The 144179-nt window shown below is 40.4% G+C and overlaps 1 protein-coding gene across 1 annotated transcript; it reads right to left on the bottom strand.

Moving 5' to 3' along the window:
- Positions 1-33811: 33811 nt before the first annotated feature.
- On the bottom strand, positions 33812-140245 carry LOC124789787 (alanine--glyoxylate aminotransferase-like). Its single transcript, XM_047257256.1, has 8 exons — positions 140014-140245; positions 133928-134237; positions 108769-108961; positions 86920-87085; positions 79059-79214; positions 76330-76431; positions 57584-57832; positions 33812-34371 (listed from the first exon to the last, which is right to left on the bottom strand). Exons 2-8 carry the CDS (start codon positions 134081-134083, stop codon positions 34221-34223), a joined length of 1173 nt encoding a protein of 390 aa, XP_047113212.1. The 5' UTR covers positions 134084-134237; positions 140014-140245; the 3' UTR covers positions 33812-34220.
- Between the last annotated feature and the right edge of the window lie 3934 nt (positions 140246-144179).

The following is a 144179-nucleotide window of genomic DNA, read 5'->3' as shown; positions in this document are numbered from 1 at the left end:
AACACCATGATCGCAGGATGCAATAAACCTCAAACTGTCATAAAATGTACTATGTGCTTCTGTATGCAGATGACCAGAATTTCAGGATAACAGCACAAAGTTGTAGTAGCACCATCTACATTCAGTATATAAGGAAAGATTAGGCAGTGGATCTCTCATTCACAAATAGAAATTTAATGTTAATTATTTAAGAGAACATCGTGTTGTACTTCATGTGAGCAGGAGAGACGTCTACCAGTATTTTTCGGAATTCCGCAGTTGTAGAACTGTAACCTTTCGCAACCATATTATTGGTCTTTGGTTTTGTAGCATGCGTTGGTCGAGATCATACAATCGTCACCCCGGTATGGAAACTGTGAGTGTTCAGGAGAGCCACAGTCTGCGTCATGCAGGACCTCAGTGGCCCCACGCGACTGGCGCCTCAGAGGACAGATACGGAATGTCAGTTGAATAAGTAGATACACTTTTATTGGTGACTGAGGGCAATGTACTGAATAACACCACACCAGTATTTACTTAATCTACAGACTAACAATTATAGCTATTAGGAGAAGTGTGTTTTGAGATTGGTTACTGCCCCCAAGCACACGTGGCAAGAGCAAGCCATTAATGCTTACTTTCCCCTGGGTTGAAAGTCAGGTATTGAAGTACAGACACGTGGATGCAAAACGGTTAATCTATACTGACAGGAGTAGTCCATTTAATGGCGAATTTACGACTGTGCAGAAACCGTCAGGTAGAAAATTATGTGAGCTGTTAATAGGAAGACCGTTAGACGCACAGAGAAAGTAACTAACACGCTAAACTGGCCACATATACCTCTAAAACCTCTGCCTCGGCCAAGCAGGATCGTATCTTGAGTCTGGAAGTGGGATTGTTCGCAGCAAGACAAGTATTCACGTGGGCAGTGCGACGGACTGTCAGCGTTGTGATCATTCTTGGGCTTCCCTTATCTTTTCAGAGAATGAGATTTACTTTACAATATTCTTATTCATAACGGTATTACAGCAAAAATTAACATGTAGAAATATAACACAAAATTAACCTTGCGTGATATCTAGGGTTTCTTCCAACATATGAGTAAATCTTGCCGGTTTGGAATGCTTTAGTCTTAAGCGACCATTGTTGCAGCTTCCTTTTTCCCTTGTCTGTCTTCTTTTTCTTCTTCTTCTCCTTCTTCTTCTTTTTCTTCTTCTTCTTCTTCAAGTTTTCCTCCTCTACACCTCCTCCAACTTCTTACTGTTTTCCTACTCCTCCTCCTACTTCCCTTTCATCTTATTTTTCCTTTTAATCTCTTCCTTCTCCTTCATCGTTTCCACTATATGTGACTTTCGTTAACACTGGTTGTATTCGCAGTTCACCCGTCATAGTCATAACCTTCTAGTCAGCATTTAAGAGAGTGATGGACATCATTTTATTAATGATCTTGCTTTTGTCCTCCTTATGTAGCAGCACGAGATGCCATCTCTTCGAATTCAATCTGTTGTTTTCGGCGTATCCCAACACGTTTACCTCTTTCAGCAGCGTGGATCCCAAGAGAACCCAGTAACGTTCGTATAATTCTGTAAAGAGAAGCGCGCCGACGCGGTATAGCCAATGACAACACGGGAGTGCCACAACGTCGTCTTTTCAGATGAGTCCCGTTTCTGCTTACATTGTCGTGACGGACCCATCAGCGTGTGGAAGCTTTGCATTCGTCATCGTCATGTGGGCCCCAAACTTTGAATACCCAGCACGATCATCTCAATGCTATTTTGTCGAAAATCGACATTCTGAGCCCGTGGCTATGTACAGAATGTAGGTTGACTCGTACGTAGAAGGTAACAGCAACCAGCCACTTTTTACAACGCTATTCATATCTTAACTCTTAAAAAGACATTGTACCATATCTTATTCTAGTTGTAGGGCACCACCGCCTCAAGGAAATTTCATCATATGGGAAAACAAAAAAACTGTGAAAGCTAATGTTAAATGTTTCTTAGCGTGAAATAGCCGTCCGATGATGAACTTGTTAAGTTCGAAACCGCTAGCGACGCTATTTAAATAAATAAATAGCATCTCAAAATGTGGCTGGTTGCTGTTGTCTTCTACATATGAGTCAATCTATACGCAATCTCAGTTACGCATGCCAGATAATATGGGCAACATCTTTACATATGTGACATGTTAGTGCCTATCTTCGAGGTCTCCGTGATGATGTCTTTCAACGTAATACTACATGTTGCTGGTTCTGTCGTGACCTGTCATAATGAGGAAAATGTTCGTTCGACCAGGTCAGCACGTACTCAGGATCTCTAAACCATTGAAAATATGTGGCCGTGGTTACCAAGAACACGCCACCACTCATCAGCGACCACAGTTCATGTACCTCGCAACCGGATTAGAGCTATTGCTGCTGTCATGGATGGCAATTCTGTATACAGAGTGAAAAGTATTTAAACCGACAAACTCTGGGAGGTTGTAGGGGACATCAAAACAAATATTCTTCCCGAATGTCATTTTTTTCCTATGAGGAGTATTTAAACTGGTAGAGGAAGATTTCTCTGGCGGCATATTAATTAAACCAACAAAGACTTTTGAATTTTTTTTTTTTTTTTGACCAAGAGACAACACAGTAACACAACCCAATTTTAATAACAGTAGATTTTCAAAAATGCTTCCAGTGACACGTAAACAAAGGTTACATCGTAGAATCATGTTCTGTCTGATACGGGCAAAAACCCCAGGGGTATTCTGAATTGTTCCTGCTGCTGCTACCCGGGCAACCAGGTCCTCTTCTGATGCAACAGGAGTTGCGTAAACAAGGTTGCGCATCTCTCCCCACACAAAAAAGTTCACAGGGGACATATCTTGGGGGTCGAGCAGGCCATGGTACAGGACCACCTCTGCCAATCCACGTTTCTGGGAACTGTCGGTCCAGGAATCGACGCACATGACGATTGAAATGTGCCGGCACCCCGTCATGTTGGAACCACATGCGTTGTCTTGTAGGGAGCGGAACGTCTTCCAGCAATTCTGGCAATGCTCTGGCGAGAAAATTGTAATAGTGCCTGCCATTTAATGTCCTAGGTAGCAGATACGGCCCAATTAAACAATCCCCAACAACACCGTCCCACACATTAACGAAGAACCGCACTTGATGAGCGCTAGTAACTGTGGCATGTGGGTTATCCTCACTCCAAACATGCGAATTGTGCACGTTGAAGACTCCATCACGCCCGAACGTTGCTTCATCGGTTAACAACACAGAGGATGGAAATGTAGGATGCATTTCGCACTATTCCAGATACCACTGCGAAAACTGGGCTCTGAGTGGATAATCAACTGGTTCCAGGTTGTGGACACGCTGTAAGTGAAATGGACGTAACAATTTCTCTCGAAGGACTGTTCTTACATTTGTCTGATTAGTCCCCATGTTACGTGCAATTGCACGAGTGCTGATAGAAGGATCCCGCTCCACATGCTGCAAGACAGCTTCCTCAAATTGCAGTGTTCTTACCGTGCAACGGCGTCCCTGTCCAGGTAATATGCTAAATGACCCGATCTCACGCAGACGTTGGTACACAGCAGCAAAGGTCGTATGATATACGGCGATTAGGAACTGAAGAGCGTAATACGGCCTCCACCGGTTTAAATAATCCTCATAGGAAAAAATGACATTAGGGAAAAATATTTGTTTTGATGTCCCCTACAACCTCACAGAGTTTGTCGGTTTAAATACTTTTCACCCTGTACTGCAGAAACATCTACAAGTTCAGTCATGTATTCTTCCTGCCATGCTTCATATGCACAATAAATAAAATTTCCTTATTTGCTACCTTTTTCTGCTGTTGTAATTTTAATGGCCCCAGTGCACATTTTTGATTGGCAATTGGTGAGATAAAAGATTAAAACTGGAAAAGCCAAATTTGCCAAACGGTGTGAAGAAATAATTTACTAGACACTCTAAAACCTAGAGCTGGGTGGTAAATTTTATGTCGTAGCTTGACACAAACTGGGCACGTCACTGTCACGAACCAGGTAGTATGTACACTGACGGAAAAGAATTGCAACATCAAGCAGTAGCTCTGTGACATAAACTAAAGTTGCTAGGTGTGTTTCTACATCTGAAATATGATGTCTGTTCGAATTTCGCATTAGCTGCATAAGATTGGCTTTAGTAGCGCCACTATGCGGATGCAAATCAGGTTTGCTTAAAATACAAGCTGTAACAGTCGTTAGCGGTACCTACCTTTGAGACTGGACGTGGTCCGTAGATGTTAGACAAGAATGCCTTTAAGGCGACAAAGGCGCCATTGTCAACAGCTCACTGAGTTTGAACGAGGTCGCTAAATAGGACTACGAGATATTGGGTGTTCCTTCCGTGGTGCTGCAGAAAAACTTAGCTGGAATGTAGCCACTGTTCGTGATCAGTGACAGCGGTGATCACGAGAATGTACAGTTCCAAGAATACCGGTCTCCTGACGTCGCCAAACCACCGCCATTTGCGACTTCAGTGGTGTCAAGCGAGAGCTCATTAGAGGGTAGGATGGAGGTCTGTTTTGTTTTGTGATGAAAGCCTCGGTGCCAGTGATGGTCGTGTGTTGGATAGAAGAGGCCTGTTAAGGGCCTACAAACAACCTGTCTGCGTGCTAGACACATTGGACCTACACCTGTGTGACAGTAGGAACACTCTCGTGGCTATCCCATGCACTCTGACTGTAAATTTGTAGGTTAATCTGGTGATTCGACCTGTTGTGCTGCGTTTAATGAACAGCACTCCAGAGTGTGATTTCCAGCAGTTTAACGCCCGTCCACAACCGGGTTGTAACCCGACGTGCTCTACAGAGTGTCGACATGTTGGCTTGACCTGCTAGATTCCAAAATCTCTTCAGCCGAGCACATACGAGACATCATCGGATGACAACTCCAGCGTCATCCACAACCAGCTTTAACCGTCCCAGCACTGACTGACCAAGTGCAACTGGCAACAGGCATAGAACTCCACCCCACAAACTGACATCCGGCACCTATACAACACAATGCATGCACGTTTGCCTCCATGCATTAAAGTAACAGCATTTCACATTTGCAATGGCTTATCTCTCGGTTACATTAACCTGTGATCCTGTAATGTTAATCACTTAATTAGGTTACCTAGACAAATCTATTCCCGGAATTTCATTGCTCTACATTAATTACTTTTTGGTGTTGCGATTTGTTTCGTCAGTGTAGAAACTCAGATTAAGTCAACTGACGAAAATGTGGTAGGGAGCGTGGATTATGAATACAAATAACGTGAGTCTAAACGAGTTCCAACGAACAAAACCAAGAGCACCTTAAATGCAGCACATACAATCATAGTTCCAATTCAGGGTGCTGGTCCAGAAACCAGGTTAAGTACTGTATTTAAGAATCGACGTACAGAAGCTTCAACAATGAATCACGAATTGTCGATTCAGTCTCCACGGCCATCCACACGTGACGTTTTGCTGCGACCCGTCGAGTAGGTCCGCCTAAAGCGTAACTACATGTCGCAACTGTTTCTAAACACAGTTTCCTTACGTAGAGGGTTTAACGAGTGAAAAGAAGATATTGTTGTAAAACAGTCAAACTAAAGAGATCGAACTCTCATTCCACTTACAATCCACCCTCTGAGCAGTAAAGTTGGTGTAATCGAGTGCATCATAGGAGAGAGTCTTTCCAATGTATTAACTCTCTCCTACTTTTTATAACACTTGTCAATCAGTTTTATTTAAATTTTTCGCCGTTTCTTTCTGTCTGACCCGCATCATATTAAATTTGAAGCTGGAGACTTATTAGTTCATATACAACACCAATTAATACTGCATAATTTGATAGATTATATAATGGTAAGACAGAGATTTAGGAACCAGGTTTTAAATTGTAAGACATTTCCAGGGGCAGATTTGGACTCTGACCACAATCTATTGCTTATGAACTGTAGATTAAAACTGAAGAAACTGCAAAAAGGTGGGAATTTAAGGAGATGGGACCTGGATAAACTGAAAGAACCAGAGGTTGTACAGAGTTTCAGGGAGAGCATAAGGGAACAATTGACAAGCATGGGGGAAAGAAATACAGTAGAAGATGAATGGGTAGCTTTGATGGATGAAATAGTGAAGGCAGCAGAGGATCAAATAGGTAAAAAGACGAGGGCTGGTAGAAACCCTTGGGTAACAGAAGAAATATTGAATATAATTGATGAAAGAAGAAAATATAAAAATGCAGTAAATGAAGCAGGCAAAAACGAATACAAACGTCTCAAAAATGAGATCGACAGGAAGTGCAAAATGGCTAAGCAGGGATGGCTAGAGGACAAATGTAAGGATGTAGAGGCTTACCTCACTATGGGTAAAATAGATACTGCTTACAGGAAAATTAAAGAGACCTTTGGAGATAAGAGAACCACTTGCATGAATATCAAGAGCTTAGATGTAAACCCAGTTCTAATCAAAGAAGGGAAAGCAGAAAGGTGGGAGGAGTATATACAGGGTCTATACAAGGGCGACGTACTTGAGGACAATATTATGGAAATGGAAGAGGATGTAGATGAAGATGAAATGGGAGATATGATACTGCGTAAAGAGTTTGACAGAGCACTGAAAGACCTGAGTCGAAACAAGGCCCCGGGAGTAGACAACATTCCATTAGAACTACTGACGGCCTTGGGAGAGCCAGTCCTGACAAAACTCTACCATCTGGTGAGCAAGATGTATGAGACAGGCGAAATACCCTCAGACTTCAAGAAGAATATAATAATTCCAATCCCAAAGAAAGCAGGTGTTGACAGATGTGAAAATTACCGAACTATCAGTTTAATAAGCCACAGATGCAAAATACTAATGCAAATTCTTTACAGACGAATGGAAAAACTGATAGAAGCCGACCTCGAGGAAGATCAGTTTGGATTCCTTAGAAATGTTGGAACACGTGAGGCAATACTGACCCTACGACTTATCTTAGAAGAAAGATTAAGGAAAGGCAAACCTACGTTTCTAGCATTTGTAGACTTAGAGAAAGCTTTTGACAATGTTGATTGGAATAATCTCTTCCAAATTCTGAAGGTGGCAGGGGTAAAATACAGGGAGCGAAAGGGTATTTCCAATTTGTACAGAAAGCAGATGGCAATTATAAGAGTCGAGGGGCATGAAACGGAAGCAGTGGTTGGGGAGGGAGTAGGTATTAAAATCCATGGAGAAGAAATAAAAAACTTGAGGTTCGCCGATGACATTGTAATTCTGTCAGAGACAGCAAAGAACTTGGAAGAGCAGTTGGACGGAATGGACAGTGTCTTGAAAGGAGGGTATAAGATGAACATCAACAAAAGCAAAACGAGGATAATGGAATGTAGTCGAATTAAGTCGGGTGATGCTGAGGGAATTAGATTAGGAAATGAGACACTAAAAGTAGTAAAGGAGTTTTGCTATTTGGGGAGCAAAATAACTGATGATGGTCGAAGTAGAGAGGATATAAAATGTAGACTGGCAATGGCAAGGAAAGTGTTTCTGAAGAAGAAAAATTTGTTAACATCGAGTATAGATTTAAATGTCAGGAAGTCGTTTCTGAAAGTATTTGTATGGAGTGTAGCCATGTATGGAAGTGAAACGTGGACGATAAATAGTTTAGACAAGAAGAGAATAGAAGCTTTCGAAATGTGGCGCTACAGAAGAATGCTGAAGATTAGATCGGTAGATCACATAACTAATGAGGAGGTATTGAATAGCATTGGGGAGAAGAGTAGCTCGTGGCACAACTTGAGTAGAAGAAGGGATCGGTTGGTAGGACATGTTCTGAGACACCGAGGGATCACCAATTTAATATTGGAGGGCAGCGTGGAGGGTAAAAATCGTAGAGGGAGACCAAGAGATGAATACACTAAGCAGATTCAGAAGGATGTAGGCTGCAGTAGGTACTGGGAGATGAAGGAGCTAGCACAGGATAGAGTAGCATGGAGAGCTGCATCAAACCAGTCTCAGGACTGAAGACCACAACAACAACAAAAACAACAACAACAACAAAAGTTGCTTTAAATATTAGATTTTTTTCAATTTTTGTTCAAACTCCAAGATAATAATCCCTAAACTGAAACCAATAACATGTGGCTGTTGATCATTTCGCTACTACAAATCGTCACATGAAAAAACAGCTAGAAAAAGATATTTGTTTGATGAAATTTCCTGGCAGATTAAAACTGTGTGCTGGATCGAGACTCGAACTCGGCACCTTTGCCTTTCGCGGGCAAGTGCTCTACCAACTGAGCTAGCCAAGCACGACTCACGCTCCGTCCTCACAGCTTTACTTCTGCCAGTACCTCGTCTCCTACCTTTCAAACTTTACAGAAGCTCTCCTGCGAACCCTGCAGAACTTTCACTCCTGAAAGAAAGGATATTGAGGAGACATGGCTTAGCCAAAGCATGGGGGATGTTTCCAGAATGAGATTTTCACTCTGCAGTGGAGTGTGCGCTGATATGAAACTTCCTGGCAGATTAAAACTGTGTGCCGGACCGAGACTCGAGCTCGGAATCTTTGCCTTTCGCGGGCAAGTGCTCTACCAACTGAGCTACCCAAGCACGACTCACGCCCCATCCTCACAGCTTTACTTCTGTTGTATGTTCGATCTACAGTTAGCTTGACTCTTCATTAAATTTCTGTAACAAAAATATTTCATTAGCGAAACCGTTCACAATTTTATTGCTACTGGTTGAATTTATTTAAATTGCAGCTCGTTTATTACTTTTAATAGCCACCTTTCCTGAAAACCAATTGTTGTAGGCGTAAATCGTCTATTCGACGATCATTTCAGCGATAGCATCCTGAACAAACAATCCCTAGTTCTAAAAATAACATGTTCCTTCCTTCCTTCTTCATAGTTCGCTAATCAAGTGCGTCGTTGAGCACAGTACCCACGCTATGGGCGTGAATTCATTGTCGTCCAAGTACATCAACAGTACTTCTCCTTTCCATGTTCCCTTATTGAAATACATTGATACTCCTTCAGTATACGGAAGTTTAACTCAACTTTTTTAATAATCAGTGAGGAAGAGGTAACACTTTTACAAATGGCACACCAACATCCACCCTTGATTGTATAACGTCCTAGACAGCGGATATGTAGCACTATTATTAGTGCTGCTATCTCCTGTGCTAGTTTTAATTGAATTAATTGTTAGTAATTATATCCTCTAAGAAAGAGTGCCGAACATTTCAAGTGGTGTGCTATTCATTTTGATTCCTTTTTCGTGAGCCGGAAACTGCTAAGACCATGTTGAGGTCTGTTACTTCGCCCAATATTAACTGTATTTGAAATTTTATGCTTCTATAAATGATTGTCTTGAAGAAGAAATTGCACGACAGTTATTTAATCTTGGCTGCATAGCTTCAGGCGAAATTTCTCACCAGGCCCTCGTATTTGGCGGGAGTCACTATTGTTCTAGGCATCTTTATGTGCTCTGTGTGTGCTCAGAACTAAAAAGAACGACGTAACGCGATTGACGGGCATACTAGAGACACTGCCCAACACACCTGTGCAAAACTTCATCGGATTTTCACTGTGGACAACACACTCACCCATGCCCGAGGGAGGATTCGAACCTCCGGCGGGAGAGTGGGGGAAAGATAGAGTAATTTTAAAGGTAGTCAGGAAGAGAAAACACAGTTGGCTTGGACATTAGATGAGAAGAAATTGTTTACTAATGGATGCTATGGAAGGAGCGTGAATGGATGAAGAAGAAGAGGACGCAGAAGATACCAGATGTTGGGTAGTATAAGGGTCGGAAACGAAGAGGGTAGCAGATGAGAGGATTGTATGGAAAGCTACATGCAAAGACCTGCCCCAGGACAGAAAAATGATGATGATGAGTGCTGTTTGAGTTTATGTTAAAGTTTTATTGCCTGGAAAGAAAAGTTTTTAATTCGGGGAAAATAGTTAGGAGAAAAGTTTTGCATGCAAGAGCGCTTCGGTTGCACAGTACTGATGTTGTCCGAAGAAGATCGGCCGCTACAACGGTTGGAGGTCTATACAGCCGTCGCTATATCGTCATTGCACCCTGGTTGCAATACACACGAGTATTGGGTAACTCCACGTAAAACTGAGTAACTTTATTGTTGTTCGTCTTGCAAAATTGTAACTGAGTCTGCCCTTGTGGGGCGCCATTACTTCCACTGTTTCGTGACTGGTCATCTGTTCATGTTACAAGGTAGTCATTGAGATTGCCCTGGTGGGAGGCCATTATTTTCTATGCAGTAATAACTGATTTATGTTTCAGGTCTTATCACGCCAAGTTAATAATGTGTGTAATGTATTGCCAGGAAATGTGCGTAAAACTGATTTGTGAAATAAAATAAGATTGTAAGATTACGGCCCTGTAAACCTGCTGAGGTAGCAACGGATGGATTCTAATGCTGTAGATTTGTTCTTGAGTTAAGTAATTATCTTTTGTAATTGAACAGTTCACGTCTCTTAATTTGGTCTTCGACTGAAGGAATTTTACACCTAAATTAGTTCTGAATTTGTTCGGTACTACTGTATAGTTGAGCAAATTATAAATTGTGGACGAGAAAAACGGTGTGTACAAAACTTGTGATAAGGGGGTCCCGCTGTAATTTGTTGTTGTGTATTTCAAGTGCTTTTGCTAAATTAGATTTATCTGAATATTGTTTTTAGATTTGAATTGCTGTCAGTTTATTATTATAAATTTGTTTAAGGGTTACTACGTGCATTTTTAAGATAGCATTTGGGATTTTAAATTTTTTATTGCAAGTTGTTATGGAGCTTGAGTTGAAACTTTTAATGTTATAATTGTTTTGGGCTCAAATTTGACACTACTGTGTCATCGGTATTTTATCCCTGATATTGGATCAGTGCAGATATCAATTACGAGTAGCCTTGTAATGGCTACTCGTTAAAAGAAGAAAAAAATAAAAGGGGTAGGACAATATGTCTTAAAAAACTGTTGAGTAAGAACTGTTTGTTAATAAATTTGTTTTAAAGGATGTCTGAATTAACGTTAGGCCGGCACCTTACCACGCCTTCATAGCTCCTAACATACCAGCTTTCTTCCAATTAGTCAAATTCTGATAATTATTTCAGGGCCTGACTACAGTTTAAGAGCAGCAATAATTTTGGGTGGGTTAATTTTAGCCCATAACGAATGGCATTTCCCTGAGACGGTAACGTTGTAGCGGCGTCACCGTATAAGGTGGTTTTAGTGTGAATTTGCGGCAGTGGATTGCAGCCGTGCTCGTAAGTCAAGCGCGGGCTTGTTGATAATAACTTTGTGCAACGCGAAGTAACAAAGTATGTCGGGCCGATATGGGTGCAAGAATTGCTGAAACGGCGGGATCAGCAGGATTGCTTGCCGCAAAACGCCATCGAAACCTGTGCACTGACACTGTTCTAATGTGTATCAGTACGTGGCTTGAAGTGGCGCATTTGCAAAACATATGTGCAGTGCCGAGCATAAGTAGGGGACAGTCTGGTAATACGAGTCCTTGGCGTCACGGCTCTCTTGGACGACAGTGGTGTGCTACTCGGGCGGCCACAAGAAGCTTCCGACGGAGTATCAGCGTTCCCGTCTGTGGCGGGACACAGGTTCGATCCCCTGAGTATGCAAAGGACTCGGAGCCAGATAGCAGCGGGCCAGACCAGGCCTTCGAGCAACACGGTCGACTCCTGCCCGGAGGCAGGGGGGTCGCATCCCGGTTGCTGCAGAGAACATCCACTCACCAGCATCCAACTTCGCGGGGCCAGGTCGGCCTGACGCGAGTGTCACTTGTCACGGGAGACCGGCACGCGGCCATCATCGAAGAGTTCGTTGCTGGTGTTAGTGTGCCTCCCTGGAGCTGTCACGACTGGGCCACAGGCAACGTGACTGCTCAGCAAAGCAGAGCGACCAAACCACCGAATAAGGTGTGCGGGACGACGGACACCTGTATCGCCTGAGGCAAAGGAAAATAAAATGTTTACAGATTGTCGCAGAATCTCTCTGCAGCCATGAGCTGCCCTGTGCTCCGCCCCACAACCTCCACTCCAGTAACCCGTACCTCTGGCAACTTCAACGTCATCGCGGTGCGCTCAGGTTCTAGTGGGCCATTTGGTGACAGTTATAGCTAATCATGAGGCTGGTAAGAGCCCCTACAAAGGATGCACCTTGGTTCTGAGTCAACATTAAGCTGTTTGTCTCCCTCAAAGTGTCTTGTTACGGCAGTTCAATGATAAGAGGAAGGCAGTAGCATACCAATAGGTCCGCATCTACTAAAACATAAGAGTGTTCACTTCACAAACCAACTTTCGAACTGAAGGCAGCTCTTTATACACATATGAGTGTTTCCCATAGTCAGCAGAGTAGATTTCCACTTGTCGCTGGTAGTTGTTAGTATGTTTCACAGAAGCAGCTCCTGAATTTTAATGTAAACTGACTCGTTCCACATCCCATCCTGAAGAGTTTAACGGATCATTGCATATTAATGAATCAATGAATGAATGAGGTAATCAATAACTATTTATTTGTGACAAATTTAACGAATATTTTTGCTTCAAGGTCATTTCATTAACCTTTTTTCGAGTATTTTGGTTTGCTTCCCGTTTAGAACTTCATAGTCTTTAGTCTGAATATATTATTATTCTTTTTTTGTTTTTTAAAGTATGTGTAGTACCTATTCTTTTTTTTCTTTAAAGTATGTATAGTACCATTATTTAGTTTAAATCTCGTTCTTCTTTGTTCACGTACTTATTCCAGTTGCCTACATTACTAAGCGACTATCCCACAATCTGGAACCAAGTAGCAGTTACAGATGGGTCATCTAGCGGATTCCAAGGACAACAAAAATTTGATTTTCGGTATTTCGCGTAAATATTGACCGAAAGTAAAACTTTAAACTGCTGTCATAACCTTACGTTAACAGTCTGATACAATAAACTGTGTGTTTGTCTTGATACAGCATAACTGACAGTGTGCAGATACCCAGACTTTATTCATCCACTATTTGAGATTGATTGCACTTAGTGACTTTCAGTAAGTAATTTTACGCACAATTCCAAACTCTTACGAAGCATTTTCTCGCTGACACTTCCCCCCGCCCCCCTTCTACACAAAATAACGAAACGAAAAAGGCTTGTCGGTTACTGCATTTTCGCTGTTCATGCAGTTAAACTCCAGCATGAAACATGACGTTTCGACTTATTACTTCTTTACTACCGACCCCGGTCGCATCACAATTTTCAGACTGTACCCACATATACCACTGAATGTACAGCGTGTCAATTATTGAACTATATGAAATAAAATTATCATAACTTCTGAACGGTTTGCGTTAGGACGTTCAAACTGCACGGTTGGCTGCGGGGCATGATGGGAATTAGTACGCGCAAGCCTGGCTTGGTTTAGCGATGAAGCCCATTTTCATTTGGATGGGTTCGTCAACAAGCAAAATTGGCGGATTTGGGGGACTGAGAATCCGAATTTCGCGATCGAGAAGTCTCTTCACCCTCGAGGGGTGACTGTGTGCTGTGCAATGTCCAGTCACGGAATAATCGATGCGATATTCCTTGATAGCACGGTGACTATCGAACGGTAGGCGAAGGTTTTTGAAGATGATTTCACCCCCATTTTCCAAAATGACCCTGATTTCGACAAGATGTGCTTCATGCAAGACGGAGAGCTAATCCATCGAAGCAGGTGAGTTATGTCCTGGAGGAATACTTTGGGGACCGCATTCTGATTCTGGAGTACCTAGAGGCCACTGGCGTGAGCCTCGATTGGCCGTCATATTCTCGGGATCTGAACACATGTGCTACTTTTCTGGGGCTATATTATAGACAATGGGTACAGCAATAACCCCAAAACCATTGCTGAGCTGAAGACAGCCATTCAGGAGGTCGTCGACAGCATCGATGTTCCGATGCTTCAGCGGGTCATGCTGAACTTCGCTATTCGTCTGCGCCACGTCGCCACGTCATTGTCAATGATGGTAGGCATATCGAACATGTCATAACACGAATCCGAATATCTGTAGTGACGTTTACATGTTGAGTAAAGTATGTGCACGCCGTAGCTTGTTACTAATTTCCTTTTTTTCATATATTTAAATAATTGTCACCCTGTACCTACAAAATTGTTTCATTGTACGACACACAATCAAAAAAAGTTTCAAATGGCTCTAAGCACTAAGGGACTTAACATCTGAAGTCATCAGTCCCCTAGACTTAGAACTAATTAAACCTAACTAACCTAAGGCAACACACACATCCATGCCCGAGGCAGGATTCGAACCTGCGACCGTAGCAGCAGCATGGATCCGGACTGAGGCGCCTAGAACCGCTCGGCCACAATGTAGAGATATGACGTCATATACATTTAGATCCATGAGAGATTAAAAAAAAGAGATTAAAATCGCTCGCAGTATCTACACTGTGCAACACAGTTAAAGAATCACTTTTTCGAAAACCCGTAATTGTCTCTCATTGCAACACATGTTTGAAATTTGGATCAGAAGTTCCTACAACCTTCCTCTATAATGGCACAAAAGTATGACGCCCTGAGACGCCACCCTCCTGCTCGGCGAAGCTTCCAACCGAAAAATAAGGCCAGAGCTCAGAAGTTGATGTGAGGTGTAAGACGCGTTAATGGTGTCACTTTGGCAACAAATTTCATCACAATTCTGCTCAACACCATCCTGGACATGCCACGAGATAGAAAGGTCGTCACAGCCCACACGCCTCCTCGCCCACATTTCACACTTTCTTTTGAACCCTCAGCGATCGAGATCAGATCCGCGACGCCCATCGTTCAGACCACGCCGTTTTCTTCTTTCAAACGTCCCGCCGCTCAGAATTGACACGAAAAGGTTGAAACGTCAAGGGTTTACGCTTCATTCAACTAACATTAATTTCTACTTGTTTAATATTTCATTTTACGCCGAGAGCGTCCTTTCAATGTTTCGTCTAGCTAATAAACCTCTGGATTCAAGAAAGCTTCCGTGTATATTTTTTCTTCTGTTGCTGTCACTCCTTCTCTCTCATTCTTTGATCCCATGATAAATGTGGATGGATAAACGTAATTATGCATGGAATATATAATAATCTGCGTTAGCCAAAGATAGTAGCAGTAGGGTAGTTTAGCACCAACATTACAACGTGAGCAGATTCGGCAGAGAGTTCGTAATTCCAAAGATAGTGGTTATGAGTAGGGCAGAGTTTGTGAGGTTGGTTCTCACTGAGGTCCTCCCCCCACCACCAGGTTTTTGAACGGTTGGCGTTTGGTCCTAGAACGCGCCATGTTAGGACACTCTGGGGCCGCCGATTGAACGAGACGGACGCAGGGGTGCGGCGCTCGTCATGGATGGTGAAGAAAGTTATTCATAATGTAGGTTTCTTGGGGTAACATTGATTATGAAACATGTTCGGGTGTGAATTAATACCGGGAAACGTTCAGCGATATTTTATTTGTAGAAATTTTTCAGATTAATGTGTTTCAACTAGCGTATTTGGGCGCGAGGTGATTGAGGGCATGAACCAACTGTTCATGTCCTTAGGTCAATAGCGGATAGGTTCATTAATGTTTCATTTGTTGCATAGTTTAGTTCTGGATGTAAACAATATAAATTTTTCATGATTCAACGGTTTATTTTACTCGTTTCTTTGTTGTCGAACTTGGTCACGTGTTGCCAGCATTCATAACGGTAGTCACTGGATTTGCCTTTCGTTAATCATAGCATGAATAATGTGGAGTCATGAAGCCTGGGCTGGTTTGCTCACGTTGCACTGCGGTTGCATAATACGCGGTTTCAACATGACCTTATCCGCATGGTACTGCATGTGTAGTAACCCAAGTAATATTCCACAAGATTTCGGGATTGCAGCCGGATCTCATCGACTTCTTTCCTCGATATTTCGGCTGACAACCTTACAGCCATCTTCAGGCGAGTGTTTGACACTGGAGATTGCTAGAGCAAGTCGCTCTATTTATACGTAAAAGTGCCGCAGGCGCGCATGCGCAAGTTACCGTAGCATGCGCGCCACCTGTCGATTCCAAGGCCCTCTACAATATTCCTGCATCTATGGAACGCAAACGAATGCGTGAAAAAAGTAAAACATGCACGCAGACGTATCCAAAACAATAAAATGCTACATTTCAATATTAAAATTAAAATTACTTGTCGCTCGACATGTCAGAAGCCATAAAAAGTTTTCTTTTGGTTGAAATTAAAGAAATCAACGGGTCCCAGGCCTTATTCAATAAAAAGCCGCCATCACGATTAATGAGATTTTCCGCTAAACGTATTTCCACGGATTCCTTCACAACTGAATCCCAGAAGGATCTCGATGGGGCCAAGATTTTCGTGGCCGAATAATCCATAGTATGTCCTGTGGAAATACGATGTTCGGCTATGGCCGACTTACTGGGCTGTAAAAGGCGAGTGTGGCGCTCATGTTCAACGCAGCCGTCGTGTACTGTGCGTGTGGTTTGACCAATGTAGGCTTTCCCACACTCCCAAGGTATTTTATAAATTCCAGCCTTACGTAATCCCAGATCATCCTTGGCTGAGCCCAGAAGAGCACGAGTCTTTGTAGGTGTCCGGAACATTGCTTTCACACGACGTTTCTTTGAAATTCTGACTACTTTCGATGAAATGTTCCCGACATATGGGAGAAATGCTCTGGACTTAAACACCTCCTTATCCTCTTGATCTTGCGGGTGGTCACTTTTTTTCCTCCTTAAAGCAGTACTGACCTGATGTGTAGAATATCCATTATGTTGAAATACCGATTTCAAATGCTCTAATTCGTCTGCAAGGCTGTCTTTATCAGACACGACATGTGCCCTATGCACCAACGTTCGAAGGACCCCCATAGTTTGTGACGGGTGATGACAGCTTGACGCCTGCAGGTACAGATCCATATGCGTGGGTTTTCGATAGACAGAATGCCCCAATGACCCATCCACCCTGCGTTTAACCATGATGTCCAGAAATGGTAGGCAACCTTCCTTTTCAACTTCCATCGTAAACTGAATGTTTCTGTGGATGGAATTCAGATGTTGTAATAACCGTGAAAGCCGTCACCCCCCCGTCCACCTTCTCCAGTTTGCCGATGACACCGCCTTCCTTGCCCTTGCCCCCACCCTGCAGCGCTCCCAACACCTTCTCCAATCCCATCTTGACCAGTTTACCGCTTGGTGCGTTTAACCATGATGTCCAGAAATGGTAGGCAACCTTCCTTTTCAACTTCCATCGTAAACTGAATGTTTCTGTGGATGGAATTCAGATGTTGTAATAACCGTGAAAGCCGTCACCCCCCCGTCCACCTTCTCCAGTTTGCCGATGACACCGCCTTCCTTGCCCTTGCCCCCACCCTGCAGCGCTCCCAACACCTTCTCCAATCCCATCTTGACCAGTTTACCGCTTGGTGCAACCAGTGGTTGCTCAAGGTCAATCCCTCCAAAACCCAGGCGATCATTGTAGACAAAACCACCCCTTCCTTCCGCCTCCTTGATTTCTACATCACCATCTATGGCCGTCCTATCACCCTCACTCCCACCCGTAAGTACCTTGGCGTCACCCTCGACCGTCGCCTCTCCTGGACTCCCCACCTCCGGACAATCCAAGCCAAGGCACGCTCCCAACTCAGTCTCCTCAAGCTCCTCTCCGGCCGTATGTGGGGCCTGGACCCCTCCACCATCCTCCACACCTATAAGTCCCTCATCCACCCTATCCTTTGTTATGCCCATCCGGCTTGGATCTCCACCCCCCCCCCTACCTTTTATAAATCCCTCCAAATCCTTGAACGCCATGCTCTCCGCCTCACCTATCGCATCCGTCTCCCCTCCCCTACACGGATCCTGTACGATCTCATCCCCTTCCCCCACCTCCTCCTTTTCCTTGAAAGGATACGGATCCTGTACACCTCCCGCAAACTCGATCCTCCTCACCCGCTCGTCTCCCCGATCCTCTCCCACCCCCGCCCACTGCCGCGCCTGTATTCCCACGTCCCACCCGGTCTCCATCTCTCCACCCTCCTTACCCTCTCCCAAGGTGGCTTCCGCCAGCTCCCCCTCCCTGATGATGTCCTCCTCCCCTCCATCTACCCCTCCTACCAACTTTAATCCTCCCTCCCTCTTCCTGTATCTGTTCCTTTGGGCACCCTCCATCCCATCCCTCCCCTCCCCTTCTCCCCACTTCTCCCCCGGGCCTCACCACCCCTGTCCTTCTCCTCCTCCTCCCCTCTCCTCAGCCATTGGCATCTCTGTTCTCCCCTCTCCACCCGCCCTCACCCTTCTTCCCCTCTTGGCAGGTCCCCGGACTCGCACACGCTACATGGACTTTCGCGCGCCGGAAATCATCGCCATCTGTGTCTCGTGTGTGTGACGTCGTTTAGTGTTTTTAGTGTCCGCCGTCACGCTTCTCCGTTCACTTGTGCCATCAGATTCATCAGTGTTGTGTGCACCATGTCAACGTGTTTTCAGTGTCTTTCTCGTCGAGTGTGAACGGCTCCGTGTTTTTTGTGTGACTGTGACCACTATTTTTTGCCCGTCTCTCTGTTCATTTTCATTCTCCATTCTTGTACTGTGATTGTCAACTCTATGGCTGAAGAGCGGCGTAGCATGCCGCTGACAGCCTACCTGATTGTTCAGGTGTTAAAATAACAATAAAGTAAAAAAAAAAAACAAGCAATCTCCAGTGTCGAACACTCGCCTGAAGATGGCTGTAAGGTTGTCAGCCGAAATATCGTGGAAAGAAGTCGATGAGATCCGGCTGCAATCCGGAAATCTTGTGGAATATTCGATACGCCGGGAAAATTTCAAGAGTCACAACCCAAGTAATGTTTGAGAGAGTGAAAGGTAATATCCTTCCCTACTCCGCGCGTTAAATAGGTGTGACAATAACTAAATGGTGTTAAGAGGCCACCATTCAGTAACACTCATTTTTACCCATTTTAATCATTAGTAGATGTAACTGGCGACGAAGTGTTGTCTATGTTTCTGGTATGACGAGATTCAGGAGATAGTGAGTGCTTCATGAAGGTTTTGTCACTGGGAGTGGTCGTTTTCTTAAATAGAATAGATTTCATGTATGTTTTGTCACAGAGGGTAATAGTTTTCTTAAATATTATCGAAATAGTCAGAATGATAACTGAAATTCTCTCTTAGCGTTATTCAGTATCCTTCATCCATACCACTGAGATAAGGACTATATTCCATGAATTTTCAATCCAGGCATATCCATTGTATGCATTATGCACTTTATGCTATCAACTGAATTCATAGTATCAAAAAAAGAAAGTCTTACAGTCCCTAATGTTCACGTATTGCTCCATGGCCATTCACCGATGTTGCGTTATCAAATGGTTCAAATGGCTCTGAGCACTATGGTACTTAACATCTATGGTCATCAGTCCCCTAGAACTTAGAACTACTTAAACCTAACTAACCTAAGGACATCACACAACATCCAGTCATCACGAGGCAGAGAAAATCCCTGACCCCGCCGGGAATCGAACCCGGGAACCCCGGCGTGGGAAGCGAGAACGCTACCGCACGACCACGAGCTGCGGACCTTGCGTTATCCGTTGCTTCATTTTTAAATTAGAATACTATCTTTTCTAGCGGGTTTGATTACCCATATCTCAATTTATCGGGCCTAATTGAAAGAATTAGACACATAGCGGTAGAAATGGGAACCATGGAGCACTGCGTCCTCTTATATTAAAGGGAGATACTTCTTACATGAAAAATAATCAGCATAACAAACAAGGTATCAAGAGGTAGCTTAAAAGGCCTCAAGGAAACCACCAATATACTTGGGGCGTTGATTCCCACACATTTCGCAGCTAGAAACAAACGATCTCAGCGTTATGAGCAACAGGACGACGTTCTCGACAACGTTCGACACTGATGACACACCTCGAACGATTCAACCCTTCTCTAACGACATTGTAGAGCTGCAGCTCCATCGAACATGATATGACCCCTTTGGACTCTTGCCGATTGCAATTTTTGCTCCGGTGTATGGGGTGGAATCACTAGGGACAGATCAAAACCATTCGACGAAATTCGGACCTAAGTCGAATTAGCAAAGAGTGTGTGTGCTTTTTCAGCCTTCCCGTGTCGTGATCGCGAGGGTGGGAGAGGGGAGGGGGGAGGTCTGTAACATTGACAAGTGCGTGAATAAAATGGCAAAGGGTCCTTCTAAAATACCCCAATCCAACAACAAACTTGTTAGACTCAAGCCTCTTTGTTGACTACATTAAAAATGTACCTGTACAGAGACTTCGACAACCATTCCCTAAAAGACACCCGCTGCTGCCGCTCTAGCACCTGACAGCAAGCAGCTCCTTCGAAAAGCCTCATATTCCGTATGCCAGCAAACCTGCACTAGAGTAGCAGCGGAGTACCACAGAAGAGCTCAAAGGATTTAACAATTACATTGGCTACTTGAAAATCAAAATAGCAGTAACCACAATACAAGGCAAATAGAGGGACTGAAACACATGGACAAGCCAATGTTCGGTTATCAACTTTGGCTTGGTCCATGCCCCTGATGGTTGCTTGATTCAGTGCAGATTCTAAAACACGCGTTTAGAATATTCATTAAATTTTCATAACAAATAAATGGCAAAGAGCACATAGACCTTCAATCATGAGAGAGAAAATTCGGGCAGACACTGAGAGCATTTAACCTGAGAGTATTTAAGATTAACAGATTAAAAATTTACATAACAAAATAAATTACAACACGCACATAAGCCTTTTAATCCTGACTGAGGAACCCAAAGCAAATAAATGAGTCTATTTGACCCTCAAGTCTTAAAATTAACTGATAATGAAAAATGTTAAAGATATCTAAACCTGGAAAGTACAAACACCACTAGTGCAGATAAAAGCTAATATTCTAGTTCAGGTACTCACAAAACAGAACTAGGTAAAACGCAAGCCCTCTTACAACTGAGTCGCTGTTTAATTCTGGCATCTTCTTATTACCAAGATGCTGATCCACTTTAAGAGCATTGGTCCACCTTACGGTAATGTCGTCGAAAGAAACTCAGTAGCACAAGCACAGGGCCATTCACGAACTGTGACAGCCTCTTTACCGCACACGGTGCTTATATTCCTGTGTTGCACCTGGGAGAATTAAGGATGGTGTAAGTGGCTATGTCCATCAACCACTGCAGCAAGAAACAGTTTTAGTCACACATCAAAGTAGCATCCAGTACCGCTAAAGCGCAGGGAAGCTGCGACTCTCCGGTAGGCGCAATCACGCTTCCCAAAAGTACACATCCGCCGTCCAAATGCAGCGAACGAATTTGCACGGCTAGCAAGTTCAGTCCACAATCCAGACAAACTCCTTCACTAACAGCCAACCCCCAGCAGACCCCAAGTATGAGCTGTGCATGTGCTTAAATCCACGTGAGGTGCTGCAAGGCTACCACCTACTGAGACACCAGAGTGGCGACAGCTGGTTAACAGAACCCAAAGAAATTCTGCGAACAAAAGAGTCAATATGAGTGCACATGCATGGCTCAGTTCCCCTCCACCCCCCGTCCCCCTCCCCCCGTTTTCCTTTAAAGGAAAACGGGGGAAGGGGGGAATGACGCCTTACGATAGTCGTGATTAAGACTGGTAAAATACCGAGCTCCTGAAAACCACGTAAAACAGTTATGAAGGTCGGGTTATGGCGCCAATTCTAATACCACCTTTTCATTATAGGAGCTATAATCAACCATTGGTCGATAACCATTTCCACTGACCTTACGAACAAGAAAAACAGGCGAGGCATATTGCGACACTGATAGCCTAATAAAACCATCCGTCAAAAGCTGACTGATAATCTTATACAGCTGCATCAGTTTAGGAGGCGACAATCAGTAGGGGACTGGTGGACAGGAATTTGATTGGTGAGCCGAGTTTTGTACTCAGTTTCTTCCGTGCTCCTAATTACTCAGTAAGGAAGTCAAAAATTTCACTAAGTACTTCAGGGATTGCTGGGGCTCAATTTTGCTCAGATGAACAACATTACAAGGGAAAACTCTGTCGGAACATTGCATCCCTTTGAATATAGTTATGGTCACACAGCAAACACCTTTTGTTAGGCTGAAACTTGAAAAGGAACTCTGTACTTACATAATCTTAAATGCACGCTGTCTTCTTAAAAAATTACAGCCAAGCAACACATTAGTCGACTAACCATTGACAACAGTAAAACTTACTTGCCGTGAGAGCCCACAAATCCCTAAATTATCACGGATCTCGTCCAGCACAGGCAACAACTCGCCATTGACCATATGACACTGTTTGATAACTTCCTGTAAAGGAAGAAGTTTACAAATGTAAAGATGCTTCCTATACCAATGATAATCAAGCGAATGGAGATTGCTTCCTGTGTCAGGCGAAGCGCATATTTGTTTATGATTTAAGGTGATACAAAAAAACCGGTAAACTTGAGCTTGATATGGCCTTTACCTTGAGCGGTCCCCAGAACTTCTTATTTTGAGCCACCACCCGATGTCATCAGTTGCGTTTTACCCTGTCTCAGGGTACCCGACGGTCTTGCACTAGAGGACATGACTAATTGCACTGGAAACATCTTCTCCTATCAGAAGTCACCTATTTGCATTTATTACCTAGAGGTAAGACAATATGTAGTCTTTCTCCCCTACTCTTCAATCTGTACATCGACGAATTACGGAAATAATAGTTTAACAGAGGAATTAAACTTCAAGGCGAAAGAATATCAATAATTAGATTCGCTGAGAAACCAGATGGCAGTTATAAGAATCGAGGGGCATGAAAGGGAAGCAGTGGTTGGGAAGGGAGTTAGACAGGGTTGTAGCCTCTCCCCGATGTTATTCAATCTGTATATTGGGCAAGCAGTAAAGGAAACAAAAGAAAAATTCGGAGTAGGTATTAAAATCCCGAAGGACTTGGAAGAGCAGTTGAATGGAATGGACAGTGCCTTGAAAGAAGGATATAAGATGAACATCAACAAAAGCAAAACGAGGGTAATGGAATGTAGTCGAATTAAGTCGGGTGATGCTGAGGGAATTAGATTAGGAAATGAGACACTTAAAGTAATAAAGGAGTTTTGCTATTTGGGGAGCAAAATAAGTGATGATGGTCGAAGTTGAGAGGATATAAAAGGTAGACTGGCAATGGCAAGGAAAGCGTTTCTGAAGAAGAGAAATTTGTTAACGTCGAGTATAGATTTAAGTGTCAGGAAGTCTTTTCTGAAAGTATTTGTATGGAGTGTAGCCATGTATGGAAGTGAAACATGGACGAAAATAGTTTGGACAAGAAGAGAATAGAAGCTTTCGAAATGTGGTGCTCCAGAAGAATGCTGAAGATTAGATGGGTAGATCACATAACTAACGAGGAGGTATTGAATAGAATTGGGGAGAAGAGGAGTTTGTGGCACAAATTGACGAGAAGAAGGGACCGGTTGGTAGGACAAGTTCTGAGGCATCAAGGGATCACAAATTTAGCATTGGAGGGCAGCGTGGTGTGTAAAAATCGTAGAGGGAGACCAAGAGATGAATACACTAAGTAGATTCAGAAGGATGTAAGTTGCAGTAAGTACTGGAAGATGAAGATGCTTGCACAGGATGGAGAGCTCCACCAAACCAGTCTCAGGACTGAAGACCACAACAACAACAACGATGACATAACTATCCTCAGTGAAGTGGAGAAGAATTACAGGATATGCTGAATGGAATGAACAGTCTAATTAGTGCAGAATTTGGACTGAGAGCAGATCGGAGAAAGACGAAAGTAATGAGAAGTAGCAGAAATAAGAACAGCGAGAAATTTAACATCAAGCTTGGTGATCACGAAGTAGATGAAGTAACGGAAATTTTCCAACTAGGCAGCAAAATACCCCATAACTGTCGGAGCAAGGAGAACATAAAAAGCAGCCAGCACTGGCAAAAAGAGCATTCCTTTCCGTGAGAAGTCTACTAAAATCAAACGTAGGCCTTAATTTGAGAAAAAAATTTCTTAGAATGTATGTTTTGAGCACAGCGTTGTGTGGTTCTGAAACAGAAAAACCAGAAAAGAAGAGAATCGAAGCATTTGTGATGTGGTGTTACAGAAGAATGTTGAAAATTAGTTGGACTAATAAGGTAAGGAATGAGGAGGTTCACCGCAGAAACGGCGAGGAAAGAAATATGTGGTAAACACTGACTAGAAGAAGAGACAGAATGGTGGGACATCTGTTAAGACGTCACGGAATAACTTTCATAGTACTAGAGTGAGCTGTGTAGGGTGAAACCTGTAAAGGAATACAGAGATTGGAATACACGCAGCAAATATCTGAAGACGAAGGTTGCAAGTGCTACGCTAAGATGAATAGGTTGGTACAGGAGGGAGAAGAGGGGGATTCGTGGCGGGCCGTATCTAACCAGTCAGAAGACTGATGACCACCCGCCCCGAAAAAAAAAAAGGCTGGGGGTGTGTTACTAGCCACAAAGGTTTCCAAGCTACATCCGCTAAGGTCAGGCCTTTCATCGAAAAACCAGATGTTTTTTATACTCACCACTGCCTTGTCTAACTCGGCAAAGGTATCCGGTTTATGAGTTACATGAACACGCGACTGGTCGTCTGGACGCACACACAGAAAATTATTTACAGCGGTAACCATAAGGCAAAGAGCTGACATCCTCCATGCATCGGATAAGTGGCTTGCTATGGCTTTGAACACAACATAAATGTTAATTGGCCAACCCATATTTTACTCCACTTGACAAATTTTCCTATAGCAATTTTTTACAGAATCCGTCCAACGATTCGCCCTTACAGAAGTAAATTTTTAGCAATGCAAACGTTTGAACTTGATAAACGTTAGAAAACTGCCCCCAGAGGCACTCTATAGATTTCACAATTATTTTGGCTATCTGAAAATCAATATTACATTAACTACAATGCGAATAACACTTTAAACACTTAAAAATTTTGCAAGATAGCAAATATGTGACTTCTGCACTGACTTTAAAATAAGAAAACGAGCATTGGTAAATCAACAACCATAAACAGTTATTCACAGGAGCAAACAAGGAGGAACTCAAAGTAAATAAAGGGCCTGAAAAACACAGATTAGCCAACGCGCAATAACCGGCTTGAACTCTACCCATGACACAAATGTTGCTCGATTCAGCATACGTTCTAAAATACACACATAGAATATCCATTAAACTTACATAATAAATATATGCCAAATAGCACAGTGGCCTCTAACCACGGCAGAGAAAATCTGGGTGGACCATTGAACCCGTTTGACCTGAAAAATAAATTCCAACGTGTACATACGCCTTTTGACCCTAACTGAGAAATCCAAAGAAAATAACTAAGCTAATTTGACCCCCAAATACTTAAAGTTAACTGACAGTGAAAAATATTGAAGGCACCTAATCCTAAAAAATACAAGTACATTCACCGGTAGTGCAGATAAAGGCAAATCTTTCTAGATCATATACTCGCAACACACGAATAGGTAAAATGCAAGCCCTCTGACAATTGAATCACTATTTAATTTGGGCATGATCTTATTACCTGGATGCTGATCCACGTGAAGGGCATTGGCTACATTAAGGGCCAGAAATATAAGCCAGACACCTAACGGTAACAACACGAAAGTTAATAACAAAGGCACAGGGATTTTAAGGAACCATGACTGACACTTTGCTGCACAAAAGACGTCATGTTCTCCATTTATTCCTATGTGGGACCTGGGAGAATCAAGGACGGTGCATGTGCCCATGTCCAGCAACCAAGGCAGCAAGAAACATGCTTAGTCAAACTTCAAAGTACCGCAAAGGCAGAGGGAAGCAGCGACTCTCCAGTAGGCATAGGCACATAGGCACCCTCCCCAAAGAAACACATGCCATCCATGTGCTTAAATAACGACTGAAGCTGCCACCTGTCGAGGTGCCGGGGAAGCCCTAGCTAGATAATGAAACCCAAAGAAGTTTCGTGAGTGAAAGAATCTATATATGCTCGTGCACACACCTCAAAAATTTTGCGGTTGCGTGTGATTTATTCAGGTTATTGAACTAATACTAATATATTTGAGACAACTAAAGTACTCTTGAGTCTGTTAATGGACGTATAAACACAAAAAGACTGGACTGAGAAATCTAAAGTGAATGTGTATCATGTGAGGGTACGAGATTTACCAGATGTTTTGTAGTCAAAGTTTGGAAATAAATAATTTCCTTGAGTGAAAGTTAAATCTCGTGCTAATTTTGAATATAAATGAACAAGCTTTGTTAGTAGAAGTATATGCATTTTCGCTGCCCAGGATAATCGTTCAGAATATAAAGTTTTAATTATTATATGAGAAGATTTGTTAGGAGACAAGTTCTGTTTTGTGTACTTCATTATTTGCGTGAGATATTCCGCCTCGTCTCCGCGCCGTTCCATAGGAGTAGAAGACGTATTTGGAGTCTTGACGGGCAAAGTAGTCACGTGCTGCAAAGAGTCTTTTGATCGGGCCACGCTGTCAAGGAATACCAGTCACCAGAAGTTTAAATCAATAATGTATGTATGTATGTATTGAAAAAACTCTTATTATTCGTTACTCAGAAGGTCTCCAGTAACAACTTATCATCTAACACGTGCTACATCTATAGGCAAAATAAATGCCTTAAAAGATCGGAGCTGCCAAGTCCTGGTTTTTACTAAAAATTGAATTATTCTACAGATAAAAATAATGCTCAACAAGTCGGGGGGTTCGCGGACTACTCCGAGCTGAAGATCACAACAAGGTAATTTAAAATATACATGAGTCCTGGCAATGACTTCGAACTTCAAGGAACAATTATTGGTGTTTACAAAATAAATTCAAAATGATAGTGCAGCTTGACTCTGGAAATATTCTAATTTCTAATATTTCTCTCGCTAATTGTACACTGTTTGAGTGACAATTTTACCTTGTTGGGGTACAGGGTCATTGTTGGAAGAAATACGTCTGAAGGTAGTATGTATATGAGGATTCGACGTTACATTCCGGTAGGAAAAAAGTGAAGAAGCCGCAAAAATAAGTAAAATGTTCTTTAGAAATTGGGAGCACAACAATTAAATTGCAATGAAAGTTGTGAGATTCCTCCTGTTTTGGAAAGCATTTTACTTGCTACATTTAAACTTTTAGTACAACTCGGCAGATAGCCGAAGTAATTCACCGCCTTAAGCAGTGCTGCAGAACACGATGGCAGCGAGTAGGACGTTGCTTCCCACAACTGTAGTGGTGACGAGAGCACCATATAGCGTGGTAGTGAATCATGCTAGCGAGGAGAAGTACGCGAGCCTTGACAGCGAATCTTTTTTGGCAGTCAATACCTAGAGAAACCACAAGTACTCTGGCACGAAACTCAGAATTTTCTTGATTAAATACTGCATAGCTTAGTGCCCGTTGCTTCGCTAGCATCGCCTGTATGGCTTGCAGAGATTTTATTTAATCGGATTTTTATGTTGTTCTCAAACTGCAACACCTTCTAAGCTTTCCACGCTAATCAGGGCCACAGAAATGTGGTCTTTTCCGAATGTACTTCTGACCAAAAAGAGATTCTGTTAGCTGGAGTCCAAAGTTTTTAACTAAAAGTGTCATTTTCGTTCTTGTGGAGATATTTCCATGCTAATTTTCATCCCTTAACAAATATTTCTTTTTATCTAGCCGAGAAGTGAAATACCATTTTTTTATAAATTTTACTTTAAAATTTCTGCAATGTAACGAAATATTTCCTTAAAAATTGTCTTCCCCTATTGGACTTCCTTAGGGGTCGAATTGCCAGAAACACTGAACGCCAATTTTTTTTTATTTATAACAGAGAGGTCAAATACCAGTTGTTGTAGATGTAGCTCTTAAAATCCTTTGGTAGCTCTTGAGTAACAATTTACTTTCAAAAATAACTTTCAGCCAATATTTTACCCCCTTAGTGGTTGAATTCCAAAAATGTTGAAACGCCTTTTTTTTAATTTTCCGTATTAGAAACCAATACTAGTTTTCGTAGTTCTAGCTTCATAATTCGCTTACTAGCGACATTCATCCAAAAACCTTTTCATCCCCTATTTCACCTCCTTAGGAGTGGAATTTCGGACAATCCCTTCTTAAATGATGCCTACAGAATAAGATCCACACCTTTTCCAAATTCGAGTTTCTGCCCTTAGCAGTTTGGGCTGGGCAATGGCCAGTCAGTCAATCAGTCTTACCCTACTTCACCGCTTAGGGGTTGAATTTCTAAAAACAGTGAAACACATATTTCATCATCTCTAACCGAGAAGCCAAACACCAATTTGCAGAGATTTAGCTTTAAAAATTCTTTCAAAATGAAATATTTTCATAAATCGTTTCACTCCGTGTTTCACCCTCTTAGGAGCTGAATTTCCAAAAACAGTGACATTTGTACGTTTCATTTCTAATAGAAAAGTCAAATGCAAATTTTTATATATTTAGCTTCAAAAACGCTTGCACAATGAAATACTTCCATAAAAACTTTCGTCCCCCATTTCACTCCCCTTGGTGGTGAATTTCCAAAAACAGTGAAATATGTATTTATTTATTTCTAACTGAGAAGCCAAATTTAAATTTTCATAGATTTAGCTTAAAAAAGCTTTGATAATAAAATATTTCATAAAAACCTCATCCATTATTTCACTCCTAATTTCCAAAAACATTGAAACACGTATCTTTTTTTATTTGTCAAATACCACTGTTCATAGATGTAGCTTTAAAGATACCGTATCAGTCCTTTAATAATAATATAATTTTAAAAAAAGTCTTTCACCCACTACTTCACTCCCACAGCGTTAAATTTCCAAAAATGTTGAAACCTATATTTCTTTATTTCTGACCGAGAAAAAAATAGCAATTTTCGTAGGGGTACCCTCAAAACTGCCTTCATAGAAACATTTTTCAAAAAGCCCTTCACCTCCTATTTCACCCCCTTACGGTTGGAATTTCAAAAAATCCCTACTTAAACGACGCCCGCAGTACAAAATCTACATCTTCTCCAAATTTCAGGTTTCTGTCCTTAGCGGGTTGGGCTGAGCGATGATGAGTGAGTGAATCAGTCAGGACATTGCCTTTTATATATAGGGATTATTATTTAATATTTTTGACATAGCAAATTCTAGGAAGAGCGTATAGGTCATCAGGGCTTTAATGCCATAACGTCAGTATGCAGTTACCAGTTGATTCAGTAGACAAATGAATATTGTTAACTTAACGAAGATGTACAAAGAGCTACGAAGTGTTACCATGTAAGCAAGAAATTTCAGCTGCACACCAACCTCGCCAGTCGGCGACAGGGTGTACTCAGAGCCTGTTCTTGTGTAATAGTGGTCACACGATCCTCTTGAATTTTACGAGTATTAACTTTTTGAGAGGACTCCTTTCAAAATATTAAATTGTTACTGTTTGTTGATATTTGTTAATACAACTATCAAAATGGCATCCAAGACTTATTTCAAGTATATTATTTACCTGCTCGTCCACTTATAATCACAGGCAGCCTGCTTGCATCTTCTGAAGAATGCAGCACCTTACAAGAGCTGCTTCGAGGCCCTACATCTAAGAGAGGTTAACAGAAAACAACTTGGAGAAAATCCTATGCACCGATCCCTTAAGATAATCAACGAAAGGATTAGCGAAATTAGCGCAGTCTTGGTTGGGAAAGCATTTCCAATTATACTGTACGTGACCTGTACGCTTTCTACGGAATTGCGACTAAACTGGGAAACTGTTATATCGGTTTAGTATAGTGAGGAGGTTTTGGAAGCTCACATGCTTATGTGGAAATTTAGAATATTAAAAACACAGATATTATGCATATACCTCACTGATTACTTAAATAGTGTTCGTACAATTCTTCATAAAGTTTTGGTCTTGTCCTATAAAACCTTAGTGTCTCAGGCGAAGCTCATTCAGCAACATGTAAAAGTAGTTTTTTATATTTACGATTTTTTTCTTCCATGTAATATGTGAAGACAATGTCTTATAATATTTTATTTTACTGATTTAAGCACTTACAGCAACTATATATTTTTAACTGTTACCTGACTAATGTAATAAACGTTATATCGGTCATTAAAACTACCCATCACAATTGCTCTTTTAGACTCCTTTGACACTTACTTGGCCCAGTAAATTCTCGTCAAACCAACGAAGTTAAGCGCTGTCGGGATGGGCTAGCACTTGGATGAGTGACCATCTGGTCTGCCGAGCGCTGTTGGCCAGGGGGATGCACTCAGCCCTTGTGAGGCAAACTGAGGAGCCACATGACTGAGAAGTAGCGGCTCCGGTCTTGTGAACCGAATACGGCCTGGAGAACGGTGTGCTAACCACATGCCCCTCCATATCCGCATCCGCTGACACCTGTGGGCTGAGGATGACACGGCGGACGGTCGGTAGCATTGGACCTTCCATGACCTGTTCGGACAGAGTTTGGTTTTTAGTTTTTGGCGTAATAAATTGATGGCATCTCGAACTTAGTGATCCCTCGCAATAAGAACATTGTTAACCTCATAAAATTCCTATGTTGCAACGTGTCAAAATCCAGAACATGAAGGCGAATACTGTCTTTATTCGAACCAGGCCATTCAAAGTTGCTTCTGTCAGTCAGCATCACTGTGTCAGTGTGATATTCAGGAGGTTACCCATGCTTTTCTAGCCACTGGTGGGCTGGATAAGCATTTCTAACTCAGTTACAGTTTACACGGATAGCAAGAATATGAAAATCACGTCAACATTAAGAACACACACATCTACCTGTCAACTTAGTCCCACCCCCTTTTCCCTCTTCCTGCCACCGATTACCGAAACCCTTTCCTGAAACTAACATTTTCCTGTCCCACGAATCCCCTGACATGCTGTAATAGTAGGCAGGATCCAGGAAGTATGCATCAGGCTTGCACTCCTGAATTTCTCAAAAACGGTGTCTGCGAGGAAGTGCACATCAGTCTTCCTCCATAATCTTAACACATTCTCCTAAATCAGAGATGTCGAACTCCTGTCAAACATTCGCCATGTCCTCATACTCAGCTTCCATTACGCCAGTGCGTGTCAGTTTACTGGAGAATTCGGTTATGTCAGGCAGTGTTGTTTTATTGAGTCTCTCCATCAAATCCAGGTATTCATCTGGAAAGACCCTCTTCGTCATCATGAGTTGAAACTCAGGATATGTGGCTCTTGTGATATACATGTCCTGCTGATGCATTCTCTCAGCAAGCTTCTGAAGAGGTGTGTGCACGAAACGTAGTGATGCCGGAAAGCGGAACAGTATTTTTAATGTGATTCACTAGGAAAAAGAAATGTGTTTTACAGTGGTATCAGGAATGACACTGACCGTATCATATTTCAAGCCAAAATCACCCACATTCTCAAAACAAAAGTGGGCACCACACCCTTTCAAATTGTTAAAGAAGGTGGATTATCGCTGTGGCTGTTGGTACTTCAAGTAGCAAGCGTTGTAAGCTGCGCCACAGAACCTCCTTGTCGGATGAAAATAGTCTTTATGTGGGGTTACCACTTTTCTATTGAACAGGAGTCCACAAATTTGATCAAAATGCACCATTCTCTTGCCGGATGGTCATGGGGGTGTTGTTGTGACAAATCCGATCAACTTCCCAAATATGTTTTTCGAGCTCAGAGAGCGGCCATCTCGTAGGGTTATCCCAAACATATATTCAAATTTATGGTGACTGGAGTCACATGGGCGTAGAAGTTGCTGCGCTGCCACATACAGTGCATATTGTCTATGAAAGGGAGGCATTGGGGGTAGTCTTCACAATGCTCCACAGGAGCTAGGTGGTACTCGAAGTCGGCGTATACAAGGAAGGGACATCGCTTCTGGTGGTGGGCATTCTTAAACTTAAATGACTTTTTTGATTGAGCGGAAAATAAGTGGGACATTCTTTTGATCCACAAGTAATGATGCTTCTCACCCTTGGAGGATAGCAAACAGATCTACCTGTTTCGGGTGGTGACTCGCTAATTTTGAAAAGCGGAGGTGTCCATCTACTTTATGTGTAACTTCTTTGATCCGCACAATGTGCTCAAGGTTATCTTCTTCTGGTTTGCTACAATCATCATCCAGCGTGTATACAGGAGCTAAATAATCATGGTTCTGCCTCTCGGATTTTTGTAGATCTTGGAGTTTTATGGGGAACGAGATGCCTTGGAAATTGTAATGCCCATGGACATCAGATGTTTCGTATTTACTTGTACACTGGCCATGTTTTGGGTAATTCTATCCCTAGCCAAAAGTGATGATGCAGTGCCATATAAATCTTCTCATAGAGATTCCAGACATTAGTACGTGACAATCTAGTGGCAATATCTTTTGACAGAAAGATGAAACTGGACACTCATTAAGTGAATCATAGACATGTGAGTGCACATCAAGGTGGAATAAACGGCTGAGGGCCTTAACCAACTCACTTTCCTGCATGTCGGAAAAATGGCCGAATATGACACTTTTGACAGAATTTCCACGCCACTCCACGATTGAATCACCCTGCGATGTCGCACCAGGTATCCCTCAACTTTCAACGATGCCCCCCCCCCCCAATCCCCCATGAACAATCATTTCCATTATAGCATTTCATCTCAGCTGTTTCAAATGGCGCTGTTGAAGTTGCTGCCAGCAAGTTTTAAAATCATTCAAAGAAAGTCTACTCACAGTAGTGTAGAAACACCCTGATCATGCAGTGTTAGTTGGAGACTGTTTTAACCTACACTGTGTAGATCGAGATGTTCGTGGTTTTGAAATATGCATTGTCTCCACCAATGTCATATGTAAACCACAATCAAGTCCAAATCTGAAGGCAGAGTCATAAGTGAAGTTCAGCACTTAATACTGAAAGCATGTTTGTTACTGACACCATTGTAGAGCCACAACAAGACTGACCTCCTGGGTGGAGAATACAGCTACTTATACAATCTCTGAATATTTGAGAATGTCATTATTTATGCAGACATTGAATATTCCAGAATATACAAACTTTAGAAGCAAAGGATGTGTTAAGAACATTCTAGAAATCATAAATTGTAAATAACAAATAATTTCTGTTTGCTGGATATTATACAGTGATCCACAGCACAACAGCCAGTCATGTTAACCACTATGCTAAAAAACATAACCACAGGTTATGGTAATATTATTTAGCTATCAGACAAAATCCTTCATCAGACATACAGAGAACAAAACTCACACACATTCACACAAGCACAGGCATCTTCCTCACATTGTTGTTTTGCTTATCTGCCATTCAGCCTTCCTCTATGTGGGGATTAGCAATCTATCTTCTCATATTGTTGTCATGAATTGTGCTTCTGTGAGTGTGTGTCAGTTTTGTTTTATAACATCTAGTAGTCTTTTTCAGTGTACCTATCTGCCACTCATAACCTACACTAAGAGATGAGTTGCAACATATCCTATTCATATACTTGTTATTTCATCCTGGAGTTTCCATTTTTTAACAAGTAACTAACTCAGTGTCTTCCAGTGCAGATATGAATACGACTATCATGTTTACAACATGGCAACAGTAAATACTTTTTGAAACAGGTGGCATGATCTAGCTTGCACAAGTTATCTAGTCCAGCCGTCATGCTAGTAACATAAATAGTTTCATTAAGTGTCAATTACAATTAATATGTTCATTTTTTTTTAAGTTACATCATTTCACTGATCCAACTCTGCAATTATATCATGGTAGGGGCAGTAGAGGATTTTTTGTATTTCAAAGAGATGAATATTTTTGTAAAATGATTTATTTGATTTTCTTAATTTTTAACTACAGCATTCTATTTTAATATCATGCCAAAATAAATGAGGAATAATCTTGAAGATTGAAAATTGCTCCACAACATTATGATGGGAATCAAATAATTTTAGTGTTCTGGCTGTCTTTCCTTTGGTAGCACACAGCTTTTTTACACATTTTTTGATGTAAATAGCTAGGGAAAAGTTAAGTAAATGCTTTCCAAAATAATTTACTTGAATGAGTCCACTTTCATTCATTTTTGCATCTAAACATTAAATGTGCTAGACAGATCTCTCTTCGATTTTGGCACTCATCAATTGCTGCTTAGAACAGTGGGTTTATATTTGCATTATTTTACTGTCAGGAAGATGGATGCAAAGTATGGGCAAAAAGGCATGCTGTTGCACTGATATCATTTGAAACTGGCATGTGAAAAGGCTCTTGCCCCCAAGAAGGCTTTTGTTGTTGAAATCATTCATTTATTTTGCAATGTTCTATTGCATCCTTCAGGACTTCCAGGGTGAAATCAGCAGTGTATGAGTTTGCATTGCTTCCCATATGACCAATTCTGTGTAGCTGTCTTGCAGTTTTGCCAGCTCCTCCAGGCAGATCCATTTTATAACTGTAACATAACAAAAAATTATGTAAGACTTTTACATTCCTATAAATATGGATAACTGTTACTACTAAGGGAACAAAAAGAAAGGTGTACACTCACACATGCATGTGCACACACACACACACACACCGAAGAACCAAAGAAATGGGTACACCTGCCTAATATCGTGTAGGTACCCCCACAGCATGCAGAAGTGCCACAACATGACATGCCATGGACTCGACTAATGTCTGAAGTAGTGCTGTAGGGAACTGACACCATGAATCCTGCAGGGCTGTCCATAAATCCGTAAGAGTATGAGAGGGTGGAGATCTCTCCTGAACAGCATGTTGCAAGGCATCCCAAATATGCTCAATAATGTTCATGTCTGGGGAGTTTGGTGGCCAGCGGAAGTGTCTAAACTCAGAAGAGTGTTCCTGGAGCCACTCTGTAGCAATTCTGGACTTGTAGTGTGTTGCATTGCCCTACTGGAATTGCCCAAGTCCTTCGGAATGCACAATGAGCATGAATGGATGCAGGTGATCAAACAGGATGCTAAAGTACAAGTCACCTGTCAGAGTCATTTCTAGACATATCAGGGGTCCCATATCACTACAACTGCACAAGTCCCTCACCATTACAGAGCCTCCACCAGCCTCAACAGTCCCCTGCTGACATGCAGGATACATAGATTTATGAGGTTGTCTCCATACCCATATGCGCCCATCCGCTCGACGTAATTTGAATCGAGACTTGTTCAAACAGGCAATGTGTTTCCAGTCACCAATAGTCCAATGTTGGTGTTGACGGGCCCAGGTGAGGCATAAAGCTTTGTGTCATCAACGGCACACAAGTAGGCCTTCAGCTCAGGAAGCCCTTATCAATGATTTTCCGTTGAATGGTTCACATGCTGACACTTGTTGATGGCCCAGCATTGAAATCTGCAGAAATTTGCTAAAGGGTTGCACTCTTACCATTTTGAATGATTATCTTCAATTGTCATTGGCCCTGTTCTTGCAGTATCTTTCTCCACCAGCAGCGATTTCAGAGGTTTGATGTTTTATTGGATTCCTAATATTCACGGAATGCTCGTGAAACGGTCACATGGGAAAATCCCAACTTCATCACTACCTCAGAGATGCTGTGTCCCATAGCCTGGGAACTGACTAAAGCACCACATTCAAACTCACTTAAATCTTGATGACCTAGCAGTAACCGATCTAACAACTGCACCAGACACTTGTTGTCTTATATAGGTGTTGCCAACCACAGTGCCATATTCCGCCTGTTTACATCTCTCTGTAATTGAATATGCATGCCTATACCAGTTTCTTTTCCACTTCAGTGTGTGTCTATATAAGGAAAATCCTTAAATGTGAGATAGCAGAAGAGTGTGAGTGCTAGGTCGATTAAGGCCAAGGATCGTTCCAAAGACAGTAAGTTTCTTGTCCTTGTTTCAGTATTATAACAAAATTTTCTTTCGTATTTGATTTAAAATGTTGAGTTATACAGAGAACATTCCAGTCTGGAGTTAATCCTTCAAAACTGTCTGAACCCTTGATATATGATAGAGCATGTGGCTCATCTCTTCCTAGTACAGAAGGTGCAACCCATTGCCAATGACTGTGGTAGTGTAAATGAGAAATTCATTGAAACAGTAATAAAGGTAAAATCTGTGGCAAAAGCCCGTGACTGGACTGTTGTCCTGACTATTCACAGTAGCACTAGGAGGAGAGAGGTGATGAATCCTTCAGCACAGCAGCCTATTAGCCCCAGAAACGATTTTGTCACATGATGACGTCGTTGGAGACTGTGGCTGTTGTTTGAAGACAAATGTTGATGGTGTTGATGATATTTGGTAGTCATATGGACAGCAGGCTGAGTGAACCTGGGACTATTGTGTAGGGATTGGAATGAGGAAAAATGGCCACATATACCCTGTATTCCCAGGACCTCCAGAGTCTAGATCCAGTGCACTACCCACTAGATCACCACAGCCACCATGGGGAAAAAAAAAAGGATAAATAGTTTTCCACAATTTGCATTATATCAAGTTGCACTTCTTTTTCCCCTCTATCACTTAGTTCACTTCCTGGCAAGAACAGAACCTAATCCAAAGTAGCTCTTGAAAAAGAAGGATGAAACAGTTATATTTATAAACATAGATAGCTGCAACAATGCAAATCAGGACTAGGTTCAAAGAATAAGTTCCGCTGTATCCTAGAGCTAACAATCAAAAACAATACTTCACAACATCAAGAAACCTTCTGGTTGTCAAGCTGCAACAAAGATGGAATAGCTTCCTCCATTGGGGCACGTCAGTATTAAGTTACCAGTAAGCTATGCAGTGTTAACCAAATTATTTAAAAGTGCCTTTGTATATTCTGTTAACTCGGTTTAAGTTGTCGTTACGAGGAGTGTGTGCTGTAGTAAACTGCAAAATATCCTTGCTGCCTTTATCAGTAACAACAGCAACATTGCAAATTTCAGGTATGTTGGACAAGAAACTACTTTAAATTATACCAATATGATGCAAAATGATCAAGAATATGCTATCCATGTCAACATTTTCAGACCCTCTGGTTACAATTGTGTACATTAACTTTTACCGTGTCGTAGCTGTTACATAAGTATTTTTTCCAAATGGAAACCTGAAGTACACATTTGTGAATGTTCAGCCTTCTCATCATGTGCAAGTGTAGCCAACTGTTGGACATCACTATGGAAATATCAGCAAGTCAGTGTAGCAGTGCGCAGCAGCTTGTGACCACCAGAATACACGGATGTGTTTGGTTCACTACATTCCATTGTATATTTTTATATTGTTGTTGTTTTTTGCATGATAATTAATTTAATGATCATATTACTGTTTACTATAATGGAAAATATTTCATAATTAGTTATTTTAGACCATAAAATGAAGCCAAGTGAACAAAGTATGTTTTGAAAACGGGTACATATTTGTGTATAAATCTGCATCTAAAATCATTAAAAATTAGCCTAAGAGCATTACCACATAAAGAAAAATTTTCTTTCCTTCAGAAAAAATCCAGGTCTAAGATGGTTAAGCAGTGAAATGTCAGGGGTACAACTACTTCTTTACTTATGGAACCACACAGTTAAGAAAGAACAACAAATACCAAAAAGCATTAGACTAAGTTCCAAACACTACTACTGCAATCAGATATGTGACAAGATTATGATGAAGACAGTTACTAATTTCCCATCTAAAAAATTAAATGTTACATCTGTCTAATGAAAGTTAATAATTTCATGCATTTTTCTGAAAGTTAACATATAGCTGCAAATGTTTGCATCATTGGGTAAACAAAAGGTACATGTGTAAATGTATTATATGTCATATGACATTGTAGCCTGGGATATCACATGAGGTGTGTTCAGCCAACTGTCAGAAAGAGTTTTCTTCCCCTGCACATATTGGCCCCTTTCCTTGTGGATATGTGAGAGCTGCATTGTGTACATAACCATAGAGTGTATGTGAATTTAATGGATGTGTGATAGTGCAGTATTATGTTTGTGTTGTATGATGGAGATGAGAGAGGGGTGAGAGTGAAACCTGGTGCCAGCACATAGCCTACACCTCTTGAATAGCACCAACAGGGCTGCCAAACTTAACAACCTCATCACATCAACAGATCACATCAGACTGTCTGCCAGACAATTGATTGTGAATTGCAGAGTAGTCAAGTGGTTGTAAACAAGCTCTCACTTCATGAGACACTGCAGAGAAGTTTGGAATTTAATCCAGGATATTGGTGAAAAGACTGGTGATCAGGAACTTTATGTCACCACCTCTCCCCCTCCGCCAGCCAAATACTGGCAGTGAAAACTTCATCTACCACCAGGATTCAAACGAGTTTATTTCTGAGCTGAGCACTGCAACACAGGCATTTGTTGGTGACCTATGCTGCAGAGTCTAATGAGACACCCTCCTCTAGCATTACTTTTCCTCAACAGTAATTGTTAATGCCAGTATTATTTTTAGAATTTTGGACAGGTCAATATTATCTCAGCTGCTTTTCTTAAAAATTTCATATAATTTTTTACACAACATGTTATATTTCAAGCTAAAATTTATGAAAAAGAATAAATTTATTTTTGATGTTACAATCGATAACTGAATGTACTGTTAATTTTTTTTTTTTTTTTTTTTTTGTAGAAACATTTGAAACTAAAAATTATTTAGCATGCTTAAAATTTCTATTATTAATTACACAATCTAGTTTTTGGTTAAAGGGATCCTACAGAAAATTTTGTAGCAGCCAAGCTTTGAATGCTTCATGCCTGTGTGAACTTTTGAAGAAGAATACTGTTTGGGATTGGAATCAGCAATGGCAGGATGCTCTTGATGAGATCAAAGGACAGTTATGTCAGTCAGATATTGTTCAGACCAGATTTATCCCTTCCTTTTTGTGTTATGACAGACAGCAGTGATGTTGGTTTGGCTACTCATTATTTCAGGAGGTTGAAGTTGAAGGTGTTTTTGAGCATAGATCTCTTGCATTGGCTAGTTGAGTTTTGCAGAAACATGAAAAGACATACACTGTAACTGTGAAAGTACTTTTGGCAGTACACTGTGCGTTCAAGTTTCAGAATTATTTACTAGCCCGCAAAGTCTTCATCTGTACTGATCGCAAAGCATTATGTTATCTCCAGGTGTGTAAGCTGTACCATAATAGAATTACTTGCTGGGCATTGTTTTTACAGCAGTTCAATTATGAAATCACATACACTAAGGGCACAATGCAGTTGCCGATGCTTTTTCTAGGCTACCTTTAGAGAGTGAATCATCAAACAACTTTGGAGAAGGAGAGAAAGAGTTTAAAATTATGTACTTGAGAGGAGTGAAAGAGGAAAAAGAGAACTTGAAAATTTGTGAAGGCATGCATAAGTATCAAAATCATGATCAAAACTGGCAATTGGTTAAGATCTGTTGGTTAAGAAAGGAAGAGAAAACACAGAACAATTTGTAAGATACACAAAGGTATTTTATTCAGGAGCACAAGACTGACTCAGATGACTGGAAACTATGTTGGTCGGAACAATGTATTGATACTTTAATTACTTATACACATGAGAGTTTTAGTCATTGAGGATCAACCAGCTGTACACAAAAGATACAGAAAAACATCTATTTTTATAATACATGAAGGAGAGTCAAGAAGAAGAATGCCAGCTGTGACAGATTTCAAAGAGTGAAGGTAAGTAATCAAACAAGTAGAGGTTAAATGCAAAACATACTGCCTATAATAGTAACATAGATTTTGTGTCTGTGGACATTTATGGACCTTTGCCTAAGTCTAGCAATGGATTCTGTTACATTTTCGTGGTCATTGGTATATTTTTTAAGTTCATAAGGCTGTTTCCTCTTAAGAAATCTACCAGTAAGTGAATCATTTCTAAGTTTGAGAACACATTTTTTCATCAGGTGGTATTCGTAAAACAATTTTATCTGACAATGGTTCTCAATTTACATCAGAACTTTGGAAAGATTTTGTTGATCATGCAAAAATAAGGTATGTTCTAATCTCTGTGTACCATCCATTGAGTAATCCTGCAGCAAGATGTATGAGAGAAATTGGAAGACTGTTTAGAACTTATTTTAGTAAGAATCATACCAGTTGCATAGATTATGTCAGTGATTTTGAGGATATTATGAACAGCTTACAACATTCTTCAACAGGTTTTTCACCATTTGAAATCACAACCAACTAACTTTATTTCTTAGAATGTTGAGTTTCCACCATGTAAAATTCTATCACCACAAGAGAGAGAAGAGTGTGTCAGGGAGATAATGAACAAGCAGGGTGTTAGGAGAAAGCAGAGACATGATGGTAAAGGCAGATCTTGCAATGGTGAACACAAAAAAAATCTAAGTATAGATATCTGAGATAAATAAATTTTTCAATTTTTTTTTTTTTTTTTTTTTTTTTTTTTTTTTTTTTCCTCTCTCTTGTCAGGATTGTAGTGTGTAAGGTGGTGTGATTTCTTAAGTTCTGTCTTATCTACAGGCTGAGTTTAAATCTATGCCACACTACATTTGCAAGCACGTACAACTATGTAATTCTGTTTTATAATAGATTTGTGCTTTATAATTTTATACATATATACCTTGTGACTAAATGGGTAGATCCATTCACAGTTTTGAAATAGGAAAATGCCATTAAATACCTAGTAATAAATTTCTTATTTTAGAATGCTGTTAGTGGTCAATATTATTATTATTCCTGTGTACTCTGCAGAAAATAATTAAATTTAATTGTCATGAACTCTTTTGGGTAAAGTCATGGGTGTTGTGATAAAGTGAGTGAAGAAGACTCGTTTTATTCATGTGTATTGTAAATATGAGGAATAGTTTCTTAAAGTTTCATATGGTCAAACCAAACACATATGTATGTCAAACACAGAATTCTTATGTTGGTACACTGTGGACTATGGTCCATGCCTCATTTTGTAGGCATTTATTCGACACTGCATCAGGACAGTACAACTTCTCTTGCTTGTGTACATATTTTTTTCTAATGTGCTAATTGCCAAGTAAATGTTACTTTGAGACATTTTTAATATATCTGTGTATATTACCTTACTAGTTCATTTTTTCATTGTATTTAGTTCTGTTTATTAATGTACCTATGGGAACAAGATGCATGTAGAGGTATACTGAACAAACTGTCCCACAAATATCTGCACATAAATATGTATTTCCACAGTAGGTGTACACATGTACACAGCAAGAGACATCAATCCATACTCTTAGAAAACACATGGCGGCTTGAATGTCCAATCTCAGTCAAAGATTATGTTGTTCATGTTCGATATGACCTATTGACAACACACAGCCCCCCCCCCCCCCCTCCACATTACGGGGTACCAAAGGTGAGTCTTGTCTGGAGACAGTGTGGGCATTGATGCTGTTGGTGGAAGTACGAGATGGTAGACGCATGACCAGGACCTCCACCTCAACCGCGGCAGGGTGCGGAGGCAGAGCAACGGGAGGCAGATCCACCTCAAAGTCGTTGAGCCAGTGAGAGTGGACGATGTGGCGGCTGGCCCGTGAGCAGGTGGGCAGGACAGTGGATGGTGGAGTGTAGGTGTGGCCAGCCCTGATGGTAACCAAGCCATCCGGTGAGATGAAGGTGTTGATTGTCATCACATCGCACTCGCAAGGGAGGGTGAGGCTATGCGCAACACTGAAGTTTAGCTGGTCGTTGGGTGGCAAGGTCACAGTGTCTGTGAGTAGAATGAGAACTTGGTCGTCGAGAGTTATGATTGAAATGTCGCTCATGCAGTGTGGGGGTACGTTGCAGAGCAGGGTGACTATGAGAGAGGGTGTCTCTGTAGCAGGTGAGGTAGCACCGAAACCCGCACATGGGGTGGAGGTTGAAGTATCCGAGAAACCCGCAAATGGTGACGGGGAAGCGTCAGGTGAAAAAATCGGCATGGTGGTCCAAGGAGAAACATTGTGGGACTCCACAGTGGGAGAGAGACTGGCAGGAGAGTCGTTAGAAAAATCTGAATGAGCCAGCAGGGGGCCGTCAGGGTCCATAAATGCTGATTTGAGTCAGTATAATGAAACAGTTTTCGGAGAGTCTTTAATGATGGTGTCGCCCTGCCGGGGGACTTTAAAGTGGCCAAGGTAAGGTGGTTGCAGAGGTTGTCAGACTGAATCGTCTCTCAGCATCACATGGAAGCAAGTGTCGAGAGCGGTTGGCACGTAAGTGTCCAGCGGGCAGTGGCTGATAGCTGGGTATAGACACGCATGTTTGAAGTGAGTGTGCATGCGACTTACAAAATCCGGGTGGGGGAGGAAATCTTCAGGTACCTGAGGCTGAATGAGTTTCCCTGGTAGGACAGGGTTCTCCCCAAAAGTTAATTCTGATATAGTTCACTGTAAGACAGGCTTGAAAGTTGAGCAGAGGCTGAGGAGCACCCATGGAAGGGCTTCAAACCAGAGGCAGTCGTGGCACCAGAGGGTCGTTTTCAGAGTGCAGTTCCATCGTTCTACCAGCCCGTTGCTTTGTGGGTGGTAGGCTGTGGTATGAATTTTCTTTATGCCACAGATGTCACGTAAAATGGTAAACAGGGAAGACTCAAACTGCCGAGCCATGTCAGACCCTGGTCAGTGGTGACGGTGGTCAGACATCCGAACCTTGCAATCCAAGAGTAGATGAAACCCTTGGTCACAGTCTCAGCCATGATGTTCGGTAAAGGAACTGCCTCTACCCAGCAGGACATGTGGTCAATTGTGGATAGAATGTATCTGTGGCCCTCCGACGGTAGAAAAGGACTGATAATATCGATATGTATGTGGCGAAATTGTCCTGGGGGAATGTCGAAGCTGCCCAGTGTGGTGTCCAATATTTTTGCATTGACAGGGGATGCATCTGTGTGCCCAGGTCTGACAGTCCCATTTTATATTTTTCCAAACAAAATGCTTGGAGACGAGCTGTGTACTGGTGTGGACACCAGGGTGACCGAGGTTATGCAACATGTCGAACGCCTACTGGTGCACGGGTGTGGTGGGGGGGGGGGGGGGGGGGGCAGGAGCAACGGGCGTAGGGTACCGGTAGAAGAGTCGCACCACACATCGCCTACAATGCTGGGGAATTTAGCTTTGGTAAACACAAGGGATGTTTGAGGGTCCGTGAGGAGAGCTTGAGACTCTTCATCGGAGGCTTGTAGGGCGGCCAGGTTGTATAGGTCTATGATGCACAAAATAGCATTGATCCAAGAGAAAAAAATCTGTGGCAATTTTATCCATGCCTTTGATGTAGCAAATGTCGGTTGTGAATTGGGAGAATAGATCAAAGTGGTGGAAATGCCGAGGGGGTGGGTCCTGGGGGCGGGGGGGGGGGGGGGGGGGGAGGGGTTGCAGAGCTGAAAAAGTCTTTAGTGCACTGAAGGCCTCCAGCATAGGTGCAGTCCATTGAATGGGTTGAGTCCTGAAGTCTCTTTACCAGACAGTGAATCTTTCAGTGTGGCCCACACGGCGGTGGAACAGGGCAGGTGCTGGCGGTAGTAATTTATTGTGCCCAGGAAATGTCAGAGTTCTTTGTAAGTAGAAGGGGGCGGCATTGATGTGATGGGCTGCACGCAAGATTTGGGGGGCTGTATTCTGTCAGTGGAGACGGTGTAACCCAGGAAAGTGACGGAAGGCTGGTGCAATTGGAATATGTCTTTGTTGACCTCGACGCCATTGGAGTTCAAGGTCTGGAGGACGATGGATAAATGATTTTTATGTTCTTCAGCTGACTTGCTGAAAATGAGAGTGTCATCCAGATATGCAAAGCAAATCTCGAACTGCCGTAAGATGGAGTCAATTAACCACTGCCATGTTTGTGCCGCGTTTTTCAGGCTGAATGGCATGAAGTTGTATTGGAACAAACCAAGCGGTGTGATAATAGCTGTTTTAGGGATGTCTTCTGGTGCTCCGGGAGTCTCGTGGCACTTTTATAGTCAATAACACTGAAGATTGTAGAGGCTGATAACATATGAGTGAAATCATGTGTGTTAGGCACAAGGTAATTGTCCATGAGGGTACAAGCATTTAGACGTCTGTAATCACTGCACATGTGGAAAGAACCATTGTGTTTGAGGGCGAGGTGAATCGGTGAAGACCAGTTGCTGTCTGATGGTTGCAGAATACCTACCTCCAAAAGTTCATTAATTTGCTGCCGGGCTGAGGGCAACTTAATAGGGTTGTCCCGGCAGAGTTGTGCCTCCGAGTCATATTCTGACAGCAGATTAGTTACACAGGTCACAATGTCATCTGTGAAGGTGAAGCACTCACATACTATCTCACATGTCGTGAGAGAAGCAGAGTGGGGAACATAAGTGTGGGAGCACAGTATCTGAGTGTTAGTGGGATGGTGTAATACTGAGCCCTGAACTACGTTCGGAGAGAGCTTGTAATGGGACAAAAAATCCATACTGAGAACTTGTTCATCAATGTCGGCAGTGTAGAAAGTCCACGGAAAACACAGAGAATGAGATAGGTGCACTGTAGCTTTGACAGCACCTGAGTATTGTAATGTTGATGTGTTGACAGCTCGTAGAAGTGACCTCATTGGTGGGAAAATGGGGGAGCCATCGATGTAGGTATGATGGACACATCAGAACCACTGTCGACTAGGAAAGTGAGCCATGACGAAATGTCAGTCACACACATACGACCACTCAGCAGGGCAGACGAGTGGACAGAGTGCAATGTATGAGGACGCCCGTGAAGTTCCCCACAGGACTCAGAGTCTTTTAGGTCCTGCAGTTTGCCGTTTGGGTGCTGGCAAGGTAACTGGCACTTCTTAGCATCCTTGCCAAAAACCTTGTGGTACCAGCTGTATGGATGAGCTGGATGTGGTGGTGGTGGCGACTGCGGCAGCAGAGGAGGCTTGTCCTCATCGATTTGTTCTGGCATGTATACCAGCACATATGGTGTGTGGGCAATCCTGGAGTGCTCGGATGGTGGAGAGAGTGAGTGGATGCTCCCAGGTGATGTAGAAGGCATGGAGGCAGAGCGAGCCCTGTCTCTGCCAGCAGATGGCCGGTAAGTGGGAGCAGTTGTGCCAACTGACGGTGAGTGATGAGCTGGCTGGTGTTGTCATAGCAATAAATACAGTTGGTCTGTGATGGAGAGACGAGAGCCAATTGACTCGAAGGAGTGTGGTATCAGGTGGATCTGTAGGTCAGTAGGGGGCTTGGCAGACCACACTGCCTACAGAGTGACATCCGGCACTCACAAGTAACCAAAGGTGAAGCCAGAATTGTGATGGAGTTCGGTTTCCCAGGTGTTCCTCGTACAAGATCTTGATGATTAACTCTTGTGGTGAGCAGGCAAGTCATTCAATGATCATCTTCTTCATGAACTCGTAGTTTGGTGGAGGCAGTGGCGAGAGGAGTAGATCACAAGTTAAGTCTGAAAGATCAAAGAGGTGCATGACGAGTCACAGGAATTTAGAGTTGTAGTCGGGTAGGTAATGCAACTCGAAAAGATGCTCGACAAGCACAAACGATGACACCAGGTTGTACTCGTATAAGGGCGGCAGCTTTGGCAGACGAGTTGGAGGTGGGGACAAAGGCGGCTTTGGTGTCTCTTGGAAAACCATCTGGTCTGTGACAGGAGAGGCTATACAGCAGGCTGGCATGGTAGGCGCGGGTGTGTTTTTGGCAAAACTGTCCGTACCAGCCGTGGGCTGCATTGTCCTTGATGTGTCATGAGAACACCACACTGCTGACTCGATTGGTACTGTGGGAATGGGCAACTGTGCAGTAGGTGTTGGGATCCCGTAAACTGGGCCGTAGGCTACAGACACTGATTTGAATTGACCCACCTCGAAAATAACGTGGGAGGCCAGCACAGCAGACATAGGCGGTGCTGTGGGACTGGCGAGCGGCTGAGCAGCCGGAACTGGGGCCCCCTGCGAGTGCTGGGGGAAGGGGGGGGGGGGGGGCAGGAGGGTGTGCGTTGGTTACTTGTATGACAATAAAAAGTTTGAGTTCTCTGCACACGTTGAAGATACACCCCGTGAGGTCAGACTGTAAATGACTGGTGGAACTTGTGGAAAGTCCCTTCAGTGTGGTACGACGCCATTGGAAGGCAAAACACCAAATGATGCACTCGACCCAACATGGTCGAAAACTTGAGCGACCAGTCTGGGGGGTGAGTATGGAGAGTTATGTGCACTGAAATGTCCTTGATTAGTTTGCAAATGAGGCAATACTGGACCAGGTCATGGTTGATAGTGGCCGGGTGCATTTTGCGGTAATGGCGATGCTGCACATGGCACCACAGTAACTGTTGTTGCAGCCCATTGAGAGTCAAAGTACATGTACAGGTGCAGATCACTTTGAGCATTATACAATCGATCAGTAGGTACATAGTCCTGAATATTGTTCACTTCAAACTTAACATGGTGGTGAGCACAGTCTGGCGACACAAAACCTGAGTCCATTGTTTGTGGAGCACTTGACCATTGTAAAGCGACAAAGTTTGAAGTTAACATGGCTGGAGATCACAAATTGCTGTGAATTAATGTAAAACTGGTCATTAGTGAAGGAATGAAGAGGTCCAGCGATCGTTGTTGAGCTTCCAAATCTTCGAACAAAGCGTTTGGTGCATGGTGGTGTGCACATAACCTGTTGATGCTACAACACCCGGTGCAGTAGTCGCAGAAGACGTGCAAACTTCATGGTCACAAGTATGGAAACGAGGTGCATGTAGAGGTATACTGAACAAACTGTCCCACAAATATCTGCACATAAATACACATTTCCACAGTAGTCGTACACAATACACAGCAAGAGACATCAATGCAGACTCTTAGAAAATACATGGAGGCTCGAATGTCCGATCTCATGTTTTTCATGGTCGATATGACCTATCGAGGCCACATACCATATATGTGAACACTTTTTAATCCATTCTGGCATGAACCCTATGTACTTATTTTGCAATATAGATAGGCAAAACAAATGCTGTGTGATGCGAGGGAGGTTGGTTGGTTGTTTTCGGGGAAGGAGACCAGACAGTGAGGTCATTGGTCTCATCGGATTAGGGAAGGACGGGGAAGGAAGTCGGCCGTGCCCTTTGAAAGGAACCATCCCGGCATTTGCCTGGAGCGATTTAGGGAAATCACGGAAAACCTAAATCAGGATGGCCGGACACAGGGATGTGAGGGAGGTGTTGAACAGCATACTTAGTACACAAAACAATGTTTCAGTATTCAATGTGAAAGCTAGGGAGAAAGTTACCTTTTTGTTGGAGCGTGTGATGAGAAATCTAGGGAGGAAACTGAAAGATGTGGGTGGATCCACTTCCACATTCCTGTATGGCTGCACCCTTGTTGGTCCAGTCGACTTACAAGAGATCATAGGTGCTGCGTAATGTACTCAAACATCTGTCAACTACATCAATTCTTTTGGTCAGTACCCGTCATTGTGAGTTTCTTGAGTCTTTTCACTCATCATTGTACACTTAGGCTCTGAATATTTTTCCTTCTCTTTTAATGATTTTGAAGGTGCGACTTTATAGATGTAAACAGGCAATTTGTAACTCTAGTAATTTACATTGCTTCTTCACTTATCTCTATAGTTTAGTGTTGTAATATTGTAGTTTTGACTTTGTATCACTTCTCTCGAACAGAATGTTACACATATCTGGAAATATGACTGCCATGTCCTCATATATGTATAGATTATGACTTGAAATCTCCCCCATGGACCATGGACCTTGCCGTTGGTGGGGAGGCTTACGTGCCTCAGTGATATGGATAGCCATACCATAGGTGCAACCACAATGGAGGGGTATCTGTTGAGAGACCAGACAAACGCGTGGCTCCTGAAGAGGGGCACCAGCATTTTCAGTAGCTGCACCGGCAACAGTCTGGATGATTGACTGATCTGGCCTTGTAACACTAACCTAAATGGCCTTCCTGTGCTGATACTGCAAAAGGCTGAAAGCAGTGGCGTCCTCTTGGGTAAAATATTCTGGAGGTAAAATAGTTCCCCATTAAGATCCCCTGGCGGGGACTACTCAGGAGGACATTGTTATCAGGAGAAAGAAAACTGGTGTCCTACGGGTCAGAGCGGTTCCTGAACAGGGGCCCAGCCTTTTCAGTAGTTGCTGGGGCAACAGTCTGGATGACTGACTGATCTGGCCTTGTAACACTAACCAAAATGGCCTTCCTGTGCTGGTACTGCGATAGGCTGAAAGCAAGGGGAAACTACAGCCGTAATTTTTCCCAAGAGTATGCAGCTTTACTGTATGGTTAAATGATGATGGTGTCCTCTTGGGTGAAATATTCTGGAGGTAAAATAGTCCCCCATTTGGATCTTTGGGTGGGGACTACTCAAGGGGGCATTTTATCAGGCGAAAGAAAACTGGCATTCAATGGGTCAGGGTGTGGAATGTCAGATCCCTTAATCGGGCAGGTAGGTTAGAAAATTTAAAAAGGGAAATGGATAGGTTAAAGTTAGATATAGTGGGAATTAGTGAAGTTTGGTGGCAGGAGGAACAAGACTTCTCAGGTGAATACAGGGTTATAAGTACAAAATCAAATAGGGGTAATGCAGAAGTAGGTTTAATAATGAATAAAAAAATAGGAATGTGGGTAAGCTACTACAAACAGCTTAGTGAACACATTATTGTAGCCAAGATAGATACGAAGCCCATGCCCATCACAGTAGTACAAGTTTATATGCCAACTAGCTCTGCAGATGATGAAGAGATTGATGAAATGTATGATGACATAAAAGAAATTATTCAGATAGTGAAGGGAGACGAAAATTTAATAGTCATGGGAGACTGGAATTCAATAGTAGGAAAAGGAAGAGAAGGAAATGTAGTAAGTGAATATGAAAAGTGGGTAAGGAATGAAAGAGGAAGCTGCCTGGTAGACTTTTGCACAGAGCATAACTTAATCATAGCTAACACTTGGTTCAAAAATTGTGAAAGAAGGGTGTATACATGGAAGAAGCCTGGAGATACTGGAAGCTTTCAGATAGATTATATAATGGTAAGACAGAGATTTAGGAACCAGGTTTTAAATTGTAAGACATTTCCAGGGCCAGATGTGGACTCTGACCACAATCTATTGGTTACGAACTGTAGATTAAAACTGAAGAAACTGCAAAAATGTGGGAATTTAAAGAGATGGATCTTGGATAAACTGACAAAACCAGAGGTTGTGGAGAGTTTCAGGGAGAGCATTAGGGAACAATCGACAAGAATGGAGGAAACAAATACAGTAGAAGAAGAATGGGTAGCTTTGAGAAATAAAATAGTGAAGGCAGCAGAGGATCAAGTAGGTAAAAAGACAAGAGCTAATAGAAATCCTTGGGTAATAGAAGAGATATAAAATTTAATTGATGAAAGGAGAGCATACAAAAATGAAGTAAATGAAGCAGCCAAAAAGGAATACAAACATCTCAAAAATGAGATCGACAGAAAGTGCAAAATGCCTAAGCATGGATGGCTAGAGGACAAATGTAAGGATGTAAATGCGTACATCACTAGCTGCCTACAGCAAAATTAAAGAGACCTTTGGAGAAAAGAGAACCACTTACATGAATATCAAGAGCTCAGATGGAAACCCAGTTCTAAGCAAAAAAGGGAAAGCAGAAAGGTGGAAGGAGTATATACAGGGTCTATACAAGGGCGATGTTCTTGAGGACAATATTATAGAAATGGAAGAGGATGTAGATGAAGATGAAATGGAAGATATGATACTGTGTGAAGAGTTTGACAGAGCACTGAAAGACCTAAGTTGAAACAAGGCCCCAGGAGAAGACAACATTCAATTAGAACTACTGATAGCCTTAGGAGAGCCAGCCATGACGAAACTCCACCTTCTGGTGAGCAAGATGTAGGAGACAGGCGAAATACCCTCAGACTTCTAGAAGAACGCAATAATTCCAGCCCCATAGAAAGCAGGTGTTGACAGGTGTGAAAATTACTGAACTATCAGTTTGTTAAGCCATGGCTGCAAAATACTAAGATGACTTCTTTACAGACAAGTGGAAAAACTGGTAGAAGCTGACCTTCCAGATGGTCAGTTTGGATTCCATAGAAATATTGGAACCTGTGCTGCAATACTGACCCTAAGTCTTATCTTAAAAAATAGATTAAAGAAAGGCAAACCTACGTTTCTAGCATTTGTAGACTTAGAGAAAGCTTTTGACAATGTTGACTGGAATACTCTCTTTCAAATTCTGAAGGTAGCAGGGGTAAAATACAGGGAGCCAAAGGCTATTTACAATTTGTACAGAAACCAGATGGCAGTATAATAGTCAAGAGGCATGGAAGCGAAGCAGTGGTTGGGAAGGCAGTGAGACAGGGTTGTAGCCTATCCCTGATGTTATTCAATCTGTATATTGAGCAAGCAGTAAAGGAAACAAAAGAAAAATTCGGACTAGGAATTAAAATCTATGGAGAAGAAATAAAAAGTTAGCGGTTTGCCGGTGACATCGTACTTTTGTCAGAGGAGGCAAAGGAGCTGGAAGAGCAGTTGAACAGAATGGACAGTGTCTTGAAAGGAGGATATAAGTAGAACATCAACAAAAGCAAAATGAGGATAATGGAATGTAGTCGAATTAAGTCGGGTGATGCTGAGGAAATTAGATTAGGAAATGAGACACTTAAAGTAATAAGGAGTTTTGCTATTTGGGGAGCAAAATAACTGATGATGGTCGAAATAGAGAGGATATAAAATACAGACTGACAATGGCAAGGAAAGTGTTTCTGAAGAAGAGAAATTTGTTAACATCGAGTATAGATTTAAGTGTCAGGAAGTCGTTTCTGAAAGTATTTGTATGGAGTGTAGCCGTGTATGGAAGTGAAACATGCATGATAAATAGTTTAGACAAGAAGAGAACAGAAGCTTTTGAAATGTGGTACTACAGATGAAAGCTGAAGATTAGATGTGTAGATCGCATAACTAATGAGGATGTATTGAATAGATTTGGGGTGAAGAGATATTTGTGGCACAACTTGACTAGGAGAAGGGATCACTTGGTAGGATGTATTCTGAGGCATCAAGGGATCACCAATATTTAGTATTGGAGGGCAGCATGAAGGGTAAAAATCATAGAGGGAGACCAAGAGATGAATACTCTAAACAGATTCAGAAGGATGGAAGTTGCAGTAGGTACTGGGGGCTGAAGAAGCTTGCATAGGATAGAGTAGCTTGGAGAGCTGCATCAAACCACTCTCTGGACAGAAGACCACAACAACAACATGGCTTGAATAGTAGATATTTTTCTTGTGTTTTTTGTAATATGTTGTGTATGGAATACTTCTATACATCTGTATTGTATCTTTTGACATCATTTTGTATTCCATTTGGCAAACCTTATAATAGGTCACAAAATATTGTAAACACATTGTTTGCAAGTTATATGAGGGGATATTGTAACGAGACATCCTCTTATAGCATTACTTTTCCTCAACAGTAGTTGTTGATACCAGAACTATTTTTCGAATTTTGGACAGGTCAGTATTTTCTCAGCAGCTTTTCAGAAAAAATTTATATAATTTTGTGCACAATATGTTGTATTTCAGCTAAAATTTATGAAAAGGAATCACTTTATTTTTTATGTTGCACTGGATAAGAACTAGCTCTGAATGTACAGTTAAAATTATTGTTTTTAGAAACATTTGAAATTATGAATTATTTGACACAGTGAAAATTTCTGTTATTAATTATGCAATCTAGTACTATTTATTGTGTTTATTTTGGGACTCATTTATGAAATAGTAATAGAAATTAATACAAATTCATTTGTCAAGAAAAATTGTAAACCTCTGGAATATTGTTATTACCACAGAGTGAAGGAGTAGTAAGCGTACCTCTGGTGTGATCAGATGTATTTTTGTATTTTGAGTGAACAATGTAATTTTGGCTTTGTTAATGTGAAAATTCAAAAGATTGTATGATATAATAAAATGTGACACAATATACAAACTTAAAAACAAAAATTCTACAACAACAATCTTCAAAATTATTTAGATCTTTTCAACCATGAGCTAAAATGTGAGAATTTCAGCTTCAAGAATCAGGCCCCTAGACAAGAAGAATGGGAACCAACTCTACACGAAAAGATAAGTAAACTAAAAAGTTTATTGTAATCTTACTTGTCTCAAATCTTCAGAAAAAACTTTGCTTATTGTGGACAATAGTTGGAAATAGGATGGAGGGGGCTACATTACAAGATGCAAGTAGGGCTTTGCTATTGGGTAAATAAAATGGAAATATCGTGTGGCTAGGGCCTCCCGTCGGGTAGACCGTTTGCCTGGTGCAGGTCTTTTGATTTGACGCCACTTCGGCGACCTGCGCGTCGATGGGGATGAAATGATGATGATTAGGACAACACAACACCCAGTCCCTGAGCGGAGAAAATCTCCGACCCAGCTGGGAATCGAACCCTGGCCCTTAGGATTGACAGTCTGTCATGCTGACCATTCAGCTACCGGGGCGGACTGCTATTGAGTAATTGACAACCTTATACATGTTTACTTTCTTGGGCCCTATGTTCACCGTGCTGCCTGTTTTGCAGGAATTTATGCAGTTTTCTATTATTATTACGGGTGAAGGAGAGATGAACATGGTTATCGTATGTTGCATTTGTTGAATGGGAAGCATAATTGGCACACACTTTTTCAAATTTATTGTAAGTGCCAGTACTGAAAAGTAACCTGCTTGTGTATAACTACTATTTTCATGGATTCAAAGTCATGATACAGATTTCTTCAGACATGCTTAGCTGCTTGATTGTGTTTGCTTCCATGAGCTACGATGCTAAGAAGGTGCATGGACTGACACCTGTTGGGTTACTGCGTATTAAATTTTGGTCTACAATGGAGGCAAAGTTACTCATATAACAGTTGAACTAGTGTACATTGCTTTGAGTTTGTCACGCTCGATTTCAAATCAGTAATATCACCAAAAAGAATGGGTAGATGTTATTTCAGACAGAAATGTTCATGGACAGAGCATATGTAATTAAATCTGAAATATATTTTCATTTAAGTAGTAATACTAATAATCATGTAAATGTATATACACTGAAGTACATAAAATAATTCTTAGGCTGTTGTAGCCATGTATCATTAAATAGAAAGCAGTTTATTACTTATTGATATTTATCACATTATTATACAGAAGACATGGAGAAATCTGATTTTATACACCATTTTATGTGATATTATTAATAATATACAAATTAACAAGTTCTGCTAAGAAATTTGTCAATGGAATAGGCATTGGTCACTAATAAATCCTGTATTTTCCTCTTAAACAGAACTTTTTAGAAGCTAAACTTCTTGCGACTATTGAGAAGTTAATGAAAATGTGTTTCTGAGTAATGAACATAACATCTGGACCAGTGAAAGTGACTTCAAATCTCCAAGTACTATGTTCTTATTCCTAGTATCAATGTTCAGTTATCTGTCTGAAAAAGAGATATATTATTTATTTCATTAAGGAATAAATGTATTGGGAAGCAGATTTTAGTATCCTCATTTTCTTGATCAGGCCTATGCAGTCTGTTCTTGAGTTTATGTTGCAAATATTTCATATACTTATTTTTGGGCTTAGAAAACTTTGGCTTGTTTTGATTAATATGGGTGAGAACTGAAATCTGAGGTTCCTTTATTTCCCAGGTCCATAAAACTATTATACTACACCTGAGTCATTTTGGGGCATGAATTTGCATATAGTTTTAGGAAAGACACTATAGGTTATCTGAAATTGAGTAGACCACATCTATATCTACATCTATACTCTGCAAGCCATCGTATGGTGAGTAATAAGGGTACTTTGCCTACCACTGCCATTTCCCACTTTTCCTGTTCCAGTTATGAGTAGTCAGGAGTAGGATCAATTGTTGGTAAGGCTCCATGTGTGCTCAAATGTCCTAAATTTTACCTTCATGTAATTTTCAGGAGATTTACATAGAGGAAAGCAATATGTTGATGGAAACTTCCCGATAGATTAAAACTGTGTGCAAGACCAATGCTCAAAACTGGGATCCTTGCTTTGTAGTCAAGTACTCTACTAATTGAGCTACCCAAGCATGACTCCTAACTCATTCTTACAGTTTTACTTCTGCTAGTACTCATCTCCCCAGCAGTGAAGGCAGGTAGTGAGCCACACTTAGGTAACTCGGTTGGTAGAGCATGTGCCCACAGAAGGCAAAGGTATCAGATTCGAGTCCTGGTTCGACATGCAGTTTTAGTCTACCAGGAAATTCCATATCTGCACACACTCTGCTGCAATGTGACAAAATCATTCTGAGATATACTGGTTGATTCTGCTAGGAACGTATGCTCTCAGAATTTTAACACTAAACTACACCATGATGCATAATGCCTCTGTCATAGCACCCACTACAATGAGTTGGCTGAGCATGTCAGTGACACTTCAATGTGTGTTAAATGAACCTGTGAAAAAATGTGCTGCTCTTCTTCAGATACTCTCTACTTCCTGCATCTGGTATTGATCTCAGACAGATGAGCAATATTCAAATATTAGCTGAATGGGGGTTTTGTATCCTACCTCTTGTATCTGCTTTATCCCTATGTAGCCCAGTTGTGTTACATCTCACTTAAAGAAACTTATTCATGTGAGTACATCTCTTGCACTAAAAGCATTTCTTCACTCTGATTTCCAGCACTTATTTTAGCAGAGATGGAAGTAAATGAGATTGAAAATAATTCAAGTGATATATATCTGGTAACCAAACAATGTCAACAACAGGTAGGAATACCAACAATGTAAGAAAAGACAGATTGCTTCTTACCATAAAGAAGGCACATCAGGCTGCAGACAGATGAAATTAAAAGACACTTACATAAAGCTTTCTGCCACAGCCTCCATCAGTAAAAGAGAGACATACACCATTCGCACACACACAAGCAAGCACACCTCATGCACACACGACTGCCAACTCTAGCATCTCCAGCTGCAATGCAACTATCACATGGGATGCAAGCAATCTGGAGGGGTTGGGGAAGGGAAAGGGATAGTAGTGTACAGATGGGAAGAGACATGAACACTGTCTGGTGGAGTGTGCAGGGACTAGACTGTCAACAGGAGCAGTGTCAGGGGCAGGGAGGTTAGCAAAAAAGGAGAGGACAAGAGAAAACAGGTGGATGTGTTGGCAGAGGGCTGCAAAAAGACAGGTTGGGAGTTGAGAATAGTGAGGAAATGATAGGACAGAGGGGGTGGAAATTGTTGGGTGGAGAGTGTGGGGGCAGTATATTACCATAGGTTTAGGCCATGATAACTATGTGAGCAGAGAATGTGTTGTAAGGATAACTCACACCTGTGCAGTTCAGGAAAGCTGGTGGTGGAAGGAAGGATCGACATGGCTCAGGTAGTGAAGCAGCCATTGAAATAAAGTGTGTTATGTTCAGCTTAATGTTGTGCCACAAGGTGGTCTACTTTGTTCTGGGTCACAGTTTGGTGGCATTCATCCTGGTGGACAGCTGGTTGTCACTAGTACTAGCATAAAAAGCTGTGCAATGATTGCAGCAGAGTTAGTAAATGACATGATTGGTTTCACATGTGGCCCATCCCCTGATGGTGTAGGATAAACCTGTGACAAGACTGGAATAGGAAGTGCTGTGTGGGTGGATTGAGCAGGTTATGCACCTGGGTCTTCCACAGGGATATGACCCTTGTGGCAAGGGGCTGGGACTGAGAGTGACATAGTGATGGACTTGGATGTTGTGGAGGTTGGGTGGGCAATGGAACACCATTTTGGGAGGGATGGGAAGTATCTTTGGTAGGATGTCCCTGATTTCAGGGCACCATGATGGGTAATCAAAGCCTGGCAAAGGATGTGGTTCAGACGTCCCAGTCCAGAGTGCTACTGGGTGATGAAGGGGACACTCCTTTGTGGCTGGTTCTTCAGGGTGGTGGGAAGATTGGGGATTTGAGTGGAAATGGCATGGGAGATCTGTTGTGGACTACATCTGGAGGGTTGTGCCTGTCTTTGAAGGCCTTGGTGAGATCCTCAGCATACTGTGTAAGGGAGTTTTTGTCACTGCTATGCTGCCCCGAGGTGGCCAGGCAGTATGGCAGGGATTCTTTGGTGTGAAAGGGATGACAGCTGTCAAAATGCAGCTTTTCTGAACTGCACAGATGGAAATCGTCCTTTAAACACATTCTGCACTGCCATAATTATCCTGGCCTAAACCTACAGTAACATACTGTCCCCACAGTCCTCACCCATCTTTCCCAGCTCCTCTCCTTTTTGCTCCTTTTTCCTCACCTCCCTTTCCCATAACCTCCTAAAATTATGCCTGTTGGCTGTCTAGTCCCTGTACACTACACCAGAAAGCATTGGCCTCTATTCCCACTCATACTCTACTATCCCTTCCCTTTTCTGCCCCCTCCAGATTGCTGCTTGCATCCGATGTGATATTTGCATTCTGGTCCGAGATGCTGGAGTTGGAGCTGGAGTTGGCAGTCATGTGTGCATGAGATGTGCTTGCTTGTGTGTGTGAATGGTGTATGTCTTTCTTTTACCGATAGCAGCTGTGGCCAAGAGGTTTATGTAAGTGTCTTCTAAATGTGCCTGTCTGCAGCTTGACATGTCTTCTTTATAGTAAGTATCAATCTGTCTTTTCCTACACTGTTGATATCTAGTAACTTTTTTTTCATGAAAATTAGCTGTTGACATTATGTAGACTTTTAGAGTAGGACATCTATATATAATCCACAAGCCACTTTACAATGCATGGTGGTGGGTACTTCACACCAAAATTATCAATTTTCTATCTCATCCTCTTTAGATATTTGGGGCAGGGGGGGGGGGGGGGGGGGGGGGAATAATGTTCATCTATAAACATCTGCATGTGCCTTAATTTCTTCTATTTTATACTTATGACCCTATCCCATATATTCATTAGTGGCAGCATAATGATAGCATAGTCTTCTTCAAATACAGATTCTCTAAATTTACCCAACAGAGTTTTGTGAGAGCTGCATTGTCTTTCTTGTAAGGGTTTCCATTTAAGTTCCCCAGTAATTATTATTACATTTACATACGTACAAAAAATTAATCTAATAGCAGTTTCAGGAACTTCTGAAGATAATTTGCACTTGGTGATGCGAATATTTGTAAAATAAAACAAGTGGCAAGTTTGTAAGATGAAAACCAAATGACAGTTTAAAGAAGTTAAGTTTTAACATCTTGTCAGTAATGATAATGCCAGAGTCAATCAACCATGTAATGAGTATTGTGGGCTATAGAAATGTAAATAACATGTGAGTGGCTAATACAGTCATGCCATCAGGATGAAAGAAGAGGATCATAAATTCCACTGGTGTCAAGTTGACACTTGGCAATGCTCATAGGTATGCATCATGTCTCAGTTTCACATAATACAAGAAATCCTTCCAGCTATGAATCACTTAGAAAGTCTGAGGAAAGGAGAAAAGTATCTTCACTTGCTTCATTTTCAATAAAGCTAGTTTTCCTTCAATTAAGCCTAAGCTTGAAGATTGTTCTCAAATATATATTAATTAATGAAATTGAAATGGAGAATTATTAGTTGTCAGTATTAGACTGGAACCCTCTAATGATCTAATATTTCAATATGTGTAATCAGGTGTGTGGGTACAGGGAAACATTTTACATGTTATCTTTAATGGTAATAATCACAGTTCCTCTTCCCTTTCTGATAATAATGCTAGAAAAGAAAATGAGTACTCACACATCCATTGCATAGTGTCTTACTTTCCTCCAGTCAATTCCTGGCTTTGCACGGACTGTTGTCACACAGTCTAGGAGCGTTTCTCCCTCACAAGGAAAAAATTCAAGACCAAGCTTACGAACACCAGCACGGACTCTCTCAGCATTTTCATGATGCCTCTTCCATCTGTTTTCTAACCCTTCCTCTACAATTTCAGCTAGAGCTTCACGTAATCCAAAAAGAAGATTCATAGCCAAAGTATAGTGATACCTGAAACAAAAACAAGAGTGAATATTTACCAAATATAAACAGCAAAAGACTGGACCAAATGAAATTTCAGAATGAAATACACAAAATGTCAGGTTCACATCAACTTGATCTGTCAGCGATCAATTATCTTATTTTAGTGCTCCTGATGAAAGTCCCATATCATCCATACAGCTACAGCTTTCATATATTTAACCAAAAATTGCTACAGATCCAGAGGGTCTAACTCCCTCCTTCCCCTGAACCTCATACCTTCTGAAACACAACATCAAATTATAAACATATATACAAAGAAAAACAGTTCCCATATTCCACTTCTTTATATTGTGATATTAACCCTAGGATGCCCAAGCCTTTTTTTCTAACTTGGGTGCCTAAGGGGGAGGTTCGGCAAGCCCACAGGTATTAAATAAGTTTACTGACGAAAAATTACAACTTTCAAAATGGTTTATGTATTTTAACTAAGGCATCGGCTTATAAATGTTGTTGATTGTTATAAATATTGGATTGAGTGAATAAAAAATTGACATATTACAATACAAAATACAGATGTGTTCATATACAATAGACTACTCTGAGTCCTCAACTTCAAGGCAAGAGACACACTTCACAATTTTTTCTGAATGTGTGTTACATACATGTTTATGACACTGTCCACAATACTGTTTTGGTTTACTTAGATTGTTGTACTTCTGCTTCTTTGTTTTAGCTTCTCATACACAAATATGGCACCAACCTTTCCCTGCAGGAGGCTGACGTGCTTCTGTTGTCACTTCTTTGATTTTCTTTTGTAGAATAGTCTCCATCGATTGAACAATTTGGTTAGATAACCCTCTTGCATTGGCACTTCTTTCTTCTACCTACAATTACACTAGTTCAATCCCAGCTTGCAGAAGATAAAGTTTCCGTTTGTTGTGTTTCTTTTCATTCCATCTTGGATGTTGCTGGATGAATATGGTGGTTGTATTGATAGCGCAAATGTCGATGAGAGAGTAAAATACAGATAGAGGCCATCTCTTTGTTCCCCTCTTGCAGGTGTACATACGCGCCATTTGATCAATGGTATCAATTCCACCTTTAGTGGAATTATAATATGCATTTATCTCGGTTTTATTCTTCTCTCCTCCAATAGTGCATTTATCTTGATGCATTGTAGACAACATCAGTAAGTTTTTACTTGGTTTCGTTTTTGCTGTGTAGGACACTACAGTTACTGGAGGCCTACCTGTTGATGGGTCTGTGAACAAGAACATTGATGAATATAGCTCTCGATTTGACGTGTTCTTCATTATGTCTGGAATATGCTTCCTGTTTGACTGGAGAGTTCCTACTGTAGTAACTTTGTAGTCTTAGTATAACTCTTCCACCAAATCCACCAATGTGTAGTATTGGTCTGTAGTAATATTTCGACCAGTATTTTTCACAGGTGCTACCAGACGTTTGACGACTGCTGCAGAACCCCATTCTTCTTTCGGCAAATTCTGAACATTACCTGCATAGGGTTCCATATTCAAGATGTATCTGTCAACTGCATCGGACATCATGCGTATAAGAACGCCGTACTTGCCCGGTTTATCCTTCATAAATACTTTGAAGCGGCAGCGCCCTCTAAACAAGCTCAGCACCTCATCAATGGTGAGGTGGACCCCTGGCTTATACAATAGTGGAAACCTATCATTCACTTTGTTGAAAACATCACGGATTGCTGTGAACTTGTCTGCTTCCCTTCTTAGCTGGCAGGTACTTTTGTCATCAAACCTTATGATTGCAATAAGTACCTTGAAACGTTCTCTTGCCATAATACCCTTGTAAACTGGCCGACCCATTAGGTCTGACCAAAGATCATGTACACTGACAGAATTGTCCTTATTTGCCCCTATAAGTATCAGGATTCCTATAAAGGCATAAATTCTTTCTCATTAGTCAAAGTAACATTTCGCCTAACTGCCTCTTCGTTTGAATGTTTTACTATAACATCCATGATGTCAGGCATAAGAAGTAACTTCAAAGCTTCCCCAGGTGAATGGCAAACACCAGCTGGAGTTACTCCTGCCTGCTCTCTTACTATATTAGCAACAGACCTCCGAGGAATTCTAGGCTGTGTGGTTACATACCTTCTTCCAGACTTGGCCACAATAACATCCTGATGGTCACTCCCTGAAGCTGTGCTATCTTCATCTTCTCTAACATCCACATCACTTTCCCGATCTGAATCATACTCCATAACACCATCCTCATATTCACTTTCACTCCCCGAGTCAGAATCGTCATCTAAAATTTCATTCAGAACTCTTTCTAAACACGAGTCACGTATTCTTTTAGTCATTTCTAAGTCTGGGCGTGAACAGTAGCGAACTGCACTAACTCCCTGCTAGTTTACAAGATAAATAACAGCTGACTGACATCAACAATCACTTCCTCTGAAAGTAAACCAATTGTTGTGAATATCAAGAATACCAACCCACAAAGAACTAACTTGCATTGTTCTAGGGATGAGAAATACGAAATCCTACTAAGGGAAATTTTCTATAGCATAGAAGCCCAAAGGACGGAGGGGGAGGGGGGGGGGGGGGGGGTTGTTGGACCCATAATACGTTTATTTATTTTTTCTTTCTACAAAATATATTGATACTAACATTTCATAAAATAGCCGACAAACAATAACTCAAAGGCAATATGTAGTATGAAAGTTACTTGGGCAAAATCAGGGGACATAAAAAATTGTGGGTTCAACGAACCTCCACTTTAGGCGTCCTAGGGTTAAAAGCAAATATTCAAATGTAAAATGCTGTACCTTTCTGCATGTTGCAGCAAAGTGTGTTAGTATCCCATTTATTAACTGATTTAATAAATCAAGTATGTTGTTGTTGTTGTTGTTGTTGTTGTGGTCTTCAGTTCTGAGACTGGTTTGATGCAGCTCTCCATGCTACCCTATCCTGTGCAAGTTTCTTCATCTCCCAGTACCTACTGCAACCTACATCCTTCTGAATCTGCTTAGTGTATTCATCTCTTGGTCTCCCTCCACGATTTTTACCCTCCATGCTGCCCTCCAATGTTAAATTTGTGATCCCTTGATGCCTCAGAACATGTCCTACCAACCGGTACCTTCTTCTCGTCAAGTTGTGCCACAAACTCCTCTTCTCCCCAATTCTATTCAATACCTCCTCATTAATTATGTGATCTACCCATCTAATCTTCAGCATTCTTCTGTAGCACCACATTTCGAAAGCATCTATTCTCTTCCTGTCCAAACTATTTATCGTCCATGTTTCACTTCCATACATGGCTACACTCCAACACATACTTTCAGAAACTACTTTAAGAGTCTCATTTCCTAATCTAATTCCCTCACCATCACCCGACTTAATTTGACTACATTCCATTATCCTCGTTTTGCTTTTGTTGATGTTCATCTTATATCCTCCTTTCAAGACACTGTCAATTCCATTCAACTGCTCTTCCAAGTCCTTTGCTGTCTCTGACAGAATTACAATGTCATCGATGAACCTCAAAGTATTTATTTCTTCTCCATGGATTTTAATACCTACTCCGAATTTTTCTTTTGCTTCCTTTACTGCTTGCTCAATATACAGATTGAATAACATTGGGGAGAGGCTACAACCCTGTCTCACTCCCTTCCCAACCACTGCTTCCCTTTCATGCCCCTCAACTCTTATAACTGCCATCTGGTTTCTGTACAAATTGTAAATAACCTTTTGCTCCCTGTATTTCACCCCCGCCACCTTTCAATTTGAAAGAGAGTATTCCAGTCAACATTGTCAAAAGCTTTATCTAAGTCTACAAATGCTAGAAACATAGGTTTGCCTTTCCTTAATCTTTGTTCTAAGATAAGTCGTAAGGTCAGTATTGCCTCACGTGTTCCAATATTTCTATGGAATCCAAATTGATCTTCCCCGAGGTCGGCTTCTACCAGTTTTTCCATTCGTCTGTAAAGAATTCATGTTAGTATTTTGCAGCTGTGACTTATTAAACTGATAGTTCGGTAATTTTCACATCTGTCAACACCTGCTTTCTTTGGGATTGGAATTTTTATATTCTTCTTGAAGTCTGAGGGTACTTCGCCTGTCTCATACATCTTGCTCGCCAGATGGTAGAGTTTTGTCAGGACTGGCTCTCCCAAGGCTGTCAGTAGTTCTAATGGAATGTTGTCTACTCTCGGGGCCTTGTTTCGACTCAGGTCTATCAGTGCTCTGTCAAACTCGTCACGCAGTATCATATCTCCAGTTTCATCTTCATCTAAACCTCTTCCATTTCCATAATATTGTCCTCAAGCACATCACCCTTGTACAGACCCTCTAAATACTCTTTCCACCTTTCTGCTTTCCCTTCTTTGCTTAGAACTGGGTTTCCATCTGAGCTCTTGATATTCATACATGTGGTTCTCTTTTCTCCAAAAGTCTCTTTAATTTTCCTGTAGACAGTATCTATCTTACCCCTAGTGAGATGAGCCTCTACATCCTTACATTTGTCCTCTAGTCATCCCTGCATAGCCATTTTGCACTTCCTGTCGATCTCATTCTTGAGACGTTTGTATTCCTTTTTGCCTGCTTCATTTACTGCATTTTTATATTTTCTCTTTTCATAAGTTAAATTCAGTATTTCTTCTGTTACCCAAGGATTTCTACTCGCCCTTGTCTTTTTACCTGCTTGATTCTCTGCTGCCTTCACCACTTCATCCCTCAAAGCTACCCATTCTTCTTCTACCATATTTCTTTCCCCCATTCCTGTCAATCGTTCCCTAATGCTCTCCCTGAAGCTCTCTACAACCTCTGGTTCTTTCAGTTTATCCAGGTCTCATCTCTTTAAATTCCCACCTTTTTGCAGTTTCTTCAGTTTTAATCTACAGTTCATAACCAATAGATTGTGGTCAGAGTCCACATCTGCCCCTGGAAAAGTCTTACAATTTAAAACCTGGTTGTTCCTAAATCTCTGTCTTACCATAATATAATCTATCTGAAACCTGTTAGTATCTCCAGGCTTCTTCCATGTATACAACTTTCTTTTATGATTCTTGAACCAAGTGTTAGCTATAATTAAGTTGTGCTCTGTGCAAAATTCTACCAGGCGGCTTCCTCTTTTATTTCTTACCCCCAATCCATATTCACCTACTACGTTTCCTTCTCTCCCTTTTCGTACTATCAAATTCCAGTCACCCACAACTGTTAAATTTTTGTCTCCCTCCACTTTCTGGATTTTTTTTTTATTTCATCATACATTTCTTCAATTTCTTCATCATCTGCAGAGCTAGTTGGCATATGAACTTGTACTACAGTATTAGGCGTGGGTTTGTTTTGTATCAGTGATTAATAAATGCATGTTCGATACTTAGTGTGTGCTACCTCCAACCAATCCTATGTGATAATCACAGTGGTGACCCCAACATGGTCATTGTCTCAGCCCAAGTTATTTTGTGCTTGTGTTCATCATTTATGAACTTCGTTTGCCAGCCCGCACTGTTTCCACCACAATGGATCTAACAGTGTATTTTGGTGCAAGTGTAGCCGACCCCATTAACTATGCTTGTGACCACGAGTGAACAAGTGTACCTACTTCGAATTTGGTTAAAAGTGAACAATAATTTATGCCTGGCCTCGCTGGCAGCCACTTAACCTCACTTGGCACAACACGCCACCACCTAGTGTGTCAGCACAACAACAGCAACAACATGGACAGCGCACACTGCCTAATGACTCTAGCACCGCGGTTGCACCATGACTGCCTTCCACTAACTTTTGTAATGGCGCCGGCCATTCCACCCATGCTGGTTACATGGTCAGCCCCACCGTGGCTTCACCACGACTGCCTCCTGCCCACTTTTGCAACAGCACCTGCCATTACACCTGCACCGTATTCTTCGCCAGGCCTGCAGATTGGACACACTGTGCTGACTTATACACCTGCTCCCTCCGCACCATGTGCTGCATGCAGCCACTGCCCCTGCCCCAAGCAAACCTCGGGTGACGCACCATTCACCACTACTGCACTTGCAATGTTGGAGGCCTCCTGATCTGCTCGCACCAATCTCCATCTGCCGGTGTTTCCTCAACGTGTGCTACCTGGCAAGTTTCCTAAGCTACCTGCTTAGTAAAAAGATAACCCAAAGACTTGGTTCACCTTAGTGGATCACCTACTGGATGTCCACGGCATTTCGGATGACAATGCCCATTTTGTCTGCCTTGTGAGCCACCTCCATGCTCGTACAGACCTCATCAGCAACTTGCTTCTCTCACCACTTGCCTCACACAAATACTTGATGGCTAAAGCATTGCTTATCAAGTGCCTTTCTTGCTCTGCGGCAGAGGCTATCCACTACATTATTCATGAAGAGCACCACGATGACCACATCCCTTCGCAGCACCTACATGCGTTAACTGATGATCAAGGATTACCTGACACTGCGCTTTGGACACTGTGGATAGTCAAGATGCCTTTGTATCTGCAACTTCATCTACTGTCTCATGTCACTGAACCACTAGAGGTTCATTTATGCATGGCAGATCAGGCTTATGCTATCATTTGTCACCGACACTACCTGTCATGAACGACATCTCCATCACTCAAAGTTGGCACTCCTGCACCTCCGGATACATGCCCTGCTGGCAGAGGTCAGCGTGCTCACCTCGGCGTCTCAGCTGCCAGTCAGGAGCTGCCACCTAGTGGCCTACAGGAGGTACTGACTGTGGGCTCCCAACAGCCACTGACCTTGCCCGAGCAGCAATCTGATCAGCTACCAGCCTCCCACTTTGCTGATTCCACACTACTTATGGGGATGCTGCCTGCAACTGCCACACACCTTGCACCAAGTATGTTTCGGCACCATGTCCCGCCACTTTCCTTCATGGCACCTATCGTCTGATGCTGCACCACTTGCTTCAGTGATGCGACACCTCTATGCCACAGACATGTCAAAGGGCATCCGCTTTCTCCTCAACACTGGCACCAATTTTAATGTAACCCTTGCCAAGCATTGTTGTTGTTGTTGTTGTTGTTGTGGTCTTCAGTTCTGAGACTGGTTTGATGCAGCTCTCCATGCTACCCTATCCTGTGCAAGTTTCTTCATCTCCCAGTACCTACTGCAACCTACATCCTTCTGAATCTGCTTAGTGTATTCATCTCTTGGTCTCCCTCCACGTTTTACCCTCCATGCTGCCCTCCAATGCTAAATTTGTGATCCCTTGATACCTCAGAACATGTCCTACCAACCGGTACCTTCTTCTCATCAAGTTGTGCCACAATCTCCTCTTCTCCCCAATTCTATTCAATACCTCCTCATTAGTTATGTGATCTACCCATCCAATCTTCAGCATTCTTCTGTAGCACCACATTTCGAAAGCTTCTATTCTCTTCCTGTCCAAACTATTTATCGCCCATGTTTCACTTGCATACATGGCTACACTCCATACAAATACTTTCAGATACGACTTCCTGACACTTAAATCTATACTCGATGTTAACAAATTTCTCTTCTTCAGAAACGATTTCCTTGCCATTGCCAGACTACATTTTATATCTTCTCTCCTTCAAATATCATCAGTTATTTTGCTCCCCAAATAGCAAAACTCATTTACTACTTTAAGAGTCTCGTTTCCTAAAGTAATTCCCTCAGCATCACCCGACTTAATTTGACTACACTCCATTATCCTCGTTTTGCTTTTGTTGATGTTCATCTTATATCCTCCTTTCAAGACACTGTCAATTCCATTCAACTGCTCTTCCAAGTCGTTTGCTGTCTCTGACAGAATTACATTGTCATCGGTAAACCTCAAAGTATTTATTTCTTCTCCATGTATTTTAATACCTACTCCGAATTTTTCTTTTGCTTCCTTTACTGCTTGCTCAATATACAGATTGAATAACATTGGGGAGAGGCTACAACCCTGTCTCACTCCCTTCCCAACCACTGCTTACCTTTCATGCCCCTCAACTCTTATAACTGCCATCTAGTTTCTGTACAAATTGTAAATAGCCTTTCGCTCCTTGTATTTTAAGCCTGCCACCTTTAGAATTTGAAAGAGAGTATTCCAGTCAACATTTTGAAAAGCTTTCTCTAAGTCTGCAAATGCTAGAAACATAGGTTTGCCTTTCCTTAATCTTTGTTCTAAGATAAGTCGTAAGGTCAGTATTGCCTCACGTGTTCCAATATTTCTATGAAATCCAAATTGATCTTCCCCGAGGTCGGCTTCTACCAGTTTTTCCATTCGTCTGTAAAGAATTCGTGTTAGTATTTTGCAGCTGTGACTTATTAAACTAATAGTTCGGTAATTGTCACATCTGTCAACACCTGCTTTCTTTGGGATTGGAATTTTTATATTCTTCTTGAAGTCTGAGGGTACTTCACCTGTCTCATACATCTTTTGTCAGGACTGGCTCTCCCAAGGCCGTCAGTAGTTCTAATGGAATGTTGTCTACTGCCTGGGCCTTGTTTCGGCTCAGGTCTTTCAGTGCTCTGTCAAAGTCTTCACACAGTATCATATCTCCCATTTCATCCTCATCTACATTCTCTTCCATTTCTATAATATTGTCCTCAAGTACATCGCCCTTGTATAGACCCTCTATGTACTCCTTCCACCTTTCTGCTTTCCCTTCTTTGGTTAGAATTGGGTTTCCATCTGAGCTCTTGATATTCATACAAGTGTTTCTCTTTTCTCCAAAGGTCTCTTTAATTTTCCTGTAGGCAGTATCTATCTTGCCCCTAGTGAGATAAGCCTCTACATCCTTATCTACATCAGGAGAAAGAAAACTGGTGTTCTACGAATCGGAGCGTGGAATGTCAGATCCCTTAATCGGGCAGGTAGGTTAGAAAATTTAAAAAGGGAAATGGATAGGTTAAAGTTAGATATAGTGGGAATTAGTGAAGTTCGGTGGCAGGAGGAACAAGACCTTTGGTCAGGTGATTACAGGGTTATAAATACAATATCAAATAGGGGTAATGCAGGAGTAGGTTTAATAATGAATAAGAAAATAGGAGTGCGCGTTAGTTACTACAAACAGCATAGTGAACGCATTATTGTGGCCAAGATAGACACAAAGCCCATGCCTACTACAGTAGTACAAGTTTATATGCCAACTAGCTCTGCAGATGATGAAGAAATAGATGAAATGTATGACGAGATAAAAGAAATTATTCAGGTAGTGAAGGGTGACGAAAATTTAATAGTCATGGGTGACTGGAATTCGTCAGTAGGAAAAGGGAGAGAAGGAAACGTAGTAGGTGAATATGGATTGGGGGGAAGAAATGAAAGAGGAAGCCGCCTTGTAGAATTTTGCACAGAGCATGACTTAATCATAGCTAACACTTGGTTCAATAATCATAAAAGAAGGTTGTATACCTGGAAGAATCCTGGAGATACTAAGAGGTATCAGATAGATTATATAGTGGTAAGACAGAGATTTAGGAACCAGGTCTTAAATTGTAAGACATTTCCAGGGGCAGATGTGGATTCTGACCACAATCTATTGGTTATGAACTGCAGATTGAAACTGAAGAAACTGCAAAAGGGTGGGAATTTAAAGAGATGGGACCTGGATAAACTGAAAGAACCAGAGGTTGTAGAGAGTTTCAGGGAGAGCATAAGGGAACAATTGACAGGAATGGGCGAAAGAAATACAGTAGAAGAAGAATGGGTAGCTCTGAGGGATGAAGTAGTGAAGGCAGCAGACGAGAGCCAATAGGAATCCTTGGGTAACAGAAGAAAAATTGAATTTAATTGATGAAAGGAGAAAATATAAAAATGCAGTAAATGAAGCAGGCAAAAAGGAATACAAACGTCTCAAAAATGAGATCGACAGGATGTGCAAAATGGCTAAGCAGGGGTGGCTAGAGGACAAATGTAAGGATGTAGAGGCTTGTCTCACTAGGGGTAAGATAGAAACTGCCTACAGGAAAATTAAAGAGGCCTTTGGAGAGAAGAGAACCACTTGTATGAATATCAAGAGCTCAGATGGCAACCCAGTTCTAAACAAAGAAGGGAAGGCAGAAAGGTGGAAGGAGTATATAGAGGGTTTATACAAGGGTGATGTGCTTGCTGACAATATTATGGAAATGGAAGAGGATGTAGATGAAGATGAAGTGGGAGATAAGATACTGCGTGAAGAGTTTGACAGAGCACTGAAAGACCTGAGTCGAAACAAGGCTCTGGGAGTAGACAACATTCCATTAGATCTACTGATGGCCTTGGGAGAGCCAGTCATGACAAAACTCTACCATCTGGTGAGCAAGATGTATGAGACAGGCGAAATACCCTCAGACTTCAAGAAGAATATAAAAATTCCAATCCCAAACAAAGCAGGTGTTGACAGATGTGAAAATTACCAAACTATCAGTTTAATAAGTCACAGCTGCAAAATACTAACGCGAATTCTTTACAGGCGAATGGAAAAACTGGTAGAAGCGGACCTCGGGGAAGATCAGTTTGGATTCCGTAGAAAGGTTGGAACACGTGAGGCAATACTAACCTTACGACCTATCTTAGAAGAAAGATTAAGAAAAGGCAAACCTACGTTTCTAGCATTTGTAGACTAAGAGAAAGCTTTTGACAATGTTAACTGGAATACTCTTTTTCAAATTCTGAAGGTGGCAGGGGTAAAATACAGGGAGCGAAAAGCTATTTACAATTTGTACAGACACCAGATGGCAGTTATAAGAGTCGAGGGGCATGAAAGGGAAGCAGTGGTTGGGAAAGACTGGCAATGGCAAGGAAATCGTTTCTGAAGAAGAGAAATTTGTTAATGTCAAGTATAGATTTAAGTGTCAGGAAGTCGTTTCTGAAAGTATTTGTATGGAGTATAGCCATGTATGGAAGTGAAACATGAACGATAACTAGTTTGGACAAGAAGAGAATAGAAGCTTTCGAAATGTGGTGCTACAGAAGAATGCAGAAGATAAGGTGGGTAGATCACGTAACTAATGAGGAGGTATTGAATAGGATTGGGGAGAAGATTTGTTTGTGGCACAACTTGACTAGAAGAAGGGATCGGATGGTAGGACATGTTCTGAGGCATCAAGGGATCACAAATTTAGCATTGGAGGGCAGCGTGGAGGGTAAAAGTCGTAGAGGGAGACCAAAATATGAATACACTAAGCAGATTCAGAAGGATGTAGGTTGCAGTAGGTACTGGGAGATGAAGAAGCTTGCACAGGATAGAGTAGCATGGAGAGCTGCATCAAACCAGTCTCAGGACTGAAGACCACAACAACAACAACAACATCCCTATGTTTGTCCTCTAGCCATCCCTGCTTTGCCTTTTTGCACTTCCTCATTTTTCAGATTGTATTCCTTTTTGCCTGCTTCATTTACTGCATTTTTATATTTTCTCCTTTCATCTATTAAATTCAATACATTTTCTGTTACCCAAGGTTTTCTACTAATCCTCGTATTTTTACCTACTTGATCCTCTGCTACCTTCACTACTTCATCCCTCAGAGCTACCCATTCTTCTTCTACTGTACTTCTTTGCCCCATTGCTGTCAATTGTTCCCTTATACTCTCCCTGAAATTCTGTACAACCTCTGGTTTAGTCAGTGTATCCAGGTCCCATCTCCTTAAATTCCCACCTTTTTGCAGTTTCTTCAATTTTAATCTGCAGTTCTTAAGCAATATATTTTGGTCAGAGTCCACATCTGCCCCTGGAAATGTCTTACAATTTAAAACCTGGTTCCTAAATCTCTGTCTTACCATTATATAATCTATCTGATACCTTTTAGTATCTCCAGGGTTCTTCCATGTATACAACCTTCTTTCATGAGTCTTGAACCAAGTGTTAGCTATGATTAAGTTATGCTCTGTGCAAAATTCTACCAGAGGGCATTTTCTTTCATTTCTTACCCCCTATCCATATTCACCTACTACGTTTCCTTCTCTCCCTTTTACTACTCTCGAATTCCAGTCACCCATGACTATTAAATTTTCGCCGCCCTTCACTATCTGAATAATTTCTTTTATCTCATCATACTTTTCACCAATTTCTTCATCATCTGCAGAGCTAGTTGGCATATAAACTTGTGCTACTGTAGTAGGTGTGGGCTTCGTGTTTATCTTGGCCACAATAATGTGTTCACTATGCTGTTTGTAGTAGCTTACCCGCACTCCTATTTTTTTATTCATTATTAAAGCTACTCCTGCATTACCCCTATTTGATTTTGTATTTATAACCCTATATCCACCTGACCAAAAGTCTTGATCCTCCTGCCACCGAACTTCACTAATTCCCACTATATCTAACTTTAACCTGTCCATTTCCCTTTTTAAATTTTCTAGCCTACCTGCTCGATTAAGGGATCTGACATTCCATGCTCCGATCCGTAGAATGCCAGGTTTCTTTCTCCTGATAACAACGTCCTCTTGAGTAGTCCTCGCCTGAAGATCCGAATGGGGGACTATTTTACCTCCGGAATATTTTACAAAAGAGGATGCCATCATCATTTAACCATACAGTAAAGCTGCATGCGCTCAGGAAAAATTGAGGCTGTAGTTTCCCCTTGCTTTCAGCTGTTCACAGTACCAGCACAGCAAGGCCGTTTTGCTTATTGTTACAGGGTCAGGTCAGTCAATCATCCAGATTGTTGCCCCTGCAACTACTGAAAAGGCTGCTGCCCCTCTTTGGGAACCACTTGTTTGTCTGGCCTCTCAACAGATACCCCTCCATTGTGGTTGCACGGCTATCTGTATCGTTAAGGCACGCAAGCCTCCCCACCAACGGCAAGGTCCATGGTTCATGGGGGGAGGGGGGGGGGGGGGGGAAATCAAGTAAGACTTACGAAAATAATAACTCAAATTAGTACTCACTGTGTGTAGAATGTGTTCAAAAGTGAGTAAAATAAGAGATGGAAACACGATTTGGTACAAACAATGTTTTAACGTGGAAAACTGATGTATTAGCATTGTGAGTTTTCTATTGATGCTTGTTAAGTCACTGGACAGAAGTAACCAAAATTTACAGTAAACCACTCTTTATTCATGCATGATCACATGAAAATATAGAACATAATCTGAGACAACAAAAGTCACAATGTTTACCAAAGCTCAGGCCCCCCTCCCCCCCCCCCCCCCCCCTTCGGGAATGTGCAGCAATGGGGAGAGGAAAGGGGCATTGTCGAATACAAGTGTAATGTAGGCTGCTCAACGGGTGGCAGTTGATCATGACATGGCTGGTCCAAACATGGCTGGTCCAAATGAAAGGCATGGGAGGACAATTTCTCACAGAGTCAGGGAGGTTCATGTACAGTTGGCTAGAGAAGATATAGTCCACCATCTAGTAAGGAGGATGGATGGGTCAACCTACATGTGTGAACAGGACCAGCACAGAAGGTGTCAATGTTGGTGGTATGGCGGAAGAGGGGGACACGCATCTTGAGCATACCGTTGATGCCGAGTGTCACTGTTATTCCAGCTGCATCCATCTCATCTCGAATGGGGGCTGTGCCCAGGATGGTTACATGTGAAGTGGATGTGGCCTTGTGCAGAACCTTCCTCGCATGAAGGACAAAGAGTGAAGGAAAGCTCATTGCAAGGATGCCCAGAAGTGTTGATAGAAAAGTTGAGCTCATCAATAGTAGTCATAACTGGCATTGTAGGAGATGGAGGGAGGGGGATATTGTAGCTTAGGAGAAACACAAGTACACACTGGGGAAACAGCAGGTAACAGCACTTGCAATGCTGTAATGTCACAAGCAATGTGTGGCTCAACCTGAGGCAGGAGATCATCACACACAGAGCCTGAGTGAGACAAGGGAGGGGGGTCGTCACACACAACCAATTAGTGACTGATCTGCATATCTTCAAAGCACACAAGATCTGGTTGGTGCACAGGTGGAGGTGTGGTATGTGTATGTCCAGGGTCATCCCATGATGGTGGAGAACTCAACTCGAGAGGTTGTGGGATGTATTCTTTGATCATTCTCTGGCTTAATGCCCTGAAGTGAAACTGTCTGATGCCAGCAATTGACACAACCAAAGGAGGTGATCAAGGCTGTTTTTGATATGTCACTCTGTTCCATATGTATTTGTAAACATGCCTTGTGGTAGTCCTAAGCATTAAAAATTCATGCTCCACTTAGTAGTTGGCTTTTTTAGATCCCATCCCCAGCTCTTTTCTTTGAACAATGATTACCATGACTATGAATTCTTCACTGACATTATGCTGACTGGTCAACTTCCAGTGGAGTTTAAAAAGGCAAAGATAATATCTGTTCTGAAAGCTGGCAAACCCAGCAATATGGTAGAAAGCTATCGCCCCATTGCCCTACTTAGCTGCTGCTACAAGCTTTTTGAAACGCTAGTATATAACAGAATAAGTAGTGCTACCCTAGAGAATGTTCCAGTTGATCAAGCAGGCTTCAGACCAGGGTGTAACTGCTGCAACCAAGTATTGTCCTCACATCCTTCATAGAGTCAGGATACCAAATGAAGCAGAAAACATCTGTGGTGTTTGTTGATCTAACTGCCGCCTTCGGCACTGTGTGGAGGGAAGGCCTTATCTACAAATTTCTCTGCATCATACCCTGCTAAGCAAAGAAGTTCTAGGTAATCACTGGAAGCAACATAAGTAAGGAGAGGAAGCTAAACAATAGATTGCAACAAGGGGCAGTACTCTCACCATTACTGTTCAATCTATATCTATCTGATCTACCTGACACTTCATCCAGAAAATTCTGCTATACCGATGACCTGGCTCTAGCTGTACAACACCAGGAAATGAAGACAACAGAAGAGATTCTAACCAATGACCTGTCTGTATTAGATAATTACTTCAAAATCTGGAGACTCCAACCCAGTGTGAGTAAAACAGAAGTGTGTTGCTTCCATGTAAATAATCGGTTGGTGAATGTTAAACTGGAAGTAAGTTTCAGAGGCAGAGTTCTTCATCATAATTGGAACCCAAATTATCTTGGTGTCATCCTGGACCTTGCTTCAAATAACACCTTCTTAACTTGGTTCAAAAGTTGAGGACTTGAAACAACATCCTCCATAAGCTATGCGGAACTACCTGCCGATCTTCAGCAACCACCCTACGAACTTCAGCTCTGGGCTTTGTGTACTCAAGTGCTGAGTACTGTGCACCTGTTTGGATGAACAGTCATCACACAAGGCTTGCTGACACCCAGATGAATACGACAATGTGCATAATATCTGGCGCAGTCAGATCTACTCCAGTTTATTGGCTTCCACTGTTAACCGGTATAATGCCTCTTGATCTATGCAGATGCACTGCCCTTATGAGGGAATTCCACAAGATCTCCAGGAATTCTAATCTACCTGTGCATAGCAACCTGCCACTTTTAAATCGTAGGAGACTGAAATCACGCCATCCAACTCTGTGCGATGCTGCTGACACGGTTGCATAGGATTTCAAACCCCTTGAAGGTCGGTGGGAAGCAGTGACAGATGTGAGCCTGCATAACATCTTCTCAGGTGCTAAACTTCCAAGTGGATTCAACCTACCACGCAAGACCTTGACTACTCTCAACAGAATCTGTACTGGACATGGCCAATACAGGGATACTGTCTTTAAGTGGAAGAAGCTGCCTATTCAAGCCTGTGACTGCAGAGCTCCATGTCAGACTGTTCACCACATTGTCAGTGAATGCAGGATTCAATCCTATCAAGGTGCTGAAGAGGACTTCCTGCTAGCAATTCCCGATGCAGTGCACTGGATTGAAGGACTGGGTATTCAGTTGTAAAGCCAAACTTAAGTTTCTTTTGTGTAAATATGTACATACGTACATGTAATTTAATTTTATGATATGTCTGTATCAGCCATACGCTAAATAAATAAACCATGACTATGAAACTAGACACAGAACTGACTTCCATAGAGAAGTACATATGAAAGCCTTGTATCAAAAAAGTGTAATATATCATCCTAAAATTCTTTTTAGTGTCCTTCCCTTAAGAGACAAAAAGATACCAGTGCTGCACATTTTTAAACATGAGCTTAAGAAAATATTTATAAATGAAAGCTTTTACAGTGTTGATGAGTACATAAATTTTATGAATTTTATGACATCCATAAATTAAGTTACACATAGCCATGTGTCACCACGGTTTGTTTTATGTATTTGGTTTATGTATTTCATTATCTGTATGATTTTATATTTATCTGTATGATTTGCTTTTGTTTATGTACTTACGAGGGGCATTTGGAAAGTCCATGCAAAAATAAAAACTACGTACGTGTTTGGGGTGAACCTCTTTTGTTTTTCAACATAGTCTCCTTTTAGACTTATACATTTCATCCAAAGCTGTTCTAATTTGTTGATCCCTTCTGAATAATAGGAATTGTCCAAGTCTGCAAAATAGCTATTAGTTGTTGCAATCACATCCTCTTTTGAATAAAATCTTTGTCCTGCCAGTCATTTCTTCAAATTGGGGAACAAATAGTAGTCCGAGGGAGCCAAGTCTGGAGAATGGGGGGGATGCAAAATGAGTTGGAATCCTATTTCAGTTAATTTTGCGACCACAACTGCTGAGGTGTGTGCTGTTGCATTGTCATGACGGAAAACGACTTTTTTGGGGTCCAATCACTGGTAGTTTTCTTGCAGCTCAATTTTCAAATGGTCCAATAACAATTAATAATATGCACCTGTAATAGTTTTACCCTTTTCCAGACAGTTGCGAATCCCAAAAGACAGTCACCATAACCTTTCCTGATGAAGAAATGGTCTTTGCCTTTTCTGGTGCAAATGGTGATGCTTCAAGTCCTGTGGATTCTTCCTGAACAGCTGCAAACCATCCTTGTAACACTTCACAAGATTCCGTTTTTGGTCAAGCATGAGCAATTGCAGAACCCATCTTGTGGATAGCTTTCTCATGTCCAAATGTTTATGCAAAATATTATGTACCTATTCATTCGAGATGCCCACAGCACTAGCAATCTCACACACCTTAACTCTTCTGTCATCCATCGCCATACCATGGATTTATCAATGATTTCTGGAGTCGTAATCTCCACAGGGCATCTAGAACATTCAGCATCACTTGTGCCCATATGGACACTCCGAAAATTTTGAAATCAAAGGTGGAGAGTCACTGTAATGTTTATCAAACTTCTCTTTAGTCTCTTGAGGCGTTTTGCTTTTCGTAAAGTAATGTTTAATCACTACATGAAATTCTTTTTTGTCCATTTTTTGACAGTCATTCAACTTCCTTGATACACACAAATGCAAACACAAAGAAATAGACCAATATTGCTGAAATTTTTGGTGTGCATTCTTCCCAAAGAGGCTACCAACTAAACATGACCTTGATACACGCCAGTGGTGCAGTCTCTCGAACTTTGAACAGACTTCTCAAACGCCCCTCATAATTACCTGCATGAGTTGTAAACAGACACTATTATTTAGGTTTTTTTGTGTTAACATATGACAAGTCCTATATCATTGTGCATGATAAAATGGATGATCAAGAAATGATCAATAAATAAATAAACTCATTAAGAATGTCACCTCCACACAACACAGTGAATGACATGGCGATTTACATGTGCACCTCACACACAAATATATCATTTGTTGCCATTGATGTTCCTTTCAGTTCTGGCTTATTAATGAATCATTACATATCTGCTGTCACTTTTCAAGCTAAGCTATGACTTCTCCATTGATCTACAGCACAGTGTACATGTTTTCACTGCAAATGTTGAGTACACATGTGGGTGGTTACCTTAAATATTCACCACTTTCATGAAGCTTTCTGTACACTCAACTTGTTAATACCCACCTTTTTGTGACTGCAAGAAAGGACAGGCTATAAGTGGGGAAGGGGTGTGTTTGTACTCATTTAATTATAGCATCATAGCCATATATTCACTATAAAATTTCTGTTGTATTTTCGTTGACATGGATGCTCTCATAGGCACAAGTTTTGAAAACAAACTGCAAGTAATATCAAGCAGACCTCACTGTACAGTATATACTTTTGAGGAACTGAACTTTTAGGCAGTCAGCAGTTCATTCTTTAACAAGGGGAATTTTTTTTTTTTTATACTTAGTGGCGTTCTTTAAATCTGATATCTGTAAGCTCATGGGCTGTAGCTCTTACGAGCAAGTAACTCTCTCAAATCACAACATTAAAAACTTTGGAAAGTGTTTCCATGTTGCCGAAAGAGGTACCATACTCAGTAATTGTAAGAGAGAGATGGGGGTGAGGGGAGGGGGAGGGTGGGGGTGGAGGGAGAGTGAAGGAGGAGGAAAAATTGTCGTTTCTGCTGAGAACTCTGTGTGAAAAATGGTGCTTTCATTGAATTTACTAATCATTTGTGTAGAAATATATTACATTGAAATGTCATTCCAAGACACTTGTCAACAATGAATATGTGTCAGAAAGTAGCGAAAAAAGGGAATTTTTTAAGCTGAATAAACATAATGTATGTCTGTGACACAATCATGAAGTAATTGCATTTCATTGTTCAAAACATTCTTGAGTAAAACCTTAACAAGTTGGAATAAAATAAAAGTAAAATATTTCAAATTAAGTATATACCCCCTGGGAACATCAGGCCCCAAGCTCTTCCAGTTCCTAGCATGCTCCAATGCATCCATATAGAAGCACTGGACTTTGGTCTTACGATTCATCATCTTCTTTCTGAAAAAGAAACATACAGTCTTTTAGCACTTTTCATATGGTATGCACCCGCAGTTGGGTGTGTTTGAATTATTGTCAAATTACACATTTATGTTTTTCATGTCTCACAAGAAATGTATTAGTAGAGTGCTGGAACTTTACACATTGAAACTTTTTTGGAGTTTTTGCTGTAATTAATGTAAACTGCAAAGAGAACTTTCTTTTAAAAGTGGAAAAAAGTTTCATTTTCTGTACAGACAAGCACTCTTCTCATTTTTACTCATGTTATTGACTCAGAGGTACACTGATTAATCATGTATCATAATGTTACAATGATGACATGTGACAAATAATGTACTCTGAAATACTTGTGAGTTCTCAGTATTGTAATGCACAGAGTTGCCCTATAGATACCAGCCTATTTTCTTTTTTTCAAGGGTTCAAACATCCAATTTTTACAGTTCTGAATGTGGTATAGACATCCACTCCTCAATTGATTTCAGCTCATATTTATAATGAAAACATACAATTTTATAATATGGAAAGTCACAGCCATTGAAATTCATGGTAAACTGAACTTGAATAAATTGCAAATAGCTGTTAAGTGATGGTTTGTTAATGACTGCTTTCACTGCATTAAAGCAGCATCTTCAGATGGTTGGTAGTGTCACATGAAGATGCCCCCAGTGTCTGTAGTCACAGAATCCATCCCCATGAAGAGGGGAAGGTTCAAATGGTTCGAATGGCTCTGAGCACTATGGGACTTAACTTCTGAGGTCATCAGTCCCCTAGAACTTAGAACTACTTAAACCTAACTAACCTAAGGACATCACACACATCCATGCCCGAGGCAGTATTCGAACCTACGACCGTAGCAGTCCCGCGGTTCCGGACTGAGCGCCTAGAACCGCTAGACCACTGTGGCCGGCGAAGAGGGGAAGTCATCAACAAATAATAACTGGCAGAGCATTGGGGCAGAACAGTGCAGGGGATGAGGTAGCTGTAGTTGACCATCACAAGGGTAAAACACTGGAAGCATCAGCTGTATAATGGAAACATGCAGTCTGTAGGTTGGGGGCACTGATAGAATCGTGGTACCAATGACAAAGGTAACTATCATTGATGAATTACTGATATAGATTATTTGCGTAGGTTTGCGAGGCTGACCCCAAGGCAATCATAGATGATGCAACCCTATTCAGGATCCATTGTTATGTGTACATGCAGAATTTGCATAGTAGTTCTTTGTTTCCATTATTTAGATGGGAGACCTAAGAGACAAAGGGCACTGCAGGTCCTTAATACCTGAAATGAAGAAGCTGCCTGAAATGAACAAACAGATTATGTCACTATCCATGTACATTTAACAAACACTGCAGAGTCCATAAGGGGAACATAAAATTGAAGAAATAAGATGTAATTTCGGAATAAATAGAATGAACTGTGGAAATGGAGGTTTTCCTCTGTTTAAATATATCATTTTCTCTGTCTTTTGAAAATTGTATTTAGACTTTATTGAGTTTAATGTTCATGATTAAACAATGTCTACAGCCAAAAAGTTCATAGTTCAGTTGGTGAATGGACTCCAAGAACACCTCTTATCAATACTGAAATTGCTCTCGCCATTACTCCACCTCCAAAGCTTAGTAGTCATCATGTCTGGCTGCCATGTGGGGGGACTTACGTTCAGTTACGGTACTGCATGAGATGTTTTCTTAGTGGGCAGAGTGAAATTATGTGTACTCAACCTCATGAGACCATGTGAGGTGCTACATGAATGAAAACTAGTGACTCCAAGATCTGAAACCCTGACAATAACTGAAAGAGTGGTATACTGATCTCAGGCCTCTCCCTGCAACATCAAAACACCACCATAAGGCAGAGGATGGCATGGCGGCTGGTCAGCATCATGTGGGCATTTGGGCTTGATCAAGGAGTAATTTTTTCCTTTGCTTTCATCATCAAAGCCATTTGCATCAATGCACTTTACATTGGCAGTGGAGGATCTTGTATCTGCTTTGGAGGACATCTCACCATCAACAGAGAATACTTCACCACTTGTGGGGGCTCAGTTCGCTGGCAGTGAGAGACTCTTCACCGACAGCTGAGAACCTTGCACTGGAAGTCGGAGATCAGTCACCAGCAGTAGTAGGAGACCCTTTGCTGGCAGCTGGTGATCCAGCCTCACCAATAGCTGCTGTGGAGAGCACTACAACACAGCCAAAAGGAAGATCTGCAAGCTGCAGAAGACCCATGGTGCTCAAGGATTTTTGGTATGTTGCCCCTAAACAGCAGCAGATACTACAAAACAAAGTGTGTGTACAACTGTCACCAGTCTCATTTCTAGTGACTTTCATATTTTAAGCTATAAGTACAAGATACCAGAGGTGCCACATCTTTAAATGTAGGTGCCCCCTCCCCTCATTGCAGTTGCCATCCATGTTATGAGGCTGGGAGTGGCCAACACAACTTTTAGCTGTTTTGTGACAACAGCCAGTTTCCCTTGCATTCTCATACAAGAAGAACAGTTTGTCAATCTCCAACAATGTTGATTTTAAGCTTCCAGATGAGGTTTTCTGCATTCATTGTACATGTCTACTGAAATAAAAAGGAAAATGAAATATAAAGAAAATACAGTAGTCACTTACACTGCACGAGGACCAAAAGTAATTGGTGCAGTACCAGTTGGTGCTCCAAGTGCTTTCTGCGACCCAGCAAAAGCAACATCAATGTCCCATTTGTCAACAAATATTGGAACTCCACCTAATCCTACTACTGCATCCACAATCAGAAGGCAGTTGTATCTGAAAATTAGATCAATGTGTAATGTGCATTGCTTCATAAACACAGTGAAAAATGGAATCTGAGAAAGTAGTTGATAAGTAATTATGTGGATAACAGATTGCAGAAACATATATATTAGTTGGACAAAGAAGTAGGAGATGAGGTACTGGCAGATGTAAAGCTGTGTGGACGGGGCGTGAGTCGTGCTTGGGTAGCTCAGTTGGTAGAGCACTTGCCCGCGAAAGGCAAAGGTCCCGAGTTCAAGTCTCAGTCCAGCACACAGTTTTAATCCGCCAGGAAGTTTCAAGTTCCATATACCTATAATTTATTGTTAATGGTCATATGAAATGCCAACTGAAAACCAAGAAATTACAGTGAAATCAACTGAAACATGGTAACCTAAAAAGTGAAGAAACTAAAAACTCAGACTGCCTTGAAAGAGTATATGACAAAAAAATATTGTTACTTAATATAGCCACTTGTATGGAAAAGCAATGTAATGGCTTTAAAAGGGATGTAGTACAGGCAGCAGAAAAATAATAGGACTGAAAATAGCAGAAAAGTGACAGGGATGGATAATAGATGATACACTGAAATCATAAAGCAACATCAAACACGTAAAACTGTTGAAAGTGAACAGCAGAAATAAGGCTCATCCATATAAAATTTAATTAGTCATCTTCAGCAGTCTCTGGCTGAAATAGAGACCTGGGTGAGAAATAATGGCCTGAAAGTAAATCTAAGAAAGACACAAATCATTCACTTTGATCCCCAAAAAATTATACCATGATTGTCCTCACATGGTATTTCTAATATATCCTGTATAGCTTGTTTTGAGCTAGAGAAAACAAAGTTACAAAGATTCTTTAGGCTACAGAAAAAAATCATTAGAGCCATAGCAGGTGCAGAAAAAAGACAATCATGCAGACCTCTGTTCAAGAACCTTGATCTTATGACTGTTCCTGGCCTCTATAGCTATGAGACAATTATGTTTTCTAAACAAAGCACAACTTTTTGAGGATAACCTGTTTAAGCATGATTATGAAACAAGAAACAACTATCAGTATAAGTTACCAACTCGTAGGCTAAAATTGCTAAAAACATACTATATGGGTATGAGGCTTGCAGTTGGTGGGGAGGCTTGCGTGCCTCAGTGACACAGATAGCCGTACCGCAGGTGCAACCACAACAGAGGGATATCTGTTGAGAGGCCAGACAAACGTATGGTTCCTGAAGAGGGGCAGCAGCCTTTTCAACAGTTGCAGGGGCAACAGTCTGGATGATTGACTGATCTGGCCTTGTAACATTAACCAAAACAGCCTTGCTGTGCTGGTACTGCGAATGGCTGAAAGCAAGGGGAAACTACGGCCGTAATTTTTCCCGAGGGCATGTAGCTTTACTGTATGGATAAATGATGATGGTGTCCTCTTGGGTAAAGTATTCCGGAGGTAAAATAGTCCCCCATTCGGATCTCCGGGCAGGGACTACTCAGGAGGACGTTGTTATCAGGAGGAAGAAAACTGGCGTTCTACGGATCGGAGCATGGAATGTCAGATTCCTTGATCGGGCAGGTAGATTAGAAAATTTAAAAAGGGAAATGGATAGGCTAAAGTTAGATAAAGTGGGAATTAGTGAAGTTCGGTGGCAGGAGGAAAAAGACTTTTGGTCACGTGAATACAGGGTTATAAATACAAAATCAAATAGGGGTAATGCAGGAGTAGCTTTAATAATGAATAAAAAAAATAGGAGTGCGGGTAAGCTACTACAAACAACATAGTGAATGCATTATTGTGGGCAAGATAGACACAAAGCCCATGCCTACAACAGGAGTACAAGTTTATATGCCAACTAGCTCTGCAGATTATGAAGAAATTGATGAAATGTATGATGATGTAAAAGAAATTATTCAGGTAGTGGAGGGAGACAAAAATTTAATAGTCATGGGTGATTGGAATTTGAGAGTAGTAAAAGGGAGAGAAGGAAACATAGTAGGTGAATATGGATTGGGGCTAAGAAATGAAAGAAAATGCCCTCTGGTAGAATTTTGCACAGAGCATAACTTAATCATAGCTAACACTTGGTTCAAGAATCATGAAAGAAAGTTGTATACATGGAAGAAGCCTGAAGATACTAACAGGTTTCAGATAGATTATATAATGGGAAGACACGAGATTTAGGAACAACCAGGTTTTAAATTGTGAGACTTTTCCAGGGGCAGATGTGGACTCTGACCACAATCTATTGGTTATGAACTGTAGATTAAAACTGAAGAAACTGCAAAAAGGTGGGAATTTTAGGAGATGGGACCTGGATAAACTGAAAGAACCAGGGGTTGTAGAGAGTTTCAGGAAGAGCATAAAGGAAGAATTGACAAGAATGGGGGAAAGAAATACAGTAGAAGAAGAATGGGTAGCTTTGAGGGATGAAGTGGTGAAGGCAGCAGAGGATAAAGTAGGTAAAAAGACGAGGGCTAGTAGAAATCCTTTGGTGACAGAAGAAATACTGAATTTAATTGATGAAAGGAGAAAACATAAAAATGCAGTAAATGAAGCAGGCAAAAAGGAATAGAAACGTCTCAAAAATGAGATTGACAGGAAGGGCAAAATGGCTAAGCAGGCATGGCTAGAGGGCAAATGTATGGATGTAGAGGCTTACCTCACTAGGGGTAACATACATACTGCCTACAGGAAAATTAAAGAGACCTTTGGAGAAAAGAGAACCACTTGTACGAATATCAAGGGCTCAGATGGAAACCCAGTTCTAAGCAAAGAAGGGAAAGCAGAAAGGTGGAAGGAGTATATAGAGGGACTATACAAGGGCGATGTTCTTAAGGACAATATTATGGAAATGGAAGAGGATGTAGATGAAGATGAAATGGGAGATATGATACTGTGTGAAGAATTTGATAGAGCACTGAAAGACCTAAGTCGAAACAAGGCCCCGGGAGTAGACAACATTCCATTACAACTACTGACAGCCTTGGGAGAGCCAGTCCTGACAAAACTCTACCATCTGGTGAGCAAAATGTATGAGACAGGCGAAATACCCACAGACTTCAAGAAGAATATAATAATTCCGATCCCAAAGAAAGCAGGCGTTGACAGATGTGAAAATTACCGAACTGCCAGTTTAATAAGTCACGGCTGCAAAATATTAATGCGAATTCTGTACAGACGAAAGGAAAAACTGGTAGAAGCCGACCTCGGAGAAGATCAGTTTGGATTCCGTAGAAATATGGGAACACGTGAGGCAAATTATGACTTATCTTAGAAGCTAGATTAAGAAAAGGCAAACCTACGTTTCTAGCATTTGTAGACTTGGAGAAAGCTTTTGACAATGTTGACTGGAATAATCTCTTTCAAATTCTGAATGTGGCAGAGGTAAAATACAGGGAGCGAAAGGCTATTTAGAATTTGTACAGAAACCAGATGGCAGTTATAAGAGTCGAGGGACATGAAAGGGAAGCAGTGGTTGGGAAAGGAGTGAGACAGGGTTGTAGCCTCTCCCCGATTTTATTCAATCTGTATATTGAGCAAACAGTAAAGGAAACAAAAGAAAAATTTGGAGTAGGTATTAAAATACATGGAGAAGAAATAAAAACTTTGAGGTTCGCCGATGACATTGTAATTCTGTCAGAGACAGCAAAGGACTTGGAAGAGCAGTTGAACAGAATGTACAGTGTCTTGAAGGGAGGATATAAGATGAACATCAACAAAAGCAAAACGAGGATAATGGAATGTAGTCAAATTAAGTCGGGCGATGCTGAGGGAATTAGATTAGGAAATGAGACACATAAAGTAGTAAATGAGTTTTGCTATTTGGGGGGCAAAGTAACTGATGATGGTCGAAGTAGAGAGGATTTAAAATGTAGACTGGCAATGGCAAGGAAATCGTTTCTGAAGAAGAGAAATTTGTTAACATCGAGTATAGATTTAAATGTCAGGAAGTCGTTTCTGAAAGTATTTGTATGGAGTGTAGCCACGTATGGAAGTGAAACATGGACAATAAATAGTTTGGACAAAAAGAGAATAGAAGCCTTTGAAATGTGGTGCTACAGAAGAATGCTGAAGATTAGATGGGTAGATCACGTAACTAATGAGGAAGTATTGAATGGGATTGGAGAGAAGAGGAGTTTGTTGCACAACTTGACAAGAAGAAGGGATCGGTTGGCAGGACATGTTCTGAGCCATCAAGGGATCACCAACTTAGTATTGGAGGGCAGCGTGGAGGGTAAAAATCGTAGAGGGAGGCCAAGAGATGAATACACTAAACAGATTCAGAAGGATGTAGGCTGCAGTACGTATTGGGAGATGAAGAAGCTTGCACAGGATAGAGTAGCATGGAGAGCTGCATCAAACCAGTCTCAGGACTGAAGACCACAACAACAACAACATGAGGCTGGGAATTAAAGTCTGTGAAAAATTTAAAAATTATGAACCAGAAGAATTTGGACATCATTTAAAAAATACCTAGCAAGTAAATATTATTACAGTGTAGAAGAAGTTATGACTGACTGTCACAAGTAACTGTGCCTGATGTTACATTTTATTCTGCCATGCTAAAAAAGTACTTTAAGTACATACTCATTCTTAATTTTACTTTATTTTCAACATGATTATTTTAAATCATTTTGTGGTACTTAAAATTACAAAATACCTGTAATTATTCTGTATACTTACAATTAGAAATAGCTTTATACTGACAAGTCACCTATGTCTCAATCATCTGTTTGTATATAACATGTTATGTGACAATAAAGTTTCTATTCTATTCTATTCTATGTAAAAGTAACCACGAATGTAGGACATTTAGAGAAGAATGGACACAAAACTGTACACAGTAATTTAAATCCTGCACACAGGCTAACAAAAAATAACTTTGGAAGTACTGGACGATGGGCTCAGTGATAAGAGATGAAAGTGACTGGGCAGCATAAATAAGAAGCAGATGGGAACAATACTTGGGGAACCTCTATAGAAATGAGGTAGTTGAAAATAAGGCACAAAACTCTAATGCCATCAGATCAAAGAGTGAAATAAAAGAAACTAGGAAAGTTTCATGAAATTTTGAAAAGAATGTAGCTTTTATACTTTCAAGGCAAGCAAGGATTAATGCATGAGAAAATTAATGCACAATCAGTCTACTATTATGTGTCAAAAATAATCATACAACTAATTTATTGAAGAACAATAGGGAGAATTGTAAATACAATAGGAGAGGAACATTTTTGTTTCAGCAACGATGGGAGACCGATGGGAGAAATTTACCTTTGTGGCTGAAAACAGAAGGAAAAATGTATATTAAAAAAAGGGAAGGATAGGGCGTACAATGCATTCATGGATTTTGAGAAGGTTTTTGTTAATGTGAATGGAATCTGTTTCATCCACATTAACAAATGCCTTCTCAAAATGTTTTTCATTGTTTGTAAATGAGGAATCAACTACAAGGATAGAATAGTAATATGTTTTCTTTAAGCATAGGAAACTGGAGTAGTCAGCACCGACAGAATGACAAATGATGTCAAAACCAGGAAAGTTGTGGGATATGTTTTCCCAGTGTCACCATTAGTATTTGATTGGCATTTGAAGAGCCTGTGAGGGATGTAAAGGATTATCTCATAGCAGGAGCTGTTTGTCACAGACAGGAAATCAGCATGATATGGTCTGCTGATAACACAGTAGCAGTTGCTAATGGACAGGAACTGAGTGAATTATTTTATTAAATGAAATATGTGCTACCTTATGGGTGTAATATGTGTATAAATTTCAAAAAAATTAAGGTAACAGAGTGTGCTGCAGATGGGTGTGGTGGATGGCCAAATATTGAACTTAGGCTACAGGCTGTAAAAGTGGAGTTTGAATAGTGCTGTCTTGGAAATTGAATAGATAAAGAAATAAGATCCAAGAAAATTGTAGCAGCACAGAGGCATAAGAATAAAGGCTTTCTGTAAAATGAAACATAATCCAAGACATCAGGAAAAGATCAATGAAAAGCTGTTTTTGTAGCATGATTGTGTGTGCATAAAGTGGACAGAAATGACACAATTAGTACCTTCAAAATGTGGTTTTACCAGAGACCCTTGATGGTCAGGTGGGTTGAGTGTGTAAGAAATGAATACGTTCTGCAACAGGTCAACAAAAAACAGTGCCTAATAAAGAACATTATGTATCAAAGAGAAAGAAGGATAGGACATATATAACATCACAAGTGCTTGCTGAAAACTGTAGCCTTAGTTAAAGGGGTGATGGAAGAAAAGAGCAGACATTAGAGATCAGAAATGGAGCAAGTGTGAGCCATGTCTGAGGTTTGCATACATTTGAAATCAAGGAGCCACTTTTATGCCAGTGCTATACTGGCCTCCTTCTTAACCACTACAATTCCACAAGTGTGATGAGGCTGAGAATGGTGGCACTGTTGTTACCTCGTCCTTGTCAACCCATTCCATCTTACTGAGGAGCGCAGGATTGTTAGTAAAGTCATGACTTAGTACAGAACTGAGGACACAATCTTGCTGATGCAAAGTAGCTCTGAGAGGGTGTAAATGAGTGACTCCCAAAATCAGATGTCCTCTAATGAAGCTTTTTTTTATGAGATTGTGCAGGATGCAAGATGAGAATTAAGTGAAGCGGTGTATAAACTGAAAATGTATGCAATGTCAGAAAAAACATTGAAATTGTAGTCTACACCTCAGAAGACCAGAAAACATACAATGTTTGCCAAATTCAAACAAAATGGTTGTATCCTTGTTTTTCCATATGTGTTCCACCAAATGAAAACAGGGCACAGAGAAATGCCACTGTTATGTCCCTATGATGAAACATATTATTTGTGGCATCTTGAAGTTATAGGATAATATCAAGTTGTGTACCTTATCATACATTTCTGTAACTTTTTCAAAGACTGTTGTAAATTTATTTTAATTATCAACTACCATTTAGAGAATACACTCCATCCTTCTGTCCGGTTTTCCTGTACTGTTACCACAGACCAAGTAATGTGTAAAAGTGTGTATGTCAACATGATTGTTACACATTCTCTGTGTTGTGGATTGGCAGGAGAGCCAACCCACTAATGTCAGAGGAAGCCGAAAGGCATGCGTTTAAGCTCACGCAGGCTGGCGTGAGGTCTGGAACAGGACAAGGAAATTAGAACTTAGAAAAACGGACGCAGATGGTGGAATACTTAACTTTAATCCATAATGTTGAACGCAGCTCATGTCTGTACATTATTTACAATATCAATAGTAACTGAACATGGCGCCTTGCTAGGTCGTAGCAAATGACGTAGCTGAAGGCTGTGCTAACTATCGTCTTGACAAATGAGAGCGTATTTTGTCAGTGAACCATTGCTAGCAAAGTCTGTTGTACAACTGGGGCAAGTGCTAGGAAGTCTCTCTAGACCTGCCGTGTGGCGGCGCTCGGTCTGCAATCACTGATAGTGGCGACACGCGGGTCCAACGTATACTAACGGACCGCGGCCGATTTAAGGGCTACCACCTAGCAAGTGTGGTGTCTGGCGGTGACACCACACTCTGAATAGCAATTGCATATTAAAATAAATTAACAGCAGTCTTCAAAACATATATGCCACAGTTAGCAATGGAAATGATACAACTGCAGTGGAACAGGAGTAATAAATATTTATTGTAGTATTCACCATTACTCTTGTTTTTAGCTTCTTGTGTATTTCATATAACTGAAAGAAATGGATGTATCAAGCACATACTTATGACACAATGGTCCAATATGCTGCACATCCTGTAGAACTCCAATTGAGCTCTCTGCCTGTACTATGAAAAATATCTGTGGTTTATACTTTTGTAATGCTTCCTCAATCTCATTCAAAGTGAATGTCTTCCCATGAGTTGTTTCTATTATATGTACAGTTGCCCCTGCAAAATATAGCCAGTAACAATTCTTTTTAAAATGGAAAAACTTAAAATAATTATAATAATTTTACAGTTAAAATTATATTTAAAAACACTGAAAATTCTAAATGAATTTGAAACTTTAAGTCTACGAACTATGTTGAATCAGAAATGAGTAACCTTGCTGAAACTAGTCATGTTCACTCATTCATAAATGATGAATCACAACTGTGACCAACAGAAACATTTTACAGGAAACCAAGAAAATTTTTAAGATACTGAATACAAATTAAAACTTGCCAGGCAATGTAAAGTGGGTCAATCAGAGTAATAATACAGCCACTATGTGCTAGCATTCATTAATTAATTCATTTTAATAATTTACACATTGTGTTCTGTAAATCTCACCATAAAGAAGAGCCTTAAAGGATGAGGAATGAATCAAGCTCCTGGCATGCACCTACTTCTCCTTTAAGAGAAAGGTATATAAACAACATGGACACCCACAGGCTACCCTCGTATGCCAGCCTTTTTATGGGCCAGTAGAAAAACCTTCCTAATCTCTCAAAATCTCAAATCTTTGTCTGGTTCAGGTTCAATGATGGTATCTTCACAATGCAGACCCAAGGCCCAGATGCCCTATCCTCATTCTGCCATAACCTCGTCTTCTTCTCCCCCACCTTCTTTGCCTGGCCCTCCTCAACCAAATGTGCCATCTTCTTGAATTTTGATGTACACCTCTTTAACCACTAACCACCAACAGTACCTGCATTTCAAAAGCTGTCATTCCTTCCACACCAAAAAAGTAGCTCCCATACAGCCTGGCCACCCATGATCAGTTTATCTGCCGTGACAAGAACTTCATGGCCCAGAATGCTGAAGGTCTCGCAAAGGCCTTCATAGACAAACCTAGGTCACAAACAGATTTTCTGTGCCATATCCTCACAAACTTAATCCTCCCACTACCTACAAGAATCAGTTACAAAGGTGTGCTGCCTTATCATCCGATGTCACACTGGACTGGAAAAGTGAACCATACCCTTCACCAGGGCTTTGATTATCTATTATCATGCTCAGAAATGAGGGACACCCTACCTAAAATCCTTCCCACCCAATCTAAAGTAGTATTCTATTGTCCGCCCGCTGTAAATCTTGGTCCAGTCCCATGCCATTCCATCTCCCAATCCCTTGTCACAGGGATCATATCCCTGTGGAAGACCTACATGGAAGACCTGCCCAGTTCATCCACCCAGTACTTCCTAGTCCTTTCCTGTCACAGATTTATCCTATACTATCAGAAGCAGGGCCACCTGTGAAAACAGTCGTGTCATAAACCAACCCTGCTTCAATCACTGCTCAGCTTTTTATGTCAGTATGACAAATAATCAGCTTTCTAGCAGAATGAATGACCACCACCAAACAGTGGCCAATAACAGAGTTGACCAACCCATGGCACAACATCCTCAATTTCAATGGTTGCTTCACAACCCAGGCCATCTGTATTCTTCCCTCCAAGTAACTTTTCTGACTAAACAAACAGGGGTTATCCTTGCAATACATCCTTGACTCCTGTAACCATTCTGGCTTCAGTCTCCATTAACTCATTCACCCTACATTCTCCACACAACAGGTTCTCCTTCCTCTGCCCTGCCACTTCCTCTCAGTCGACATCTCCATCTCACTTTCATAGTGTACCACACCCCACTGGCTGTGGGACTCATGCATCACATGCCAGCCTGTGCACCTACCATCCCCCTGTCCTTCATTCCTACTCAGCAAACCTGCTCCCTCCTCTGAGCTGATAGCTACACACTCCCAACCCCTTTTCCTGCCTTCTGCCTCTCTCTTCCTCTGCCCAACATACCCCACACATCTGCCAAAATGTAGTTCCAGCATGGTGTATCGAGAATATGACAACGTAGGGCACAGGTGTGTGTGTGTGTGTGTGTGTGTGTGTGTGTGTGTGTGTGTTTATTTGTACTCTAACTTGACAAAGGATTTCTTCTGAAAGCTAGCAAATATTCTTTGTCCTTTTTGGGTGCTTGTCGATGACTCAATACTTTTGGTACTTGGTGAGTCTTCTCCTTTACTCTTCTTAAAATATCCACATTGTACATCAGCACATGGAAGCAGCCAGAGGAAATTACTTCTTTAAGGCATACTAACAAAGGGTTATGATTAGTGCTAATCAAGTTGATAATTATAGGGATTAGTTGTAGACTGATGTGTATATGTGCAAAAGACGAAAATCACATATTTTCAAGTAAGCTGCTGCTTCTCCTGTTACAACATGCTGCTGCTGTTTTTATTAAGCATTTTTGTAAATTAACTTATTTCAGAAACCATTAGCATTTGTCTACATCCAGGAAAAGTTAAACACCAGTTTAATGAACATTAGTATTAAGCACAATTCACAACTCTGTGTCCCAAAATTGCAATAAATTATAGATCAAGTACAGCGGTTCAGGTACACAATATTATTGCTTTCACATGTAGCTCTTTTTGATGGGCTGGAATAGGATGAGCTGGTGGATGCATAGGACAGGTACTGCATCTGAGCTTCCACGGGTGTATGGCACACATGGTTGGGGATTGAGAGAATGGGGGAGTTGGGTGTACAGACGGACATGGGAATTTTGTACATTGGGTCAGCAGTGAAATGCCACTTTGTGAGAGGAAGGATTGCACATAAGATACTCATTTCCAAATCTGATGTAACTTTTGAACAACCTTTTCTGTGGGCATGATCACCAACAAATTGTCTGCCCTAGTGAATGGCCAATGTCAGAGTGTTGTTATAAGCAGATTTGTCCACCCATTAGTGGAACACAATACTGAGCAAAACATGCTCAACTTCAGGGCTGCTTCACAACCTATGCCATCTGGATCCTCCCCCTTCCACAGTGACAGTGTCTGAATTAAACAGGCAAAAACTGTCATTGCAACATACCTCTCCCTCCTGAAAGCCTCTCAGCCTCAGTCTCCACTGTCCCACACCCACCTCCACTTCTGTACTGGTGCCACCACTTCACTCATTCTACTCTTATACTCTGTTCTCCAAAATCATCCTCCTACTCTGTTCTATTGCCCCCACCCTGCTCAATCCCTCTAGTGTGTGCCACATGCAACATCCCTTGCCACTGTCAGAGTGACCTCATCAGTGCAACATTTCTATCTCATTCAATTGGTGCCTCTCCTTCCCAGGCAGCAGCCACCTTTTGTAAAGGTACTGCCCTAATGGCTATTTCCCAGAGCAGTGACTTTCCTATTTCAAAAGTTGTGTTATCATTTTAATACTTGTATTTTGTATGCAATAAGCTAATAAATATGTTTGTTCAAATGATGCAATATCCTACAGAAAATACCTGCAATTATTACATTAAGTAAATTGTTTGGAATGAGATCTTGTGAACAGAGTTGTGAGGGAGTTGGATGAAGAGGTTGTTGTTCCCCCCCCCCCCCCCCCCCCCCCCATCCCCATCGGTCTTCTGACTGGTATGATTTTTCAACCACATCATCTCAGCGTAGCACTTGCAACCTACTTCCTCAGCTATTTGCTGAATGTAACCCAGTCTCTATCTTCCTCTACAGGTTTTACTCTCTACAGCTCCCTCTAGTACCATGGAAGTTATTCCCTGATGTCTTAAAAGATGTCATATCATTCTGTCCCTTCTTCTTGTCAGCATTTCCCACATATTCCTTTCCTCTCTGATTCTGCACAGAACCTCCTCATTCCTTGCCTTACCAGTCCACCTAATTTTCAACATTCACATGTAGCACCACATCTCAAATGCTTCAATTCTCTTCTGTCCCGGTTTTCCTACAGTCTGTGTTTCACTATCATATAATACTGTGCAACAAATGCACATTTTCAGAAATTTCTTCCTCAAATTAATGCCTATGTTTGATACTAACAAATTTATCTCAGCCAGCAACGCCCTTTCTGCCAGTGCTAGTCTGATTTTCATGTCCCTCTTGCTCCATCTGTCATTGGTTATTTTGCTGAATAGGCTGTAGAATTCCTAACTTCATCTACTTTGTGACTATCAATCCTGATGTTAAGTTTCTTGCTTTTCTCATTTCTGTTACTTCTCATTACTTTCATCTTTCTTCAATTTACTCCCAATCCATATTGTGTGCTCATTAGATTCTTCATTCCATTCAGCAGGTCATGTAATTCTTCTTCCCTTTTACAGGTTAGCAATGTCATCAGCGAATCATATCATTGATATCATTTCGCCTCAAATTTTAATTCCACTCCTGAACCTTCATTTATTTCCATCATTGCTTCTTCAGTGTATAGATTGGAGGATAGGGGCTAAAGACTACATCCCTGTTTTACACACATTTTAATCTGAGCACTTCATTCTGGGTCTTCTACTCTTATTATTCCTCTTGGCTCTTGTACATGTGTATATCAGCCATCTCTCCCTATAGCTTAACCCTACTTTCTTCAGAATTTCTAACATCATGCATCATTTGACATGTTTTTCCAGGTCAGCAAAACCTAAGAACAATCTTGATTTTTCTTTAGTCTTGCTTCCACAATCAACCACAATGTCAGAATTGTCTCTCTGGCCCCTTCACCTTTCCTAAAGCCAAATTGATTGTCATTCTAACACATCAATCAATGAGGGTTACTTAATGAGGCACATACACGTGGGATGTGTACAGTGTAATGATTCAAACAGTTTTCTTTGTAATGTTCAATGACATGGAGCTTGTGATCATCACATATATTTACTTCTGGGCACTGGTGGTGTAAAACAATATATGCTGCAAGAAGAGAAGGTTCATGTGCTAATTTTTCTAAAGCAGTCAGGTAGGCACGGTGTACTGCCTTGGAAACACAGTGACCATAATGTAATTTTTTATTATATATTAAAAAAACTTATAAATATGCAGCATGTAGCCATAACTACAAATTAATTTGTTGTTTGAATGCAATATGACTCATTCCATATCATTACAATTTTCATGCAAATGACCCATGGACCATGAAACTAATTAACTAATAAAGTCAGCTCACACAAAGGGTGTTATAGTGGGCTGCAACTTATTACCAGTCCGTCATCAGATACAATGCTTACAAAGAAGAGAAAAGGAGGATAATAAAACATCAGAAACTGAAATCATAAATAAAATTAACATGTACACTCCTGGAAATGGAAAAAAGAACACATTGACACCGGTGTGTCAGACCCACCATACTTGCTCCGGACACTGCGAGAGGGCTGTACAAGCAATGATCACACGCACGGCACAGCGGACACACCAGGAACCGCGGTGTTGGCCGTCGAATGGCGCTAGCTGCGCAGCATTTGTGCACCGCCGCCGTCAGTGTCAGCCAGTTTGCCGTGGCATACGGAGCTCCATCGCAGTCTTTAACACTGGTAGCATGCCGCGACAGCGTGGATGTGAACCGTATGTGCAGTTGACGGACTTTGAGCGAGGGCGTATAGTGGGCATGCGGGAGGCCGGGTGGACGTACCGCCGAATTGCTCAACACGTGGGGCGTGAGGTCTCCACAGTACATCGATGTTGTCGCCAGTGGTCGGCGGAAGGTGCACGTGCCCGTCGACCTGGGACCGGACCGCAGCGACGCACGGATGCACGCCAAGACCGTAGGATACTACGCAGTGCCGTAGGGGACCGCACCGCCACTTCCCAGCAAATTAGGGACACTGTTGCTCCTGGGGTATCTGCGAGGACCATTCGCAACCGTCTCCATGAAGCTGGGCTACGGTCCCGCACACCGTTAGGCCGTCTTCCGCTCACGCCCCAACATCGTGCAGCCCGCCTCCAGTGGTGTCGCGACAGGCATGAATGGAGGGACGAATGGAGACGTGTCGTCTTCAGCGATGAGAGTCGCTTCTGCCTTGGTGCCAATGATGGTCGTATGCGTGTTTGGCGCCGTGCAGGTGAGCGCCACAATCAGGACTGCATACAACCGAGGCACACAGGGCCAACACCCGGCATCATGGTGTGGGGAGCGATCTCCTACACTGGCCGTACACCACTGGTGATCGTCGAGGGGACACTGAATAGTGCACGGTACATCCAAACCGTCTTCGAACCCATCGTTCTACCATTCCTAGACCGGCAAGGGAACATGCTGTTCCAACAGGACAATGCACGTCTGCATGTATCCCGTGCCACCCAACGTGCTCTAGAAGGTGTAAGTCAACTACCCTGGCCAGCAAGATCTCCGGATCTGTCCCCCATTGAGCATGTTTGGGACTGGATGAAGCGTCGTCTCACGCGGTCTGCACGTCCAGCACGAACGCTGGTCCAACTGAGGTGCCAGGTGGAAATGGCATGGCAAGCCGTTCCACAGGACTACATCCAGCATCTCTACGATCGTCTCCATGGGAGAATAGCAGCCTGCATTGCTGCGAAAGGTGGATATACACTGTACTAGTGCCAACATTTTGCATGCTCTGTTGCCTGTGTCTATGTGCCTGTGGTTCTGTCAGTGTGATCATGTGATGTATCTGACCCCAGGAATGTGTCAATAAAGTTTCCCCTTCCTGGGACAATGAATTCACGGTGTTCTTATTTCAATTTCCAGGAGTGTATATACAACTATATGTACTTGAATATATTACATAGTAACTCTTTGAACGGTCCCAGAGAGATGCTTATAATATAAACATATTTGTGCTGTGATTGTTGGATCGGAAGACTACAGCAAACTATCTAGCAGCATAACGTTGGCAACACTCAAATGTAAGATTAGAAATATTCACAGTATAAAATTTATCACAAGACAAAGCAGTCTAAAGGCCAAATCAAATAAAAATTACTTAACCATCAGTATTGATAAGATAAATATGCACTAGATATAGGACAGATGACAGATGTGATCCACAGGTAGCAAGTGGTTGAAAATGTACAAGAAGAAGATCAAAACCACTGTTCTATCAGTCTACTATTAGACAAGCTGGCAGAAGAAGGTACCTCAGTCTACAAAAAAGTGAAAAAACATGGTGAAGAGGCTTCTTAACAGACCAGAAAAGTCTTTGAAAAGGGCTTTCTTAGGAAACACTTTGTTCATTTAACAACTATTGGAAGTATTTTTTAACGTAATAAAAATTTAAAGCTCTTAGAGTATACAAATACCATCCTTTAGGAAAATAATGACACTTATGAGAATGTTGATCTCTTTTTGAGATTAAACTTTAAACCACTTGCTTTAAATCAGTCTTAAATTACAATATTTTTAAACCTGTTATGTATCATCTGAGATGTATCTAGTAAGGTTGAGTTTGGATCATTGATTATTGGATTGTGTCTCCATCAAACATGACAGTTTTTGAACCACCCTTTAAAGTCATTGGTAAATCATTTATTTAGGTTAAGAACAAGAGCAGGCTCTGTACTGGTCCCTTGTTGGATTTACATTTTGTCAATGTGACTCTCTACTTACTATTGTTTACAACTAGAATTTTGTGACCCACCTAGTGAGAGGCTTTTGCAAGGTACAAAATACACCATAATGCTAACTTATTTTGTTTAGTTATAGTAAGATTTCAGTTCTGAAGTACTGTATTGCTATCTCTGTGGAGAATCCTTCAAAAATCTAAACTGAAACCAGTTAAGAAACTCTGCCAGATGAATGAGTCTGTGTTCTATAGTAGATTACTATCGCAAAACTTTTGAAAAATTATGGAAGGAGTCAAGTGGGCCTGAAGATAGAGGCAGTTTAACTATCTGCAATTTTGTCATATTTAAATCTGCCAGGAAATATACCCTGAATCATTGACTGATTACAATGGTAGCTTAAGAGTTGTGGCAGCCACAAAAATGTATGAATGGGCCAGAGCCATTCATGGACAACCTAAGTTAGCTGTGTCACATATCCATTGACATGTAAACCTAGCAATAACCAAAATTCTGGCAGCATTTGGCTTGCGTGGATGCAGGTCAACAAAAAAAAGCAATGGCAGTGCAAAATGAACCACCATTCAGTACAGACACATGTTTTGAGAGTCTTTAACTTCAATTTATGGACTACATGAGTTGAGCTTAATGCAAGCTCCCCACAGACCCATACAGAAGTTTGTTTGATACTATCCATCCATTTCCGCCTTCTCTTCATTGCATCTTTGAAATAAACGCCACCCCGAGAACGATGTTCATTTCATTCTGGACATGCATCCGCCTGTTCTCCTGCGGTCACATGGTTGGATGATGAGCTCATCACTGAGGAGAATACACCCTCTGGGATCAATGTTCAAGTGGAACTGTTATGAAAACACAATTATTGCAATCGCCAGTTAGTGGACATTGTGATCTGATTTCATTTTTTATCACTTGTTAATTTACTCATCTGGCAGAATAAATACATTTTTGCAAGTGTACTGATCAGTTCCCATTACCAAACCATCACCTTAGCCTACATTCTGAACAAAGTGCCTGGGTACAAAAGTAAAGTTAGCTCACTGCACAACTGTCATGTAACCGGTGATACCCACACATTTCTACTTCACTGCTGACCTCAACATGATCACTATGCAAAGTATGTGCTGACAAACATTCATTGATGTAAATGACACAGAACAGTGACTGATCTACCACTTATGTCCTCATGTACAAAGAGTGAGTATGTGAAAAAACCTTCATGTACTACGATCTGAAGCAAAGTGACAACTTTGGAAGAACTGTGAAAGACAGTAGACAGTAAACAAAACACAGTAGACAGTTAGATCAAGACTATGCAGCTGAAGGGTGGGACATCATCACCATCCCATCAATGCAGTCTTTTTGTAAGTGACTTGAAGAAAAGTTAATCTGATGAATTTCATCGTCACAGGAACAACAGGTACATCAGCTGCTGTGCCAAGAGGACTGCAGTGACAAGAGGCCATCTCAGTTCCTGCGCCATTTGTGGAGCCTTGCACAGTTTGACATGTTCCTGGACTCGCTGCTGCTTGCCATCTGGATGTATAGTCTTCCAGCACAAGTGCAAGCGGTCATTGCCACACAAGCAGAAAAGCAGCTGGATGCATTCAAGGACTTGCGGATAGGGTGCAAGATGTGCTGGCAGTGGAGCCCAATACTCCTGCTGCAGCAGCTTACAATGTTGTGACCATGTCGACAAACTTGACCTCACAGCAACATGCATCTCTGGCAGGCACCATCATGGGCTCCTACCTGCCCCACCTAGTTCAGGACTTGGCCGCACAGATGGCAGCAGTCAGCATGCAGGTCAACCAGTTTAGATTAGATTAGATTAGATTAGTTTTCATTCCATAGATCCGTGCTGAGGAGATCCTCGTGGATGTGGAACATGTCAATTTTTTTTTTTTTTTTTAAAGCTGAAATAACAATACTAATAGTATGAATATATACATCATTTGTTTCTATTAAAAAATTCGTCAATGGAGTAGAAGGAGTTGGCCACTAGTAAGTCTTTCGGGCTCCTTTTAAACTGATCTTTATTTGTAACTAAATTTTTTATGTTTACTGGCAAATTATTGAAGATGAGTGTTCCCAAGTAGTGGACCCCTTTTTGAACTAAAGTAAGTGCTTTTAAGTCCTTGTGCAGATCATTTTTGTTCCTGGTATTGTATGTATGAACTATTATTTAGGACAAATTTCATTAATGAGTAAATATACTGAGAGGCAGTAGTTAGTATACCCAGTTCTTTGAAGAGGTTTCTACAGGACGTCCATGAATTTACTCCACAAATAATACGTATTACACGCTTTTGGACTCTGAAAACTTTTGTTTGACTTGAAGAGTTACCCCAAAATATTATACCATATGACATTATGGAATGAAAATAGGCAAAGTATGCAAGCTTTTTCATTTTTATGTCACCTATGTCTGCTAACACTCGAACTGCAAATACAGATTTGTTAAGGCGTTTCTGCAGTTCTGTGGTGTGCTCTTCCCAACTGAATTTATTATCAAGTTGTAATCCCAGGAATTTAAGACTATCAACCTCTTCTATCTGCTCTTCTTCATATTTTATGCATATGCTGGATGGAAACCTCTTACAGGTTCTGAATTGCATATAGTGAGTCTTTTTGAAGTTTAATGTCAGTGAGTTGGTGCACTCATGGAGAGTTAGTCACTGTCCTCACCCATCCAGCCCCCTCCCTGTTCCCATCCCAGCACTACACTGATATGTAACAAATAAGGCAGTAGAACAAGTTATGTGCCAAATGCAAACACTAGAACAAAGCAGACCAAAGAAGCAAAAGCCACAAAGATAGGGCGCTCTGTGCCAGAGATGCCACAGAGTCCCCACCCGGTAGTGTGGAGCACAGCGGAGGGAAGATTCATTACATGAATTCATAATCTTGGTGCCAGCTCAGTGGCTTTGGCGGTGGCTGGGGTGGGAAGTCGGGGGCATCAGTGTCAGCAGTGCAGGAGTCCCTTGGTTCCAGTGGCTGCACAGGCAGAGACACGTCAACTGAAGACAGGTTGGCAGCATTAGGGGGCAGCTTGGTGAGTGACCATGCCGGTTTCAGTCATTTAACAGACACTGCCCACAGCCATCCATGTAGGTGGATGATGACTGTGTTCATACCGCACATAGCGTGCAGTGAGGTCCTGAATAAAGTGGCTGTAGGGCTGCTCGCACAGTGTCATCCCACAGCATCACAAAGTCACACAAAGCAAGGTCCTTGTGGATGATCACAGGTGGGATGGTGTGGGGGCAGGGAAGGCGGGTGCAGAGGTGTGTGATGTGGGTACAAACCCGCTCGACCAGGGTGGGAAGATCCTCAGTTGCAGCTGACGGTGAATCCTCAATGAACTCAGCGGGAAGATGGAGGGGTTCGCCATGTAGAATCTCAGTGAGCGAGCATTCAAATATTCTTTATGGGCTGAGTGAATACCCAGCAGGATCCACAGGAGGGCCTCTGACCATAGGCCGCCTTGCCACATTAGTGCGGCCTTGAGTGTGCGGTGCCACTGCTTAACCAGGCGATTTGCCTTCGGGTGGTAAGCCATCTACATCTACATCTACATCTACATCCATATTCCGCAAGCCACCTGACAGTGTGTGGCGGAGGGTACCTTGAGTACCTCTATCGGTTCTCCCTTCTATTCCAGTCTCGTATTGTTCGTGGAAAGAAGGATTGTCGATATGCTTCTGTGTGGGCTCTAATCTCTCTGATTTTATCCTCATGGTCTCTTCGGGAGATATACGTAGGAGGGAGCAATATACTGCTTGACTCTTTGGTGAAGGTATGTTCTCGAAACTTTAACAAATGCCCCTACCGAGCTACTGAGTTTCTCTCCTGCAGAGTCTTCCACTGGAGGCCATGGTGTGAAACTTGGCTATGCCACTGAGTTTGCAGAGTCATGCAAAGAGGGTGGACTCAAAATGGCGTCCCTGGTTGGTCATGAGAGACAGAGGACAGCCAAAGTGAGCAACCCACACCGAGGCATAAGAATGGGCACCGGTCTCGGCAGTGATGTCAATAAGTGGGACTGCCTTGACCCATCACATCACACGGTCAATGATCGATAAGATGTATCTGTAACCTTTGGAATGGGGGAGGGGACCAACGATGCTAATATGGAGATACCAAAAATTCCCCTTTGGATTGTCAAACTTGCCCAATGGAAATTGAGTGTGCCTGCCAACCTTGCTGTGCTGACTCAGAATGCATGCATGGCTCCAAGTGCGACAGTCATGCTTCACACCGGCCTGACAAAGTGCTCTGTAACCAGCCACATCATGACTCACATTCCAGGGTGAGCTAAACCATACAAGGCTGTAAAGATCCTATGATGAAGGGTGGTAGGGACAAGGTGGTGGAGTCTGCCCATAGAGATGTCACAAAGGACAGGGATTGTCGACCCAGGTAGCATATGGGGCTGGACAGAGAGCGATGATTAATTGTCTGATATTATTCGCTGTATATCATCACTGTTGGCCTGTACTTTGGCGAGCTCCTCCAGATTCAGCAATGCAGTTAGCATGCAGATGCAGAAAAGGTAGTCTGCCAGAATGTTCTCCATGCCGCGGATATAGCACACATCGGAAGAGTGCTGATAGATGTAGTCCATATGATGGAAATCTCTCAGTGGAAGGTCCTTAGCCAGATTACGAATAGCATCCACAAGTGGCTTGTGATCTGTATAGATACTGATAGGTCGCCCCTTGAAGTCACTACAGAAGTGTTTAATTGCCTTGCACACAGCGAGGAGCTCATGGTCGAAAGCTGACCACTTGCACTGGCTCTTAGTCAGATTCTGGGAAAAGAAGTGGAGGTGTTGGGAGGAGTCAGTGGTGTGCTATTGCAAAACAGCACCCACAGTTTAGTCACTGGCATCAGCCGTGATCAAGACACGGGCCTCAGGGTCAGGGTGGGCAAGTGTGATGGCTTTGGTGAGGGTAGTTTTAAGGTTACCAAAAGCATGAAGCAGGGGTTTGGTCCACTCCACCTTTTGATTCCCAGTGGTGTTTTTGTCAGAGAGAGCATCAGTGAAGGACATTTGGACAGAAGCAGCTTGAGGAATATGGCGGTGGCAAAAGTTTGCCATACCCAGAAAATGATGCAACTGAGCATAATCCTCAGGGAGAGGAAGATCAAGTATGGTTTCAACACGAGAACTCATCAGTCGGAGGCCTCTGGCAGAGACAGTATGGCCTAGGAAGGTAAATGATGTGGAACACAGTTGAGATTTATCATGGTTGATCACCATGCCATTGTCAGTGAGGGCCAAATGGAATGCGTCAAGGTGAACTTGATGCTCCACAGCAGAGGAGGAAAAGATCAGTACATGATCCAAGTAAACATAAGCAAATGGCAGAGGGAGAAAAATGGAATCAATGAACCGGCACCATGTCTGTGCAGCATTTTTCAATCCATAAGGCATGTAACAGTATTCAAATAGGCCAAAGGGTGTGATGATGCCATCTTTGGAATATCCAGTGGATGCTTAGGGATCTGATGATATGCCTTGGAACAATCTAAAATGAATAAAAAGTTAGAACCATGGAGTAATTGCATGAAATCCTGGCTTTGTGGGATGGGGTATTTATTGATAATGGTGAGAGCATTAAGAGACCTGTAGTCCCCACACATGCATAAGGTGTCATCCATTTTGGGAACAAGATGAATAGGTGAAGACCAGTTGCTATCAGAGGAGCAGAGGACGTCCGAAGCCAACAGATCCTGAACAATCTCCTTGGCATGCACAAGTATGGAAGCGTTGAGGTGCCTGACCTTATAACAAACAGGTGTGCCATCAGTGGTGCAAATCCTATGACAAGTGCCATTAATGATGGCTGATACTTGCATAGGAGGGCCTGCAATAGGGATCAAGAATCTATCCAAAGGCAATGTTGGTTCACTGACCTGGGTGAACCGGGGTGGCGTAGGCGGCACATCAGCTGAAGTCGGCAATGGAAAACATGATGCAGGAGCAGGGCATGCAGATGCATCTTGTATATTCATCCACAGACATGAAAAAACAACAGCAGGTAGTGGAATGCTCAACACAGGAGCAGATCTGTGAGAAAACACTGTAGAGGCGTGTGATGGACTGCCTTGTTGTGGGTCTGCTGATAGGCTATGTATGGTGCGCCATGTCTGTGGCCATTCAGCAGATGTAGAGGTGAATCAGTTGAATAAGGCATTGTTCTGGGTGCGGAGTTCATCGATTTGTGAGTGCATGTCCGACAGGTCAGAGAGTCATGTACTAATGTGCTTGACAAGGGATGCACATGTGGAGAGCATAGCAAAGTTGTCGGAGAGAAAAGTTGTGGTGAATTTGTGTGAGCACGGAACTGTAGTGGAGTGTGGTGGCCTGCAGGTCTGGTGAAAGTTTGTAATGGTATAGAAAATCTAACTCGATCATAGGTTCATCCACGTCGGCAACATGGAAAGTTCAAGGTAGGTGTGAACCAGTGATAGGTGAAGCGACATCTTGATGGGGCCATGGACCACAGTAAGAGAACAATTGGCAGCAATCAAGGTGACGGTAGAAGATGATAGTGTATTGGCAGTGTGCTTGGCCAGGATTACATTAAAATTGGTGCCAGTGTTGATGAGAAAGCGGATGCCCTTTGACATGTCTGTGGCATAGAGGTGTCGCATCACTGAAGCAAGTGGTGCAGCATCAGACGATAGGTGCCATGAAGGAAAGTTGCGGGACGTGGTGCCTAAACATACTTGGTGCAAGGCGTGTGGCAGTTGCAGGCAGCTTCCCCATAATTAGCGTGGAACCAGCACAGTGGGAGGCTGGTAGCTGATCAGATTGCTGCTCAGGCAAGGTCAGTGGCTGTTGGGAGCCCACAGTCAGTACCTCCTGTAGGCCACTAGGTGGCAGCTCCTGACTGGCAGCTGAGACGCCAAGGTGAGCACGCTGACCTCTGCCAGCAGGGCATGTATCCGGAGGTGCAGGAGTGCCAACTTTGGGTGATGGAGATGTCGTTCATGACAGGTAGTGTCGGTGACAAATGATAGCATAAGCCTGATCTGCCATGCATAAATGAACCTCTAGTGGTTCAGTGACATGAGACAGTAGATGAAGTTGCAGATACAAAGGCATCTTGACTATCCACAGTGTCCAAAGTGCGGTGTCAGGTAATCCTTGATCATCAGTTAATCCATGTAGGTCCTGCCAAAGCTGCGAAGGAATGTAGTCGTTGTGGTGCTCTTCATGAATAATGTAGTGGATAGCCTCTGCTGCAGAGCAAGAAAGGCACTTGATAAGCAGTGCTTTTGCCATCGAGTATTTGTGTGAAGCAAGTGGTGAGAGAAGCAAGTTGCTGATGAGGTCTGTACGAGCATGGAGGTGGCTCACAAGGCAGACAAAATGGGCATTGTCATCCGAAATGCCGTGGACATCCAGTAGGTGATCCACTAAGGCGAACCAAGACTTTGGGTTATCTTTTTACTAAGCAGGTAGCTTAGGAAGCTTGCCAGGTAGCACACATTGAGGAAACACCGGCAGATGGAGGTTGGTGCGAGCAGATCAGGAGGCCTCCAACACTGCAAGTGCAGTAGTGGTGAATGGTGCGTCACCCGAGGTTTGCTTGGGGCAGGGGCAGTGGCTGCATGCAGCACATGGTGCGGAGGGAGCAGGTGTATAAGTCAGCACTGTGTGTCCAATCTGCAGGCCTGGTGAAGAACACGGTGGGGGTGTAATGGCAGGTGCTGTTGCAAAAGTGGGCAGGAGGCAGTCGTGGTGAAGCCATGGTGGGGCTAACCGTGTAACCAGCATGGGTGGAACGGCCGGCGCCATTACAAAAGTGAGTGGAAGGCAGTCGTGGTGCAACCATGGTGCTAGAGTCATTAGGCAGTGTGCGCAGTCCATGTTGTTGCTGTTGTTGTGCTGCCACACTAGGCGGTAGCATGTTGTGCCAGGTGAGGTTAGGTGGCTGCCAGTGAGGCCAGGCATAAATTATTGTTCACTTTTAACCAAATTCGAAGTAGGTACACTTGTTCACTCGTGGTCACAAGCATAGTTAATGGGCTCAGCTACACTTGCACCAAAATACACTGTTAGATCCATTGTGGCGGAAACAATGCGGGCTGGCACACGAAGTTCGTAAATGATGAAAACGAGCACAAAATAACCATGTTGGGGTCACCACTGTGATTATCACATAGGATTGGTTGGAGGTAGCACACACTAAGTATCGAACATGCATTTATTAATCACTGATACAAAACAAACCCACACCTAATACTGTAGTACAAGTTCATATGCCAACTAGCTCTGCAGATGATGAAGAAATTGAAGAAATGTATGATGAAATAAAAGAAATTATCCAGAAAGTGGAGGGAGACAAAAATTTAATGGTTGTGGGTGACTGGAATTTGATAGTACGAAAAGGGAGAGAAGGAAACATAGTAGGTGAATATGGATTGGGGGTAAGAAATAAAAGAGGAAGCCGCCTGGTAGAATTTTGCACAGAGCACAACTTAATTATAGCTAACACTTGGTTCAAGAATCATAAAAGAAAGTTGTATACATGGAAGAAGCCTGGAGATACTAACAGGTTTCAGATAGATTATATAATGGTAAGACACGAGATTTAGGAACAACCAGGTTTTAAATTGTGAGACTTTTCCAGGGGCAGATGTGGACTCTGACCACAATCTATTGGTTATGAACTGTAGATTAAAACTGAAGAAACTGCAAAAAGGTGGGAATTTAAAGAGATGGGACCTGGATAAACTGAAAGAACCAGAGGTTGTAAAGAGCTTCAGGGAGAGCATTAGGGAACGATTGACAGGAATGGGGGAAAGAAATACGGTAGAAGAAGAATGGGTAGCTTTGAGGGATGAAGTGGTGAAGGCAGCAGAGAATCAAGCAGGTAAAAAGACAAGGGCCAGTAAAATCCTTGGGTGACAGAAGAAATACCGAATTTAACTTATGAAAGGAGAAAATATAAAAATGCAGTAAATGAAGCAGGCAAAAAGGAATACAAACGTCTCAAAAATGAGATCAACAGGAAGTGCAAAATGGCTAAGCAGGGATGACTAGAGGACAAATGTAAGGATGTAGAGGCTTATCTCACTAGGGGTAACATAGATACTGCCTACAGGAAAATTAAAGAGACTTTTGGAGAAAAGAGAACCACTTGTATGAATATCAAGAGCTCAGATGGAAACCCAGTTCTGAGCAAAGAATGCAAGTGGGAAGAGTATATAGAGAGTCTATACAAGGGTGATGTGCTTGAGGACAATATTATGGAAATGGAAGAGGATGTAGATGAAGATGAAACTGGAGATATGATACTGCGTGAAGAGTTTGACAGAGCACTGAAAGACCTGAGTCGAAACAAGGCCTCGAGAGTAGACAACATTCCATTAGAACTACTGACAGCCTTGGGAGAGCCAGTCCTGACAAAACTCTACCATCTGGTGAGCAAGATGTATGAGACAGGCGAAATACCCTCAGACTTCAAGAAGAATATAATAATTCCAATCCCAAAGAAAGCAGGTGTTGACAGATGTGAAAATTACCCAACTATCAGTTTAATAAGTCGCGGCTGCAAAATACTAACGTGAATTCTTTACAGACAAATGTAAAAACTAGTAGAAGCTGACCTCAGGGAAGATCAGTTTGGATTCCGTAGAAATATTGGAACACGTGAGGCAATACTGACCCTACGACTTATTTTAGTAGCTAAATTAAGGAAAGGCAAACCTACATTTCTAGCATTTGTAGACTAATTTTTCAACCAGTACGTCAACACCAAGGAGAACAAATGAAGGAAAAAAGTAGGCAAAATGCTATAAGCCCCAGTCTGGCACAAATTTTCATTTTTTCTGAAATATTCTAAGCTGATGTGGAAACATAATCACAATTTGCAAGTTGACTCTTAATTGAATGTGACTGTTGATCAACAACGCAGTGTCCCAGACACTGCACTGCAGTTATCTTCTGGAATCTCAATTTCATACACATTACTATTTATGTTTGTATCTTATTTAGTAATGTTCCACATTGTTTTTGTTTTATTTCTGGAGTTGTTTATGTTTTGAGCTTTCTGTGTACATTTCAGTTTTTTTAATAACAAAAAGATTTTACAATAGAGATGGTAATAGAGTTCATATCTGTCCAATGACCTTTCTTGTAAAGAAACTAAAGATTAAAAAATAGTGCCACAGCAAATGAAAGAGGAGAGGGAAAAGATAAGAATAATCAAGGTAGGCAGAGGGACAAGATAAGAATAATGAAGGTAACTGGGGCACACATCATACTGTAATGGAAATAATTATTGACTATAATGGAATTAATTATATGGGCACCTCATTGTATACAATAAATTATGATGCTGTATAGGTTTTTTTTTTTTCCTTGTCCTTTTTTTCTGCCACTTGTGTGATGGACTGAAGCCTTATACACATTATGAACTCTCTGATACTGATCGGCATCAAGAAGTCATTAAGAGAAAAACATTATCATCCAGTGAAACATTCAATAACTAGACAACAAAAGCTAGAAGTACATGTGCTCCTGAATGAACACAACCAGATGTATTATGCATGGGCTAAATGAAGCATAACTTTGCAGTCTGATAGTAAGAGACTCTGATCTGGTTAATTATTTCTGCAGATCAAAATATAAAGGTACGGGTGCTGCTATATACAAAAAGAAAATTGGTAGTCTGTAAGATAGATGACTGAGTTCTGCAAATATCTACCTAAACTTGCTAATAAACGTAGAAAAAGGCTTTGAAATGTCTGGCATAATGAATGAAGAACTAAGAATTTTCTGCATTTACAGGTATTCAAGTGATAGTAGTACAACCCTATGAAAAAGCTAACAAAATTATTACTAAAATTTAGAATGGAAGTTGTAAATTTGGGCATAGAATCAAAATAAAAACAACAATTTAAAGATGGATTATGCATTGCAAGACAAAAATAATAATAAATATAACCATGAGAGTGACTGGTAAAAGCTGGACGATCATTGATGCCATTGTCACCAACACTGATAACAGAGGTGGTGGAGCTAAAATTTTGAAAACAGCTAGCTCTGATTAATCATGGGTTAATACATTACATCTACAAAAATAGAAGCTCTAAAATGAGAATAATGTAAGAGAAGAAAGCAGTTAGGATTATCAATCAATAAAACATGAATATTTTGAAAATTACATCAAGGAAGGAATTTTGGAGTAAAACTGTGCAAGACAAGTAACAAATGAAAAAAATGAATTTCTTAATACATAAATGCACCATTTTCATGTAATCTTCCCCAAAATGACCTGTTGGAAAAAGAAAGGCCACGACAGGAAATAGGTTACCAAATGAATAATGAAATGCTGGACTGGACTATGGGATGTCATACAAACAGAAAATTTGGGGACATATAAACAGTACCTGAAGAAATACAAGAAATTTATAAGAGATGCAAAGGCCAGATAAATAAATGGAGTCATAAGAAATTCAAAATATATAAGTGAAACAGCACTGAAAGATATAGCAAAAAGAGTGCAAATATCAGAAACATTACTAAGTCAATGGAAACAGAGAACACCACACTCACACACAGACTTAAGACTGCTAATATACTCAACAACAGTTTCGTAAGTACTGTAGATTAATTCACTCAAAATTGAATATATTGAAAGAAATAATCAGGGGCCTAAGCGTCCTAGAACACATGGACAATAATCCCATTTAATGTTCCTGGAACTAGGGACACAAAAAGAAGCTCATAAAAATCATTTAAAGTAAAAAATCCAAGATATCTTCAGGGTATGATGCAATATAAAATCAACTAATAAAGCATGTGATTTAGGAAATTACTGAACCACTGTTGGATATAGGAAATACCTCATTTAGAGGAGAAGTATTTCCAGAAAATTAAAAATAAAGGAAGTAATGCACATGTGCAATAAAAGTGACAAATGTCATGTAAATAATTGAAAAGTAGTATCTGCTGTATCAAAAATATTACAGATGCTAATTCACAACAGACTGATTTAAACAGCAGAGAACTGCAGTATTTTGAGTCCAGCATAACATAGTATGCTTCTATCTCTAATCCAACAGAATCTGTTATAGATTCATTAGGCAAAAGAAATTTGGCATCACTATGTTTCTGGATCTGTTTAAAGCTTCTGACACAATCACCTATGCAGCTCTAATGGAAAAAAATTCAAAGGAGTGCCCTAAGTAGACATGCTGTGGAATGGATAAAATCATATGATACGTTGGCAACAAAAGGCAATATGTGACTACAGTAACTGGAGACAGATCTGAAATCAAAATCATTAAATGTGGTGTATCTCAGGGATCTGTATTTATTCAACTTCTTTATAAATAATATCAAAGTCGATGAGAAGGAGCAAAAAAATGCTCTTTGCTGATAATGGGACATTATTAAATATAGAAAAAAGTCTGGAAACTTTTAAAAGAAGTGAAATTATTTCAACAAATAACAGTATGCAGTGGTTCATACAAAGAAACTTAATTATAAGTCAAAAAATGATGATCTTCATGGTGTTCACTAACAAAGAAAAGAAAGAACACATAGGTATATTTAAAAAAGAAAGAAGACTGGAAGGAGTTGAATCAGTAAATTTTTTTGGGAATTGTGTTTGAAAATAAGCTGCAAAGGAGACAACATATAGACAATGTTAAACACTGTGTTATGTTATTTATTATGAAACAGCTTGTACATTATGCCAACAAACATATTAAGTGTCCAGTGTGCTGGGTGCTTCAATCATACTGACAGTATGAAACTACATAGTAAGGAAACACCAACAGCAACAATAGAAAAATAATTTTTGAATCACCAGGACTTTATAATCATTCTGAATAAAAAACAGACTGATTCATGCAGTGCTCTCTTCCTAAACCCAAAAGGAATTATATTTCTATCTATGCTGATATACAGAACAATAGCTTCATTAGTAAAAGGTAGGACATTACTAGTAAAAATTTTAATGTCCATAAACAAGATATAAGAAGTAAAAAATCAGTTGCAACCACACAGATAGGTGTTGAAGAAGGTCTGCAATACTCAGGTGTACAGTTACTGAAGTGGCTGCCAAAGAGCCTGTGAGGCAGTGTGAGAGAGGAGACAATCCAAAAAGTCCTTACAGATTATTTAGTATGAAAATAATTTTACAATTAGGTTTGTAGGATAAATTTTTTTATGGAATTTATTGAACTGCTTTTTGCATTGCCCTTATTATGTTCATTTTGCTCTCAACCAGTTTTTGTTTGTCAATAAGGTCTTCACCTTATTTAAATCTGTGAAGAATCCCTTTTTGTTTTTGTAGCATGGTGGAGCTTTCTAGTGACATACCACATTGCTCAGCATGATACATGTCTGTGGGATCAACAACATTGCTGATCAGCTGGAGTGACTGTGCAGACTCTGACTGTTCAATGCTTGTTGTGCCTTTATCATGTCCAGATGATTTGTACAATTTTTGTGTCAATAAAATTTTTATTAATCTACATATGGTTTGTCTATTGTGTATCCTACACCAATCCTTATCTGAGTTCCTTTATGTTTAAGGTGTACTGCACAATCGTCCTGAAGTGTGTCCATTGATACTCTATATCTTCATTCCTGGAGATGAATGTTAAATGTTTACTGCTCAGGTAATCTACAGTCTGTTTCCTATCACATTTCTTAAGGAGGATATTTGCCTATCTTTCTTAACATTCCAGTTGTGGCTTGAGATTATTGATTTTATACCAGCTTTATGACTACAGATTCCCTTTGGGTCTGTTAATCACCAGAATACGGTAAGACTTTACTCTCATGAGTTGGTTCCCTTGATAATTGCTCAAGACCATTTTCAGAAAAATCTATTTAGAACACTCTCACATGACTGACTATTCTTGGAATCTGTTTTAATCATGTAAGGCTTCCTCTCTATAGCTAACCAGGTAATTTTATGTGCATGTAATATTTAAGCTTTTGAGACTAGAGTTAAAAATGTTAGTTACTAACATTAAAACCTGTAGAAAGGGGTTATTATGACTACAAGTGAATATCAGCACTCATTTAATCAAGAAATTAATGAGGATATGGTAGAGAATACTGAATGGGGTTTTTAATTGCCAAATCTTTCAGTAACTTCTCAAAAAATTACTGCTGTAATAAACTGGACTTTTCTGTTTCTACTAAAGGGGAAATCAGAGTCATTTAGTTTAGCAAAAATGATTTACCATTGGGAAGGCAATGAGCAGATTGAAGGAATATTTTGAGAAGTATTTTATAAGCTAGGAATAATTATTATTCTTACCATGTCTTTCAGAAGCTTGTGCTGCCCTTTCACTCCATATACCATTACAGGCAACAAGAACTGTATCTCCTGGTTCATACAAATTTAATAAAGCTGCCTCCATTCCCAGAGTACCTGACCCACACATTGCAAAAGTCATCTCATTTTTTGTCTGGAAGACATACTGCAAACCAGCCTTTATATCATCCAGCACCTAAATTAGAACATCAACAGATCTATTAAATTATATGTCATGCTAAGAAATGTACGTAATTCTATACTAAAAAAAATCTGCTCTTTGAGATGGTGAAAAATTATTGTAGTATTGTGGGTACTGTTCATACTAAAATGAGGATAAATTACTGTAAATATACTGCCTGCATTTTTGTTAAAATGCCTGTAAAGAAATGACCACTATAATAAAATAAAGTCATTGACGGTAGAATCACATGCAAAAGTTGACACAACCATTAACTTCAGAACAAGTTTTGATATACCAGACAAAAGAGAGAAAGTATCTGAAATAAATAAGTCTGTTCAGAAAATAAGTAGGATAGTCATGCAGGATATTATGGCAGGGAAGATACAACAGATCATAATAGAGCAGAGTCAACATTGAAAAGAGTGAAAAAGCACAATTTGAAGAGAAGAGAAACAAGAAATGAAGTAGAGCTTAGTCAACAAGTCAGGCATAAATTAGACCATATGGGAAATAGATGCAAAAATGATGGAAAACGAGCAGTATCAGAGAAAAATGAAAGAATAAGATACTGGTGAATATGCTTCCAAGGTAAGAAAAGGTAAAAGAGAGCACCAAATAAACAAATGAACAGTAGAAAGTAAAATTATGTGAGAAATGAAAGGAAGGGAGGAGAATGAAAAGAATTTAGATAGCAACAGTGGTGATAAATATAAGTTAAGACCATATTAGTGGTGGCAAAAAAGTGCAAATGGCCCACCTATGAGAATCTGCCGATACACCAGTGCACTGAAGCAGACACCAAGATCATTTCTGTTATGGTGTAGAGCATGCCAAGCAAGGAGATATTGTATTTACTCATTAGTGACTCTAAGCTCTGTGAAATGGCTATGCCATAGCTTCATACGGTCTTATAACTACTTACAGTCTCCCCTAGGGGGTTTTCACTCTTTAATGGCCATGAAAATTACATGTTCAATAAAGAAATAATATTTTGCCAGTGTGCTGCTGTAGCACAAATGCTCCTCCAAAGTCATATTCACAGGAGAATTCCCCAAACCTTTTGAGATAAAAACTAGTGTATATGGAGGTGAGGATTCTCTCCACTGCTATTTAACTGTGTCCTAGAAAAAGTAGTCAGAGAGTGGAACATGAAGATCTGTTGTGGAATCTGGTTGAGACCAAAAGACAATTGTCTAGGCTTTGCAGATGATATGGTCCTTGTGACAACACAAGTATACATCACACAGTGTAGGAATTGTTCTATTTCATTTCATAGAAGTTACTTCATTACTCTCTCTCTCATAATTTAAAAAACATGATCAGTAGCAGGGTAGCTATAAAGAACCTGTATGAAGCAAGGAGTGAGATGATAGAACACTGAGGGCACATATGCCATCTAACAGCAACAGGGTAAAGTAAGACAGCTTGCAACTGTAAGGTGCTGACATCATGCTGTGAAGTATGCAACAAATAATCTGTAACTGTATTTTAAATGTATCGCGGTAAATAATGTTTTTTGTATTAATCTCTATATATTGTTAAGCAGATCTTAGTTTTAAAAGTATTATGAACCTTTATAATTAGAGCTGTAAGGAGTCATGGATTTAGGCTTAAGTTAAAATGTAAAGGGTCTTCCGCGTAGGGGACGGGAGGGGGGGATAAGGTGGAAGAAACATTGCAACAGGAAGTTCCAGAACAGTTCTCTTTGTGAGTCAGAAGGGTGGTGAAGTAGTGTATGGTGTGATGCCCACATACTGTATTGTGTGGTGATTATAATGAGCATGATCATTGTTAAACAGCCTCGTATGGATGGGATATTATTGCTACACTTAATTCTACATTATTATGCAGCTATTTGTCAACAAAGCAAGATATAGAAGTGGCAATGTTATTACAAGGGCTGGAGGGAAGTAATTGTCTGCTGGGAAGGAGTCAGACATTATATTGCAGCATTACCCACTGCACTGGCCAAATATTACGATAGGAATTACAACTTCGAAGCCACTTTGTAAAAGCTGCTAAACCATCCATCAGTAGCAAAATCTCACAAGAGGTCGCAGTATGCTGCTCAACACCACAAAAGGACTGAATTATTTATTTCCATGGTGAAGTTCAGTATATTCTATTTCTCACAGTATGAGAGTTATGACTCATTGTCCTCATTGTCTTCTTGTACAAGTTATGTGTTTAAAAGCAACAAGCTTTATCACACTGTTGTTATTTCAGTACATACTTAGTGTGTCCTTTTCACATACTGTGATATTTAATCAGCAACATTTTCAGATCATAAGCTGGTTATATGTAGGCCCATATATAAACTGCTTAAAATTATTATTGCCATATCACGCAAAGCATCAGATTGTGTACAAAGTACCAGCTCTTTTGTTACATTGACAAGCGTAATGAAAGCAGCTGTGGAAAAAGACAACAAAAGGTATTGAGCACATTTTCAGTACTACAAAAAAGATTATTACTGTGGTGTTCAGGGCATTTGATTTTACTGATTCATGGCATGTGACAAACTAAATTATGTATCAACAAAAGTGCAGGAAAGTGTTTTTGTTATGTTGCACTGAGGTACTATCAGTTCAAAAATTCTTCACATTGAAAATTATCAGGAAACATAAGTGTAAAAACTCATTTTCAGTCAGTGGTTAATGCTGTGTAAAGAAAATGTTAAAGAAAGAAGTTTACTAGTTACAAAAATCACAAATAATAACACCACAGTAGCTATGCATCTTCAAAGCTTAGCAGGATCATTTCACTCAACATTTCAGTGTTATTTTACATGAAAGTGTATCAAGTTTAAAATAGATTTATTCTGTTCTGATGAAAGTGTCTTTTGGTGTGGTAAAGAAAGTAATACATGTGTAGGATCCATACCGTACATATCCAGGGTATGTTGCTATTTTAAAGTGATTATGACTTATATTGTGTGCTCTCCTCCCCCTTGTTTCCTCATTAAGTTATTATATCAGTTCCAATTATTCAAAATTAAAGATTGTGGTAAGGGTTTAGCTCTGCAGTGCTTAGAGCGATTAGTGAACACTGAGATCCTATTACATGCAAGTGTCTGCCCATTATAATTACAAGTCCAATCGCCAACCACAGTGATTTATAGGCAAAAACTGATCCATGTAAGGGTGGAGCTGGTGGGGCATTGCACCCTTCTAGCCAAGACTTGAGAAGAAGCCAAAGAACAGATACTCAAACTTCGAAAACAAGCTGTAACAATAGGTCTCAAAATCTCGTATCAAAAGACCAAGATAATGACAAACATAAAAAACACCAAAACATTGTAAAGTGGGAGAACAAACAACAGACATTGTCAAAGAATTCAAATATCTTGGAGAATGGATCAGCTGGAATGCCCTTAAGAAAAAGCAATGAAATCTAGAAAAAGTAAAATTGAACTGGCCTTCCAAGTTGCCACATATGAAGCCATTACCACATGACCAATAAACTCTCAGATGCATTGAGGAAAAGAAGAACTGATTTTTATGGATACATCCTTGGTATGAACCCAGATAGATCAGTAAATAATTTTGACTACTTCCACTTAGGGAAAACAACCAAATCAGTTTAAGGCAATGGAGAAGGACTTAAGAGAGCCCCAAGTCACAGAAAATATGCTCATGGATAAAACTGAAAAAAAAACTTAAGACAAGAAAGAGAGGTTCCAATTCAAAATGAAAACAAAAAAAACAATCTAAATTTCTGAAGAGGAAAGGAAAGCAAGATCAGAAAGAATGAAACAATAATGCATTAATAGAAAAGTACAGAACATCAAGAGTGGATTGATTCATTGTACCCAAAAGTAGGGTGAAACAAACGGAGAAAATAATTGATTAAATGTTGTATCCTTTCAGATAACTGACAGTAGACAACACCAAAGAATTCAGATTTAACTAACAGATGATTTATTCATTAGTTAAAATGCATAAACAATTGAAATGGTGGTCCTGCAAATATGTGTGTGACCATGAAACAAAATAACAATAATAAATAGTAGTAGAAAAGATTGGATACATGCATATCCAGAAGTTAATGAAACATCTGTGGTCCTCAAATACTAAGTCCCATTTCTCTAAACAGTTCACGAGCCAGAAATAATTAGATTTCAATATAGCAACTAACATATCTAAATGCATGTAATCATACGTATATTCTAATAGTCTAACCAGTAACGATACTAAAATGCAACCAAAAAGAAAAGAAACTCACTGTCCAAAGCTGCATGTCACCAGACACTTTTGAAATGTTAAAGCCCCAACAAGCTCACAGATTATAAGTTCAACTTAGCTTGCTTTTCTCCTAAGTTAGAACAAAAGTTAAAGTATTTGCATGGTCGCTTGCTACCTAGAACCTATCACTTTACAAGTTCCAAGTCCTTCTCCAACATTCAAATTTCCCCAATGACTGCCTGGAATAGAATGACAGCCTGGAGCAGAATTATCAGGAGCTGCCATTTGCACACCCTTGTATGCCATCACATTTTTAGAAAGATCACAAAATATAGAAAATGGACCACCATTAAAAATATATACAGTTCACAAATACAACATATATTTTCTCACTCTATCTGAGCTTTCAGACCATTCATTTCCACTTGCCTCTCACCAGCAACTGCAGCTGCCCAGCCCTTGAATAGTTTCCAGTATAGTCTGCCTCATCTCAACCCCAGCCATGGTGACACTTGTATTTCAATAATTCTGCTTCAGCTTACAACTCACCAGCATCCACATTATCTTATAAACTACACATATGATTATCAAATGTATTGAAAATTCTCCAAAAGACAGTGATACTTTCTAAGTCTAGAAATATATTGGCCAGCATCCACATTATCTTACAAACTACACAAATGTTTTACCAAATGTATTGAAGAATTCTCTAAAAGACAGTGATAGTTTCTAATTCTAGAAATATATTGGTAAAGGACCAAAATGAATTCACATCAAATATGCTCAGGGACAGACAGAAATATGTTCACACCAAAACAGCTTAACTCTTATTCTTCTTATAACGACTCGTAGTATGCAATTCCAAACAAACCAAAGTAACTTATAGGTATCACACGCAGTCAATGAGCAAATATTTTATGAGATTTCACATGTGAAGTTTCTAGTCATTTACATGGATAGTTAACATACTGAGGGGCAGAGAAGGTAGATAAGTTAACCGAACAGCTCAGTTCTGCCTGCTTTGCACTAGTTAGCAATCTAAATGTTAACTTACAGGCAGAATTGTTGGCGTAATTTGCACTTTTTCCACTCAGTACAGTGTTAAGGCATGATCTTCTGATGCAATGCAGGTCATAGTAGTGTTTATTCTACAAAAGTGCAAGGCAGGAACATCTTGCAGAAGCCTTTTATAGGAACTTTTTAATCTTATGCTAATATATCAATAATTTACTCCCTAATGGTATTAGTAGTTAACATTAAGGGTGAATTTAAGATGAACTGCCATATTCTAGAAATAAAAATGATTTCCATATGAACTATGCATTCTTCTCTATGATCCAGAAGGAAATTCTATATTCTGGCACAAAAGTCATTAAGAAGCTGCTACATGAAATCAAAGAGGAAGTGGGAAATCACCAGACATTTAAAACTAAAGTAAAAGAGTATCTTTATATCATTCCTTTTATAATGTATCAGAATATTTGGACTCAAGGATGTAAATTCTGATTAAAAGTAATGTTAGTGTTTAACAGTGATTGTGTTTTATGTAAAATTACATAAATGCTTAGTTTGAAGTAATTCGTATGTTAATAAAGTAATCTGCAAGAAAGACATATAATTATCAAAGCAAGTAGATTAGCACTATTTGTTATTGGTTGTTATCATACTTTAAAGTATACACATAAATCTAGGTATAGAAAGCTGACTGAAACCTGAAATTGATACAAGTGACCTTTTTGGGGAAAATTTAAGTGTATATCGAAAGGACAGGCAAATGGGTGCATTTGTCACAGTAGACAAGAAACTCAGATCCACCAAGGTATAGATTGAAGCTGCATATGAGATTGTTTTGGCAAAACTCAGTATCAGAGATGGGCATAAAATTATAATTTGATCTTCTTATCGCCCACCAGACTGATCTCCTGATGTAACCAAAAACTCTAGAGAAAACCTCAGTTCATTTGTATGAAAGTTTCCCAATCATACTGTAATCATTGGTAGAGACTTTAACCATCCAACATTTAATTGGGGAAATCAGTTTTGTTAGTGGCAGGCGTGATAAGACATGATGTGAAACTTTACTAAATACCTTCTCTGAAAACTATCTATAACAGTTATGAACCCCACTCATGATGGAAATACATTAGATCTAATGGCAACAGAATAATCTGATCTCTTTGAGGACATCCACAATGAAAATGGTATCAGTGACTATTATGCGGTTCTGGCAGCAGAGTTTACTAGTGTGTAAAGGACTAGATTAGATTAAATTAGATTTACTTTCATTCGAATTGATCCATCGTGAGGAGGTCCTCCGTGATTTAGAATATGTCAGAAAAATAATAATACATGACAAATACTTACAACTGAAACAAATAAGCTAATTTACCTTCCACAGGTCCCAAGTGGAATGATACAGATAACAGTACCGTAGGTGCAACTACAATTGAAGGGTATCTGTTGAGACACCAGACAAACATGTGGTTCCTGAAGAGGGACAGCAGCCTTTTCAGCAGTTGCAGGGGCAATAGTCTGGATGGTTGACTGATCTGGCCTTGTTACATTAACCAAAACAGTTTTGCTATGCTGGTATTGCAAACAGCTGAAAGCAAGGAAAACTACAGCCATAATTTTTCCCAAGGGCATGCAGCTTTACTGTATGTTAAATGATGATGGCATCTTCTTGAGTAAAATATTCCAGAGGTAAAATAGTCCCTCATTCGGACCTCTGGGTGGGGATTACTCCAGAGAACATCATTATCAGGAGAAACTAAACTGGCGTTCTTCAGATTGGAATGTGAATGTCAGATCCCTTAATCGGGCAGGTAGGTTAGAAAATTTAAAAAGGGAAATGGACAGGTTAAAGTTAGATATAGTGGGAATTAGTGAAGTTTAGTGGCAGGAGGAACAAACCTCTGGTCAGGGGAATACAGGATTACAAATACAAAATCCAATAGGGGTAATGCAGGACTAGAAAAAAAATAGTTCAAATGGCTCTGAGCACTATGGGGCTTAACATCTGTGGTCATCAGTCCTGTAGAACTGAGAACTACTTAAACCTAACTAACCTAAGGACATCACACACACCCATGCCCGAGGCAGGATTCGAACCTGCGACCGTAGCGGTCACGCGGTTCCAGACTGAAGCGCCTAGAACCGCACGGCCACACCGGCCGGCCACAGGAGTAGATTTAATAATGAATAAACAAATAGGAGTGCGTATAAGCTACTATGAACAGCATAGTGAACGCATTATTGCAGCCAAGATAGACATGAAGCCCACGCCTACCACAGCAGTACAAGTTTATATGCGAACTAGCTCTGCAGATGATGAAGAGATTGAAAAAATGTATGATGTGATAAAAAAATTATTCAGATAGTTAATAGTAATGAGGGATTGGAATTGTATAGTAGGCAAAGGAAAAGCAGGAAAAGTAGTAGGTGAATGTGGGCTGGGGGGTAAGGAATGAAAGAGGAAACTGCCTGGGAGAATTTTGTGCATAGCTAACACTTGGTTCAAGAATCATAAAAGAAGGTTGTATACATGGAAGAAGCCTGGAGATACTGACAGGTTTCAGATAGATTATATAATGGTAATACAGAGATTTAGGAACAAGATGTGGACTCAACCACAATCTATTGGTTATGAACTGTAGATTAAAACTGAAGAAACTACAAAAATCTAGGAATTTAAGGAGATGGACCTTGATAAACTGAAAGAACCAGTGGTTGTAGAAAGTTTCAGAGAGAGCATAAGTGAATGATTGACAAATACAGGGGAAAGAAATACAGTAGAAGAAGAATGGATAGCTTTGAGAGATGCAATAGTGAAGGCAGCAGAGGATCAAGTAAATAAAAAGAAGAGGGCTAGTAGAAACCCTTGGGTCAGAAGAGATATTGAATTTAATTGATGAAAGGAGAAAACATAAAAATGCAGTAAATGAAGCAGGTGAATAAGACAAAGTCTTAAAAATGAGATCGACAGGATGTGCAAAATGGCTAGGCAAGGATGGCTCGAGGACAAATGTAAAGATGTAGAGGCATATATCATTAGGGGTAAGATAGATACTGCCTACAGGAAAATTATAGAGACCTTTGGAGAAAACCTTTATGGATATCAAGAGCTCAGATGGAAAACCAGTCCTGAGCAAAGAAGGGAAAGCAGAAAGGTGGAAGGAGTATATAGAGATTCTATACAAGGGTGATGTACTTGAGGGCAATACTATGGAAGAGGACGTAGATGAAGATAAAATGGGAGATATTATACAACGTGAAGAGTTTGATAGAGCACTGAAAGACCTAAGTCAAAACGAGGCCCGGGGAGTATACAACATCTCTTTAGAACAACTGATAGCCTTGAGAAAGCCTGCCACAACAAAACTCTACCATCTGATGAGCAAGATGTATGAGGCAGGCAAAATACCTTCAGACTTCAAGAAGAATATAATAATTCCAATCCTAAAGAAAACAGGTGTCAATAGGTATGAACATCACTGAACTATAAGCTTAATAAGTCATGGCTGCAAGATACTAACACAAATTCTTTACAGGCAAATGGAAAAACTGGTAGAAGCTGACCTCATGGAAGTTCAGTTTGAATTCTGTAGAAATGTTGGTACACATGAGGCAATAATGACCCTACAACATATCTTAGAAAATATATTAAGGAAAGGCAAACCTACATTTCTCACATATGTAGACTTAGAGATAGCTTTGGACAATGTCAACTGGAACACTCTCTTTCAAATTTTGAAGGTAGCATGGGTAAAATACAGGGAGTAAAAGGCTACTTACAATTTGTACAGAAACCAGATGGCAATTATAAGAGTCAAGGGGCATGAAAGGGAAGTATTGATTGAGAAGGGAGTGAGACAGGCTTGTAGCCTATCCCTAATAGTATTCAGTTTGTACATTGAGCAAGCACTAAAGGAAACAAACAAAAAATTTGGAGTAGGAATTAAAACCCATGGAGAAGAAATAAAAACTTTGAGGTTTGCCAATGACATATTAATTCTGTCAGAGACAGCAAAGGACCTGGAAGAGCAGCTAAGTGGAATGGACAGTGTCTTGGAAGGAGGTTATAAGATGAACATCAACCAAAGAAAAATGAGGATAGTGGAATGTAGTCAAATTAAATCAGATGATGCTTAGGGAATTAGATTAGGAAATGAGACACTGAAAGTAGAAGTTTGAGTTTTGCTATTTGGAGAGCAAAATAACTGATGATGTTTGAAGTAGAGAAGATATAAAATGTAGACTGGCAATGGCAAGGAAAGCGTTTCTGAAGAAGAGAAATTTGTTAACATCGAGTATAGATTTAAGTGTCAGGAAGTCGTTTCTGAAAGTATTTGTATGGAGTGTAGCCATGTATGGGATTGAAACATGACAATAAACAGTTTAGACAAGAAGAAATTTAATATTATGGTCAAAGTCGGTAAAAAAGAGAATTTACCAATTGAAACAATGGCTTCACCGTCAGGTTTCGAAAATGAAGCGGTAAATCTAAATGAATCACTCATAGATTTCACTGCAGATGAGTTAGAAAATCAAACCCCGGACTTGAATACGTCTACCGCGAATACGGAGATCACACAAAATAACGAAAATGGTCGTCCGACCACTGGAATTAATGAAACTGCAGCGGGTGCGGATCAATTTAATGAAACGACGGAAGACAGTATTGCGCTTGACCCACTTACTATTTTCTTGAAAAAGTTGGAATTACGCGATCGTGAACACGATCAGCGGGAAAAAGAGAGCGAAGCTTTACGCAATCAGTGGGAAAAGAAACAGGAACAAAGAGACAAAGAATTAAAAAAATGAAATAAAAACCGAATTAGCCAACATCAGGTCCGAGCTAATGAATATGAAGCAAGCGTGTGCAACAATTTTGAGCCAAGTCAATAAACTGGACATCGCATTCTGCAATAAAGGCCGGCCAATGTGACCGAGCGGTTCTAGGCGCTTCAGGCCGGAATCGCGTGACTGCTACGGTCACAGGTTCGAATCCTGCCTCGGGCATGGATGTGTGTGATGTCCTTAGGTTAGCTGGGTTTAAGTAGTTGTAAGTTCTAGGGGACTGATGACCTCAGATGTCGAGTCACATAGTGCTCAGAGCCATTTGAACCATTTTTTTCCGCATTGAAGTTGAATATGGAAGACTTAACATCTGCCGTTACGAATCTCAATATAAATAACCAAGGGATTTTGGATGAACAGCTAGAATCTCACAAAAGGAAAATAAATATTGGAATATCCAATTGGATAACCGCTACATTTGGACATGACGAGAATAGAAGCTTTTGAAATGTGGTGCTACAGAAGAATGCTGAAGAATAGATGGGTAGATCACATAAATAATGAGGCGGTACTGAATAGAATTGGGGAGAAGAGGAATTTGTGGCTTAAGCTGATTAAAAGAAGGTATCACCAAATTAGTATTGGAAGGAAGCATGGAGGGTAAAAATCATAGAGATGAATACACTAAGCAGATTCAAAAGGATGTAGGTTGCAGTAGTTATTTGGAGATGAAGACTCTTCCAGAGTATAGAGTCGCATGGATAGCTGCATCAAATCAATCTCTGGACTGAAGACCTAAACACAGATAGTTGATAGTGTCCTATATACAGCTACATTAATATTTTGTTTGAATTATTAGATAAAAACTGCAGCTGAGTGTTAAAGGAAGAGGAACAGTGTCTTTTTCTTCTTCACAGTATCTGTTTTCCACATATTATACATAAACATATGTAAAGCAATTCCCATAATTATCAGTTAGTTGATTAGCACTACTCTGAATCTGTTTCTTGTATTCTTTACAGCAGTAGCCTGCAGTGACTGTTTCTGTCTGTTAATGTATGACATCATTTTTTCCCCTCCTAGGGGTTCTAGAGAGCACTGTATGTGAATTAATGAATGCATAGAACTATTTAGCAAGATATGCAGGGAAGAAATGAATGATTCAACATCACAGCATGTGATCTACATTTCCTAAACAATAAGTAAATGAAGAAAAAAAACAAGTAACACATTTAACAAACATTTCAATTGCCCAGAGAACTTTCCTTGACCTCTTAAAAATCATTAATATGTGACCAGTGAATAAAGGAAGTGAAACTACGAACACAAAGAATTGGAGACCAATTTAACTAAAATCAATATTTGGCAGGTTACTTGAAAGCGAAATTCTTGAGCAATTGGAACCTATATTCTGTAAATGTTGCATAGTAATCAACTTGTATCATGGTTTCCGAAAACAGTGATCTACAGAAACAGCAGTGGCAACTTTTTACTTGTGAACAGATCATGTATGGTAAACAAAGTTATTGGCACTTTTTTAGATCTGTCTAAAATCTTTGATTCTATGAATCATTCAGTACTCTTATGCAATGAAGAAACTCATGGCATCAGAGAAATAGCACTAGGTTTCTTATATTCTTTCCTTAGTGATAGATGACAGCAATGCTACCCAGATAGCTCATTTTGCATGAGGTGTACACAAGGGCTTTTTAGAATAGGTGACTCTCCTTCCAGTCCAGGTAATAATATCAGCAGAGGACCAGGATGTATAAGTACAAAGTGCAAAGAAAAGTCCCCTACAGGGCAGAGCATTAAAATTCTACCGATTAACTGCCTAAGCATTTGCAAAAGTGTCAGAATTTGAAGTGCCCTGAAAAACTATGAAGCTCACATTATACTAACTACAAAAAGATATTTAGAATCCAAAATTGAAAGCAGCGAGATTTTTGGGGAAAATTTAAGTGTATATTGAAATGACAGGCTCATGGTAAATGGAGGTGGTATTTTTGTTGCAGTAAATGAGAAACTCAAATCTACCAAAACTGAAATTGGAATGGCATGCACACTTAGCATCAAGAGTGGTCATAAACTTATAGTCAAAACTTCTTATTGACCAGCACTCAGTCCCAGATGTAAACAAAAACTTTAGAGGGAAACTAAGTTCACTAGTAAGTAAGTTCCCCAATCATACTGTAATCATGGGAGGAAACTTTAATCATCAAACAATTAACTGAAAAAATTACAATTTTGTAAGTAGTGGGAATGGCAAGATGTCATGTAAACCATTATTGAATGATTTCTCTGAGAACTACCTAGAACCGATTGTTTAACACTTTCACACCTGAGCCCAATGCTGATTTGTGTGCCCAGCAAGCTGAGCATTTTTCATTATTTTTAGAAGCCAATAATTTTTTAAGCTGTGATGCTAGAGGTAAAAACTTTTTATCTTTTTGCAGACTAATGTGTCATCTTTTTGAAGAAATAGGTTGTGGCTGGCAAAAGAAAGAAACAAATTATTGATACCAAAAAATATTACTATATATTTTCAGATTTTGAAAAATGTCAAACATTGAATGTAAGACACATAATTTGTTTTTGTGTGGTATTCCCTGAAACATTCCGGTATACATCAAGTGACATTACCCGCTTGACACCACCAACATGTCTCTTTCCTTTCTCACTTGCCAGTCTGCGCTTTGATCCCTTCTAAACAAATTTTACAAACCTGTGAAGGGTTTGCTTTCTTCTCCATCACTGGGATCTTCTATACAAAATGTCTTCCTTACAGTCTGTCATTGATTGGACTATTTAGAGGCTCAGTTTCCTTGTGTGCTCTTTTCACAAGAGACTCGCCAACCTGTAGAAGAAATATCTTCAGACTACATTTTTTTCCTGTCTTCAACGTTTCTGGTCTGCTTGTACAATACATATGCATTTGTGAGACACATCACAAACATATGAAAAAACAACTCTTTCCACCATTTGAACTGCTTCCTGGCAAATGGATAGTAAGCAACCATCTGATCAAAATGATCCACTTCTGTTTTATAAGTATTGTAGTCCAACACTACATCTGGTTTCATTTTGTTGATGCAGCCCTGTTTAGTATGCACTGACACTTTTGACACTGTGGCCTTGTGACAAGTTGAAAGCATCAACAGATCCCTTGTATCTTTCCACTTTAAGCAAAGTTAAGTGTTCTCGCCTCATAAAAATCATTTCCCCTCTCTTTATCTCCTTTTTCACAATGGTATCTTTGGGAAGGTGGTCAAATACTGCAGGAGAGTAATATCTGTCCTTGAAGACAGTATGGCCTTTACTGAAATATTTTGAAAGTAGTCTGTCTAAGAGTGGTATAACACCACTCTCTTCAGATCCTTTTCCCATGTACACTTATAAGTTCAAGCTATAGCCAGTCTTTGCATCACATACCATAAATAATTTCACACCATATTTATCAGGTTTATTTCTCATATAAACTCTGAAGTGAATTCTTCCTCTGAACCCACACATACCTTAATCAATAGTCAATTGTTGGGAGGGAGCATTTGATAACTGACATGATCGAACCTTACTGTCATAAAACATTCTAATTTTGAATAGTGGATCATAATTCTGTTGCCCTTTAGGTTTGTAATTTTCAGTATGGTTCAAGTGCAAGTTTGACAGAATTGCTTTGAATCTGTCCATGCTCATTATGCTAGGAGCAAAGGATGAAGAAAGCATGTAATTTGTCGACCAATAATCATGCAATGATGACTTTTTCACAAGAAACATGTGTAAAATAATAGCAAGAAAAGAATAAATGTCATTCATCTTCACAGGCTGCCACTTAGCAAATAAACTGTTTGTATTTAAAGAGTTATTCCTTCTCATTTTATTGAAGATACTTGCTGCATATATATTAGTTTCAGTTTTGATTGTTTTCTTCTCCTTCATCTTCGCAGATGGATCACTTAGGACCATGCATAATCAACATTTGTTGGTCTTCCTTTTCACCCAGTATTCCTTCATAAGCAACCAATGGGCTAGCTTTCATTGTGTAGACAACATATGTCGGTTAGTTTTTCTCTCTTCTTCCTCAAAACCCCGTATGTTTGTGATTTTTCTGATTTCATTTCTGTCAGGTCTTTTTCCATCTGTTTGTACCAATTCGGTCTTGTGGTTTTGTTCTTTAAAAATATATGGATTTTGTGTGTTAACTTCTTTGAGTCCATTCTTTCTAAATGCCCCATGAATTGGATTCTCCTCATGCACATCGTGTCTGTTATTTTGGAGATATTTTTATATATTTCTGCATTGGTTTTTGGATAATGCACACCATCTTTAGTTCTTGGTCCTAGGATTTTCCTCATTATTTTACGTTATTTCACTTCTAATTCCCCTTTTAGTGTTCTGTGTTGAAGGTTTAGTGTCTCAGATGCGTAGAGAGCTTCGGGTTCAATTACTGTTGTGTAGTATTGTATTTTGCAGGTCCATGAGAGACTCTTTTGTTGTAAATGTTTTTTGTTAACTGAAACACCGTCTCCATTTTATGGACTCTTGATCTAACAGATTTCTTTTCATTACAATTTTCTGCAATCCATTCACCTAAATATTTAAATTCTTTTATTTGAGAGATGTGGTTATTACCAATTTTGAGATCAGAAGGTGCATCTTTGATGTCAGCCATAAATTTTGTTTTTTCAAATGAAATTTGTAATCCTATTTTTGCTGCCTGCTCTTGTAATAATTCTAGCTGTTTCTGTGCATCGGGTATGTCTTGGGTGATCAGTGCCATTTTGTCAGCAAATGCTAAACAGTCTAATTCTATGATTATATACTTGATTGTTTTCATAATTTCGTCTATCATAAAAACACTGAAATTATCGTAAGCACTTGAGTTTCCATTTATTTGTGCAGTAGCTCCACTAAAACAGGAACATTCAGCAAAACATTGTCTCCTGTCCACACTGTATCTTCGTCTTCATTTCGAGAGCGCTGTAACTTTTTGGGTGGCAGAGGAGTTTCAAATTCAGTGGCAATTTTAAGGCAATACTCTTGTTCACTTATTTCATCAGCATTGCTATTCTCTGTATATTACAATATATTTATCTTAGCAGTGTTGCCTGTTGTATACACACAAAGAGAAAACCAAATAAAACCTCAGTAAACACATACACTCCTGGAAATTGAAATAAGAACACCGTGAATTCATTGTCCCAGGAAGGGGAAACTTTATTGACACATTCCTGGGGTCAGATACATCACATGATCACACTGACAGAACCACAGGCACATAGACACAGGCAACAGAGCATGCACAATGTCGGCACTAGTACAGTGTATATCCACCTTTCGCAGCAATGCAGGCTGCTATTCTCCCATGGAGACGATCGTAGAGATGCTGGATGTAGTCCTGTGGAACGGCTTGCCATGCCATTTCCACCTGGCGCCTCAGTTGGACCAGCGTTCGTGCTGGACGTGCAGACCGCGTGAGACGACACTTCATCCAGTCCCAAACATGCTCAATGGGGGACAGATCCGGAGATCTTGCTGGCCAGGGTAGTTGACTTACACCTTCTAGAGCACGTTGGGTGGCACGGGATACATGCGGACGTGCATTGTCCTGTTGGAACAGCAAGTTCCCTTGCTGGCTAGGAATGGTAGAACGATGGGTTCGATGACGGTTTGGATGTACCGTGCACTATTCAGTGTCCCCTCGACGATCACCAATGGTGTACGGCCAGTGTAGGAGATCGCTCCCCACACCATGAAGCCGGGTGTTGGCCCTGTGTGCCTCGGTCGTATGCAGTCCTGATTGTGGCGCTCACCTGCACGGCGCCAAACACGCATACGACCATCATTGGCACCAAGGCAGAAGCGACTCTCATCGCTGAAGACGACACGTCTCCATTCGTCCCTCCATTCACGCCTGTCGCGACACCACTGGAGGCGGGCTGCACGATGTTGGGGCGTGAGCGGAAGACGGCCTAACGGTGTGCGGGACCGTAGCCCAGCTTCATGGAGACGGTTGCGAATGGTCCTTGCCGATACCCCAGGAGCAACAGTGTCCCTAATTTGCTGGGAAGTGGTGGTGCGGTCCCCTAGGGCACTGCGTAGGATCCTACGGTCTTGGCGTGCATCCGTGCGTCGCTGCGGTCCGGTCCCAGGTCGACGGGCATGTGCACCTTCCGCCGACCACTGGCGACAACATCGATGTACTGTGGAGACCTCACGCCCCACGTGTTGAGCAATTCGGCGGTACGTCCACCCGGCCTCCCGCATACCCACTATACACCCTCGCTCAAAGTCCGTCAACTGCACATACGGTTCACGTCCACGCTGTCGCGGCATGCTACCAGTGTTAAAGACTGCGATGGAGCTCCGTATGCCACGGCAAACTGGCTGACACTGACGGCGGCGGTGCACAAATGCTGCGCAGCTAGCGCCATTCGACGGCCAACACCGTGGTTCCTGGTGTGTCCGCTGTGCCGTGCGTGTGATCATTGCTTGTACAGCCCTTTCGCAGTGTCCGGAGCAAGTATGGTGGGTCTGACACACCGGTGTCAATGTGTTCTTTTTTCCATTTCCAGGAGTGTATTTTTGACTTCAACAGCTTACCAACAGTAAATGTTTCATTATTATCTGAAACACTTTCCCATTCTTCAATATCTCCTTCAGAACCAGAATCGTCTACAACTTCTTCTTCTAGGAGACCTAAAATACCTTCATCCTTCAGTCTTTCACACATGATGTAGCTAATTCGCTTAGAAAAAATCATGCACACTAACTGTCACTAGATTATTATAACAAAAACTAACTGTGATGATAAAGTATACCAGACATCAATTCAACCTGATATTCTAAATGTTCATTTTGTCAGTCCTCAATCAGGTAACAGCATAATGGAGAATGTGAGTAAGGCAGACGCACTGCTGCCAGAAATAAACAGTAAGCAGACAGACAGCTTTCACTGGACTTGTGTAACTGAGAAGATGGTCAATGAATCAATAGCTAAGCTCAGTAATTCTAGAGCAGAGGATTACTATTGTCTCTCAAATTACAGAAATCAAATTGTAACACCACTGACTAAAATAATCAATAAAATTTTAAATGAAGGTAATTATCGAGAATGTTTAAAAATATCTGTAGTTAAACCAGTAGATAAAAATGGAGATATAGCATCACCATATAACTATTGACCAATATCACTTATACCCATGACATCAAAAATAATAGAATATTTTATGCATAAACAGACGAGTCAATACTTTGAACGTAATGATATACTCACCTCCTCACAGTATGGTTTCAGATACAGCATTTCTACAGTCAAAGCAGTTGAGATAATGGTAGCAAAAATATACAATTGTTTTGAAAATAAAGATATTATCTGTGCAACACTGTTGAACCTCGGGAAAGCTTTTTGAAATGGTCTCTCACAATATTCTCGTAGAAAAACTCTACCACTATGGAGTGAGAGAGAATGCTCTATGCCTAATGCAGTCATACTTGGACAACAGAAAACAGTTAGTTAAGGTAAATAATCAAATGTAAGAATGTCTCCCAGTTGTAAAGGGCATAACTCAAGGATCTGTTCTTGGACCTTTCCTTTTCATTATTTATATAAATGATTCACCTGCAGTTGTACCATGTGATGCAATGCTATATGCTGATGACACAACACTCATCACATGTGATACAAATCTTGAAAATGTGCAACACAGAATGGCAGGGGCAATGGTGAGGTGCACTACTTGGTTTGAGGCAAATGTACTGCAGAAGAATGATAGCAAAACTGAAACTATTGTATTCAATCTGAATGCTCCCAGTCATGATAACAAAACAGTAAAATTATTAGGTTTTCATATAGATCAAAAGCTCAGCTGGGATACTCACACAGGGAAGATATGTGGCAAATTGGCACATGCCATATATATTCTGTACAAGCTGAGGAGCAGTGTCAGTAAAGAACTTCTGTTGTGGTATATGCATAAATATGCATATTCGTATACTATTGTGAGGCAATTCCATAGGCTCAAAATTAGTGTTTAAAAGGCAAAAGGAAGCCATAAGATGCATAGCAGAACTTAGCCCATATGAATCATGTCGAGATTATTTTAAGAAACTAAATATAATGACAGTGCCTAGCCTGCATATTTACAACTGCCTTGTCTTCGTTAAAGAGAATCTGAGTAAATTTAACTTAAGCAGAACAGTTCATGACCAAAAGAAGTGGACATACATTTAATATGCCATATGATAGGCTTGCAGAGACACATAGCAGTTACAAATATCTTCGTCCTGTCTACTTCAAAAAATTACCTGAAAATGCCTACACAGTGCCAGTAAATAAATTTAAAAGTAGTTTTTTGAGGTGGATCAAAAGTAAAGTAATTTACTCTGCTCAAGAGTTCCTTGAGTATGTGACAAATGACCCACTTTGCTTATGAGAATGAACTATAAATTAACTGCAAACTATACATATGCCACATTGCGCAACTATTTTATTACTGTTTCATGTACTTATTATTAATTATCTGTTTTATTATTTATTTGTCATTCACTGAACTCTGTAATTCATTTATCTTGTAATTGATCTACTAGGAAACTTCTTGTTGTTATTGACATTTGCACAAATATGTATTGCATCCATCTTGGATTATTATATTGCAGTTAATAACATTTGTCATGTCAAAGTTTATATTATTATTATTGTTATTATAATTATGTTAATACTGAAGACACTAATTGCATGTAAATATGCTCAATGGTCGAATAAAACATTTGCATTTGTATTTGTAGATACAAATGCGAAAAACGCAGGAATTTTTGAAGTCGAAATTCACCCTACATGCATGCAAAAAATGTAAGAAAGACTCAACAGATGGCAGCACATGATGCAGGAAGCTCAACGGACACAATAACATGTGATGGAAACCCTACCAAATTAGAAGACAGTGAAAATTCTGCAGCTGACTGCCATCCGAGTCGCACTTGGACTCTGGACACTCAGCAATACCAGTAAGCCCAAGTCACACTCGGGTTCCATCAAGAAAGTGTTAAAAGCCCACTCTTGATGGAAATACAAGGTGCGGCAATTAAATAACAAAATTGCCGACTTCCAATAATGTAACCACCTGGGAGTAGGTTGGTACTGGATTGCAGTTGACCTTGAACCTTCAAGATCAATCACCATCTGTTTCATCTTTATATTTGATTTAGTTTGCTTTTGAGCCTTGTTTGTATAGGATGTTGTTCTGTAGTAGTCCGTGAGAATGGTGAACTTAAAAACTGAACAGTGCATTAACTTCAAATTCCTGATGAAATTATAAGTCACCAGCAGTATGTTTTCTATTTTAAAGGAGGTGTTTGGTAATAATCCTTGGGTTTTTGAATTGCACAAATGATTTTCAGAAGGTTGCGGAGGGGTTGAAAGATGATAAACATTCCATTCAATCTGAGAGTTCAAGAACTGAAGCAAATGTTCATAAAACTAATGAAATTGTGTGGAATGACTGACATCCGAGCATTGAGATGATTATGGACCTGCTAAACAAAATCAAAGAGACAGCAAGACCAATTTTGTATGATGAATTACACATGACAAGTTTGCACAAAACTGGTTCTGAAAAACCTCTCTCAGGAACAAAAAGACTACTATTAGAAGAATATTTGCTCTGGTGTCACAGAATAGTTCAATGGAGAAGTAGACATGCTCACACATGTCATGATGTGTAATGAAACATGGTTCTTTCAGTATGTCCCAGAAACAAAGTGTCAATCAATGCACTGGAAGACTCCCACATTGCCAAGAATGAAAAAAAGTACAGATGAGCAACTTGAAACTAAGGCAATGCTGGTAGTTTTTTCTTATATCAGGAAAGTTATCATGATTGAATGGGTGCCTGAGGTCAAACCATTAATCAGAAATACTACTAGGATGTCCTAACACAGAGACAAGGGCATTGTCAGGAGTGCCCCAGGGAACTGTGATGGGACTGCTGTTGTCTCTGTATACATAAATGATTTGGCAGATAGGGTGGGCAGCAATCTTGGATTGTCTGATGATGATGCCATGGTGTACAATCAGGTGTTGAAGCTGAGTGACTGCAGGAAGGTACAAGATAACTTAGACCAAATTTCCAGTTGGTGTGATGAATGGCAGCCAGCCCTAAATGTGGGAAAATGTAAGTTAATGTGGATGAGTAGGAAGATCAAACATATAATGTTTGGATACAGTATCACTAGTGACGTGCTTGACACAGACAAGTCATTCAAATATATGTGCATAACACTGCAAAGTGATATGCGATGAAACGAGCATGTGAGAACTATGGTAGGTGAAGGTGAATGCTCAACTTTGGTTTATTGGGAGAATTTTAGGAAAGAGTAGTTCACCTGTAAAGGAGACCACATATGGAACACTGGTGCAACCTATTCTTGAATATTGCTTGAGTGTTTGGGACTCATACCAGGTCTGATTGAAGGAAGACATCAAAACAGTCCAGAAGTGCGCAGCTAGATTTGTTACCAGCAGGTTTGAACAACGTGTAAGTGTTATAGAGATGCTTTAGGAACTCAAATGGGAATCCCTGGAGGGAAGGTAAACAACGTTTTGAGAAACATTATTGAGAAAATTTAGAGACCTGTCATTTGAAGCTGATTGCCAAACAATTTTACTGCTGCCAACATACATTGTGGGTAAGGACCATGAAGATAAGATTGAGAAATTAGGGCTCATGTGGAGGCATACAGACAGTCATTTTTCCCTTGCTCTATTCATGAGGGAAACATGAAAGGAAGTGAAAAGTAGGGGTACGGGATAAGCTTTGCTACATACTGTACCGTGGCTTGCAGAGTATCTATGTAGATGTAGATGTAGAGGTAGAAAGTCCAGATTTGTGGAAGAATAAGGTTTGGATTCTGAATCAGGACCACACACCAGCCCATACTGTGATATCTGTGAAACATGTTTTAGCAGACAAGTGTATTCCTGCGCTCAGACATCCTCTGTATCCACCAGATACACCTGCGGCTTTTATCTGTTCTGAAAAATGAAAAGTGCATTGAAGAGAATGAATTTTCAGTTTGTTGCATAGGCAAAAACAAAAATAGTAGAGTTGTCAAAGGGAGTGAGAATGGATGACCTACAGCATTGCTTTGAACAATGGAAGAGATGTATGCAGCAGTTTATAGATAGCACAATGGTGTATGTCGAAGAAGATAAAAGCTAATTGTAAATCTGTTTGCAATATGTCACATTCCTGACACCAGTCTCATTATTTAATTGCCACAGTTCACTTATTTTATCTCCTGACATCAGTCTCATTATTTAATTGCCACAGTTCATGTATTTTATCTAATAGCAACACATAGACCTGACCTCTTTGTGGATTTCCACGTGTATCTGGCATCAGTGGGCATGATGCAGTTGTAGCGGTAATGATTACAAGGGTATGAAGAGCAGCTAAAACAAATAGAAGGATTCATATTTTCAACAAACTAGATGTGGGAGGAGTACCAGTTTATCTGCCAGCAAGAAAATCACAACATTTATCATGTAGTTGAACCATGGATCAGATTTAGAAAAGTGCACTTGACTGATATGTACCTACCAGAATAGTTCATGATATACACTGCAAAGAAAATTCTAAAGAAGGAGAGGCTACTACAGAATAGACGTAAATCATGACCTAGGGAGATGCTGAATGAAACACATTTGGCTGCCATGAAAGCAATGCATGAAGCCTTCAATGACTACCATAGTGGAATATTATTGAAGGATCTCTCTCACAAAACCCAAAAAATTGTGGTTGTTTGTAAAAGCTATTCGTTGTGGCAGATTTGATGTCCAGACACATCATGGGCAAGAGAGGTACTGAAACTGAAAGTAGAAAATAAAAAGCAGAAATGCCTAACTCTATTTTCAAGTGTTTCTTTACAAATGAAAATCCAAGGATATTGCCCCAGTTTAATTCACACATCTCTGAAAAGGTGAATGACATACATATTAGTGTCAATGGTGTTGAGAAACAGTAGAAATCATTAAAACTAAACAAATATCCATGATCCGACTGGCTCACTATCAGATTTGAAGCTGAGTTATCGCTCCTTTTAACCATAATCCTCTGTAGATCCCTCAAACAAAAAACTGTGCCTAGTAGTGGGGTAGCACAAGTCACTCCAGTCTACAAAAAGGGTAGTAGAAGTGATTCACAAAACTACTGTACATTGTCCTTGACATTCATTTGTTGTAGAATCTTAGAACAAATTCTGAGGTCAAATGTCATGAGATGTCTTGAACAAAATGATCTCCTTCATACCTGCCAGCATAGATTACAAAAACAGAGATCTTGTGACACACAACTCATATTTTTCTCATTACAACCTGAATACCATGGACCAAGACAATCAAGTAGATGCAATATTTCTCAGTTTCCAAACAGCATTTGACAGAATACCCCCATCTACACTTGTTATTGAAAGTATGGTCATATGAGGTAGCAAGCAAAATTGGTGACTGGATTTTTTGCCAGGGACAATGCAGCATGTTATCTTGGATGGGAAATCATCAATGGATGGAGAAGTAACTTCCAGTGTGGCCCAGGGAAGTGTGCTGGGATTCTTGCTGTTCATATTGTATATCAGTGATTTTGTGGACAACACTAATAGTAACATACAGGAGTTTTCTATAATGAAGTAGCCTATTATCTAAGAAAATCTACATACTTATTCATTCATATCTTCATAAGATTTCGAAGTGGTACAAGAATTGGCAACTTACTTTAAATTTTCACAAACATAAAAATGTGTAATTTGGTGTCAACAACTCACAGCTGTTATCAGCCAACTCATAAAAACACCTGGGTGGAAGACTTCAGTTTATTGGTGGGATACTATGGAAATGCAATCATTCTACAAAGGAGAGTGCCTAAAAACCACTCATGCAACCCAACCTGTGATATTATTCAAGTGTTTGGGACATGTGTCAAATAAACTAACAAGGAGTATTGATAAAATACAGAGAAGGACAGCACAAATATATACAGATTTGTTTGACACGTAGGAGAGTTTCACAGAGATGCTGAAGAAACTGAACCAGTAGACTCTTGAAGATGACTGTAATATCAATGAGTCACTATTGGAATCGGCCAACTCATACAGATACATGAGTGTAACAGTTTGTAGGGATATGAAGTGGACTGATCACATAGGCTAAGTCATGGGTAAGGCAGGTGGCACACTTTCGTTTATTGGTAGAATACTGGGGAAGTGCAAATGCGTCCACAAAGTAGATTGGTTAGAAATCATTCATGTGCCTGGTTCTAGAATATTGCTCAAGTGTGTGGAACTGAACTGGAAGACTCTTGAAGATAGGACATAAAGTTTCACAAAAAAGTCTGTTAATTAAGTTTCAAGATGATGAGTCTAGGAATATACTATAATCCCCTAATTGCTCACAAATGGATCATGAGAATAAGATTAGATTAATTGTTGCACACACAGACATTCAAAAAATCATTCCTCCTGCACTCTTTATGTGAATGGAAGTGAACGGAATGAGAAGAAACCCTAATAACTCATACAATGGGATGTAACCTCTACCTCTAGCTTGAAAAAGGATTCATCTGAAAGCTAGTGAAGTTTTCTTTTTTTTTTTTTTGTGTGCATGTCCACAATTTTGCATTTCTGCTATTTGGTGAGTGGTCATATTTACTGCTAATTTATTTACATTCTGCCCAGAACTTCCTATGTGATATTTATAAAACTTAAAAGTATAACTGAACCGTGAAATCAATGTTCAGTTTTTCATTTATACAGTCCCATATGAGAGCATTCTTGAGCCATTGCCACTTCTTGTTTGTATTAGTGATGTGACAAAGCCACAAAGCTCAAAATTAATGAACTATGCTGATAATATCTTCTTTCTTGCTTAGAACTGTACTGAACAATTAGCAATTCAAAACAGTAAAGAAACCTTTGGTCCAATCAGAGTATATTTTATCATGAATAAATTCCCATTGAATAAGGATACAACAGCTGTGATGAATAAAATTTTACATTATAATCCCTCCCAAGTGTGTGTAAATATCAAATCATCCTCTTCAAAAAAATTATTGACATACATTTCTATGCATTGCAAAAATGAATAGAGCACCTGTAAAAATACTAGCTGCAATATTTACTTATTAAAATGTCTGACAACCATAATAATTCTTCCTGTCCAAAAACAAATCTACTGCCAAAGAACACACTTACATTTGCAATTTGAGACTAAGATTTGAGGAAGGGCACTGGCAGTCAACTGTCTCAAGCCCCAAAAGATGGTTGTTACAATTGCTAAGAACTATTCAATTAAGTGTAATTTACAAACTGTGTACTATTTGTATGTTTTTAGGATAAATATGTTTGTAAAAGAGAATGTATCACATAAAAAATGAATAGTAACATTAATTATCACAATACATGAACAAGATATGATTATCATAATATATCTGAGTTATGAAAAAGCTAGAAATCACAGCCCATTTGTTTCTGCAAGACATTTCTTTAACAGGTGGCCTAATGATACAAAGCAACACCAGAGTAGTATTTAAGGACAAATTGAAATAGTTATTAATTAATAGATTTTTATAATTGCTCCAAGATTTCTAAACTTCATTTCTAAAGTACTATTTTGGCATTTTATTCAGTTACAGTACATTAGTGGTAGTAAATATTTATTTAATGGTATGTAATGTGGTATTTTTTACATTTAACTAACATAAATATACAAAAAAAATGATAAAGTGAAGATTGTATATATTGTTATGGGAAAATGAAGATTATTATCATCATTTTAAAAATGAGTCAAACATATGGAAAAAGACATACTGATCAAAAGTGATGCAGTTTTAAATTGCTTATCAGTTACATATTTCAAAAAGCTACAATATACCATTTGCATGAACTCTACCCTGTAATAAGGAATTCTATTGCCTAATTTTACTGTCTTGTACATTACACTTACCTCATATGCTTCCTTATGAAGAGGACCAATTGTAGCCTGAGAGAGAGCATGAAGAACACGTGGAGTGCAGTTTGCAGGGCCAGCACTCATCATATACTTGTATGGGATAATCAGTGGTTTGCGGAGCCTGTCTGGGGGTGGTATTGTGCACTCCATGGTGGGAAGGAGTGGATCGCTGTGTTCTGGCAACAGAACTGACTGCTCTACACAACAGCTGAGCAGCTACTGCCCAGTTGCAGAAATAGTGCCTGCTGATAGGGCAACAGCAGATTTGTCCTTCAGATAAGACCCATTCTTTTCTGCCTTGCATCTAAGAAGATTAAGATAAGGAAAATGTGAAATTTAATGCTGACAAATGGTTGCTGATGAGCTCTACGTTATCACAGGTACATGCACACTAAGCACTCAGTTTTTTGTTAAGTACCATCTGAACACAAAAACAGATTGTATTTAAAGATCATACTCTCATGAACTAACTTCAATTTTCAGTATCTTCAATTCATTTTTAGCAACAATTTGTGACACTGGTAAAAATTTACCTCCAGTATAACTGAAAAACAAGTGTACATAATAGTAAAATGAAAACAACATAGGAAGAAAACAAATTAATTCACATGTCTACTATAAAATCTGCACAAGGAAAGCATGGCTATCAACCTACATTTGTACTCACATTAGCAGCACTGTAACATAATAGGTTTTCCTTAGAAAATGATGGAAGGCTCCCTAAAAATAGCCATATTTTATATTTAATCAATAAATTTCAACTGTTTTCTGCATTTTCCCAAAGTAAAATAAAATTATACAGTTAAGAACACTTGGACTTCCTTGACATTTCAGTTACACACAGCTGATTTTTTGAAGATAAGATCTAGCTCGTATCTTGCAAATTACATTTCTAGAAACCTGCAAAAAATTGTTTTCAGTAGGAACAACTTCCAGTAGAAACACTTCAAATACAGAACTGCTCCAAATGTCAGAACAGTATTTTCTTTCTTCAGAGAGGTAAAATGTACTGTTTGGTTGAGATTGCAATGGGATGAGAGGTCACGTGATTCAGAGGAGGTTATGTGGAGGCAGAGAGGTAAGAATGAATGAAAAAGTATCAGTAAGAGTAAGGAGATAAAAGCACTGTGTCAGCTTCAGTTTGCAGGTGATAGAACAGCCAGAGTTAGGAGTAAAGCAGTGTTCAAGAGGCAGGACAAAGAAAATGTGGACATAAATAATGTAATTAAGGAATAGAAAGAGAAGTGGAAGAGAAACATAAAAAAGGTAGAAAGAAAGGTATATAAACAAGTAATTGTTATCATTTCAACAGGTGCCATGCATAAAAGTTAGGTGGGATAAATGCTAACAGAAACTGGGAAAGGAGGAGGGACAGTGCAGAATGAGAGGATATGTTGGAGGAAAAGTCCACATCTCAGTTTATTTATTTATTTTATTTATTTATCTCTTGTTCCAGTGATCCATGTTGTGACAGTATCACAGGATATGGAACGTGTCAATTTTACAAGCTTTTGGCCAGAATTTATGGTAATACATAAAACAAAACAAAAACAGTAAACAGTAACTTAGGTCCCACTACAAAAAAAATACATTTTAGAAATAGATAGAGATTACAAAATAAAAAACAGTAAACAGTAACTTAGGTCCCACTACAAAAATACATTTTAGAGAGAGATAAAGATTACAAAATAATAAGTGTTACAGAGAAATAAATATTGCAAAATATATGTTTACAATAAAAATATTCAGTATTACAAATACAAATTTGGGCATACATTTGCAATTTACAATACAAGAGATGTTAAACACTGTAGTTCAGGAACTCTTCTGATGTATAAAATGATCCTTGCAATAGGAACTGCCTTAAGGTTTTTTTAAACAGGAGATCATCATCTACCAAACATTTAATTCTTGAAGGGAGGGCATTAAAAATCTTACAGCCACTGAAACGGACTCCTTTCTGCACCATACTTAGATTTGGCTGTTCATAGTGGATATCATGTTTCCTTCTAGTATTGTGACTGTGATATGCACTATTCAGCTTACAGATGGATTTTTCTTTCCTTATGAAGCACATCAATGAGAATATATATGTAAGTATTTCAAGCTTCTTAAAAAGATTCCTGCATGTGGCTCTAGGATGGACTCCACACATGATCCTTATGGCTCTTTTTTGTACACACAGTACTTTTTTAGCCAGTGGCTGATTTCCCCAAAATATAATTCCAAATGCCATAATTGCATGAAAGTAACCATAATACGCTGACTTCATGGTTTCCATATTTCTATAAGAAGAAACAATGCGCAATTCATATGTTGCTGAACATAGTCTTTTGCACAGATCCACGATGTGGTTGGACCAATTCAGTTTGCTGTCAATATGCAAGCCTAGGTATTTTGAGGAATCTACCCTGGTTATTGTCTGCTCACCTACCTTTACAAATATTTCCTCATCTTTGGATGTTTTGTGGAACCGAATGTAGTTTGTTTTACAGTAATTTAAAATAAGACCAGTTCATTGTTTCATTTAAAACCTTATTTGCCGTTACCTCAAGCTTATCTTCCGAATTATCAATAAGTAGTGTAGTGTCATCCGCGAAAATGGTGAATCTACAATATTCCATAGAGAGAGGAAGATCATTTATAAATACACTCCTGGAAATTGAAATAAGAACACCGTGAATTCATTGTCCCAGGAAGGGGAAACTTTATTGACACATTCCTGGGGTCAGATACATCACATGATCACACTGACAGAACCACAGGCACATAGACACAGGCAACAGAGCATGCACAATGTCGGCACTAGTACAGTGTATATCCACCTTTCGCAGCAATGCAGGCTGCTATTCTCCCATGGAGACGATCGTAGAGATGCTGGATGTAGTCCTGTGGAACGGCTTGCCATGCCATTTCCACCTGGTGCCTCAGTTGGACCAGCGTTCGTGCTGGACGTGCAGACCGCGTGAGACGACGCTTCATCCAGTCCCAAACATGCTCAATGGGGGACAGATCCGGAGATCTTGCTGGCCAGGGTAGTTGACTTACACCTTCTAGAGCGCGTTGGGTGGCACGGGATACATGCGGACGTGCATTGTCCTGTTGGAACAGCAAGTTCCCTTGCCGGTCTAGGAATGGTAGAACGATGGGTTCAATGACGGTTTGGATGTACCGTGCACTATTCAGTGTCCCCTCGACGATCACCAGTGGTGTACGGCCAGTGTAGGAGATCGCTCCCCACACCATGATGCCGGGTGTTGGCCATGTGTGCCTCGGTCGTATGCAGTCCTGATTGTGGCGCTCACCTGCACGGCACCAAACACGCATACGACCATCATTGGCACCAAGGCAGAAGCGACTCTCATCGCTGAAGACGACACGTCTCCATTCGTCCCTCCATTCACGCCTGTCGCGACACCACTGGAGGCGGGCTACACGATGTTGGGGCGTGAGCGGAAGACGGCCTAACGGTGTGCAGGACCGTAGCCCAGCTTCATGGAGACGATTGCGAATGGTCCTCGCCGATACCCCAGGAGCAACAGTGTCCCTAATTTGCTGGGAAGTGGCGGTGCGGTCCCCTACGGCACTGCGTAGGATCCTACGGTCTTGGCGTGCATCCGTGCGTCGCTGCGGTCCGGTCCCAGGTCGACGGGCACGTGCACCTTCCGCCGACCACTGGCGACAACATCGATGTACTGTGGAGACCTCACGCCCCACGTGTTGAGCAATTCGGCGGTACGTCCACCCGGCCTCCCGCATGCCCACTATACGCCCTCGCTCAAAGTCCGTCAGCTGCACATACGGTTCACGTCCACGCTGTCGCGGCATGCTACCAGTGTTAAAGACTGCGATGGAGCTCGGTATGCCACGGCAAACTGGCTGACACTGACGGCGGCGGTGCACAAATGCTGCGCAGCTAGCGCCATTCGACGGCCAACACCGCGGTTCCTGGTGTGTCCGCTGTGCCGTGCGTGTGATCATTGCTTGTACAGCCCTCTCGCAGTGTCCGGAGCAAGTATGGTGGGTCTGACACACCGGTGTCAATGTGTTCTTTTTTCCATTTCCAGGAGTGTATAATAAAAAGTAGGGGGCCCAGAACTGAGCCCTGCAGCACTCCACATGTAATGGTACCCCATTCTGAAGATATTGGGACACCATCTTGACTATCTACTACAACTTTTTGTTTTCTGTTTGACAGATATGAGTCGATCCATTTCCCTGCTGCACCACTTATACCGAGATGTGCAGCTTTTTGTAAAAGAATTTGGTGATTTACACAGTCAAATGCTTTTGTTAGGTCACAAAACATGCCAATCACTTTCAGTTTTTTGTTGATAGGTTCCAAGAGTTTGCCAGTAAATGCAAATATTGAATCTTCTGTTGACAAACCTTTCTGAAATCCAAACTGACTTTTGCTGAAGCTATTGTGTTCACTGAGATGCTTAACTATCCTGGCATGCATTAGTTTCTCTAAAACTTTTGAAAAGCTTGTCAGTAGTGATATTGGCCTATAGTTAACAGTATCCGTCTTACCCCCCTTCTTATACAGCGGTTTTACAACTGCATACTTAAGCCTCTCAGGAACTATTCCTTGCTTAAGTGACGCATCAAAAATGTGGCAAAGGACTTTACTTACATGGCTGGAGCAGTATTTTAATAATTTGTTAGAAATGTTGTCAATTCCAGCAGAGTTTTTACTTTTCAGGGATTTAATAACTCTTTCAATTTCTTGAACAGCGACTGTTTTTACCTTCATGTGTTGCACTAAACCAGGTATTCTAGCTTTCAAAAGATTGATGGCTTGCTTCATGGACCCTTGTAAACCTATTTTTTCTGTTACTGTTAAAAAATTGTAGTTGAATGTGTCTGCAACTGTTTTTGGATCGCTAACAAGATTACCCTCACTTTTGATTTGGATATTTTCACTACAAACTGCATTTTTCCCCGTTTCCTTCTTTACAAATTTCCAGATAGTTTTTACTTTATTGCTCAAGTTGTCAATTTCTGCCTTCAAGCACATGTTCTTTGCTGCCTGAATTGTCTTATTCAGAACTTTATTGTAGATTTTATAGTGTGTAATCCTACTGTTATCTTTTGAACTCCTGGCTGCAGCATATAGTTCTCTTCTTGTTTTACAAGAGATTTTGATGCCTTTAGTAATCCAAGGCTTGTTTCCAGATTTGAACAGGTTTTCTCTCACTGATTTTTTTAGGAAATGCTTCTTCAAAACGGCTTGTAACTTCATTGATAAATATATTAAATTTTGAATTAACATCAACTGTAGCATATACAGGAGACCAGTCCACAAGCCGTAATTGCTGATTAAAGGTTTCAGTGGTGTGCCTGTTTATAATCCTAAATGTTTTCCAAATGAAATTTTCTTTTCTTTGTACATTCATTTGGTTTACAGTGAGGAATTGCCCTTCATGATCAGAGAGCCCATTTATAATATTTTTCATGGTTAAATTATTGCAAATATCCTTATCTACAAATACATTATCTATGAAAGTGCTAGAGCTGGCAGTTACTCTAGTTGGAGTGTCCACCACTGGTACTAAATTGTAACAGTACATTAAATGTTCAAAATCTGTCTTGTTTCCATTTTCTGTTAAAAGGTCCACATTGAAGTCACCCATAACAATGATAGATTTAGTTTTCCTACATAGGTGGGCCAGAAGTGATTCAGTTTGTCTTAGAAATACATTTAGATTTCCAGCAGGTACCCTGTAAACAGCCAGAACAATAACAGTTGCACTATCTGCTGTTAACTCAATGCCACACACCTCAAAATGTTGTTCATCACAGTATTTGCTTAAATCTAGGGATTTATACACTATATTATTTTTTATAAATATTGCAACACCACCTTTTTCCATAACAGATCTACAGTAATGAGTAGCTAAACTAAAGTTCTCAATATGTATCATGTGGATCCCATTCATAACGTGATGTTCTGAGAAACACAGTACATCAGGCTCACTTTCACACTCGTCTTTTAAATTTATTAGCAACTGGTCTATTTTATTCTTGAGGCTACATATATTTTGGTGGAATAAAGACAAAGTTTGATTTTTTCTCACCTCTGCATTTGCGTGATGTTTTCTAGGAGTGGCTTTTTTCAGTACATTAGTTGATAGTATTCCTTGGGGTGTGGAAAACTCATATTGAACACACGAGAGAGATGCTTCACGCAACTTTGAATCCTCATCTCTCGTGTTACTCACAATAGAAAACGCTGAGTTTGTTTTCTGTTGCGTGTAGGACGGGCAATAGTTACCGCTGAATATGTTGTTTTAGCTGTTGGTTCCGCCACTGACGATTCTGCTGCTTTTGAGGATGCTTCTTTTTCTTTTGCTGAGACTGGTCCCATACCGGTACATGGAATTTTTCTGTTCGCTCTCTCTCTGTTCGCAATGATTTCTTTCATCATTTTACATACAAAGTTTTTTCCTTCATAATTTAGATGCATTTCGTACATTTTCCAAGCAAAGAACACATCAGTTTTATTTTAATGTTAGTTTTACGAATTTCTTTGTTTACACACGAGTGATACATTAGATCACATCTGTGTGGTAATGTTGCAACTATTCATTTGCACCCGCTATACACACGACATAGTCATTTTTTTCCGACATTTTGTCTTGTAAATCAACACCAATAATGTTTTTTGCTGTTGCTCCTGGCTTTACAAAACCTGTTGCGTCGTATTTCGTGTTTTCTTTGAATAGTCTCGTCATTTTTCTGCCGTGACTGTCCGTTAAAAATTATACATTACTTTCGTCTTTGCACTGTTGTACGTTTTGATTGATAGTGTCTTTCTCATTACTACGTGCAATAGATGTCCCATTATTATGTACAATATATGGTATGCTCAATTTCGCACCTTCATTGTTTGCGTTAATGCTGAACTCAGAGTCTGTATCACCATTCTGATTACAAAGTTTGTTCAAAAGTTCATCCGCCTCTTCACTCAAGGAAAGAACTTGAAATTTGTTTTTAACAGCCAACTGCTTGGTGTTTTTACTCCCTGGTGATGCTTTCGTATTCACACCTCTGTTTTTATATGGTATATTTGTCTACTCGTTAGAGTTTTTTTGCGGAAGAGAACTGGCCGTTTGTTTGACTAATGACTCACTTATTTCTTTTCGAAGTTCTGACATCTCGCTACTCAATACACTGACGATTTGCTGAAGGCTAGAAATACACTCATTTAATTTAATAATTTCGCCCTTACAATTCACACACACTGTACTTTTACCGATATTATTTTCGTTTTTCGCAGGAACACTACTCACTTGTACACACAACATCTCCGCCATCTTCCTATAATGGTTTGGGGACACTAGTGCTTCAAATATAAAGGGAGATAAAAGTCTAATAATTGTTAGGGATTGCATCATTGTAGTAGAGGACCGTACAGAAAGTAGAGTTATAGAAGAATATTGGCTCAGTGACAGGAATGACAGAGGAATAAGATACTTTGAGTTCTGTAATAAATTTCAGTTACAATATAAAATATTGTGTTCAAAATTTATGAGAGGAAGCAGTGTAATTGATAAAAGCCAAGTGACACTGCAAGAAACCAGCTGGCTTACTCCATAGCAAGGCAGAGATCAAAAAACCAGATACTCAGTTGTTAGGCTTATCAAGGGCATATAACAATTTAGTAATGATGAAGAGTAGGGCGAAGTTTAAGAGAATCATCTGAATAATCAATATATGATGAAGTGGGATATTGCCATACTTACATGTTTGTGACTAGAACCTCCCATTGGGTAGGTCAGTCTCCTGATGCAAGTGCTTTTAGTTGATGCCACTTTGGCAGCTTGTGTGTTGAACTAAAGTACTGAGTAATGATGTGTGCATAAAGTTCTGTGAGGCTGTGCTTATCACAATGCTGAATATCACACTAAGTAGTTGAGCTTAGGAGAAATACTTCAACTGATCAGAAAAAGGAGGAATCACAAAAATACTCAGGAAAAGAAACTAATACAGCAATATACATCACTTAGGAAGAAAAAGCAATTGGAAGAGTGAGGCTGTCAAAGCATAATGAGTGCCAAAAACATGTCAAATTGACAAGGAAATGGTTGTCAGAAGAACAAATCCTGGATATAGAAAAGCCAAATTAACTTCCGGAAATTCCTGTGGGTATTTTTGTTCCATCATTACAACTACAGCTTTTGGAGAGAATAAAGGCAAATGTGCCAACAATGAGAGTGCAAAAGTGATTTCCATCTTAAACAAAAAGGAGTTTGAAGATAAGTGGAAAGAGTAGCTACAGTGAGAAGGAGACATAATCTAATGGCACAGTAGAAGATGAAATTAGAGTCAATTTGGAGTATGTACAGGAGTAGAGTTAGAGAGTGAAAGAGCCTGGAAGACTTACAGTCAAATAATACAGGATACATAAATAGCAAACTTTCAGAATTTCAGCAATCATTGTGGAAAGTGGCAGCCAAATGTTTAAATTTAATATGTAGGATCTATAGGTCTAGAGACATACCATATGACTTATAGAAAATCCAAAGATAACAAGGGAAGAGAAATTTGAGAATTATCATACACACATCTTGACAGCTCATGCTTTCAAATTGCTGACAAAAATACTGTACAGAAGAATAGAAAATAAAATTGAGGACAATTAAATTAGCTTTGGGAAATGTAAGGGCATCAGAGAGGCAGTTCTCATGTTATACTTGATAATGGGAGCAAGATTTGAGAAAAATAAAGACACTTTTGTAGAATATATTGTCCTAGACAAAGCTTATGACAATATTAAGAGGTGAAAGATGTTTGAAATAACCAGAAAATATGTAGGGGCGCACACTACAGAAAAGGGCATGTAATATGCAATGTATATGAGAATCAAGGAGGAATATTGAACACAGAAATATGTGCTTGCATTACAAAGGGCATATGGCAGAGCATTACCAAGATGATCCTGAGCCACTATGATAAAAGCCAAAGCTGCTCTTCCACCATAAAATGACCTTTTTGCAATTATTTGTTAGCATATATAAGAAAGATCATAATTTTATAAGTAAGTTAAAGAAAAATGAAGTGTTATTAAAAAATAATACTTAAAGAAACAATGTTGATGAAAAGTATTGTACACATCGTAGTAAACATAGCATTGTATTAATTAAATTACAAACTGGCCAAACTTTCTAAAGAAAGTGAAATTAAAACAAATATTATATCTTGTTATTTATGGCAACTATTGTATAAATGAGATACAAAAAATAACAGATTATAATGCACTCCTCATAAATTATTAACACTGCAAAAATTATTAATTAGGAATAAAACTGCTGTAACTATGAGGAATTTTGTTTTTACTACAATTTTAGTTGGATTCCCTTGTTTTGAGTGAATCAAACTCACTGATTATGTCACTGAAGTGCAAAGTCAAGCTTAACAGCTTGAGAAATGCAGCCAATGACCACTGACAGACCATAGATTTACATGAGGATTCAACATAGATGAAGAGAGCAGAGCTGTCTAGAGGCACAATAAGTAACAACTCCTGTAATATTATTAATCAGGCATTTAAAGCTTATTCTTAAACTATTTTTAATTTACCAGGCAGATCATATCAGTCAACTCTTGAGCAGCAAAAGTTGTGGTTGGAGGGGCAAGCAAATCATGTATCCCACTCAAACTTTTTGTTTGCTCCCTCCACCATCATGTCTTCTTCGAGTCCTTCGTCAACAAAAATCAGATGCATTTAGAGAAATAGAATATTTGCCTCAGCGCCCAGTCATATACTTTTGAGATACTACAATACAGTAGCACAGTAGTAGGAAGAACACTCTTGCTGAAAATGAGCAAGCTCTGTAGTTCTCAGCTGTGTGAACAAAGCACAGTGTTGTGACACAAACTATGTTAGTGATAGAGATCCATTTGGTAGCAATCATTTCTAGATGATAATACTACAGTGTGACAACATCATGTGTTTTCAAACATGGACCAAGATGAAAATACAAACACTTAGGGTAGGAGAACTCACATATACATCATGGTTAATTCTTAAACAGTCTTTCTTTCCTTTTTTTTCTGGAGTGAAAAGAAAATTTCAGAAGTGGGATTAAAATTCAGGGTGAATGAACATCAATGACAAGAGTCACAGATGACATTCCTGGCCTCTATTAAAGTGAGGAAGAAACACAGGTCCCACAAAATGGGATGGACAGTCAGTTGAGATTAGAGTGTGGAATGAGAGGCAACCAAAGAAAGGTCAAAG

The sequence above is a fragment of the Schistocerca piceifrons genome, chromosome 3, assembly GCF_021461385.2.
Source record: "Schistocerca piceifrons isolate TAMUIC-IGC-003096 chromosome 3, iqSchPice1.1, whole genome shotgun sequence".
NCBI classification, from domain to species: Eukaryota; Metazoa; Arthropoda; class Insecta; order Orthoptera; family Acrididae; genus Schistocerca; species Schistocerca piceifrons.
This window is presented reverse-complemented; position numbering and strand designations above follow the sequence as displayed.

Excerpts from the sequence above, each read along its gene's own strand:
- LOC124789787 (XM_047257256.1), bottom strand. The coding sequence starts at position 134,083 with ATGGAGTGCACAATACCACCCCCAGACAGGCTCCGCAAACCACTGATT. Across the intron at positions 108,962-133,927 it reads TTCATAAGGAAGCATATGAG|GTGCTGGATGATATAAAGGC; the intron begins GTAAGTGTAATG and ends GTTCTAATTTAG. Across the intron at positions 34,372-57,583 it reads AGACACTATGCAATGGATGT|TTATAAAATGGATCTGCCTG; the intron begins GTGAGTACTCAT and ends GTTATGTTACAG.